The sequence below is a fragment of the Sus scrofa genome, chromosome 15 (genome assembly GCF_054392235.1).
Source record: "Sus scrofa isolate SSC_HxYL_T2T_F1_AM1 chromosome 15, Sscrofa_HxYL_maternal_Yorkshire_Landrace_v2.0, whole genome shotgun sequence".
Lineage (NCBI taxonomy): Eukaryota > Metazoa > Chordata > Mammalia > Artiodactyla > Suidae > Sus > Sus scrofa.
Genome location: NC_139397.1, coordinates 78552174 through 78691974, shown reverse-complemented (window position 1 = coordinate 78691974; position 139801 = coordinate 78552174). Strand labels below are relative to the sequence as shown.

Genomic DNA, 139801 nt, shown 5'->3' with positions numbered 1-139801 from the left:
CCAGAGAGGGAGCAATGAAGAAGAAAAGGAACCCACATCCTGGGATTCCACCTAACTGATGGAAAGATCAGCCAAGTCAGCAGGACCTAAAGTCTGAGAAAAGCACAGCAGCTGGACTGAGAACAGCAAAGCAGAGTGAGAGCTGCACAGATCAACTGAACCACCTGCACAGACACCACAGCCTGAGATGCTCGGGCTGCAGCTGGGCACTGAGACTCAGGCTATGGAGGTCAGTCATGGGGAGAGGTCTGGGGCTGACTGTGTGGGGACAGCCTGAGGGGCTAAGGAGCAGTGTGCCATGGGTGGGGGAGTGGTATGCCATGGGCTGAGGAGGAGAATGCCACTACAGGGGGAACACAGGAGAAGGTCCAGATCCACAGAGGAGGTAAGGTGCCACTGTTGGGGAGGGTGAGAGGAGGAGAGACGGACCACCATAGGAAACTCCCTGCACCAGAGTGTGCATGCCTGTGGGCTTAGAGGGCGGGGCAGCTCTGTGCAGGCTACAGGTGACCAGAAGCTCATTTAGGGGAGACTGGGCACTCCTTGTGCAGACTACAGGTGGCCAAGCACCTCTTGTGTGGGCTAAGGGCATCAGGGGCTAAGTGCGAGGTGGTGCCTCTTGCATGATCTACAGGTGGCAGGGACAGACCACAGTGGTCATCTCAGAGGCCAGAGAGAGGTGTGGCTTTCCATCACTGGGGGCCTGTGAGTGGGCTCCACCTGAGACCCCGGTCACCTCAGGGATTGGCAAAAAAGAAAAAAAAAAGAGGGCACTGCAACCAAGCACCATACACTGTTGCTTTCACTCCCCTGGGAACACACTAGCCCTGCAGCTGCCACTGCCAAATGCTCTGGGCAACACCCAGACACTTGGTCACAGTCCCTTCCCAAGACCCTATAACTAGGAGAAGCTGGTGCAGCACCTCCTTCATGGGCTAAGTGGGACAGGGTGCTTCTTACATGGTCTGCAGGTAGTGGGGGCAAACCGCTGCACTTATCCCTGATTCCAGACGTGGGTGTGGCCCACTGCCACTGGGGATACCTGAACAAAAATCACTTGCAGAACCACCTCAGAGGGCACCATGGAGAAGGACATTGCAAAGGAATACCACCCATTGCTCTCACTCCTCTGGGAGCACACCCGCCCTGCTGCTGCCACTGCCAAACACTCTGGGAAGTGCCCAGATGCTTGATTGCTGCCCCTTCCCAGGAACCTGAAACTAGGAGCAGCTTGTGCAGCACCTCCTCTGGCAGCTAAGCAGGATGAGGTGTTTCTGTCATGGTCTACAGAAGGTGGGGCAAACCACTGCAGTTATCTCTGGCTCCAGAGGTGGGAATGGCCTGCCATCACTAGGGGTCTGCACCTCTTGCAGCCCCATTCACCTCAAGGGCACCACAGAGGAGAGCACTGTGACTGAATATCACCTGTTGGTGCTCTCACACCCCTGAGAACACACCTGCCCTGCTGCTTCCAATGCCAAATGTTCCAGGCAGTACCCACACACCTGATCTCTGTCACTTCCCAGGATCCTGAAACTAGGAGCAGCCTGTATGTACCTCCTACATGGGCTAAGTGAGGCAGGTTGCTTCATGCATGCTCTACAGGTGGTGGGGGCACACCACTGCAGTTATCATTGACTCTAGAGATGGTCATGGCCCACTCCCACTAGGGGTCCCTGAACGGGCACCACCTCAGGATCCAATCACCTCAGAGGAGGGCATTGCAATCAAACACCAGCTGTTGTTGCTCTCACTCCCCTGGGAACTCACACACCCTGCTGCTGCTTTTGCCAAATGCTCTGGTCACCTTGAAGATCTGCCCAAAGTTTATTACCACTTCCCTTGGCCCTGCAACTAGAAGTAGCCTGTGCCACCTTCCTGCAGGTCCTTGCTGCTGTTGAGAACCCAAAGACCAGGCAGTGACTGCTGGCCCTACCCATTGTCTCCTTCTCCCTGAAGACACACTTAGCATCCTGGGAAATACAGCCTGCTCACACCAAAGAAAGAGACAGAAAATACGAAAACTCCCACACCAAAAATAAATAGTAACCCCCCCAAAAATAAAAAGTGGTATTCTTGCATAGAAGTAGCCTTACAAGACTACCACTTGGCTTCCCCAAACTCACAGAAAAAGAAAAACACGAGCAAGATGAAGAAGCTCAGGAGTTCCCGTTGTGGTGCAGTGGTTAACAAATCCGACTAGGAACCATGAGGTTGTGGGTTCGGTCCCTGCCCTTGCTCAGTGGGTTAAGGATTCAGTGCTGCCGTGAGCTGTGGTGTAGGTTGCAGACTCGGCTCGGATCCCATGTTGCTGTGGCTCTGGCGTAGGGTGGTGGCTACAGCTCTGATTAGGCCCCTAGCCTGGGAACCTCCATATGCCATGGGAGCGGCCCTATAAAGGTGAAAAAAAGACAACAAACAAACAAACAAACAAAAACCTCAGAAACCATTACAGTTAAAGGAACAGGAGAATTCACCTAAAGCAGTCAACAATGAAACAGACCTCTGCAGTCTGACAGATATTGAGTTCAAAAGGGAGATAGTGAAAATACTGAAGGAATTAAGAGATAATACGAACAGTAATGCAGATTTCTTTAGAAAGGAGCTAGAAAATATAAGGAGGAGCCAAGAAAAACTAGAAAATTTGTTTGTAGAGACACAAACTGAGCTAAAGGCAATAAAGAGCAGAATGAATAATGCAGAGGTATGAATTAATGACTTGGGAGAAAAAATAATGGAAATCACCCAATCAGGATAACAGACAGAAAACCAAATGAAAAAACATGAAAGCAATATAAGTGACCTATGGGATATAAGTGACCTATGGGATAAAAGTGGGCCAGTCTATGCATAATAGGAACTCCAGAAAGAAAAGAAAAAGGAAAGAGGATTGAAAATATATTTGAAGAAATTATGGCTGAAAACTTTCCAAATCTAAAGCATACTGATATCAAGATACAGGAAGCACAGAGGGCCCCAAACAAGTTGAACCCAAACAGGCCCACACCAAGACATAGTGTAATAAAAATGGCAAAAGTTGATAAAAAGAGAGGATTCTAAAGGCAGCAAGAGAAAAGCAAAGCATTAATTATAAGGGAACCCCCATAAGGCTATCAGCTGATTTCTCTCTACAGAAACACTATATGCCAGAAGAGAGTGGCAAGATATATTTAAAGTGCTGAGAGGAAAAAATTTGCAACCTAGAATATTCTATCCAGCAAGAATATCATTTAAAATAGAAGGGGAAATAAAGAATTTCTCCAACAAACAATAGCTAAAAGAGTACAGCAATATTTAACCCATTCTAAAAGAAATAGTGAAAGGGTTTCTTTAAATTAAAAAGAAAAAGAAAAAGAAAAAAAGAAGAATTAGGATGGAGTAAACCACAACTGGAAAGCAGTCACTTAAATAAGCCAGCATACAGATCTAAACATGAAGATGTTGGAAAAAAAAAAAAAAAAAAAGACATGAAAATCTTACAATGTGGGGAAGGAAAGTAAGAAATATAGATTCTTTTTTTTATTTTAATGATGTGTATGAGCCTATATGACTATCGGGCAAGCAGATATAGGAAGGGTTTAACTTATTTAAAAAACAGGGCAACCACAAATCAAAACTGAATATTATATTCACAAAAACTGAAAAGTACTCAAGTATAAAATAAATGGAAACCCTCCAACCAATAAAAAAGAAAAGAAGAAAAGAGAAACATAGAATCAACTGGAAAACAAGGTTTAAAATGGCAATAAATACATATCTATCAATAATGACCTTAAATGTCAATGGGCTGAATGCTCCAATCAAAAGACACAGAGTTGAAGATTGGATAAAAAAACAAAAATCTTCAATCTGCTGTCTACAAAAAACTCACCTTAGGGCAAAGGACACATATAGATTGAAAGTGAGGAGATGGGAAAAGATTTCATGCCAATGGACATGACAGGAAAGCAGGAGTTGCAATACTCATATCAAACAAAATAGACTTTAAAACGAAGGCCATAAAGAAAGACAAAGAAGGACACTATTTAATGGTTAAAGGATCCATTCAAGAAGAGGATATTACAATCGTCAATATATATGCCCCTAATATAGGAGCCCCAGATACCTCCAACAAATACTAATAGACATAAAATGAGAAATTGATGGGAATACAATCATAGTGGAGACATTAACACCCACTCACATCAATGGACAGATCCTCTAGACAGAAAATCAATAAGGCAACAGAGATCCTAAAGGACACAATAGAAAAGTTAGACTTAATTGACATTTTCAGGATATTACATCCAAAAAAATAAGAATATACATTCTTCTCAAGTACACATGGAACATTCTCAAGAATTGATCACATCCTGGGGCATAAAGCTAACTTCAACAAATTTAAGAGTTTAGAAATTATTTCAAGTAACTTCTCTGACCACAATAGCATGAAACTAGATCAACTATAGGAAAAGAAATGAGAAAAAACTGACTACATGGAGACTAAACAATATGATAATAAAAAACTACTGGGTCAGTTAGGAAATCAAAAAGGAAATTAAAAAATACCTCTAGACAAATGATAATGAAGACAAAACCACTCAGAATTTATGGGATGCTGCAAAAGCAGTGCTCAGTGGGAAATTCATAGCAATACAGGCCTTCCTCAAAAAAGAAGAAAAATCTCAAATTGACAACTTAACCTACCACCTAAATGAATTAGAAAAAAAAGAACAAACAAAACCTAAAGTCAACAAAAGGATGGAAATTATAAATATCAAAGAGGAAATCAATAAAATAGAGATTAAAAAACAATAGAAAAAAATCAATAAAACCAAGAGCTGGTTCTTCGAAAAGGTAAGCTAAATTGATAAAACTCTGGCTAGACTCACCAAGAAGAGGAGAGAAAAAACCTAAATAAACAAAATAAGAAATGAAAAGGGAGAATTCACAACTGATACTACAGAAATTCAAAAAAACCATGAGAGACTACTATGAACAATTGTATGCTAACGAACTTGACAGCCTAGAGGAAATGGACTTTCTAGAAATTTACAGCCTGCCAAAGCTGAATCAAGAAGAAATAGATCAATTGAACAGACTGATCACTAGAAATGAAATTGAGTATGTCATAAAAACACTCCCTGTGACTAAGAGTCCAGGACCAGATGGCTTCACAGGTGAATTTTACCAAACACACTAAGAGAAATTTATACCCATCCTCCTTAAACTTTTTCAAAAGGTTGAAGAAGAAGGAACACTCCCAAAGACATTCTATGATGCTGCCATCACCCTAATTCCAAAATCATACAAAGATACCACCAAAAAAAAAAAGAAAAAAGAAAAAGAAAAAGAAAACTAAAGGCCAATATCTTTGATGAAGATAGACGCAAAAATTCTCAACAAAATTTTATCCAACTGAATCCAACAACATATAAAAAAGATTGTACACCACGACCAGGTGGGATTCATCCCAGGCTCACAAGGATGGTTCAACATATGTACATCAATTAACGTCACATACCATATTAACAAAAGAAAAGTGAAAAACCACATGGTCATCTCAATAGATGCAGAAAAAGCATTTGACAAAGTCTAACATCCATTGATGATCAAAACTCTCACCAAAGTGGGTACAGAGGGAACATACCTTAACATAATCAAAGCCATTTATGACAAAACCACAGCAAATCTAATACTCAGTGGAGAAAAGCTGAAAGCCTTCCCACTAAACTCTCCCAGACTTCAGGCACTATTACAAAGACAAGGCACAGAAAAGACAAGGACATCCACTCTCACCACTGTTATTCAACATAGTACTGGAAGTCCTAGACATGGCAATCAGACAAACAAAAGAAATAAAAGGCATCCAAATAGGAAGAGAAGAGGTAAAACTGTCACTGTATGCAGATGACATGATACTATACACAGAAAACCCTAAGGACTCAACCCCAAAACTACTCGAACTGATCAAAAAATTCACAAAGTAGCAGAATATAAGATTTACATTCAGAAATCAATGCCATTTCTGTATATTAAAAATGAAATATTAGAAAAGGAATACAAAAATAGAATATCTTTAAAAATTGAAAATACCTGGGAATACATCTGACCAAGGAGGTAAAAGACTTATATCCTGAGAACTATAAAACATTAATCAAGAAAATTAAAGAGGATTCAAATAAATGGAAAGATATTCCACACTCCTGGATTGGAAAAATTAGTATTGTAAAAATGGCCATACTACCCAAAGCAATCTACAGATTCAATGTCAAATTACCCAGGACATTTTTTACAGAACTAGAACAAATAATCCAAAAATTTATATAGAACCACAAAAGACCCAGAATTTCCAAAGCAATTCTGAGGAACAAAAACCAAGCAGGAGGCATAACTCTCCCAGACTTCAGGCCCTATTACAAAGCCACAGTCATCAAGACAGTGTGGTACCAGTACCAAAACAGACATGCAGACCAATGGAACAGAATAGAGAACCCAGAAATAAACCCAGACACCTATGGTCAATCGATCTTTGACAAAGGAGGCAAGAACATAAAATGGGAAAAAGACAGTCTTTTCAGCAAGCATTGTTGGCATACCTGGACAGCTGCATGCAAATCAATGAAACTAGAACACACCCTCACACCATGCATGAAAATAAACGCAAAATGGCTGAAAGACTTAAATGTAAGACAAGACACCATTAAACTCCTGGAAGAAAACATAGGCAAAACATTCTCTGACATCAACCTTACAAATGTTTTCTCAGGTCAGTCTCCCAAAGCAACAGAAATAAAAGTAAAAATAAACCAGTGGGACCTAATCAAACTGACAAGATTTGTGTAGCAAAGGAAACCAAAAAGAAAACAAAAAGACAACTTACTGAATGGGAAAAAATAGTTTCAAATGATGCAACCGACAAGGGCTTAATCTCTAAAGTATATAAGCAGCTTATACAACTCAACAGCAAAAAAGCCAACAACCCAATTGAAAAATGGGCAAAAGACCTGAATAGACATTTCTCCAAGGAAGACAGACCAGATGGCCAACAAGCTTATGAAACAATCCTTAACATCCCTGACTATTAGAGAAATGCAAATCAAAACTACCACGAGATACCACCTCATACCAGTAAGAATGGCCATAATTAATAAGTCCACAAATAACAAATGCTGGAAGGGGTGTGGAGAAAAGGGAACATTCCTGCACTGTTGGTGGGAATGGAAACTGGTACAATACTATGGAGAACAGTACAGAGGTAACTTAGAAAACTATACATAGAACTACCATATGATCCAGCAACCTCACTCTTGGGCATATATCCAGACAAAACTTCCCTTAAAAAAGACACATGCCCCTGCATGTTCATTGCAGCACTATTCACAATAGCCAAGGCATGGAAACAACCCAAATGTCCATTGACCGATGACTGGATTAGGAAGATGTTGTATGTATACACAATGGAATACTACTCAGCCATAAAAAGAATAAAATAACACCATTTGCAGCAACGTGAATGAAACTAGAGACTCTCATCCTGAGTGAAGTAAGTCAGAAAGAGAAAGACAAATACTATATGATATCGCTTATATCTGTAATCTAATATATGGCACAAATGAACCTTTTCAGAGAAAAGAAAATCTTGGACTTGGAGAATAGACTTGTGGTCGCCAAGGGGAAGGGGGAAGGAATGGGATGGATTGGGAGCTTGGGGTTAATAGATGCAGACTATTGCCTTTGGAATGGATTAGCAATGAGATCCTGCTGTGTAGCACTGGGGACTATGTCTGGCCACTTGTGATGGAGCCTGATAATGTGAGAAAAAAGAATGTATACATGTATGTGTAACTGGGTCACAATGATGTATATTAGAAAAAAATTGCATTTGGGAAATAATAATAAAAAAAGAAATTTGAAAATTTTATAGAACTCTAGAACAAAACCATAGATTGTTATTCTAAATGAATATAATTTTGATAGGTCTATCTTATTTCCGACAGTTAAAATTTTTTCTTCTCTGGAATTAGGGGTTGGAGTAGCAAGTGTCTGACATCTTTCCTAACACTTGTGTTCCTCTTTCTTACTACCACTCTTTTCCTTTTCCTTTCTGATTATGTATTCTTCCATTTCCCACTTTTAGCTATTCAAGATGCAGTAGATAATGGGAATTATAGTGGTGAGGATTGCTTTAGAAGGGGAAAATAATTTTGCTTCATTACTTCCTTCCTCACATGGCTTGACCACCTCTGAATCATGACCCACATGAATTGAACTTAATGTCTTTTGAGGCTAGATTCATGAAACTATAGCTTGTTATCTAAATTTGAGAACAAACAACTCTAGGGGCAGGTTGACACAGTACCCAGTGGCTTTCAGTACTATCATGATGTACCTTCTTTCATGCCCACTCTAAAGAAGTAAAAATGCTGATTTACAGAAAATTGATTCTGGTTTCATTTGAGAGCTTATTGAAGAGTAGAAGAGAGGGAAGGAACAATACATGTTTCCTGGGGGAGTTCCCGTCGTGGCGCAGTGGTTAACGAATCTGACTAGGAACCATGAGGTTGTGGGTTCGGTCCCTGCCCTTGCTCAGTGGGTTAACGATCCGGCGTTGCCGTGAGCTGTGGTGTAGGCTGCAGACACGGCTCGGATCCCGCGTTGCTGTGGCTCTGGCGTAGGCTGGTGGCTACAGCTCCGATTCGACCCCTGGCCTGGGAACCTCCATATGCCGTGGGAGCGGCCCAAGAAATAGCAAAAAAAGACAAAAAAATATATATATATATGTTTCTTTAAGACTGTATAATACATATCAATTAGATAATTAAAATGATAGGAGGGGTAACTTTTCTGTACCTATGCTGTTTTCCCCTTCTGTCAATTTCTCTAAAGGAAACATCTATAAAGTTGACATTTAGTATTACAAGAAATAGATCCCTTTTCCAAAAATATATTTTTAAAGTATTGTACTCTATAATAGTGATCATAGCAATTTTTCTCAACTGTATTTGTTTCTGGCCAATGACATTTAAAAATGTGGTGTGTGGAGTTCCTGTTGTGGATCAGCAGGTTAAGAATCCAACATAGTGCCTGTGAGGATGTGGGTTTGATCCCTGGTCTCACTCAGTAAGTTAAGAATCTGGCATTGCCACAAGCTGCAGTGTAGGTCACAGATGCAGCTTGTATCTGGTGTTGCTGTGGCTGTGGTGTAGGCTGGCAGCTGCAGCTCTGATTCGAACCCAAGTCTGGGAAATTCCATATGACACAGGTGCAGCCATAAAAGAAAAAAAGGAAGAACATGCTGTACACAAAAGATTTTATATTCAATCCAAGGTGTCTTTAAAGACCATGAATATATCTCTTGTTAAGGCAGTATTTTAGATGAAGACAGAAGAGAAACATATGTTTCACTTGAGACAGAGAACTGACATGTGTTGAACATTTTTTTAATGTAAATTATTTGATTTAGCTCTTTTGAGGCAGACTGTATTTTCCAAAAATGGTAGTAATGTTTTTTGGTCCCATGTACCTTTCCATAACCTTGCCACTATGCCACTGTGCCGTCTATTTCTCTTTCACTTGAACTTATGGGGCCTATGTGACTCTCAATGAAAAGAATGCAGCAGAATTTAAATCCATGATTTCTAAGAGTAAGTCTTAAAGGGTAATACATCTTCTTTTTGGTTCATTGTTTCTCTCAAAATATGTATTCTTGCAATCCTACTACCACGTTGTAAGGAAAGACTACATGTAGGTGTTCTGGCTAACAGCTCCAGTAAAGATCTTAGCCCAACATCCAATATTAACCATCAGTCCTGTGAATTAACAAATCCTTCAGGTGATTTCAGGCACCAATCTACAAGTAATTTGTGAACTTTAAGTTCACAAGCTAAATGATGTCCTAAACATCATGGAGCAGAGACAAAATGTGAATTTTTTGTCATCAGCCTTTAAGCTGCCTCTGCTAAGGCTGAATTCAGCAGAAATGAGCAATCCCCACAGAGTTTTTCTCAAAGTGAAGATTTTTTAACAAAATAAATGTCATTCATTTAAGCCACTAAGTTTTAGGGTGGTTTGCTAGGCAGGAGTAAATGGCTGAAACACCTCTTGGTTTCAGGAAGTAAAGTACAGCCAAAACTAAACCAAATATATGTGGAAATAGCTCTAGGACTAGGAGTCAGCAGAAAGGGGAACCATCTTTAGGTAGTGTTAGTGAAATCTTTAAAAGATCAAGGAAGTGAGTAGAAGCTCTGAACCTTAAAAAGTCTTTTAGTGGAGACTTGAAGGAAAGAGGAAAATGTCGGTAGCTGGAGGAAAGGGTCTTCTTCTTATGTAGTGACCGAAAGTTTAGCAACAATGTCTCCTTCAATAAGGTGGAAAATAAGAAATATACCTATTTTCTAACTAAGAATAATTACTGAAAGAGGATTGAATGTGCTTTTCCTCTTGTGTGCTTCTAGCTGCCTGTAGTAAAATGCAAGGAAGAAAGATGAGCTAAAGAAAGAACTGTTATATATAAAGCCTCCAGGACTTGCCGGGTTGGAAAAGAAAGCTGTTTCTCATTCCCAGCCTCTCCAGATGGCAAATGATGCTAAAATTAAGATGTGGCTTCTGAGCAGAGATCAAATCCAGGGTGCTGTCAGGAAAATGTGGGTTAAATATAAACTCTTTTGTTAGAGCCTCATAAAGTTTTTAGATAGTGCTTTGTAGACCATTTTAAACAGACAAAAGGACTTTTAGGGATCTTACCAGGTGCCTTACAGTTTCATTCTATAAAACAGTAATCTTTCTAAGAATCTTAAAGGAAGTATCCCTTAAAGAGAGCTCAAATCAGAAAAAGACTTATCCCAATGAGATTTAGACATATTTTTTGTTTGTCTAATGGGGTGGATTTATAAATTGATTCATAAGAAACCTACAAAGTGTTTAAAGGAATTGTATCCCCTTGTATAGAAAAGGATAGAGATAGTACAATAACAGTACAAAATTAAAAGATTTGGTGGGCGTTCCCTTTATGGCTCAGGAGTTAACAAACCCGACTAAAATCCATGAGGATGTGGGTTCTATGCCTGGCCTTGCTCAGTGGGTTGAGGATCCAGCATGGCCATGGGCTGTTGTATAGGTCACAGATGCAGCTTGGAGCCCTTGTTGCTGTGGCTGTGGTGTAGCTCCGATTTGACTCCTAGCCTGGGAACTTCCATATGCCATGGGTGTGGCTCTAAAAAGCCAAAAAAAAAAAAAAAAAAAAAAAAAAGAAAAAAGAAAAAGGAAAAAGCCTCAGCTGCAAAGGTAATCTACATTTCATGGAAAGAAAAGATAAGTTAATAATTGGAAAGAACCCAAAAGGCAAAGAAAGAGCCATGAAGGATTCCTGGAAGTAGGAGTGAGCACTAATCAGGGAACTGGTAACATGTATGTGGCTGTATTTCAGAACTGTTATGAGCCAGTGAGTGCTATGTTTAACCTGTTTTACCTTTTTTGAATATGAGTACATTTAATGGTTTTCTACATTTAACACATCATTATACACCAAACGTATGTAGAGTAGAAGAATTGTCTCTTTAGTTCACAGACCTGAAAATCAAGAAGACTGGTACTCAAGGTGCTAAACCCAAGGAACCACGCTCAAAGAACCTCATCTGATTTAGATGGCAAGATCCTAGACCCCAAGTCTAAGCCTGATGAGCTTGGGAAAGACATCTTGAGGAAGAAAGTGACTTGTGGAAGAGATGTGAATTGGTGTGGTCTGAAAGCTAATCATGGCAGATTTTAGACTCCATACTACTTTTGGCCTCCAGTGCCCCTCCAGACCATTGCCACTTCCCCCTTAATGGAATATATGCCCCGTTCCCTAAAACCTGTGCAGACCTTAGTGACTACTCCAAAGAATATAATGCTACAAAAAGTGATGCTGTGTGGCTTCTGAGGCTAGAGCATTAAAAAAGAAATAGAACTTCTACCTAACAGCTCTTTCTCTTGGAATACGTATCTCTGAATGCATATGTTGTGAGGCAGCCCCAGCTACAGGGATAGCCCCTATTAGATGTTCTGGCTGACAGCACCAGCTAAGGCATCAGGCTATAGCAGAATCAATCGCCAGATTTGTAACTAAGCATTTACATGATACTGGCCCTAGCCTTCAAGCTGCCCTGGCTGATACAAAGTAGAGCAGAGATGAGCTATTCCTATCAGACTCTGATCAGATCACAGAATTATTAGCAGAATAAATACCAATTTTTTTTTTCGTCTTTTTAAGGCCACGCCTTTGCATATGGAGGTTCCCAGGCCATGGATCAAATTGGAGCTACAGCTACCAGCCTATACCAAAGCCACAGCAACGTAGGATCAGAGCCACATCTGTGACCTACACCAGAGCTCACAGCAACATTGGATCATTAACACACTGAGCAAGGCCAGGGATAGAGCCTGAGACTTCATGGTTCATAGTCAGATTCATTTCCACTGAGCCATGATGGGAACTCCTAAATATCAATTTTAAGCCACTAAATTACGAGGTGGTTTGTTATGCAGCAATAGATAACTCAAATAACCACCAAGAATTTTATAAGCTAGGTATCATCACCTATCTTATGGACAAGGAAATATGCTGACTGCCACATAGCACCTAAGTTGGCAGAGCTGAGTTGTGGATCCCAGGGTGTCTGAATCCATAGTTTGAGTTCTTTCCACTCTTTCACTCCCTTCTGTAATAGGGCGTAAGTTGACCAAAAAGACATTGAGTTGAACTAGAACGTCTGTTAAGCTTTAGACTGAGAAGATTGAGCCCAGTAGAAGGAAGATAAGATTTGTAGCCTGCCAAACATAGAGGTCCTCCTTGAAGACAAGATACATTTTGCAGTCAAAAAAAATTTATAGTCAATTTCTTCCCAAACATTTATGAGGTTTGGGGTGAACTTGAGCAAGCTATACCTTCTTTGTGTGCAAGTTTCCTCAATCAGAAATGATGTTACATCTGTCTGGCAAAATTGTAAGAATTATAATTTTATACGGAAATAAGAGAAACTATGATTATTATCTTACTGTAGTGATCTCAGAGTCCTGCTGGAATATTAGTGGCACACATCCATTGCTCTTTGACCCCTGATCAAAATGTCAACACGGAATTTGGCCTTTGCCCCTTTCTCTTTTGAAATCCTAAAGTCTCTTCCCCTAGATTTAGATACCCCCTGCCTTCTGAGTGTCCAGCTATCAGAATTCTACCGTTCCGCTAATTATCAAAAAGTTTCTTGACATCTCCTTCCCTTACCACAAACTTTTCTGCTTGAATTTTAGCTAAAATAGATTATTTGTTTAATGACATTCCGGTACAAATGAGGCTTAACCCTGTAAGACCTTGTACTTTAAAAGAATAGCTAATTAACTACTATGAATCTCTACTGAGAGAATTAGTGGGAGAGACAATTTTGTTCCCAGAGTTCTTTGCCTACTCTCTTTCCTCCCACAATAAGCAAAAAATATTCCTGAAAGCTACTTTGTAACCTCTCTGTATCCCTTTTGTAAAACACTTTGTACCCTACCACAGCCCAGTAGAAATGAGTTTGTTGCCTGAGTACAGAACTGGGGTTGGCAGCAAGAAAACAAATGAACTTTATTTTAAAATCATGACACTTTCTTTTCTACCTCTCATATTCCTCAAATAGTGGATGGAGTTGTTTGAGGGAGGAGGCTACCACTTACTGACCACCTGAAAGTGATTGATGTAGTTCTCATTTTATCCCATCATTTCCTTGTGAACTTACTATCTAGATTAGCAAAACTTTATTTTCTTAAAAATATGTTCTCTATTACTGATTATTTGAATCCTGTGAGAAAGAGAGGGGTAGAGAGAGAAAGGGAGGTATTTATGTTTTTCTCATGACTATGAAAGAGTGACTTCACTTTTGTTTGACACTCAGTACAAAGCATTACTTTATGCTATGCTATGGAGGCTCATGAGGTAGAAATTATAGAGGATAAAGAATATAACTAGAAGGTCTTTAGAATAGGTATTTGATTCATTCTTTATAAAATATTCGAGAGACTTTTACAGCTCAAGCTAATGAGGGAGATGAAGAAAGGGAGTAAGAGTAGATAGAGTTTGTATTGTAAAATATATTTTTGTCAGTTAATATTGTCCCCAAAATACACAAAATGAAACTTAAAATTCATTATAATTTGATAAAGATATAAACATATTTTGTCCTAAACAATATTAAACAGCTTTCATCCAAATCTCTGGTTCCATTTCTAGTCAATATAAAGTTGTTCATTTCATTAAATTCCCCTTGGATTTATTACTTTGAATTTTCATTTTGTTCAAGTGCTCTGTCTTATAACAGTTAAAGCCACAATTTTATTATGGTAACTTTCCACTTTAGCATCAACCTTGTTCCCTTTGACCGTGAACTCCTCTGTCAAGGGCTCTTGCTCCATTAATATTGCTATATAGTGCTGGTACCTCCCTGGTCTCAAAGTTCCTGAGGTTGGCTCTGAATCAGAATTTCCTGAGGAGATTTTGAATATTGTAGATTTCTACAACTCATCTAGAGCTATTGCATCATAATGTTCCTTCCTTTTCATTCATTACCACCCAAGTCCAAATCTTTATTTGCTGAGTTGTTGCAATTATCTATTAATTGGTGCCTCCAACTATTTTCTTGTCTCCCTAAGAATGCTTTTGTGGGATTAACCTTCCTAAAATAGTACATCACACATATTGTCCCAATGTTCAATAACTGTTAATCCCTTAGTAACATAATCAATTATCTTTAGTCTAGCATTTAAAGCTCCTACAATTTAGCTTCTACATACCTTTCAATGTACTTCAGTTCTTACCTTACTTGACTTCTCACTAGCACATAAGTCTTATGAATCTTTCTGTCTTGGTTTGGACTCTTATAACAAAAAAAAACCATAGAGAAAGTATCTTAAAAAACAAATGTTTATTTTTCGCAGTTCCGGATGCTGGAGAGTTCAATATTAAGGTGCTGGCAGATTTAGTGTCTGGTGAGCTCCCTCTTTCTGATTTGCAGATGGTGACCTTCTTGTTATATCCTCATGTGTCACAGGAGGGAACTCTGTTTTCCCTTCTTCTTGTAATGGTACTAATCCCATCACTGGGGCTTCAGCTTCATGATCTCATCTAAACCTAATTACTTCCTAAAGGCCCCACCTCCTAACACCATCACATTGAGAGTTGGGGCTTCAGCATATGAATTTGATCAGTACATAATACTGTCCTTCTTAGGAAAAGACTTTATTCCTATGATACCTTTCATATCATAAATTCTTTTTAAATTTTATGTTGAATAATTTCAGACTTAAGGAAAAGTTGGTAGTTAAAGAATTCCTTATTACCCTTCACTCAGATTCTCCAAGTTAACATTTTACCAAATTAGCTATAACATTTGATCTCAGAATACATATATAGTATATACATAATACATGTATACACACACACACACACATATACATATATACATGGCAGAATTGATGTTTTTTTATCTCTACCTGCTTCAACATGTACCTCCTAAACACAAGGACACTCTCTAGATAACCACAGTAGTACAATGATCAAAATAGGAAATTAACATTGATAAAATATTATTTTCTTATCTACAGAAAATTTGGATTAAGTGGAGCATGAAATGAAAGAAAATATTGGATGAAAATATATATGTAAAAGCCTCCCATTGAGAATATAAAAAGAACTCTCATAATTTAATAATAAAAAAATAAATGCTCCCCTCCCTACTGGGCCAGACTGGGACACCTCCCAAAAGAAGATTGACAAATAGTGAAAAAGCACATGAGAGGGTGCTCAGTATTAAAAGTGCAAGTTCAAACAACATGGAGATATTACCACATACTCAGTAAAATGCCTAAAAATATAAAGACAATAGAGCAACCCCAAATCCTGGGAAAACAGAAATTGGGACCATCAAACATTATTTATGGGATATGAAATTATTCAATAACTTTGAAAAACTATTTGGAATTTCCTTACAAAGATAAACATAAATTTTCCTTATGACTCCTCACTTCTACTCCTCTTGTATTATCTAAGAAAGATGAAAACATATGCCCACAAAGAGATTGTAGACAAATACTCACAACATCTTTATGTATAAAAACCAATAACTAGAAACCACTTAAACGTCTGTGAATAGAAGAAGAAATCATTTGTAGCATATTCAAACAATAGAATGACACTTACAGTAAAAGGAGACATACTACAGAGACAAAGATAATTTGAATCTCATAGATATGATGTTGACAGCAAAAAGCAAGACGCAGAAGAATAAAAACTATAAAACTGAATTTACAGAAATTCAAAATAGATAAAAGGAATGCATGGTGATAGAAATCAGAATAAGACTAAATGCAATGTGGATTCCTGAATTAGGTCTTGTATTGGGGGTGGGGAAGCTCTCTGGAGAGCCAGGCAGGAGTTTATGCTATTATAATAGTTGATTTATTGCATAATTAAAGAGATGGGGTCAAATGAATAATCCAGGAGGTGGTGCTAGTCATAGGGTTTAAGAATACTCTTGCAGCCCCCTGTACTTCTATGTCCTGTGTTTGTCTCCCCTACTAGAAATGTAAGCTCTGTGAACACAGAGATGCCATACCTCTCTCATTTACCACTCTGTCCCAATGGTCAACACATTGCCTTGCACATAGCTAGTGCTCAATAAATGTGCTGAAAAACATAACCTTTAGTTTCTTTGCCAGTGAAGCCCATACAAGCACATTTTGTCTTTTACTTTGCTCCAAGTAGCTGCACTGGTTGGAATGGTCTGTCTACTGGGGTCCAAGGGCTATATTTCTTTATTTAATGCCTCCTTTTTCTTCAGGCTCAAAGCCAAATACCATCTCTTAGTGGAAAGCATCTTACCTTTCCACTGAATATAAGGATTCAGGTCTTAGTTCTCACACCCTCTAGCCTGAAACTCACCTCAGTCTTTCCCCCTTTCCAGGCTTGGTTCCTTCAAGAGTAAAGAAAGCCCTTTGGATTTTAACCAATAGCTTGAAAAGTGTTTTTTTAATATTCATTTTGCTATTGTGATTATTGGTGAAGTGACTGTTTCCTTTCAAAGTCCCCCTTTCTTTAAAGGAAACCTGTATGTAGTATCTACAGGTATATATAAATAATACAGGTGAAAACAGAATTGCTCTGCTAGGGGGTATGTGGGGAGAGGAGCATGAGAAGAGTGATGGAGAGCCTGCCCCTCCAACCCTCCCTTTCCCAGCTTCCACCCAACTATGGGAGCCTTTGAGGTACTGATGACAAATTCTAGTCCACAGTTTGAAAACTCCAGAAGATTGTTACAATTTTTCTTCCTCTTCAGAAGCACTGGTCTGTCTCTCCCGTGAGCTGTGATATTTAACCCTGCTCCCTTCCATTTTGCATTGAGCATGCTGCTCCCTGGACTAGGAGGAATGGACCATATCTTTTTAGACTCAAGACCTAGTACAAAACCTTCACCTACCAGTTCACCTGGTGACAGTTTCTTGATGATGATCACTCGGGCAAGAATCTCCAGAAACTTCTTAGAGGAATTGGCCCCTGCGTCAGGCCTGGAGAAAGAGGATTTGAGTTAGTGAGCAGATCATTACTCCGTGACAGGGCAAGCGGTGCAATGATGACAGGCAGAGGAGGGAAGGCAGTGAGAGGCCTGGAGAAGTTTTGAAGGACATGTGCAGGGTGGGCTGAAATGTGCGACTTGAGACTAGGCATGAGAACGTAATAGCCCAGCTGTGACCTCATACAGCCTAAAACCAGAAACAGAAATTATCATGTCGCATTTTAAATTAATTCCCTAGTGTAGCCTTTGCAGCAAGATATTCCAGGAAGATAATTAGAGTTGGCTGGTTTCCAGGTAGCTTAAAATCAAGTCCCAAACAAAATGTGGGCAACCTCCAAAGCAACACTTTTCCTGACATTTCCCAGACCACATCCCACAGTCATTATGCTCAGCTCACTGACACCCTTTTTCAGAACCAGGTGAGAAAACAATGATTGCTATAATCTCAGACCACTCTCTACCAAGGAGTTTCCCTGGTTTGGCTGGTAGCACCAGCTAGCTTGCTGTTGGTGGGAGCATCCTGCCCTCTGCTGGACCTGGCAGGAAAAAATGAATTTGCATTGCCTGTTAAAGAATTAATGAAGGTTGAATGTTTGAGATTTTATCTGAAAATAAATATTTGCTTGCATGGTGATGAAGTCTAATTAATCAAGGAATACATCCCATGAATGACATGTGGCTTCTTAGAAGATTTCCATGTATCCAGGGGAGAAATTTTGCATCATAAGCATACTTCTTGCTCACTAAACAGGGGTGCAGACTATATAATGCTGACATATTAAAAGAAATGTAAAGAGTCAGAGCTGCATCTCTAACAATTTTTATAGTATTCATGTTGTATATGACAGAAAGAATCTTGGGAGTACCATCAGAATGCCTGGGTTTTTATGTTAATTTCTGCAAGACACTAAGTCAATCAGAGATTCAGTCTCTTCATCTATAAAGTACATACTCACCTTAAAAGTTTTTTGTGAGGGCCGAATGAGCTAATAATGAATGAGAAAACATTTTGCTGCATCTACTAAAAGTCTGAGGTCTTAAATATGCATGCTGTGCACAGGTTCACACAAGAATACACATACACACATATAAAATATACAACACACACATAAAGTAGAGACATACCTCAGTGATATTGCAGGTTTGATTCCAAACTACTGCAATAAAGTAAATATTGCAATAAATTGAGTCACACAATTTTTTTGGTTTCCCAGAGCATACAAAATTTATGTTTACCGTATACCGTAGTCTAGTAAGTGTGCAACAGTGTTATGTCTTACAAAGGTTGATACCTTTAAAATAAAGAACTTTATTGCTAAAAAACATTAAACATCATCTGAACATTTAGAAAGTCACAATCTTTTTTGCTGGTGGAGGATCTTGCTTCAGTGTTGATGACTGCTAAATGATTAGGGCTTTGGTTGCTTAAGGCTGGGGTGATAGTGGCAATTTCTTAAAATAAGACAACAATGAAGTTTGCTGCATCAATTGACTCTTCCTTTCATGAACAATTTCTCTGTAGCCTGAAATGCTGTTTAATAGTATTTTATCCAGGGTAGATCTTTTTGCAAAATTACAGTCAATCCTTTCAAACCTTGCTGCTGCTTTATCAAATAAGTTTATCTAAAACAGTACATAACAAGAGTTCACACAAAATACAAAGCAACATTATTCAAGTATTGACTTTCCGAAATTTATTTAGGTAAACTAGAAAACAGATCATCAGTACTTCAAATCTAGAGAATGAAAAGAAAGCAGGATGCCCTCCAAATAATTTTTGTGAATGGCTCTAGAGGCAGAATATCTTTTACTAGGTAGTCTTTAACTCTAACTGCCTGTCATTATGTTCTGTACAACTTACTGGAACATTTACTTTTCTCACTTTCATAAAGAGAATAATAACAAAAATGAATTCTAAGGATGATCTTCTGCAGCAACATAATCTCTCCCTGTTTTCCTTTCCTCTTTTGTTCTGAGTCTTTCACTATCCCTCCATTCTCTTCCTGTTTGATTTGAAACCAGAACTAAGTAGCCTCAGCTAGTATTGTCACTGCTTTCAAAGGTTAATTCTTTCTTGTCCCCTGTGGCATTTCCACAAGTATACCATTTTCTCTTCAGTGTCATTATGATAATTGGAGTATAATATGATCCTGGATCATTTAAAGGGTAAAAAGCTGAATGACAATGGTGTTGACATTGCTATTGTCGCCTTTCAAAAAAAAATAGTAAATTTTGAACTTAATAATTTAATTGTATTCTCTTTATTAACAGCTTCTTTTAATAAAAGTTTTTAAGAATCCCATTTGTGCTTCACCTGAAGAGTAAACCCAAGTATAATTGATCACCTTACCAACTTCATTAAGTGCTATAGTGATGTTTTGTAGGAAATTCAAATTCAACAAAGTTTAATACTAGTCGCTAAAAAATATGAAAGAATATATTTATACATATTTAGGTTTTAGTTACACATCTGTTTAAATAAATATGTGATAAGCTTGGTGTGGGAACTAGAGAAGTAAAAACTAGATGTCATCTGGTCTTGAAAAATGAACAATTTTCCAGGTGGACAGAATGCATGTGTGCCTGCGTTAGAACCAGTGGTGTGTAGCCCTCAAGGCAGAGGGTTTAATAAGTATGATTTAGTGAAAATTATTAAAATCTGTGCTGTACTGAGAAAAATAGGGACATGAGGCTGAGGCTGGACTAGTAGTTTGTGGCCCAGTGTGGATGCTATTTAACTAAGATATGGAGCTTGAATTTCACGACACGTGTGTTAACTAACATACTTGAGTGCCAAATCAATATTATACCTCTGTTATACTGTGTTTAGTCAAGGAAGTGTTTATGAGGGAGGGAAGTTGGGTTTTAGATAGGGTTATAATTCCCCCTGACTTTCAAAACATGTGTAAGTTGCTGAGTGAGACTTGCAACGCCCCTAGATTTCATCAAAACGGGGTTGGGTTAGTGACTCCCAGGACAGACTAGAATCATTATCTTACATCTTTAAGACACAGCAGCTTAAATTCTTTTTGATTCATCAGAAAGACACATTTAAAAAAAGCAACGTCTTTTGTCCAGTTAGTCTTGGATAACCATATACCTTAAAATATCTGGAGTCCATTGCTTAAGGAGAAGTATTTAGAAACAACATAAGTCATTTTCTAGATCTGCCCAGCCATTTTGTCACATAAAATTTAAAAAAAAAAAAAGGTCAGAAAAAGACCCATGGATAAAAGCTCTCTGCTTCACCAAATATGCTTGCTCATATGATTAGTCATTTTTAAAAACCCAGATTATTTATACAAACTGCTTGGAATGATACTATGATCTTAACTCTTTTTGTCTGCCTACAGTAATTCCACAAACATTTAGGATTGCTCACAATAAAGCTTTGTTTATGGTGTCTTAACGCACTTTGGATATTCCCAATTTCTACCATCGTAAAGAGATTTACAGGTAAGTTGAGAAATTTTCTTTTGTGCGTTTGCTCAGCACTTAGCACATTATAGACATTCTGAAGGATGGAGAACATTCCATTAAACAATTTGGGCAAAATAAAATGTAAATAAGTACATTAAGTAGTATAGCCATGTGCTTAGTGCCCTGATTGGGCAAAAAGAGGGCATGGACTAGCATAAGAGCCTGGAGGAGCATAGATCTTGGCTGTCTTTCTTGTTTGTCCACCCCCAGTATCCAGTACAGAGTAAGTACTCAATAAATACCTGAGGTCTAATGAAACAATGAATAGACTCTTTTTCCTCAGGACTTTCCTTACAGTGGTTATCTTAAGGGCATAATAAAATAATTGCTCCATGACTACTTGGGCTCATGAGTTAATGTTTGCAAAGCACTTTGAATTTCTTGGGGAAAAGAATGGTGTTTTTGTTGGCACCATATCATGTTTGCAGTGGCACACAATTACTCCTCCTCCTCTTCCTCCAGCTGCCCACACTGTGCCCTCCTCTAGCTCCATGCTGGCCCAGAAGCTCCCAGAAGGCAGCCACACCGCTCTCAATGCCTTCTTCCAGACACCTCCAGCCCTGCAGGAGAGGTAGGGACAGAGCAAATACCGGAAAGATTTCTTTAAGACCTTGCAGAAGACTCTGGAGAAATGAAACTTGGATTGATCCTAATAATGCTTACAGCCACTGTAAGAGGGATTGCAGGCTATTGGTCAGCTATGGAAGAATCTTTGGGGGCAGGCAGGTTGATCCCTGAGGACACAGTATACTACATCCTGAAGAGGAGCTAGAGGGTGTCATATGGGCAATTGGGAACATGGACCGTAGCAGCTGGTTTCTAAGGTGTATATATATAGTTTTAGAGACACAATACAAAACCTTGACTAGTTACTGGCAGAAAACACTATAATGTTGTTAGAAGGGACTCATAAGATAAGATGGGTTTCTTTTATATGAAGGTGGGCAAAAAGTATGATTACTTTTTCTATTTTTTAATATTTGATGATGGAAAAAAATAGATTCTCTCTCACAATAGATAATCGTAGGTGGCAATGTTTTCCAATGTGTTTATTGCCCTGAGTTTTTGAAACTCAATCATTTAACAGTTCAAATGTGATTTGGAAAACAAAAGCTGTTTTCCATTAAGAAAGATTGCCCTTTACGGACACATTCAAGAAAAAGAAGTTTTTTGTTGTTGCTGCTGTTTGTTTGTTTTTCTTTTTGAGGTTACAATATATTTTCACCTGATCACACACAATGAATATCTCAAGGTAATTCAGGGAAAACTGGTTACAGGTGCAGAATAACTAGAATGACTATCAGTGACAGATCTTGCCTTCAAGGCAGGAACATGTCCTATTTTTCACAACTTTGAAAAGATTTGTTTTCCAAACCAAATCATGACGTTTTCTCTCTGTGTGGAAAAATTTCCATGATACATATTTATATGCTAGTTGCTGTATGTGTGGCAAATTTGCTCTCTCTAGAAATCATTTCTAGGGATTGGAAATGAACATTATGTGGATGAAAACTAATATGGTTACCTATTGAAAATATAAATCACATAAATGATGTCTGTTTTGTTTAAGAGAAAAGCTCAGCTAAGCTTGGCTTTAGCTGAATAGCACGAAGTTAACTAAAAGTCGTAAATTTTTTTTAGAAAAAATTGTGGAAGTTCCTTCCAAATAAATTGCACTTATTAATCTAAAAACAAAAGCAAGGGGATAAAATTTCTAGTTATATTATAGTAAGTAGCATTTGAAACTCTGAAAGCTTAGAGTCCCCATAAAAGCCACATATGAAACATTTAATTGGGAGTAACGCTAGATAAGAAATGGTTTCTTCTGCTACTTGATTCATTACAGGATGAAGCACCTTGATTTTCTATTTGTACAGAGCTTGAGAATCACATAGGCATTAATGAATTTTTGTGGTTTCTCTCTCTCTTTGTGAGGTATTTGACAGCAGACAGTTTGTCTTTGTCCTGAAACAAATAGATGGGAACCCCCTTCAGGAAAGATGAAGAGCGCAGCTGAGTTAGGGTGAGATCAAATTTCCTTTTTGGAATGTCAGTGTCCTGTTGCATTGCAGGGGGCTGTAAATTCACTTAGAGCAGACTAGACGATACCCTGATACCCCACATGCTCTGGTGTGGAGACCAGGAGGGATTGCTGACAGAGATTTGCCAATTAAACTTCTATGGTAAGTTTGACTTTGAAATATGCAGTTGATTCTTATTCTGTTCTTTTCTTTGATGTGGGAGAGGGGAGGAAGTAAATGAGTTTGAATGAAGTATTATAAAATAAATAAAATATTCACAGGATTGTTGCTGAGAATTCAAGTGTTTAATGAGTAAATTGGTTTGCTCTTTTCAGATTCTTCCCTAAATATTCTGAACTTCTACTTGTTGCTAGTGGGTCTCTTTTTATTGTTCTTCTTGTTATCATATCTCCTCTACTTTTTCTGATATCATATAGTCAGTAGATTTGATGATGGGGATATCTTCTATCAAGGCAAATGTTGAGTTTGTGACATCCAGACAATTTTTGGTAATAGAAAGATCCAATAAATACAGGAATGTGACATTATTGCAAGAAGGGAAAAATAGAAGAGGCTCACCTACAAAGTTGAAGGTTCTTATTATAAGAAAAGAAAAGAGGGCATTGGTGAGAAGCCAAGTTTAAATTGGCTGCGCAGTTGAGCTCAAACCTTATATTCTAATAATGAAGACAGGGTAAGGCAGCTAATGGAAATTTACCGTGTGTGTGCGCGTGCACCTGTGTGTGTGTGTGTGTGTGTGTGTTTGTGTTAGAGAAAGGGAGAGAAGAATTGCTTATTTTCTTATCTATCTCCACACTATCCTTTCTGAGGACAAGGACCCTGTTCTAAGCTCTGTATCATCTGTGAAGAATAGACAATCAGTAAAGAATTATTGAACAAAAAGTTATTTTTTTGTAGCTGTCACACACAAAAAAATTTGGCAAACTTGTTGCTTTTATGTGCTTTCTGTGATATAGGCCTGGGTGAGGTAATCTGAGCTCAGGCAGAGGCAGCTGGAACATAATCGAATAAGTTGCAGCCCAAAGGTGAGCTGTGAGCAGATCACGGAGTATTCTCTCAAATCCCCATGACAACAGTCACATTTTTGTGTTAAACCACCAGGGGTCAGGACATGGCCTCCAGGAAGGCTTTGGTGTCAAAGGAGAAAGATACAGGTCAATGGATCTCAAATGTTTAAGGATGGAAAGTGTTCAAGGTCTAGTTCCAGGGTATCACTTCCTGAGATTCTGTTTCAGGAAGCAGTGCTAGGTGGGACAGATAACCTGGAATCCTACTTTGTAAAAGATGCTGGTGTTGGAAGATGTCACTTTTGAGAAAAAGGTGTAGGGTCTCTCTAGCTTGTTGATCTCCTTAAAGGGCTGTTGGTTCAGAACCACTAGCCACGTGGCTCTGAGTGGAACTCAGGGCAGCTTGGATGAAGAAGCAGTGCCAGTGCCACCCAGACCTAAATTTGAATCCTCTGTGGCTTTGCACAAGTGCTTTTCTTCTTGAAATTCGGGTTCTTCCTTTTTAAAAGAGGAGAACCATATCGTCTACCTTATGGGATTTAAAGAAATAATGCACACAAGGCACTTAGCAGAGTGACAGGAGTGTAATAAAGCAAATAATAAACATTATCTCTTGTGTTGGGGAGAGAAGGAAATGTCGGTGATAAGTACTCTGAGGCCAGGAAGATGGTTTGCAGCAGGCAGAGCAACACAGAGGCTAGATGTTGGATCCTGGGGGTCCAGGGGCAGCATCTGAAGATAGATCCTAGACTGGAAGATGAATAAACACAAGCTTGGGAGACACACTTTCTCATCATTTCAAATGTTTCCAAAAAGTGGTTATGAGCAGCCCAGATGGCGCAGTTCACTGGAAATATAATTGATCCCCAAATAGTATTTAAGTCAATAGTTTAATTGATTTTCCTCAGGTAAACTATTATAAGAACGTCTAATATGGAACCAAGTGAAATGCATCAAATTCAGTGATTTGTTCATATTTTCCACCCACCCTATATAGAAGGAGTAATGAATGAAGAAAAGAATGGTCAAAGGGAGGAAAGGAACAGGGACCACAAATCAAATAGACTATCATTAAATGAAATCCTTTTTCTGGTAATTCAGTTCTATGTCAGACTGTTCTGAACCAGCTGGCTGGCTGGCATGTGGCTGCTGCCAGGCACTCTCCCAAGATGAAGCATGCAGAATAGAGGAAATGGAACTGATACCTCAGTTAGCTGCCTTATTTATTTATTTATTTATTCTCTTTTTAGGGCCACACCTGTGGCATATCGAAGTTCCCAGGTTAGGGGTCTAATCCGAGCTGTAGCCACCAGCCTACACCACAGCCACAGCAATGCTAGATCCAAGCTGCATCCATAGCCTACACCACAGCTCATGGCAACACCAGATCCTTAACCCACTGAGCAAGGCCAGGGATTGAACCTGAGTCTTCATGGATGCTAGTCAGTTTAGTTACTGCTGAGCCACAAGGGAACTCCTAGATGCCTTTCCTAAAAGACAAAGATGAAATGTATTGGTGCTTGAATGAACTAGCCAACAAGTTAATAGCTGAGGGATATGGACAAGTGGGGTTGAGGTGGGAGAAGACTTCCGTAGGCAAATCATTTAGCCTCTTTGAGCCTTATGTTCCTGTCTAAATGCCCTTCTCATCCTGGTACACTGTGATAAGGCAGAGATGGTGAGCCAAATCCCAACACTTTATTTTATTTTTTCTCACCTGGAAAGTACCTAATTAGGCTACCTAAGTTATCACCAAATACTAGCTATTTTGAGGAAATTTGTTTATCATGAACTACAAAATTTTTACTGTATTTTTTTTCCCTCCATAAATCCAAATTTCAACTTCAGTATGTTTTTATCCATGTCGTTAATTCTCTGGGTAAAGAATTATAATAGATAGTAATGATAAATAGAGAAAATAAAAGTACTGCTTATAGAAGACATTATTTTTCGAACATCTATCATCTGCTAGGTATTATGCTTGTCATATTTCATCTTTCACCCTTATACTAACCTTGTGGTGTTCTCATGGTCATGTTCCATGAGGATTCTGAGAGGTCACTGAGACAGCAAATAGCATAGTTGGAATTTGAATCTAGGGCTTTCTAATTCCGAAACCCGTGTTTCTACTCCTTTGATATATGGTAAATCTGCTGCACTGAGTGCATTCATAATAATCTTGTGTAGTTTGCTCTTTGAATCAGTCTCCTAATTTTTATTCAGAAGTACAATGCCAAGTATTTTCCTGTCCTACTCCTTGACTCTCCACCTGTGATCACTTTAGTGGAGGATTTCTGTTCTTATTGGCAACATTACAGTATTTTATTTACTTTGAGTAATGAGTTTATTGACTAGTCTGAACTTGCCTGGGGCTTGTACATGAAAGTAATGATTTATTTTTTCTTCTCCAATTATTTGAGCTTTGTGAAATTTCTCTTTGAGCAGATATCATGATATTCTTGTTTTTTCTAGATGGCAAAAAACAAAAATACAATCAGTTCTTTGTTATAAAAACCTAATCTCCATCCAATTTAAAACTGTTCCTCCAATATTATAGGTTAGAGGTAAGCTTTTGAAATCAGAAGACTAAGGGTGTGATGTGTCTTTGGGATACCATTTCTTGTTCCCACTTCTAGGCCACTACAGATTTGGGAGACTGGGGGCATGGAGGAAGGAGAAGAAAAGGGGGCACATCTTTCACATTTAATACTGTAGTTGTAGTTCTTCCTCCATTACTCTTTCTCTGGTTAATGTGCACTGGCCGGCTGAAGACCTCTGGATGGTAGGCATCCATACCAGAATTTTCAGGGGGTTCTCCGGAGTCTCCCCATTGCACAGTCACTGATATAGGAGATTCAACTACTTAGAACTCTAAAATATTATCCTTGTAAACATACTAAGCCTCCTGTTACTTGGGTCTGCTCATTCAGCAGCCAGCCCTTATGCTTGGAGCATGGCAAAATAATGCAAACCTGGCTATCTCCCCCTGAGTTCACTTGGCCCATGGACATGTGCTTGTGAGTCCCCCATGGCTGTACCACCTCTCTTCAACACATCTCTTTTTCACCTACAGTTCAAATAGGTACAGGGGTGACTGGCAAGGCCACTGCCTATGTAAATATCAAAGCCAGAAATGAAATGGCTGCATCCCTTACTATAGGCACTGTTCCCCAGCTTTTTTGTTTTGTTTTGTTCTTTATTTATTTTAAATTTTTTTATTGTTATTTCTCCAATACAATACTTTTTCTACTGTACAGCATGGTGACCCATCAGAATGGCTCTCTTGGAAGCCCCTGCACTTGTTCAGTGGTGAGAGATGTATCCTTATGGGAGTAGATGAAAAACAGGCAGCATCACTCCCTTCCCCCCTATAAAGGCTGCCTCACAGGTTTGGTGATTTCCTGCTTCTCTTTTTCCATTTCAGTCTTCCTTTTAGACTCCACTGGGGAAGGTAAGGGCACAGTTTGGGTGCCACTGGAGAGCACCATAGCCTTTTGCCTTAGTGAGCCTTGAAGGAGATAGTGACTCTAGTCATTCCTTCTCCGACTTCTTTATCCCAATATGGGGCCCTGCAGGTCATATCTGGGGTAAGAAGGAAACTTGCACCCAATAGCCTGATACTCATGGGGGCAAAAATTAATTGATGTAAAATTTGAGGGATTCTTGATGTGGCTCAGCGGTAACAAACCTATTATTCTTGAGGATGCAGGTTTGATCCCTGGCCCCGCTCAGTGGGTTGAGGATCTGGCATTGCAGTGAGCTTCAGTGTAGGTTGCAGATGAGGCTTGGATCTGGGATTGCTGTGGCTATGGCATAGGCTGGAAGCTGCAGCTCCAATTCCCCTAGCCTGGGAACTTCCATATGTCACGGGTGCAGCCCTAAAAAGCAAAAAAAAAAAAAAAATACAACTTTTCTGTGAAAGACATTGTCAAGAGAATGAATAGGCAAGACACATACTGGGAGAAAATACTTGTAAAAGACATATCTGATAAAAAGACTGTTATCCAAAATATACAAGAATACTTAAAACTCAGCAATGAGAATGAACAATGTGATTAATAAATGTGTAAAACAGCTGAAACAGATACCTCATTAAAGAAGGTATGCAGATGACAAATAAACATTTGTAAAGATGCCCAACATCATGTCATTAGGAAATTGCAAATTGAAACAATGGTGAGATACCACTATACACCTATTAGAATGGTAAAAATATAAAACACTGACAACACTAAATGCTGGCCAGGATGTGGAGCAACAGGAACACTTATGCATTGCTAATGGAAATGTGAAATGATACAGTTACCCTGAAAGACAGTTTGACAGTTTCTTACAAAGCTGAACCTACTCTTACCATATGACCCAGTAATTGCATCTCTTGGTATTTATCTGAATGAATTGAACAATTATATCCACATTATAGCTTGCAAGTGGATATTTAAGCAGACTTATTCACAATTGCCAAAACCTGAAATCAACCAAGACATTCTTCAGCAGGTGAATAAACTGTGGTATGTCCAGAAAATGGAATTTTATCCAGTAGTAAAAAAATGAGCTAGCAATCAAGCCAGAAAAAGATATAGAAGAATTCTAAATACATATTACTAAGTAAAAGAAGGCTATCTGAAAAGGCTGCAAAATGTATGATTCCAAATTTAGTGTATGATATCATGGAAAAGGTAAAACTATGGGGACAGCAAGAATGATCAGTGGTTGCCAGGGGCTGGGGAATGAAAAAATGAACCAATGGAGAACAAAGTATTTTAGGGCAGTGAAATTTGTCTGGATGACTCTACAATGGTGGATACCTGTCATCATGTACTTGTCAAAACCCATAGAATGTAATACCCAAAGTAAACCTTAATGAGAACTCTGAACTTTGAGTAATAATGGTGGATTAATGTGGGTTCCTTAGTGGTAACAAATCTCCTGGTGTGGAATGTTGATGGTGAGGAAGGCTGTGTGTGTATGAGGACAAAGTTTTTATGAGAACTCTCTGTACTTTCTGTTCCATTTTGCTGTGGACCTGAGTAGTGTAAAAGTCGCTTAAAATTAATTTATATTGAAATATTATTATAAAGAGTCATAGGTAGACAAGGTAGAGAAGTATGCTTTCTAAATGGATAAGAGATTTTTCCACTTTTGTATGGGGCTGAGTGACATTTTGTTATTTGACTCCTTCCTTGTGACAGTCAATCCCTTGCAAATGATAGAGGCATTCGGTTTTCTGCCTCCTCTATATTTCATACTCATTGATACTAATCCTGAGATAACTAGGTGGTGGCACAGGTGGGTGAGTAGAGACACTTCTTCCTGGAAACGTTCTCTTCGATAGTGCAACTACCTCCAGGGCCATAGAAAACTTGGCACCACAGTTACTGTTCTGAATGATGTAACTCTACAGTGACTCATTATTACCTAAAAAAACTGCAGTCCCCAAAAGTTGGGATTCTGTTTTCTGAGAACATTTTTTTCTGTGTTCACAATTTCAGTTGGTCTTTAAACTAGGTTAGAAGAAGCAGAGAAAGGCAAAATCGAAGCTGGCAAATTCAACATGGTATAGCTCTGAGAAATTTAGCTGCTTGGGAAAAACTGGCACTTGCCAATTATGTTAATATCCCATTTAGCTTTAGACACCCATCTTGTTCTGGGGTCTCTCCGAGTACCTTCTATCAAAATAAGAGATTTTTACAACTAACGAAGAGTCAGTTTTGGAAATTTCCTAGTTAGGTGTTAAGAACATGTATTTCTGGGTGATAGGACAATAGGTGATTTAAAATTATATTTTTTCATTTTCTGAAAAATATTCATAAATGTTCTTATGCAATTTTTATTATCAGAAAAATTAAATAAGCCTATTTTCATTTGAAAATAAAGGTTATCTAAAAAAAACCAGATAAAATAGGTAGGGCAATTTTGAAAGAAGAAAGTTGCAAGATGGACTTTCCCTGCTAACATAGAACAGCAATAATAATAACCAACACTTCTGTGATACTTTCTATGTGCCACTGTTCTAAGTTCTTTATTTTATTAATAAATTTAATATTCATGACAGTCTAATGATAGAAGTAATATTCATGTGCCCATTTTATAGATAAGGAAACTGAGTCACAGAAAGACCATAGCTAGTCATGGCTAGTAAAGGGTAGAGTTGAAATCTGAGACCAAGCACCAGTACGAGATAAACATCAAAACTATTGGAGTTCCAGTTGTGGCTTAGTGGGAAGGAACCTGTCTAGTATCCATGAGGATTAGAGTTTGATCTTTGGCCTTGCTCAGTGGGTTAAGGACTTGACATCACCCTAGGCTGCACTGTAGGTTGTAGACGTGGCTCCAATCTGGCATTGCTGTTGCTGTGGTATAGGCTGGCAGCTGTAGCTCTGATTAGACTCCTAGCCTGAGAACTTCCATATGCTGTGGGTACAGCCCTAAAAAAGCAAAAAAAAAAAAAAAAAAAATGCTTAATAGGACAAATGAAGCACCATAAATCAGTGAGACAGGGGATGAGTAATTTAAAATGCTGTTTTGGGAAATTGACTATTCAGTTTAAAAAAATTCAGTTTAGCACATTTCCTATAAAAATAATTATCCATTTTATTCCAAATAGATGAAAAAGTTAAGTCTAAATAGTTAAACCCAAATTAGTTGGAAGAAATATAGATGAATACTTATCTGATCTTTAAATGGAAAATGATTTTCTCAACATAAAAGCAATTAAAGAAATCATAGAGGAAAAGATTGATCAATAAAATTAAAGAGTTTCTGCATGTTTAAACAAAATGAGAAGATAACAACTAACATATTTAAGAAATTGTGACTTTATATATATATATATGAAAAATCACAAAAAAGTAAATAGAAATACTTAACAAAATATGAAAAAATATTCTTTCCCATGTATGTATATATATATATAACTGGGTTACTTTGCTGTACAGCAGAAATTCATAGAACATAGTAAATCAACTATGATAAAAAAATTTTTAAAAAAAGAAAAAGGAAAGTAACTTTTTCCTCTTTTGTAATATAAGAAAGGCAAATTTTCAAAAATTCAAGTGAAAACAAAAAATAAGTAGCAGTTTGCACAGAGCACATTTTAGCAAAGATTTTTAACTGATAATAATCAAAGCTGTCAGGAGTTCTGCAGAATAGATGGATGATTTCATGTTCAAGTTTTCTTTAGTGATATTCATTGAGAAACTTAAAAATAGCCATATTTTTCAAACCAATATTTTTTTGCATAAGGATTTGTCCTAAGAAAATTTTTGTGTGGACAAAGATTTATGTTCACATTTTTATAACAGAATTAATTCAAATAGTGAGATATTAGAAATAATATTTAATAAAATTGAATTAGTGATAACTAGAAACTATGGTATAGCTATAGGATGGACCATCACAGCACAATTAAAATCATGTTGTGAGTAGTTCTTAGTGAGAAAAAAGATGGTTATAAAGATAGGGTTTTAAGTGTAACATGAGAGGATACATAATTATTTATGCATAATTGTCTCATCTACTTAAAATTAATAACAACAAAAAGGACTAGTAATGTCATGAAAAATGTTAACAATTATTCATGGCGCAATAAAGAGACAAAGAAAAAGGGCAGATCATTGAAAATGGTGAAAGGCACATGAATATGATCTCAAATCTGATATCATCACAGAGTTGGAATGGAGAGTAGAGAAAACAAAAATATTAATTAATCAATTAATGATTTTGGCCAGATCCTTCAAGGCATTGGAGTCAATAGAACAATTGCAAGGACAGAAGGCCTATGCTTCTCTCTCAACATGGGGAAGAGGAGTGAATCCATCCCCTGAGATATGATGAAAACCAGTGTTTTCTTAAAACAAACTAGTTATCTGCCCAATGCAGATGTCATGTAGATTTATTTTTATTTATATTTTCTTGATTTTTAGGGCCTTACCTGAGGTATATGGAAGTTCCCAGGCTAGGGGTTGAATCAGACCCACAGCCAGCCTACTCCACAGCCACAGCAATGCTGGATTTAAGCCACATCTGCAACCTACACCACACCTCATGGCAACGAGGGATCCTTACCCACTGAGGTAGGCCAGGGATCAAACCCACATCCTCATGGATACTAGTCGGGTTCATTTCTGCTGAGCCACAACAGGAACTCCATTACATAGATTTTCAGTGTTACCTCTACAGTGTTAAGATGTTTTCAAATAAATGAGTCTTGGAATTCTGTCTCTAGCATTTTCTCTATATTTTGTTTAGGTCCATAAACATGCTTTCCAGTTTATGCTATATTATAAATTTTGGGAGGATGTAGGAAGTAGCAGCAAAAGTAGATGTAATTTGTCTATTAGCTGTTGCTTTTATTTCTCTATAGTCTAAAAATACAGAAGTTTCAAACTTTTCATACCCTCACATCCATTGGCCTCCTCTGTCTTAGAGGTGTTTTAAGGTCTAATTATTTTCTTCAAATGCTTTTTTCCCCCTGAAGTTGGCTGTATTTATCTCTTGCCTCTAGGCTCTGTTCTATGGTCAGGAGAATTTATTCCCCTATATTTTCAGTTCTCAGCTGGACCTCTTGGTTCTAATCAAAGCCTTCCAGTCAGGCCCTTACATGCTTGGTGTCAGCACACTGGATCCCTGATCCTCACACTCAAGTTTATATGTTCTCTTCCTGTCCTTCCTTGCGCCTGCCTGCCACAACCGAATTCCATGTGCCAGCATTGAGTGACCATTTAGGTAGGCATAACGGAAAAGAAAGTTTTTTTTTTTTAAATTCTATTTAAGGCACTATTAAAGTTTTCTGGTTAAAACATGAACATAATAGTTTATGTCTAATAAACTTGAATAATATATTTAAAATCTGTATTTTCTGTTGAATCTTTGTTGAACTATGTTATGCAGAGAGGACCATTTTTTTTCCTTTCGGTCTCAGTAAGATTCCATGGGGTTCCCCATCAGCCCAGGATGTGACATTCTGGTTGTTGGATCCCTGAAGAATATGCCAGAGTCCCAGGGCATTAAGTCTCTTGGCATATATATTGTTTTACTGCTCTGCTCTGTGGAGTCAGGGAGATGATGCCTGTGAGTTCACACTCCTCCACTCCCACTTTCATCTCCCATCTCTACTCTCTCTGATGGCAGTTTTGCTTGCTGCCAAATCCTGTGCCCCAGGTGCCAAATATTTAAACATAAGTGGTATTATACTATTTGCAGGGGCATCTCCTCACTTAACCTGTTGGTAGGATGGCTATGATTTTGGCTGCTGCTTTGTAAGTATAAAAGTCACAACCAGAATTGTTAAAATTCTAACTTAAAGTTGGAATGTCTCTAGGTAGGCTTCAATGCCTCTGGAGTCACTTTGTCTCTTCAGAAGTGGAGCTATATCAGCCTGTGGTATTACCATATCACATAAGCCCCTCTGTTGCCTCTTGTGATTCTTGTTGCTGTTAAACTTTGATGTAAACCCTCCACCAACCCTGCTTCTACCTTTAGCATTAAATCTTTCATTTAGCAAATATAGAGAGAATACCAGCCATTGCCAGGCACACTGTTAGGTACTAGAGATACAAGTGAAGAAGGAAAAAGAGACCCTACCCCGAGGTCGATCAGGAGAAATGTCCTAGAAAAGCAATCTAGAACCTGAAGGAGAGAAGCCTAAAGCTGTGTGGGTCTGATGCTTCCAGGTCCCTCTTTATGTGAGACACAGGCTTGAAGCATGTGATGCAAGCTCACACTGGAATTCCAGAAGCACCAGGATGATAGAGCAGTGAATCAATCCAAACCAAGCTGGGCCAGGCTCTGGCAAGCAATGCGGAAATGAAAATCATTGTTTCTTACTGGTGGTGTTTTGGTTTATTACAACTTTTTGGTGCTTTCTCAGTGTTACTTAATACACGTTACAAAGAAAATAGATGAACAGCGATTTCTTGTCATGAACAAAAATCACGAATGTACCTTGCTGGATGGATAGCGTTGTCTGGTATCTGACTGCAGATCTAACTTTCCTACAAGTTGGCTTGAGGCCTGTTGAGCGACTTCTTAGAATGGCCCCTCCTTGAGAACAGCTTAATTAGACAGGATCTGTGTGGCCAAAGTTGAAGTGATGCTGCCTTTTTTTCCAGAATGCCTTCTGAAGATCTTTTTTCTGCTCTAAAGCAGGCTTTACCAACTCAAATTCCTCGACTCTTACTATCCTAATGCTTGGCATAATAGCTCTTTATCACGATAAGCCTGTAAGGTCATGAGTCTCAACTTAACTTCTCCACTTTCATCATTCTTCTCCTTTTTTTTTTTTTGGTCTTTTTGCCATTTCTTGGGCCGCTCCCGTGGCATATGGAGGTTCCCAGGCTAGGAGTCTAATCAGAGCTGTAGCCACCAGCCTACGCTAGAGCCACAGCAATGCAGGATCCGAGCCATGCCTGCGACCTACACCACAGCTCACAGCAACACCAGATCGTTCACCCACTGAGCAAGGGCAGGGATTGAACCCACGACCTCATGGTTCCTAGTCAGATTTGTTAACCACTGCGCCACTACGGGAACTCCTCATCATTCTTCTGATGGCATTCCAAGTGTCTTCATTAATGTTACCACCACCACCACCACCGCTACTTCTATTATTTGCACTCCTACTACAGTTGCTGACTCTACATGACTAATACTACTCCTTCTACTGCTGCTGCTCCTCCTACCAGTAAGTAGGAGGTAATAATAGTGGTAATAATAATATAGTATTATTATTATTACCACTACTTCTACTATTACTTTTACTACTACTACTATTGACTCTTACTACTACTACCATTACTTTTGCTACCACTAGTACTATTACTAATAGTGATACTACTACTTCTCTGACTATTAAACAACTACTATGACTATCTCAACTATTATCAGCTCTACTCCTCCTTCTCCTCTTACCACTATTACTAAGCCTTTGTGTGTCTGTGTGTGTGTGTGTATGACTATATTCTAGGCACTGTCCTAGGTGTTTTTTCACTTTTTCAGAACATCCCTGCAAAAACAAATATATTATCTTCATTTTGTAGATGAGGTTACTGAGGTTCAGAGAGTTTAAGAAACTTTGGTTCTTTGAATATTATTCTCAGCTTGCGGAACACATTACAACATTAATATATAATATTTAACACCAAATCATGCTTGGGCTCCATATGTAATTTCCCTGAAAACTGGGTGTCCCAGCAGTGCTTCCTGGTATGGGACACACTGGAAGTAACATGACTAGAACAGCCTGGTGGGCCAGGCAGTTTTCACAGTTATCATAGGTTGCAAGGGGTCTTAATCTTGGGCTGCTATAAAAAAATATCATAGACTGAGTGGTTTAAACAACAAATATTTACTTCTCACACTTCTGGAGGCTGGTAAGTCTAGGATCACAGTGTTAGCATGGTCAGATTGTGCTGAGAGCCAGCTTCCTTCTTGCTGTATCTTCACGTGGCAGAGAGAGCAGAGAGAGGAAAGCTCTCTTGCATTTTTCTTGTAAGGGCATTAATCCTATCATTAGAGGTCCACTCTTAATAACCTAATTACCTCCCAAGGGCCTCTCCAAATTCCATCACCTTGGATATTAGGGTTTCAATGTATGAATTTTTGTGGGAGGGAAGGCATAAACACATAGTCCACAACACAAGGGAAGCAAAGGGTTTTCTTGAGGGCAAATGATCTCATTGGAGGAGAAATACTGTCAGACTCCAGAGTCAGCAATTAGTGTGGAGACCTGAATACTCCATCCTAGGGCAGATGTGTCATTAAGCATTAGTTTTGTTTATTTTTTGTTTGTTTGTTTGTACTATCTGCTGAGTGTTGGTTGTTCTGGGCTTAGCGCTGTTAATTCTTGGCCAGAAAAAATGATCTGAAGTATTGTAGTTGAAACCACTCCACTTGAAGACAGGGACAGAGTCACTTGGATTATCAGACAGATCACCATTACTAACATCAGCGATTCCTGTGTAATCCTGCAAATATACTGACGCTTTGGCATGATCTAATTTTTTTTTTCTTTTTAAGGCTGCACCTGTAGCATATGGAAATTCCTGGGCCAGGGGTTGAATCGGAGCTGCAGCTGTGGCCTATGCCACAGCCACAGCAACACCATGTCTGAGCTGCCTCTGAGACTTACATGCAGCTTGAAGCAATGCCAGATCCTTAACCCACTGAGTGAGGCCAGGGATCAAACCCTCATCTCACAGAGACAATATCAGGTTCTTAACCTGCAAAGCCACAACAGGAACCCCCATAGAAGTTTTATTAGCAAAAAAAAAAAAAAGACTTTCATAATTTTTTTTTTTTTACTTATTATAAGAATACATAAAATGAGAAGGAACACAAAAACAAATTTAAAATTTTACATTCTATGCTAGGTAAGGGGCTGTGAGCTTTGGCAGATGATTAAAAAAAAGTATAGGAAGTCCTTACCTAGAGGAGATGAAGTTAGAGCAGTTGTCAAATTGGTTCTAATCACATCATGAAGAGGCACTTTCAATGATGAAGTAAATGAGAGGCTGGGAAGCTAAGAATAGAAAGTGTATTTAGCTACAGGCTGTAGGTTAGTGGGGTTCTATTTCTTGTTTTGAAGTAATGTCAATCTCATTTTTTCCCTCCAGCTGTATTGCAGTGCAATTGACCAAACTGAAATATTTAAAGAGTATAACATGATGATTTGAAATATGGATACATCATGAGGATCCCCCACATTAAGTTAATTAACATTTCCATCACCTCACAAGTTTACTTTTTGTGTATGTGACAACATTTTAGTGTTGCAGTATTGGAAAATTTCAATTATTCGATACAATGTTATCAACCATAGTCTCATACATAGGTTCCTCAGACCTTATTTATCTTATACTGGGTAGCCTTCTTGATGAAGCATCCCTAGTACATAAGCTTGTAATAAAAAGGGACTTTTTGGGAGTTCCTGTCATGGCTCAGTGGAAATGAATCTGACTAGCATCCACGAGGACGCAGGTTCAATCCCTGGCCTCACTCAGTGGGTTAAGGATCTGGTGTTGCTGTGAGCTGTGGTGTAGGCCAGCGGATACAGTCTGATTCCACCCCTAGTGTGGGAACCTCCATATGTTGTGGGTGTGGCCCTAAAAAGATTTAAAAAAAAAAAGGGTACTTAGAAAATACCAAAGAGAGTTACTGGCTCATTGTTATCTGAACATGGCCTTTCAGTTCCTCTTTCGGAATGTTGCCATAGACAGAGACATGAAATGGAGGGGAAAATGGTCTGGAAAAGAGCTGGTACTCACTGTTACATCACATAAATCCTGGGTACATTTTTTTTTTCCACTGGTGGCTTGAACCAGCTTTCAGAAGTCCCATCTAAGTGCTGATACAAAACCTTTGTAGGTAAATTTTTCCCCTTCAAGAATTTCACATAGAACTAATTAGGGATGCTTCATGCCCTTATACAATTCCATCCAATGTATCATTGAGAATTTTGAGTATGCAATTTGTTCAGTCCACTCTCCATATTCATTACAATTCACATGAACGTTTGTTCATATTCACTACACAGTGATGGAATCAGCCATTTAGTCTGTTATTTAGTCAATCTCTCAGTTTATTTAACCTTACCCCTGTTTATACCAAAAGGGATTTAAAGTGGCTAAATGATAGTAAAATGCAACAAATTGGCTCTTGACAACATTTAGCATAGTTTCTCTTTTCTTTGGAAAGATTTTGCTTTTTTTTTTTTTTTGGTTTAATACATTGTGAATGTAGAAAGTTTTCTTGCAGTTGAGAAGCTGGAAAGAAAGGAAAGTTAAGTTAAAGAAAGGAAAACAGAGATGCAAAAATTTTCCTGAAATGCCAGAAATTTGAATGAGGTCAAACACCTAGTTCATAAGAAAAAACATTGAAGTTCAGCCACCTTAAGGGAGCTGAAATAACAGATACCCAAGTATCTGTTTCTAAGATACTTGGGTAAATTAAGCCAAACAGGAAACAACAGAAGTTCCTGAGTCAGAGAGGAACTGCTCATTACTCATTTGACTTTGCAAGCAGAGTGATGATGCCATTACCCTGAAATCTACAAAATTTAAGGCAACTCACGGTCAATTGTGAAATACTCTGGTTATGTGCTCACGCCATGTAATCTCCTGGACCACTTTACCTTCTCCATTTCCTTTAGAGGACTCTGACACTTTGGAACTAGATCATGCTTTCACAAACTTTTGAGAACCTGCAACACTTTGGGGAGGAAGAAAATATACCACACTCCATCTTTTGGCTGACTTATTCCACCCTATGTTACTTGAAAGGGAAAACTATAAATGAGAACAAATGGAAAGTTTGATGTTCCTTTGACACTGTTGAGATAATGTCCAGTCTCTCAAAACATAAGGAGAAGCTAAATGTTAGAGGCAACATTATTGTAAACAGCTAAACTCCTTGGCGTCCTATGGACGGCAGTCATTTGTAATATGTAGACAACTCGTCACACCCAATGAAAACCATGAAGGGGAAGCAGAATGGGGAAGTGGGATGGAAAGTTTTAATTTGGTGGTCTTTTAACTTTTTGGAAAATATAAGTCAATGTGGCATTTGCAGAAGTTCTCATATTGTTATCAAAGCTACCACTCTTAAAATTGTACCTAAGATTTCTGGTTCCCTTTTATCCTTTATTCTAAGGAGGAGAAAGGAATGTCTTTCTTCTTAAAGCAATGATCTGATTCTGCCACTTGCAACTCTGTGTCCACATGCTGAGCCAGTGCTCAGCTACACAGGATGTCCTAGATGTTTTTATTAATATTTATTGAGTACTTAGTTTTGTGTCAGGTACTTCTACAGCACTTTAATTTTCACCAAAACCACATGGTCTACTATTTTTATGTAGACATGAAAACTGAGGAACAGAGAGAGAAGACGAAGCTATTCCTAGTAGCTTTGTTGTATTCTGTCCTCGTGGAGCCCCTAGTACAGTCCTCATGGGATCCAGCATCACTTGTTTAGCTCCTTTCTGCTTTGTTTTATCATTACTTTAGAAATTTAAACTGTTTCAGAATCTACAGAAGGTATGCATAAGGTAAGGACTAAAATATACAAAGAGATGGGCAAATAGAAAGAAGCCTTCCTTCCCTTATACCCAAGGACACTCCACAGAGGTAATTATTATTAATTTTTTAATGTATTTTGAAATTATCTATGCATAAATCAGGATATACACACATATGCATACATATTCATTTTAGTTTATGGATCTTTTAAAGTACTTATGTTATACCTTGACATATTATAGTGATTTTTGGACATGCTTATTTACGCAAGTCCGGATTGGGAGGAGGTAGCTCTTTGCATTGCACTGGGCTAAGAGGGGAGGAGAGGTGGTGGTTTATGCTGTGAAGATGCTGCCCATTATCTCAAGAGTAGCATCCAGGGTATAATGACTGAATTGACTGTAAGCTCTCTGAGGTCATACCATGTGTGCTGTCCTGATTATCTGTTGTTAAGTAACAAGTAACTCCAAGACTTAGTGGCTTAAACTAAAGAGTACATTTATTGCTCACACATCTGCAATTTAGGCAGGCTCAGTGGGAAATTCTCATCTTTGCTGTACTTAGCATCAGCTGGAATGGCTCAGAGGCTGGGGGAGTAGAATCACCTGAAGTCTCAGGTTTTCACATGTGCCCTGTTTGATGCTGGCTGTCAGGTGAGACTTATGGTGAGAAGGTGCCTGGGATACCTACAAATGGCCTTTCCATGTAGCTGCTTGCCTTCCTCAGAGTGTGGCGGTTGGGTTCCAAGCATCCCAAGAGAACAGTGTAGAAACTGTATTTTATTTTATAATTTACTCCTTGATGTTCCATAACATCATTTCTGCAGCAGCCACAGGCTTACCCAGACTGGGGGGAAAGAATATATACCTCACCTCTCAAAATTCACATTGTGAGGAAATTCTGTGGGATAAGCTACATGCATGAGGCCATCTTTGGAACAACTGTTACAAGTATCTTTTCATTTTAGGCTCATCCCTCTACTGTCTAGACCTTTATTTCCTAAAATTGTATACATTAGGTACTCAATAGATGTCCAAGAAATTAACACTTCCGGGTTGGGAGGAGGCAGCTCTTTGCATTGCACTGGGCTAAGAGGGGAGGAGAGGTGGTGGTTTATGCTTGTGAAGATGCTGCCCATTATCTCAAGAGTAGCATCCAGGGTACAAAATCTCACCAGGGATGATTGCTAGTGGTTACTAGAAAGGGTTCTTATGAAATGATTCCCCTAGGGTAACTAGCAGATGTCTTTGAGCTGTCTTCTTTGTCCAAGAGGTTTCTAAGAAGTACCATTTTGATTTGTGAAGGGGAAATGGGCCTAGCGCTAGGTTGAGTTTCATCTTGAGCAGGTGCACTGAAACTGTACATCCTTTAGGAACCACAGTCAGGATATAAAACCCTGCCCCTTTCTAGTGAAGCTCACCTGAATTGCTCAAAATCTTTACATATTTGGCAGTTGTTAAATTAGTGTGAAAGTGAAACCCTGGGTAGAAAAGCTGAGGGCCAAATGCAAAAGTTGTGTCTTTTTTCTTAGGTTTTGGGGGAATAAATACTACAGGTGTCTGTTAGAGCAGGGCTTGAACCACTGACAGTTATCTGTGTTGGCCTTCTGTATTGAGACTAGTCTGTAACACCAGCTGAGGTCTTGTTTTGAAGAACACATCTTGACCAAGACAAGCAAAACAAGCTGTCAAAAGAGAGATGTGGAGACAGGATGGAAGGCCCTGTTCACAGAATTTGTTTCAGAACCCGTTCCTGTTATGTCTTATTTTGTATTTTTTGTTCCTCTGTCTTCTTCTCTGTACTATCCTTCACTGTCTCACACTTGGTTTCCTCAGTCAGCTCTCAGCCTCCTCAGCTCACTGGAAATTTGATATATTTGTTCTCTCTTTGTGTCATGTCCCTTGAACTGATGACCCTGAATCAGACTGATCCTGCCCCTAGCAATAATCTCTAACTCCCCACCACAGGAAAATGTACAACTGCAATGCATATACTTCTCTCAGAGGGGTCTTAATTGGGGCATTCAAGCTCCAAGAGCACTGCTCGTCTTCCCATTTTGACCTGGATAGAGTCATAGCAAAAAATCATTAATTTTCAGTGTTGAAATACATTGTAAAAAGAGCTTGTTGTACTCATACTGAAGTATATTTGGCAAACTTCTATCAGAGGTTCAAGTCAATGTCTTTGGCTAAGTACATCCAGCTATCTGTAGAAGATTTCTGTCATGCTGCCTACCGACATCGCCACTCAAATGGATATCCTTAGTACTGCTTGACTCTATTCTCCCTTTAATTTAGTGCCAAAATGAGTGGTGAGGTGATGACAGATGCTTTACTATTATTTTTAACATTTAAACTACTTTAAACTGTTACTTTTGAACAGATCATTAAAGGCCAGCCTCCAGTACCTACCTGTCACTACTGAAGTTCTTATTCACTGGTAGAGTATAACTGAAGTTCTTATTCACTGGTAGAGTATAACTTCATGGTAACCACTGGGAGTTGCTTGATATAGAAGGAGAAAGCAACATGAATTTCATGATAGCCTTTTGATACTCAAGTCAGATTCTCTGATTGAACATGATCTAAAGGGATGGTCAGACACTTAATTAGTCAATTTTAGGATGTCCATTTAGTTTTCTTTCAGAATTACTTTTTTTTTTTTGAAAACTACAGTACATTGATACTTTGTTGCCCTGCCATTGAAAATGGCTTCTGTAGAGTAGGATAAAGAGAGAGAGTTAGATTTCTTAGTGTGATTTTTATTTTTGTACCTCAGAGGTTGAGCACTGTTTGCTGGGTCTTAACTGGAGTGGTGGCAATGAAATTAGGGTCAAACAGTGGAGCAAAATCATCAGTCTCCTTGCCATCACAGCTCATCATCCTTCATGTTCCCCAAGATGGTTTAGAGCCGTTGTCTCCCTCTTTCATTGCTCCTTATACCCAGGAGGCACAAAATCCTACTACTTACTCCTCTCCAATGATTCTGTCTTCTAGTCTTTCCTCTTTTCACCCACTGACACTGATCTAGTTCAAGCCTTTTTTGTTTCATAATTTCTAAGATTATGGCATTAATTTAATTGGTCTTTAGCTTTTTCCTTTCACTTGTTTTATAATCTACTGTCAAGTCAGTTTTCCTAAAACTCCCATTTAGTTAACTTATGCCTTTTCTCAGAAAATTAGTGATTCCCTTTTAATTGTTGAATCAAGTCCAAATTATTTGGTGTAGTAGACAAGAGTCCTTACTCATCCAGCCCTATTGGTAGTTTATTCCTTACTAAGCATCCCACATTCCTGAAACACCAGTGTCTTACCAATCAGTTCACTCTCTGTGTTTTTTCTTAATGTCTCTTTTTATATGCTCATTCACATGTGAAATGTTGATGATTCCCTGGCCACCACATCTAATTGTTGGAATTATACCCATTCTCTAAATTTCCTTTTCTCCTTCAAAGGCAATGCCTAACCCATCTCAAAAGGAAATTCATCTCTCTTCTATCTGCTTGAAGTGCTTTGTATCATTTTCTGTCTTGTATGCTATGGATGTGGGCATGCTGATGTCTTACCAGACTATAAATTCATGTGGGGCAGAGATGAGGTTTTAGTAATTTCAGCATTGCTTTCCCTTATCTTAGAGCCAACTATGTAGTAGACCTTTGTTAAAAGTTATTGTTTTGAATTGAATTTTCATAGATTCTCTCTGGATAAAAGTTAAATCTAATCCAGACCATTAATTTCAAGGTTTTTTTGTATGTAAAAAGTATAAAGCAAGTGGTGAATATGTATGATTGGATTTGGTGTCTGATTACTCTGATAATATTTTCTAATATTTTATTTATTAAAAATACTAAAGAGATATAATTGCTCAAGGACAATAGGATTTTTCTCGAAAACTGTATGTACAGTGATTGTTCTTGTGTGTAAAATCTTATCAACTCTAAAGGCTCTCGTAGACACTAAATCTAAATATAAGGAATGCCAACGGTTGTTTGTCAAATTCACTGACATGGGACGTCTTTAAATATTTTGGTATATGTACCTTATGCCTTTGTTTTCTTCATCTCTTTTTAGAGGTGAGCTCTATCATGTGGTAGGTTTATGAGAAGAAAGAACCTCCAACGTGTCTTTCCATCTTCAACTGTACTAACAAGAGCTAACTGATGCGTAAGCTATTATGAGAATGAAGGTCACAGAAAATTGCTTATTAAACTGCTGTTTTTAAAGAAAAGCTTTCTTGTGATTTTTTTGTTTCAAATCTCTTTTCTCTTGCATTTAGGGTTATAGTGTTGAGAATTGATGCTCTTCGCAACCTCTTAACAATGTTTAGTTATCCTGTTTTCAGTTTTGAAGTGTGTCATTTTTCCATTAGTACCTTCAGGTAATACATACATATGTATTTTGGTAATGTTATTCATAATGGATCTGACTTTCAGTCCCCACTGCACATTCAAATATTTCTTTTGGGCACAGAGCTTCCTTTGAGGCCAGTTAGAGCTTTGTTCATAGATGAAATGTGTGGCAGGAAGGGGAACGTTTCCCACCTTCCCCTCTCTGACTCTTTCATCATGTGTAAGAATGTTTTCCATTCCTCTGCAGATAAGAATCTTTTTGTGAATTTTTCTATATTTAACACCAGCACTAAGAGCTGTTAAGCAACATCAGCCATTCTCACCACATCCACCCAGATTAAAACTGAGTCAAAGACAATTAGGTTACTCTGGCAAGAACTGTGACCCCACACAGTGATATTTTTTGATGGTATCTTCCAGTCCTTGTAGATGCAAACAAAATGCTAGGAGACGGACTAAGGCAACTCCCTTTATACATTCTTTTTTTTTTTTTTAAGACTATAGGATATGTTTTATTTGTCCCTAATTCTTGGTATTTTGCTTGATTTGTTAGGGCTAGATAGGTGCTTGATGACACTCACTTCTTACATGATAAGTTCTTATAGGTAGTTGCTTTATTTTATCCAACCAACCCTCTTCCCAGATGTCTTGCCTAACTTTGTAAAACTTCAGAAAAAGACTCTCCGCAAATTTCCTTGACAATGCATGATGTTGTATGTTCTTCCTTTCTGGAAGTTACCACTTCAAGTAATCATCTGAAGAGTAATAAGCAGGTTGTTCTTATCTGGATGGCTGAAGACGTCAGTCACATCTTCTTTCAGATAATCAAGACTGATAGCAAGTCATTTATCATGCTTAGTCCAAACCCTGTCACTAGAGTCTTAGTTTCTTCCTGATTTCTTTCTCTGAATTGTCTTCCAAATATCCACAACTTATGAAAGGCTAAAATTGGGACTTTCTTTCCTCTAAAGTTATTTTCCATATTTGTTTCTTATACATGAAATAAACTCAGAGAAGAAAGTTTGCTTTTCACCTACTAGTTCAGCTCCAAATCCTCAAGGACCAGGAAGATATACTCTAGTGACAACTTTTAATAAAAAGTCATTCTTGTAGGTTCCTGTTGTGGCACAGTGGAAACGAACCTGACTAGTATCCATGAGGGTGCAGATTTGATCCCTGGCCTCACTTAGTGGGTTAAGAATCCAGCGTTGCCAAGCTGTGGTGTAGGTCATAGGCATGGCATGGATCTCACTTTGCTGTGGCTGTGGTGTAGGCCAGCAGCTGTAGCTCCAATGCAAGCCCTAGCCTAGGAACTTCCATATGCTGTGGGTGAGGCCCTAAAAGCTAAATAAATAAATAAATAATAGTCATTCTTAGTCCTTCAATTCGAATGTCTTCATATGCATGGGGTGGAACACTTGAGGATAGATAATATATCTTTCCTAAATATTCAATTATAAATTATTAGTAAACTATCTAAAGGACCATCACACAACCTCCTGTCCAGGGTAATTTTGTTTTGGAATTGATTTACTTCTTCTAAGTTATTTAGAATAATTTTTCTGTGTGTTCTTGGGCAAATCAAATACACTATTTCTGCCTGAGTGTCTTTGCCTGTGTAATGAAGAGGAAGGCGATTATCCCAAGGATATTTTATACTGTAATCATGCTTTTAGAGTTTGAGATCCTAGATGAACTTCAGTGTGGATAGAAAGCTGATATGAAGGGACAGTTGGACAGAAAGAACTGAATTATAAAGCTAAAAAAGTTTAGGAGTCAAATCAGATCATCTTTCTCCTGTTGAAAGAGTTTTCGTGTAACTCAGGAAGAGTTTTCAAACTACTCCTCCTGCTGAGTTTCCTTCTCCTTTTCCCCCCTTATTCTCCTCCTCTTTTACCTTATGCTTCTCTTTCTTGTATGTTTTCTTTTTCTTTTTTTTAAACAAAACCAGTTTTTATTTGAATGCAGAACTTAGAGCTTTCATGAATTGTGAGTCTTCTGGAGGAGACTATGAATTTCTTGAATGATTGATTTTTTTTGTTTTTTAATAATGATTTTTATTTTTTTCATTATAGCTGGTTTACAGTGTTCTGTCAATTTTCTACTATACAGTATGGTGACCCAGTTACACATACATGTATAGATTCTTTTTTCTCACATTATCATGCTCCATCATAAGTGACTAGATATAGTTCCCAGTGCTACACAGCAGGACCTCATTGCTTATCCATTCCAAAGGCAATAATCTACAACTATTAACCCCAAGTTCCCAATCCATCCCACTCCCTCCCCCTCCCCCTTGGCAACCACAAGTCTACTCTCCAAGTCTGTGATTTTCTTTTCTGTGGAAAGGTTCATTTGTGTCATATAATAGATTCCAGATATAAGCGATATCGTATGGTATTTGTCTTTCTCTTTCTGACTTATGTTGCTTAGTATGAGAGTCTTTAGTTCCATTCATGTTGCTGCAGATGGCATTATTTTGTTCTTTTTTATGGCTGAGTAGTATTCCATTGTGTATATATACCACATACCACATTTTGTCTCTTTTCATTTTATTCTCCAGAGAAAAAAAGGCAGACATTTTCTAGGCATCACATTTAGGATGTTTTTGTAATGACTACCCCAAATTCCTATTCTTTTGCAAATTGATATTAACAAAGAGATTGTGGCAATGTCCGTATGTGTTTTTCAAAAATTTACTATGTGTATTTTAAATTAACTTTGCATTTGCCTAGCTTTCTACCTGAGACAAGAAGGTAGAAATATTTATTAGCACTTGAGATCCCTTATATATACATTTTTTTTCTCATGAAAAAAGGTCATGCTAATTCAGTGTTCATATTTTAGTACAATGAATTTTTGCTTTAATATGTTAATTTAATTTTCTAATGAAATTCCAGTTACTATGGTTGAGTCTATATTCTATCTCCTTTCCTTTCCACATCAAATAATCAAGTACAAAAATGTCTTAGATGTATTTAATTTAAAAGAACTAGTAAAAAGAAAAGTGGTTTCATTTAGAATTATTTTATCTTGGACTTTTTGCAGGGTTTTTTTTTTTTTTGCTTTCTTATAATTGTGTTTTAGTATTGAGAGTTATTTTTTTTTTTAGAGTATATTTCTAGCAATTTGGTATAATGTTGTAAATCAGTCAGAGTCTTTAAAAAATATGTCCTGCCAAGACTGTGAAATACATTCCTACATATTCATTTCTGAATTGATGGACGGATGACAGGCAGTAGGCAGCAGAATTGAGTACTAAACGATTCTTATGTCAGGCTTCAGAAATCTTAGCAATCTGATCTGCAGCACATGAAAAGGAGTAGGAAAAGAGCAAAACCAGAAATTCATATGAGAATTTAGTCTAAAGTCAGAAAATAGCAAAGAATTATTTTTATTAGGAGGAATAGAAAGACAGTAAATTAAGCGAGCTAGCACTTTTGATACCATTATGAAAAAATGAACTGATTATTATGTATTTTATCAAAAAGTTATGTGTTACCTTATACCATGTTTAAATTTTATAGATTGGTTGAAAGACCATGAAAACAATTGAAAGTTTAAAAGGGTGGATTTATGAAGAAAGGTGAGAAAATGACAAAGCGGGTTATCATGATGATCTTCCAGTAAGAGGCAATGTGGTTTGGCAGGAAGAGCACTGCTTTGGGAAGTAGAAGAACTTTGGTTCTACAACTACTCCCAATGATCCAAATTTCCAGACAAGTCTTTTTACCTCTTTGTGTCAAATCATATTGGGTGATTTTTAAGGTCTCCGTGGCCAAACTTTATAATGGCTTCTCATCTACCAGAAATATAGAACAAGAAGAAATGTGCAGAATGTATGGAGTTAGCCTTGGTAAGAAAAAAAATAAAGTGTTTTTAAAGCTAGGTATGAAACATTCATGGAATTGGGGGAAATTTTATTCAATCTATGATCTTCATTGCTTATCTTCTTTCCTTCCCTTTGCCAAGCCCATTGTTCTTGCTTATTCTTAGCAGTTTTCAAATACTAGCTGTAAAAAAGGGAGAAAAATAGAATGTAAATAGAAAAATTAATGACAAGTACAATTTCTTCTGGGGACTCCACTGGTTTCCTCCTAGCCTGCCCTACTTTTTTTTCAAAGCTGGCTTGCATGCCAATTTTGTATGTCTCTTTGTAAATTGTGTTAGAGTTTATGCAAGAAATAAATGGAGTTGAAGGAAATAAAAAGAAAGGACATCACAAAACTAAATAAAACTAAGACTTTCAGTACTTAAAAGCAAAATAACAGAACGGCATTCCTCTCTGCACTTAAAACTTCACAAGTGCATGGACTTAAGTAAATAATTAACTAATACTCCCTTGGGGAATGATAGAGGGGTTCAGGATTTGCTGAGCAAAGACAAGACTATCTTCGAAGTCCCATGCAGTCCAAAGTTTCCCTGACAAGGTTCCTGTCCCTGGGAAAATTGCATTTCAAAAGTGGAGAAAAAGGAAAGTTACACTAAGACAAGGTGGTTCATTTGAAAATGACAAAAGGCTATCTTACTACCTAGTGTATCTCTAAACACCCCCAATACTGCAGATAAGCATGTTGTTTTTCCAAGAGATCACTAACTTAGGGGATTTTGATTTTCCAGTTGCTTGGGAGAGGGAGCCATGTTCCAAAAGCCAAGCCATTAAGCACAGGACAGCAAACAGCAAGCAAGGGATCCAGTAGAGTCACAAATCGATAATGATATGCTCTTGTGAACATTTGACTATTTAAAGAAACTTTTACCTTTTGAAAAATAAAGTCATCAGTTAACAGTAATTGGAAAACAAATCTCCTAATTGTAGTGAGCATCACTGCCCACGTTGTCCCTGCATTTTAGAAAGAATATTTCAAAAACATCTATTTTAAAGAATCTGCTCTAAAAGCCAGTTAGTAAACTGATTCTTAAAGCTAGAGAAGGGTGGGTGTCAGTAGTCTGGTAAAATAAACAAAAATCACCTTACAACCTTGGTTCTGAGAGTGAAATCTTGGGTCTATTTTCTAGAGTCAAGTGGGAAGGAAACATTCCCTATTTGGTTCTGTATTGATGTGTAACATGTACACAATTTTTGCCAGGTGTGTGAATGAGACAAAATATGTGACACAGACACACTTGGCTCTTCTGATAGCTAGTGTTCAGGGAGATGAATACGGCAGCATGAGAAAGACCAGAGAATATTAACAATCTGCTTACCAGAGAGTGAAAGGGGCATCTTATACACCAAAGACGGAGTTGAATATCATATCATAGTTAGGAGTAACAGATCAATACAATCTGGCTTTTCTTTCATTCAGATTTTTAGCTTGTGGCTGGAAGCCAGGGATATATTTTCCTGCCTTTGTTACTTTCTCCACACGTGCTTGGGAAGCAGTTGTTATGCTTTCCTTCCATTGCTCAGGCATGTTCAGTGTGCTTCTTTGAGGTCCTAGTGAGAATTTTAATCAGTCCTGGCCGGTAATTACTGTCTCTCTCCAGACGCATCTCTTACTCAGACTTCATTTTTATTCTTCTCCAGTCTTATGGAGAAGGGTAGTGCTGAAATTCCCCGTTACAGAGCTCATCTGCTGAAGTTGTATGACTAGCAAGAAAGAAGACATAAAGTGCTTCCTTTTCCTGTAAAATGATATATTTTTCCTTGCTTCTCTCCTATAAAATGGGGATGGCATTTTTTTTTTCCTGACACTGCTAACTTAAGGTATAGGTATTTTGTTAATTATATATGCCCTAGAAGTCCCCCTTCCCAATTCTGAGAATATTTAACATTTTATCATTTCAATTTTGCACTTGTTCTACTTGAGACAAAAACAAATGGTCAGGGACAGTGGCTATTTTGTCTTCTAGTGTATTCTAAAATCCCCAGTATTCTTCTACAGTGCTTCTGAGTGTTGCTCTGAATAAGTATGTAAAATAGCTTGAAAATTCTTTTTTGTGTGTCTTTTTGTCTTTTTAGGGCCACACCTGCAACATATGGAGGTTCCCAGGCTAGGGGTCTAATCAGAGTTGTAGCTGCCAGCCTACACCATAGCCACAGCAATACCAGATCTGAGACGCATCTTCAACCTACACCACAGCTCACGCTAACACTGGATCCTTAACCCACTGAGTGAGGCCAGGGATCAAATCTGTGTCCTCATGGATGCTAGCCAGATTCGTTTCTGCTGAGACACGATGGCAACTCTGAAAATTCTTAATTTCAGTAGTTTTTATCTGCTCTGAACTCCATCCATGTCACCTCAGAACCCTCCATGTGATGTTCGATCAAGTAAACTATCTGCTCCAAAACTGTCTATTTGACATATATTCATACAATTTTTTCTAAACCATGATGTTGTTTAACCTTATAAGGGTCACAAATATATATAAAATGGGGTTCTAATGGGAGAATGGTCAGGCAAATAAATAACTGGGTTAAATTGTAATGTGTCAAGGTCTGTATGAATGGGGCAGATACTGAATTTTATAGGAGTTCGGTAGTGTTAGCAAGACATTCTGTCTGCTGTCATCATTGCATCATTGCATCAGGGAAGTGTCATTTGAGATCAGCTTTTTTTTTTCTTTTTTTTCTTTTTAGGACCTCACCCGAGGCATGTGGAGGTTCCTAGGCTAGGGATCTAACTGGGGCTACAGCTGCAAGCCTACACCATAGCCACAGCAACGCTAGATCTGAGCCGCATATGTGACCTATATCACAGCCCATGGCAACGCTGGACCCTTAATGCACTGTGCGAGGTCAGGGATTGAACCAGAAATCTCATGGTTCCTAGTCAGATTCATTTCTGATGTGCCATGATGAGAACTCCAAGATCAACTCTTAAGAGCAGAGGTAATTTCAATGACTAACGATGAGGAGAGGGTTTTAGGAAGAGGGCATAGTTTAAACAATGAGGCAGAAATATGGCAATGCTAGATATATTCTCAGGAGTAAGGCTATAATATCTTGGAGCCTTTAAAACAATTTATTTAGATTAAAAGTTAAGACTGGAAAATTAGGTAAGAATTAAATTGTGGGCAACTTTTCTTTTTAATTTTTTTTTTCCCACTGTACAGCATGGGGACCAAGTTACACATACATGTATACATAGTTTTTCTTCCCATTGTTGTGTTGCAATGTAAGTATCTAGACATAGTTCTCAATGCTACACAGCAGGATCTCATTGTAATTCCATTCCAAGAGCAATAGTTTGCATCTGTTAACCCCAAGCTCCCAATCCCGCCCAGTCTCTCCATCTCCCCCCTGGCAGCCACAAGTCTATTCTCCAAGTCTCTTACTTTCTTTTCTGTGGAAATGTTCATTTGTGCTATATATTAGATTCCAGATATAACTGATATCGTATGGTATTTGTCTTTCTCTTTCTGACTTATTTCACTAGTATGAGAGTCTCTAGTTCCATCCATGTTGCTGCAAATGGCATTATGTCATTTTTTATGGCTGAGTAGTATTCCATTGTGTATATACACCACATTTTCCTAAGCTGAGAACTATAAAGCATTAATGAAGGAAATTAAAGAAGATGTAAAGAAATTGAAAGATATTCCATGTTCCTGGACTGGAAAAATTAATATTGTAAAAATGGTCATATTATCCAAAGCAAGCTACAGATTCAATGCAATCCCTATCAAATTACCCAGGACATTTTTCACAGAACTAGAACAAACAATCTAAAAATTTATATGTAACCACAAAAGACCCAGAATTGCCAAAGCAATCCTGAGAAACAAAAACCAAGCAGGAGGCATAACTCTTCCAGACTTCAAGCAATATTACAAAGCCACAGTCATCAAAACAGTATGGTACTGGTGGGTAACTTTTAATGCAAGACTAAGAGTTCTAAACTTAATTAAGTAGGCATGGAGTAGGACATGATTAAATAATGACAGGTTGGGGAGACCAGTTGCCTGGTATTACGTTGTATTGAGGACACATGTGGTCATGGAAAGGAAGAGACAGAAGAAGTGACAAAACATGAGGTCTAATCAAGTAGTAGAAGAGAAATCTGGGACAAATGAGATGCCAGGCTGTGTTCTGCCTTAAGGACTGACTGGACAAGTTTAATTTAATGTGCATACCTCCTAGGGCACCTTGTGGGCTATGCTGGGAGAAAAGAGCCCTGACCGTACTTCTTCACCTCTGATTCACATCTTCTTCCCACTTTGCATTTCTGAAATTAGAATGATTCTTACCATCTATGAATACATTTAATGCTGACATTTTCCTTAAAAGTAGTTAATAAATCAGTGGTGAATATTGCAACTAATGGCAGCTTATCATAGAAATAAAGTATCACATATATACTATTACTGTATGGATTTTCCTTTCATACTCATTGCAATTAAGTCAAACAACATGGCAAACATCAATTACATTTAAGTATTAAGCGCACAGTAAATATTATTCATCAAAGACCTGTATTGCTCAAAGGAAATAATAACTGGGAGAATAAATCAACTGCCAGAGCTTTGGGCAGATTAAGGATGTATTCATCAAATGCGTACCAAGTAGCTCTTGTGAGAAAGTCACTATTTTAAGGGATTGAGGGATAGAGAGATGAAGGAGAAAGGAACTATGTCTTGGGGTGGGGCTGGGGGAGGTGAGCTCACAAGCTATTAGGGAAGAAAAGACAGGTATATATGATCTTCACAAGGCAAAGTGTGATTTATCATAAGAGAGATCCTTTAGATGTGCTTTGGATGTTCTGGGGAGGTGATGCTCCTGTCTGCTTGGGGATATGGGGCAAGGCTTCGTGAAGGATGTAGTATTTAAGTTGGACCTGGGAGAATGGAAGGGCTTTCTAGATAGAGATGGAGTAGGTAAATCCAGGTGAACCAAGGGTAATGAACAAAGGTTAAGATGGAAAGAGGTATGCATATTCAGGGAACACAGAGCAGTCCAGTTTGTCTCAGTATCCTCATCTAAATATTACACCATTCTCATTGCTTTATGAGATTAAACCTTTAACACATTGCCTAGCTCTTACTATGACTACATTCTCAGGAAATATTTGTAGAATTAAATAGAAGGAGACCAAGTAGTCTAGTCATAGATCTACCACTAAATTACTCTGTCTTTTTGGCAAATTTAAATTTTCCAGGTCTTATTTTTCCTTATCTAAAAATAAAGGAAGTTAATGAGATGGCTCTGAGGGTCCTTGCAGTCTAACCTTGTGTAAATTCAGCTAGTATCTTCTTATAACTTCAAGAATATATATAGCTTCAGTTCTATGTACTGTTGATTCTATTCTATTCTAACAAACACTATGGATTTACCAAACAGGAATGTACTGCTTTTTCTCTTGTGCTTACTACCTTTTGCTGTATCTGTTTTGCTTTATTATTTTAATTCAATAAAATTAAGATATAGTTACTGATGCCCACTGCTAGTCAGGCTCTGTGCTAGGCTTTGGTCACATAGAAATGTTTGATATTCTGTCTGATATACTATCCTTCCCTTTATTACATTTGAATCTCAAAGAAATTGAGATATCATGTCTGTTTTGGAAAATGTAAGTAGATAGGAATAGAAGGAAAATAGAGATTCCTGACATTCTAAGAAGTTGCCTTATTGCTCTTCTGAACTGCCTTCTGGCACACACCCATGTCCCCCGACCCAACACACACCCACACTCATGTACATTCCTAGACTCTGAAAACAAAAACAAGTAAGGGAGGAGCATTCCATTAAGTTGCTCCCTGGTGGCCCTTCTCTGTTGATTCTCTTATTATTGTTAAAGGAAAGTCCCTTACAGGTAGTGGGGCCAATTTGGGCAGCTCTGGGTGGTGAGCAGATTGGAGGGGTGTCTGCTTAGGGAATTTCAATGTGAAAACTCTTCCTTGGAGCTCTTCCATTTGGATGTGGCCTGTTTAACACATTTATCCACTCAGTTGGGAATATTTGGGGCCTCTCTAGTAGATGATATTTGAACTGAGATTTGGGGTGGGGGGGCAGAGCCAGAGAGAGAGACAGAAAGATAGAGAGACAGTTACAGAGAGAACAAGACAAATGAAGATCAATGGGGGGGAGAAGGGGGGAACAGTGTTAGAGGGAAGAACCCTGGGGAGAAATTGCATTCTGTTGAAGGGTTAGAAGGAAGGCCAGTATAATCAGGATGTGGTTTGATATGATGTCATAGGATCTACTAGAACATACACAACCTCAAAAGACAGGCTAAAAATTTGGATTTCATTCAGGGGCCCAAGGGAAATTACCTACCTCTCAAGAAAGTATTTGGTTGTTCCAAGTATTACGCAAAATTCCAGTCTTAAACAGGTTTCTTGCTTTCTAAGAAGTTAGTTTCTAAAGCCCCGAAGCCCTTCCCAGCTCTGTGGGGTGGCTCTGACCATGCCTATTGAGCAACTTTAGTAAAAGCTGAAGCCTGAGGGTGACACAGGGTGTGAGTTAGGGGAAGAGGAAGGAACCCTGTCACTTGTTTACCCTGAATTTTGATAAAAGATTTGGATTTTGAAATGGAACAGTGTGTATATGATAGGGAGGGTGGAGTAATAAATAACAAATGAGAACTGAATTAGACAGTTGAGAACTGAACTGCCACTTGAGAAATACATATTTCAATGCCCTTGGTTTCTGTAAAAATGGGTGGCCTGTGATTGTTATTCTCCTTTTTTGTACTGTTTTGTGGAGACTTCAGCAGTCCTTTCTGAGGAGGAATTTTACTTGGCTGGAAGAAAAAGATAAAGAAATATGAAAGAATTACCTTTAAAAGTCTCATTAAGCAAAAATAAAACCTTAGCCTATAAGCAAGTGCCAAACATTCAGTTGATAAACCAGTAATCCTCATTAGCAAATATAAACCGTATGAGGACTTAGAAAATCATGCTACTATCAACAAAACGTAACTGGCTTTTAAAACTTCTCTGTGAGTTATTAATATTTAAAAAGTTGGCAAACTAATATAAGAATGCATGCTTATTTAAAAAGGCTAAAACCATTGATAGAACACATTTCGAAAGTCTTCCTTCACAACCCTCCACACTTACTCCCTCAACTCCTTCTCCAGAGGTAACCACTCTTAATAGATTAGCATATACAGTTCTTACCCAACTTACAATGGGGTATATCCTGATAGATCCATTATAAGTTGAAAATATTTTAGGCCAAACATGCATTTGTTATATCTAACCTACAGGACATCGTAGCTGAGCCCAGCCTACGTTAACCATGCTCAGAACACTTACATTAGCCTACAGCTGGGCAAAATTGTCTTATGTGAAGCCTATTTTATAAAAAGAGATGAGGCGTTCCAGTTGTGGCGCAGTGGTTAATGAATCCGACTAGGAACCATGAGGTTGCAGGTTCGATCCCTGGCTTTGCTCAGTGGGTTGAGGATCTGGCATTGCTGTGAGCTGTGGTGCTACAGCTCTGATTCGACCCCTAGCCTGGGAACCTCCATATGCCATGGGAAGTGGCCCTAGAAAAGGCAAAAAGACAAAAAATAAATAAAAATTAAAAAGAGATGAATACCTCATGTAAATTATTAAGTAATGCACTGAAAGTGAAAAACAGAATGGTTGTATGGGTACAGAATGGTGAAATGTATGGGGTGTTTACCCTTGTGATCATGTGACTGCCTGGGAGCTATGGCTTGCTGCCCTGCCCAGCACCATGAGAAAGTATACTTCTAGCCTGAAAAAGGCCACAATTCGCAATTCAAAGTATGGTTTCTACTGAATGCTACTGCTTTCACCATAACGTCAAAAAGATCCTAAGTCGGACCATCATAAATGGGGGACTATCCATATACGCATGGTATTTTCTATGTTGATATGTTAGTGTACATGTACATTTGTGATCTTTCTTTAAGAAAAAAGGAATAAATGGGATTATGTTATGCACTTTGTTCCTCTATCTTTTCCCTTTGTCTTAAAGAACTTTATGCATATAAATGTTTATTTTATACTCTTTAATGGCTGCAGAGTATTCTAGGTGAATTAAATTATCGTAACTTAGATGCTTCTCAATTGCTATACATTTAAAACTCCACTTTTTTACAATTATAAACAATGCTGCTAGAATTGTTCCTGTTTTCTGCACTCGTAATAGTACTTTTGTAAGGTGAATTCTTAAAGGTAGAATTCCTGGTGTGCATGTTTTAAATTTCAATACTGTTAAATCACCCTACTAATTAAGCTTTATTTATATTCCTACAAAGTGTTAAGAGCCTATTTACTTGTAACTTTGCCAGTACTGGGTATCACCAGTTTTTGGATTTTGTTCATTTTTGGTGGGCAAAAATCAGTATCTAGCTGTTATTAAAGGTTTACTTTTTTTCTTACTAATAAGTTTGAATATCCTTTAATAAGTACATTGATTATTTGTGCTTTTTCTGTAAAGAATCTATTCATAGCCTTTGTTCATTTAAAAGTATTTTTCTTCAAAGCACAATTTAAAGTATTTTTAATGTATTTTGGCCTTTAATCAATTGCTACAAATAATTTCTTGCTGCCACTTAGCTTTAACCTATGTACATTATAGCTTTCATTGAACAGAAACTTTAAATTTTTGTATTGCTAATGGACTTTTAGATTCCATTCACAATCTAATTTTTCTAAACTATTCTATTCTCTATTTTATGCTATTATACATACATTATATATATATATACACACACACACACACATATATAATATATATACATATTTCTTTCTATAGCCACACCTGCAGCATATGGAAGTTACTGGGCTAGGAGTCAAATCAGAGCTGCAGCTGAGGCCTACGCCACAGCCACAGCAAAGCTGAATCTGAGCCATATTTGTGACTTATGCCACAGCTTGTGACAATGCTGGCTCCTTAACCCACTGAGAGAGGCCAAGGATCAAATCAGCATCCTCAGAGACCCTATGTTGGGTTCTTATCTGCTGAACCACAGTGGGAACTCCTTACTTTATATTTTTAAAATTATTTTTACATTGAACTCTCTATTATTATAATGTAATAAAAAATTATGACATAATTGTTTCCACATGAGTACCAACCTCATTTATTGAAGGGGGTTATTTTTTTCCTAATGAATTAAAATCCTATGCATGGATATGTTTTGGGTTTCTCTATCCCAAACGTTCAGTCTGTCACTTTTCTCTTCATTGATGTATTCTATTTGACAGTTCAGTTCTAGTATTTTCTTATGTCCATATGTGGTTATTTTCTCAATATCATCCTTACCTCTATCCTTTACCATTAGTATTTAAACATTTTTCTTAACTAGTCTTTGCAATGTATCTTTCAAATGAGTGTAAGAATGTATGTCAGATTTTATAAACAAGCAGGCAAACAAAATCCTGCGTAGATTTTGATTTGCAATACATTCAAAATCAGAAAATTTGAGGGTAATAGACATCTTTATAAGAACAACTCTTCTTATAAAGGAACATAATATTTTTTTCCCTTACTCTGGACTTTATAAATTCTTCATAATATCTTAAAAATGCTTGTCAAATCCTGAATTATGACTCTTTGGCTATTTTGATAGTATTTCTTTCCTCCATTATTACAAATCCGTATCGCCCACTGACCACTGCTGCTGTATAAGAAATTTATTTATTATTATATATTATCCTTTGACTCATACATTTAGGAAAACTATCTTACTAAGTCTGTTCTTTGGTGGATTGTCTTGGATCTTTTAGTTATGCAACCACATCACCAACAAACCTTACAGTTTTGTCTTTTTCTTTACAAATTCTATACCTACTATCTATGAGATGGAGTGAAACAGTGATCAGTAGTGAGTGTTATTATCATCACTGCTTTCCTTCTCACTGTACTGGAAAAACATTTCAACACTGAAGATGATATTTGGTGAATGTTTCTGGCAGATCATTCATTATGTTAGGAAAATTTTCCTTCTATTCCTAACTTAACTTGGGATTTTTCAAAGCAAAGATGAATCATGCCACTGTTGGTGTTTATTGCATTGAATTTCTTCTTTCATCCAGAAATTTAGTCATTTCTGATATGTTTATATCCTAATGTTGAACTATTCTTGTATTCCTGGGATGCATCCTACTTCATTGAGAAATATTATTTTTAATACACTATTGGACTCAATTTGATATTTGAATTAGGATGTTTGTATCAGAATAAGTGAGATTAGTTTAATTTCCTCCCTCTTCTTCTCCCTTCCTTCCTTCCCTCCTCTCTTCTTTTCTCCCTTTTTTGTCCTCTCTATATAGTTTAGAATCAGATTAATTAGCTTTAGAGAATCCATCTTTTTTTATCTGGGATAATTTATATAAAATTTATATTTATCTTGAAAATTTGGTACAGCACTGGCAAAATAACCTGGATCTCACCTCATGATTTTTTTTGACTACTTTGAGTACTGTAAAAGATTCCCTTCATATCTTCCAGATAACACCTAATAGAAGAATATAGTACTTTGGAATATGGATTCATAGTACAAAATTTTTCTACCAGTTTAGTTTTTCTTTGATGCTTCAAAACAATATTGTTTAATTTCTTTTGTTAAATATCTACTGCTCTACCCATTTTCTTTCATTAATAAAGATTTATTGAACAGTATAAATATAGGACATGAGTGTACATTTAAAGATAGATGATCCTTGTGCTCAAGGAAATTAGTTTAGAAACAAACTTGTGTACAAGTAACTTTACCCTGACTATAATATGCTAAGTCTTAAAAGAAGATCTGAAAAAAAAATGATAATGACATTTCAGAGGTGAAGTTAGGTAACAACTTGGAATTCTTTTAATTTAATTTAAATTTAAATTTTATTTTATGGACATTGGGGAATCTCCTGAAATCTTTTGAGTAGGTAGGTTCCTTGATCTGGTTTCATTTTATTATAAAATAAAGGGGATGCTGAAGGGGAAGGGAGTTTCAGGCTACCATAATTGTCGTAAGGAAATTCAATAGAAAAGAGATGTTGTAAATAGTAGAACACCTTTGTGAATGAAGGGTTTGAGGATTGAAGTGACATTTGTATGAAAGATAAGTTTTTCCCCACATTTTATCACAAAGGATACTTTTGATCAGGAATGCTATTTAAAATGTTTGGTAACTAGTATGACACAGGTCCTGACAATCAGAACAGGGAACTGAACAATTAAAATAGACCAGGTCATTAATATGTAATTAAAAATTGTAGAGTTCCTCTCAGGGCTCAGCGGAAATGAAGCTGACTAGCCTCCATGGGGGACACAGTTTCCATCCCTGGCCTTGCTCAGTGGGTTAAGTATCCAGCGTTACCGTGAGCTATGGCGTAGGTCACAGAGGAGGCTTGGATCCCACGTTGCTGTGGCTGTGTGGCATAGGCCAGCAGCTACAGCTCTGATTTGACCCCCTAGCCTGGGAACCTCCATATGCTGTGGGTGTGGTCCTAAAAAACAAAAAATTGTGCCTATACTGGTAAGTACTTGCTGAATGTCAAATCTGCATTGACTCAGATTTTATAGCCATGGATCTCATGGGATTTGAAATATTCTACTTGTTAAACACATTTCATTAATTAAATGAAAAATTAAATGAAAAATAATGTACTTTCCAATTTCTTAATTTAATAATAGATGTTTATAATTAGCTTAAAATTAATATTATGCAACTAAATTGATAAAATTTTAGCACCATCTGTAAAACTTTGTTGTTGGTTGGCCTATGAGGCCTTATATCAAGCAAATATGTAATTTCCATTTGACATTTTGAAACTTTAAAATGTTTACCTAATTTTATAAAATTCCCAGAGGAGAGGTAGATTGCTCCCCTCAAATAATAGGTCATGCACTTTATAGCCTGGAGGTGTTTTTAAAATCAATCTCTCTTCCTTTTTCTCTATCACGGACACACATATGTATTACATAAATGTCTTTATCATTGTCTTATTCTTTAGTTGCCAAAGTCTCTACTACTCCCCTTTGTTTTACACATTTATATTGTATTATTTTACCTACCTAAACCCTGAAGGCAAATGTGTTTGTAATCTCTGATTTAGATCTTTATATGTCTTTGGAGACATCATTTTGTTCATGTCATAATCCAATTCCAATGGTAATGAGTCATGCTATGATAGGGTTTTAAAAATTTCTGAGGTGGCTCCATCTCTTGAAGCACTGTTAACTCAGAAGATTTTACGATTTACATTTGGTAGGTTCTGGTTGAGCTGAATTCACCTTGACTGCCATTTTATTTCAAAGACTTTCTGACTCTTTAAAATTCTACTTTTGACCTTCCAAATGACTTTGAAAATAACAGTTGACTTTTTATGCTGTGCAGAACTTCTCATTTTGATTTTTGTTTTGAATCTTCCTTTGGCTTACATCCCCTGCTCCTCCTCTCCTTTGAAAGCAATTCTCTTGAAACTTCATGTCCGCAACCCCCACCAATAAAATTATCTAAGATCTTGAATACTTCACAATGGTGCCTTTGGCCCATAGGCACAAACAGGGACCAGCTGGCCACCCTGTGCCACCTTGGTTTGCTTCTTACTTTCATGGCCTCTCCATCATTCCTCCCCTGGGACTACTTGCTGATGCTGCAGCAAAGTTCAGTCTAAGATGTGGCCAACATTGTGCTTTAAATGTGCTGGTCTTCCCTTCCAATTTTTCTTTGTAAAGATGATGGATAATTTTAGTGAGGTCAAAGCAGTTGAAGGGCAACCAAAAGAATGCTGAATGGTCACAGCCTATGTGGTAGATATAATGTACTTTTGATGAATAGTAATGAGCTAGGGAAAGCACATTACAAGGACTTCATGAGAGAATATTATGACTGGACCCTATAAGTCTTGGCTGATATTCACAAGTACTCAATGTCCACACATCCTGACTTTTATATTGTGCTGCCTGCTGCCTGTACTAAGTAGGTGAGTGGATGGCAAACAAATGTCAGAACTTTGGGAAGTTTTTCTTTTTTACTTGTTTAAAAAAAAAAAAAGCAGATGGTATTTTGAATACAACTTGCCATAGAACATGAAAGTATAAGAGTTCTGGCCCTTTGAAAGAGGAAAAAAAAGGTCAATGTGTTTTAATGGTAAAAACTGGCTTTAAGTTTTCTCAGGGCCTTAAAGAAAAAAAAGCACTGAGAAATGGGAGTGAACTGGAGGATAGCGTTTGTGTAACAAGTGCCTCAAACCACAGAAGTCACATGGGCTTTTTCTGCTTTGCTACTTTTGATTACTTGTTTGAGGGTTATACTTTGAGCTTCCCCCATCCTGCAAGGCCACTCAACCATGTGCTAGCTGGAGTAATCTTTATTCACAATGTCTTTACAAAGGCTCCTGCAGCAGAGTAGCAATGGCAATTTTGTGGAGTACTGTGCTGGGCAAGCCTGTAGCTCTTACTCCACACTCACAACAGGCAGCTTTCCCATGGATGATAATAGAAGGCTTCAAATGCTGGCAGACACTGTGGCTACTTTACCTCGAGGAAGAAAGCAGGTATGATTGCTATTTTGTACCTTTTAGAACATGTTCATGTTCTCTTGAGAGCAGAGTGATCTGTTTGCCTGATTGCATGTTAAAAATGCCATTTTAGAGGCTTTGGAATTAGTGGCTCAGATGTGGGTGAGGAAGGATGTAAGGAGCCCAGAGAGTTCATGGACTAGTTGATTAAAGACCATAAGAAAACATTTTTAAAGGCAAAACTTGAAAGAAGATTTTTGTTTGTTTGTTTGTTTTGTTTGTTTCTTTTCATTTGAAGAGCTGTTCAGATGAAAGGAAAAATCATTAAGTACATCAACTTGAAGATGATACATATAGTCAGGACCAGTTTGAGAATTATTATTCATTTTTCCTGTATGTCTCTCATTGATTCCTTCCCACCCAGCCTCCCTTCCAGCCCTTACTAGTTGTTTCAGTTCGTAATCCAATGAGAATACTTTTTTTAAGGACAAATTTTTTTTGACTCAATTATCTTCAGTTCTGGGGCACCAGCACATACCTCACGCTATTGGGCATTAAGACTTTTTTTGGATAAGTGGGTGCAAGATCCACCACTTACTAGTTGTGGAATCTTGAGTAAATCACTTGCTTCTCTAAGATTCAGTTTTCTTTTTTCTAAAATTAAGATAATAATAGAACCACCCTCTGGGGTTCTTCCATGGCTTAGGTGAGGAAATTTATGGTACTTAAAAGAGTGACTGACATGCAGTATGAGTCAATAATTATGCCATTATTTTAATTTTTATTGAAAAGTAATTCCCTAAAGAGGTAAACTCATTTGGAAAAATGCAAGTCCAACTGGATTTATTGTGACTTTTTTCATTTTTTAATTTCCAGTTTGTAGAAAAAATAAATAAACCAAAACACATCTTCAGATTTTGGTTAAATAAGTTACTATAATGCCCCATATACATATCTGAATTTAGATATAGTGCTCATACAGAGCATATTTAGAAGTGTATTAAAGCATGAATTTTTGCCCTTAAAACTTGTATGCCATCATGTGTTCATCTTAAGCCTTCTAATTTCAGGATTAGAGAGTTATAGAATATAGGAGAGTCACTATCATTTTTCAGTCATGACATAGCTGATTCCTTGATATTTTTCATAATGAAGATAAGGGAATAACTTGCCATGGTTTGGGTTATTGATCTTTTTCCATCTGAAACTGCTTTTATAAGGTTAAACTTAAAATAATAAACATTTCTATCAATTTACTATCTGAAAATAAAGCAGCTGTGGGAAGTATCAAAATCTTTATTCACTTTTCAGATGTAGAGCACTGTAGGGTGTACAAAGATGAGAAGGCACATTTCTTGGCATTTCAGTGTTTACAAGTGAGTAAACAGACCAAATAGGCATTACACAATGTAAAATTGCACACATGCTCTAATCCAACTATGTCTTTGAAAACGACCTTGAAGGATAGAGATTCCAGATATTGAAGGGTATTCCAGAGCAAAGGAATAATTAAAATGCTGAGGCATAGGTCTTAGGGCCCTTAGAGCAGTTTAAGTAGCCACACGTTATGGTATTAGGCAGACCTGGAGAGTGTCTGTGTGGGAAGGGAGGGGAAAGGAGACCTCAGAGCTAGGCTGCTTTACTTAACACTTGGACACTTTGCCTGAGGAAGCAGTAATTTGACCAGTACAACTGAGCATGTTTGAGCAGAAGTTTTTAGAAAACTTACTCTAGAAATGTGTTTGTCGTAGTGGGTAGAGACCTGTCGGTGAGTAAGGGAGCAACTTTTGGAGAAAGAGGAACTGGGAAATGGGGAAAAGACCCAAAGACTTGACTATGAAAGGTAATGAAGAAGGAGGAGTCACTTCTGGTTTTAAGTCTGAGCAAAGATAGCAGGAACTGAAAAGATGTAGTCAGTAGGGGGTCATTGGAAGAAGAGGGATTTAGGCATATGGGATGCACGTGTGTGTGTATGTAGTCTGTATAATATATATGTACACATATACACACATTTCCACACCAATTATTTTATTCATATGTTCTCATCATTTTTAGGTCTTCACCCTTTTCTCATATTCCTTCCCATCAGCCTCCTCCTAATTGAACAGCTTCCTTTCTTTCTTTCTTTTTTACTGCTGTGAGAATTACTTTAAGGGAAAAAAAAAAATCAAAACAAAACCTCTTGGATATTTCTAATTCTTGATTCTGTACAGTTATCATCATTGAGACTTGATGCAAGTTTATCCCAACAGTTCAGAATTTTCCAAATGGATATTCATTTCCTTTAACTGGTTTTTGAAGAAGAATCACCCATTTGGCACTGACTGAATTGCAGGCAATGAGATCCCTGTGCGGCAATCCCACGAGCAGGTGTTTCTCTGCCCACAGTTATTTTCAACCCTTCTGCACTGACGTCAACAATTCCTGCTTCTTGTTATTGTTGGCTTTGGTTTCTGCAAAGCTATATCTGGTTAGCCTGTAGTTTCAGATTAATCTTGAAAATCACTGCGGTGTTGATACTCAACGTTGTTTAAAAATAGACACTGTATGTGCATATTATCTCAATACCTGTATTTGTAGGAAGTGACACACACCCCAGCACAGATCCTAATTGTGAACATAGTTTTAGGGAAAAAAAAAATCTCTTATAGTGGAAAATGCTGTAGGAAGGCGGAAGTAAAAGTATCCTGATAAATATTGCAGTGCTAAGGGAGTCGCTAGTGGACCTTATGCCCAAGGGTAGTAAGTTGTCCTTGGACAGTAGTTTTCACCAAATGCTGTAGTGAAAACCTGACAGATGAGAAGCCTCAGTGTGCATTAGTGGTAACACTCTTTGCCTGGTTTTCTTTTGATTAATGAATTATTACTAAACAGACAACTTCTGAAAGGGTAATTTCACTTATAAGTTCAGATACAAAATATTGTGCCAAACCCTGTAATGCTTATATTTCTGGGATGGGTTCTGCCCTTCAGGAGCTTTTACATTATTTCTGTCCACACACCCACCTGTTACCAAAACTCCCAAGTATTCCTCATGGAAACAAGATATTTTGATCATTTAATGGATACTTTTAGTAGAAAACAGTTAATTTCACTTTGAAAGAATTTGAAAAGTATTCTCTAATCCATACTGTGCTGTGTTTAGAAACAATATAAAAATTTTTTTTTTCTTGAAAAAGAAGTTTGTGAGCCCATGAGACTTTCCTAGGAAGCTATTGTGTTCTAGTTGGGTTCCTTAAGGGCCCTTATTATAAGGTAAGATATTGAGTTCAGCTCCACTATTTTACTATATTTTAGAATATTTCTGTGGAGCACTGCCCTCCTAAAGCTCCTGACTTAAAAGTGTAAAAAAAGCTATATTGATGGAACAATTGGGAAGAATCACACAGGGGACTGGAAAGGGAGCAGAGCACAGAATTTGGGAACTTTTGAAACAAACAATAAACCAAAAATGCTTCACCTGTGAATAGGTATCCTCCCCTCCCCCCACCCTCAACATTTTCAGGAAATGAGTACACAGTGGGGACAGGAAGTAACAGGCTGTTACTTAGCAGCCAAAGTGGCTACAGTATTGAACTTCAAGTTCCTCTGAGGAGCTGGTTATCTGGTTCAGCTGCAGATTATTTTTATTTTCCGCAGACTAACAGCTGAAGTACAGTCTTGGTTTCTCAATAAAGAGGGACGTTGTGAATCACCGCATAGCAGCAAAAATTGCAATTTTAATATTAATGTCTGATCTTTTAAGCCATTTGACTAAAAACAAAAGATGCAGGATCCTAGCCCTACCCCAGGCATCTTTATATTAGAGGCTAGCAAGGAGTTAAGGAGCTTTGTCTACTCAGCAGTCATAATTGAATGTGTAGTTTGCAGCCCTGCCAAATTGCTAAACCTAGATTTCTCATATTAGATAATGTGTAATAAAAGACAGCTGTTGCCAGCATATGCTGTTCATTGCACACCAGTTCCTCATTCATGAGATTTTGTCATCCCTACAGTCCTGAGAAAAGGTGCTGGCTGCGGGGGCAGCCTGGGGAGCAAAGGCTCCACTGGTCAGAGCCTAGAAGAGGGCAGCTCACTCTAGGGAAGAGGCGGCAGAGAAAACTTTTTCTAAACGTGAGACCTTTGATAAGACCTCAGACATACTTCTTTTCACTTAGGCAGATAGTTTGGTTGAACCCTGAGAACTTTCCTTTCCACATCGCCTGAGTCTGACAGCCCAGATCAAAAACAAGTAGACACTGTGTCAAGATGTGGCACGTGTCAGAGAACTTGATGGTGCCTAATTTATTTAAATTGTTTTTTATTTAAATATTAGGTGCCTATGACAGGCTCATTGCTAATCCAGAGTGGAAACTAATTTATAATTTGATTTGGTCTGATCTTTGCATGTGTGTCACTGATGACCCGGATCAGTAAGTCCAGAGGAATTTCGTATCTGCTCTGCTCTGCACCTCACTTTTGTGCTAGGCAGATATTTCCATTTTCATCTAGTCAATTAGTGAGAGAGAAATGCTAGCCCGAGGGAGGTGGAGACATATCTTTTTCTCTAGAGGTCTTGGATTTATCTTGTGGAATTAAGCAATTTTGTATTTGAATCTACCTAGAATGATTTTTTATGTTGAAGGTAGGTTAACAGCGGACAAGATGACATCTTGGGGTTCCCATCAATGCTATGATTATTTGCTTAGCAAAAAGATATTTAAAATTGATGAGGAAAAGCTCAAAATTTTAGGGATTCATTAATTCTTGTCACCATTCATTCATTTAGCTCTTGTGTACTAAGGCATTATTAACATAATTTATTTTCTATTAGTCCTTTTTCTATGGTTGTTTCTGTTTTGGGTTTGAGGTGGTTGTTTTTTTTGTTTTTTTTTTTTGAGTTTTTGAGTTTTTGAGTTTGTCTATTTAGCTCTTTTCACATTTCCACTCTATTCTAGATCCTGTGCTGGGCATTGGGGTAGAAAGTAAAACAAATACATTCCCCAAGAGGCCCAAAGCATACAGATAATTATCAACAGAAGTGTTTAATCCAGTATGCCCTTTGTATAAATACACATATATGAATACGTTCATAATCTGATGAATATTGATGGCAATGGCAATATCTTAAAATATAAATTCTAGTTATGATTTATAGATATCATGATTAGCTATGACCTACCAAAGCACTTTACAATCCAAAATAAGGATAAAAGCCAAGCAAATGCAAATAATGAAAATAGATTAAGAAAATGTGAGTACAAGGTAAGAGAGAGATTCAAAATACTTGGGCATATCAAGTTTATTGCTCTCTTCTACAAGAAGGGAGCCCACTACATAGAATAGTCTCCACCTTGTTCATGGTACTTATCAGGATAAAATTGTGAATACCCAGCCAGGAAATTTGTGAGAATTCTGGCATTTTGTACTCAATAATTCAAATTCCTTGCAGTAATATGGGTTTCTCCCCTAACATATGCCTTGATGAAGGCTTTATTTATGCATTAATTACTTCTATGTGCTTTTGTCTTTTTGGCTCTCATACTCTATTTTATTTTTATTTGTTTAGACTGACTATGCTTTGCTCTCCTGACATTTTCTGTATTCACTGATATACGACAAGCTTAATAGGTTGCCAGTTAAACTATTAACTAATAGTAAGAGCTTATACTTTGGAGCCCTGGATCAACACTTGAGAAAGAGCTAATTAACATCCTAAGCTTAACATTCTTAAGCAAATAAACAAAATAAAAAACACACAAAAATTCACTACAATTAACTTGAAAACAAGCTACCACCTTTTGTTAACTTTTCCTTTATTTGTAATGGGAGAATGCATCCTAGAAGCGTATGTTTGTATGATCTTTTCCCAAAGCATGAGGAGGACTGAAGGTGATATTTTCTATACTGAGGTTTCTTAAAACTATTGTAAAAATAAATCATAAACAGAATTGAGGTTTTGAGTCTCTGGTTTTATCTGAGTTGTGCTTCTGGATATTGATTCTTTAGAGATGATTTTATCCTGCTCAAACAGTAACATATTGAACTATTACAATACATACAATAATTTCATCAGCATCTCCAAAAACTGTCAAGTATTTGGGTTTTATATGTCATTCTATGGATGTTATTTTTCTTTGGATTGCAGTGTAATTATAAATTGCTGTGGTTAACCTTTCAGAGGCTATTTTAAATACAGATTAGATATGAAGTTCTTTTAGGAAGCTTTGGAGTTTTGCCACATTACATTAACTCTTTTGCCATAGGGTGTTATTATCAAAGCCTCTTTTAATCTTTCAAATGGAATGCCTGAATGGTCCCTTTCCCAGCTCTCCTTTGCTATCACTAGAGAATGGAAATTACAGCCTTTGTAACAGTTTCCCAGGAGCTGGGCCAAACAAGGTGATTAAGAACAAAGTCCTTTGTGATTTAGAACATTTTACAGATGTGTCTTTGGACCTTTCGATAACTGTGCTTATGTTTTTCAGCTTGCTCTGACGAGATCAAGTTCTTTGGGTGACTTTTCCTGGTCTCAAAGGTAAAGAGATTTATTTATTTTTGGTTTCTCACAGAGATATTTGGAACACAGTTTTCTAGGGTGTTGCTAACACAGGCACACACACAACACATACACAGATAGTCAAACATACTATACTTGACATAAATGTCAGCTATTTTTGATTAATAGTTATTTTTAATGTTAGGCATGTGACAAATGTGATACTTTGATTTTCATGCATAGCTTTTTTTTTTTTTTTTTTTTTTTTACAGGAAGCTTGTTACTGTGGAAAAGCAAGATAATGGAACATTTGGATTTGAAATTCAGGTGGGAAGTTTTCAAATTTTCCAGACTTTTAATGAAAAAAAATGGCACTGATAATGTGATATTTGCAGAGGAAGAATAAAGTCAGACTTAGAGAATGATAGATGCTGTGACTTGTTTTCAAAAATGTGTGGCTGTTTCTGGTAGCTTTTCAGTCTGTTGGTACATCAAGGTACATCAAGGAAAGAAAACATTCAAGTGGATAAAATAACCCTCATGAGACATACTCAGCTCCTTGTTCTTAGTTGCTTTAGTCTTATAGGTCTGAGACTGATCAGAAATATGTGATATCAGCCAACCCATAAATAAGAGAGCGAAATACTCTTTATATTGCACATTTTAAAATTCATATTACTAATGTGGTTTGCATAATCATTTTATACTGTATATCAGATTTGAAATCTATACTTTAGTATTTAGAAATGCTTGAAAGCATATGTAATTGTGTATAAGGATTGCATATACTCACATATAGTTCCTGTTACATTTTGAAAATACTAAACTTTTCATACTGGATGTAATGAGAAATTTGTACTTTTTTCCCCCTTAATGACAACATTTTATAACTATTATTTGAAACACTTAGGAACATTTGGCTTTACTGGTATATTGCCTCATGCACTGGGAAAATTTTAATAGTCTTTATGGGTTTCTATTATCCAAACTAAGAATTTCATTTCTTATTTGCTGTCTGCTTTCTCATGGCCATATTTGCAGAGATAGTGAGTTAGGTCAAATTAAGTCTTGTCTAAGTAAGTGCAAAGGAAGTAGCTTAAGTATTACTCTCTTCTTTTTCCTTTACACATTTGCATTTCTTTCAGATGTGTTTTGCATAATCATTTTCTTATACTGCACATCAGTTTTTATATCTTAACTTTGGTGCTGCCTTCAGAAACTTTGGTGACTAAATATCAGCCCCACAATTGGAAAGTCAGCGTGTTTTAAGATTAGGAACAGGAAGCTGCTACGTAAAACATGTTTTATGAATAAAGAAACAAAATGGAACTCTAGCTGCAATGAACAGGGAGAAGGCTCTAAGAGAAAAGAGGCTTTCTCCTTTCTGAACCTTTCTACCTTTGAATTTGATGAAATTGCTAATTCTTTCAAGTGTTAGAAGCATAGTACTCTCTCTCTTACTTCTCATTCATATGAAACACTCCCTATTCTGTTGTAGAGACACTACGTTTTATGTCATCATTTCTTTTCAAATGAGCATTATCCCCAAGGATGTGCAGCCATTGCTATTGAAACAGGAGCAAAGACTACTCACTTAGCCTTAGTTAACACGGCCAAGGATGATCTTTTCTCATTTTTCTATGACACATGGGGAAAGGTGTTTCCCCAGCTTTCTCCCTCATACCATAAACACTCTACACGAAACAAGAGACAAAACTATCATTAGTAGACCGTGCACTACAGTGGCATGGACTTTTGTGGATCCATGTGAACTAACAGCTTCACCTCTGAACTGCAACATGTCTGTGTTATCCTAGTAATGCAGGGGTCCTCTGCAAATTCCCTTTTGGTGCATGCTTTCCATTACAGCTCTATGCTATAACCTATTCTCCAGCACTCATAAGATTTAGAGCAGTCATCAAATAGGGGACATGACTGGGAATTCTGAAGAACAGACGGAAGCTCCTGTACCTTTGCGGTACTCCCAATGTTAACACATTTTTGGGTCCTGGTCTACAGGGCATGCTGGGAGAGAAAAGTCTACCTCCTCTGGTTTCCATAGGTGCTGATATTTTGCTGCGCCAGGGAGTAATGTTGCATGATAGGAACACAGACCTTAGATTCATGTACAATTGAGTTCATGTTCATTCAGTGTTGCCTTATCAGGTTCTTAGGTGCTTCAAATAAAATAACACATATAAAGTTCTTAGCAATGGTGTGCCTGGTTCCAGTAGAAGATCAGCAAATGATAAGTGTTAGAATGAAGGTCATTGAGCATGAGAAAAGGAATGTGACTTTTGTGTCTCTAGGAAATGACTGAGCTGGAAGACTGGGTAAAAAAAGAAATATCTAATTATTTCTTTCTATAACTGTGGGAACTTGGCTTTCCTTCTCCATGTCTAACCCCCAAATTTTACACCTGTTGCAAACAAATATATAAATGTAGGCTATATTAATCAACATGTTTCCCCTTCCCTGTACTCACCTTGCTCCCTGGGCATGGAAGGAGGATTCTCACTGCTAATGAGAATCATTGTAACAGTGGCTTTCCAAGGGAATGTCTTTTATGGCTTTGGTGCAGGTACTGCGTGAACCAGACCACCCTTCCGTCTCTGGAAGGGCCGAGGCTGTGGCAAGAAGACTCCCTGAAGAAAAGCTGTTAGGGGGATCTGACATAGGTGGAAAGCAGATGGTATGATCGCCAAAACTCTCCTCTACCTTTAAGATACAGGGATTCTTAATGCTTTCCAGAGTGAATAGAAATCTCTTAGAAGTTAACAAAGTCAAGTTTCTAGAAGTTGCTTACATGTGACTGACTTCCTGTTCTGCTAGTTCTGGAGCCTGGGTGTAAAATAAGAAGTAATGAACATTGGATATTAATTTTTCCACAAGGAAGTAGTGCTGGAATGTAGTTTAATTTTAGGAACCAGATGTTTAGAAGACTTAGTCAACTCAGAATGCTGATTTTTATTCTAAATTGAACTAGACCTTATAACTTAAATATGTGAAAGAGAAAAATATAGGTCGCTGGTCTCCTGTATCCTGCAAACATTTGAGCTGTGTTCTTGGTACAAATCGAGAAAAAATAAAAACAAAAACAAAACCAAACTATTGTTGCCAAATTGAGGCAAGATGTGAAGCATAACTTTTTCTAATTTAGTCAGGTGGCTAATGAACTGGTGAATATTCAGGGCGAGTGTACCAGCGAGCTCTCAGAAATGAAGGTAATTGAGTCAATTATAGTACTTTTGAATTAATGCAGGGCAGATTGTCATTATTTGCAGAACTCTGATTTAAAATAATTATTGTTGGCATATCTCCTTTACTGGATGTGTACTGTTTCATATGCTCCTGTAATGAGTACTTTACTTGGGAGAATCACATAGAGATTTTTTTTTCTCTGCTCTTGGCCACTATTGTTTTATCCCATTGAGAAAAGAGAAACTGAATTTTTCTTGATAAATACCCGATAATGATAACATCAGGTGTTCTCTTAGGTTTGAAAGAATAACGTCTTGAGCCAATCTCATCCTTTCTTTCTCAAGCCAGATATGTTTTTTATGAATGGAGCTGGCTACAGTTTGTGTGGGAAAAGTGTAAGATTGGTACATAGCTTCAGTTTATATTCAGGAGAAAGGCTTTCCAAATTGTTCGTTGCACTTACTTGTTATACAAACTTAAGGTAGGTGATACCATTTAATTCTTTTGACAAATAGATTTTGAGGTTTTTTTGAATAATAATTGTGTATCCCTTTAAATTTCACAGACTTACAGGCTCCAGAACCAGAACACTTGCTCCTCAGAGATGTGCACTCTGATCTGCAAAATCCAGGAGGATAGCCCAGCTCAGTGTGCTGGCCTGCAAGCTGGTAATTTAGAATTTTGCTCATGTTAGAAATTACTTAAATAGCAAAGAAAAAAAATTTTTTGATAGTGAAGGTCAGGACATGATTGTTGGTTTGAAATGTTGCCAAGGTTTGGGGCTTGTTTTGTTTCACCTGCGGGTCAGGAGATTATTTAACCAATCATTTTAACACTCATTTTTCTTGGCATCTCCCAGGTGATGTTCTTGCAAATATCAATGGTGTAAGCACGGAAGGCTTTACCCACAAACAAGTTGTTGACCTGATCAGATCGTCAGGAAACCTGCTAACGTAACTATCTGGCTGCTTCCCATGGGGCTTCAAAAATGTTATGGTCTCTCATAATGCCTTGTTTAGCGAGTGAATAGGCTTTTTGTTTAGGATCACAAGAAGGGAGGCAGTGCACCTTTTCTTGGGGATTGGCTATTAACATTTTTATCAATTCCTTTTGTTTCTCAGGGTTCCCTCAAACTTGAACATGTGTCAGCATCTGAAGTCAGAGGACATCAATAGCCCAAACATCTGAGTGGGAGGGATAGCATTTAAAAAAAATTATTGTTAAGTCAAATTCAATTACACTGGCACACATTCTCTTTGGACAGAGAGAAATGGGTCCAGTTTCTATGGGTGATATAATCCTGTGCTTAGAACAAATAAAAGATCAGAAGGGCTGAGTTTTTTTCTCTTATACCATCAGCCAATTGTTTCTCTCTCTTAGTGTTCTGTTCGGAAGGACGAACCATCTGCTTAACCCTCCTGCCCTGCACATGCGCGTGGGCGTGCGAGCATGCACACGCGCACACACACACACACACACACTCACACCCGCTACTGTTCCTTACTTAGTAATGGGAAATTAGTCTCCCCAAGTAGAGATTCAACTGACATTTCCTTCGTACCACCCTTAGAACCTAATAAGACCTAAGTAATTAGTTAAAAGATGGAATTAACCCATTCATTAAAATGATATTTTTTGAGCAAATATTATTTCTCCAGCTCTGTGATGGGCTCATGGGCGACAAAGATTCTTCTAGTGCTTTAGTAATTGCAGAAGGAGATAGTCAAGAAAAGCTTACAAAAATAAGAAATTTTGATATTTCAATTATTGATAACTGCTATGAAAAGATAAAATAAGGAATAGGATAGAATCTTGAGTAAGAGGGCTCCGGCTTTAGCTTAGGTGTTTAAAGTGGTCCTCTCTGAGGTGAACTTTGAACTGGGAGCAAAATGTAGAGAAGGGATGCTTAGATGAACTCCTAGTGACAATATTTCAGGTAAAGGGAGAGGTCTCTGAGTCATTGGAATGGGCTTGGCATATTCAATTTGGAATTTTCTTTGGAGAGAAAGCCGGTGTAATTTGTAGTTGGTGAATTAGGAAGAGTATAATAAGAAATGAAGATGGAGAGTTCTCTAGAGAGCAGAATATGGGTGTCATCAGCTAGGCTTAATAGTTTAGAATTTACTCTGATTATCTCATTTATTCTTCACAGCTACTTTGTAAGGCCAATTTTATTCTTATTTATAGATGAAGTGACTCAGGCTGAAGTGAGGTTTAGTTAAGACCAACCATCCAGCATGCCAGGGCTTGGGATCTGACCATCTGCTATGGTTGCCTGGATCTCTTCTCCAGCTACACCACAGCTGCTCCTTGCAAGCTGCCAATAAAAACCCATTGGACGCTCTTCAGTGATTCTAGCCTAAAACTTTGAAGGATGTTTTTTCGGAGTGTGTTGCAAGAGTAGTTTTGAAAGATGACCAGTGATGTAGAGAATTGAATCCAATTCTGTGGATCCTGTGAGTTCAGGGTAAAGAATGGGGGCCACTCTAGCTCTAGAGAATCTGCAAGGCAGGAACCATATAAAGTCTAAGAGAATATGCTGGTGGTTAGAATCAGAAACCTATTTTCAAACTGGTGAAATGGGCAGATCTTAGGTAGATAATTAAAGAGAGCTGGGTAGAGACAATTGGAAATCCATAGATCAGGAAAATGAGAGCCAGTCTGTACAAATACTGAAGAGAGCAGCCAATTTATGCCTGTGGTTCTGCCCATAGACATCTATGGCTTGGGAAGGTGAGATCAACATTAAAATCCCAGACATCTTCCTAGGGAGCCTCACTGCTGCCCAGAGTCAAGATGCCCTCATGAGAAAGTAGACGTGTTGGCTTGCTTTCATCTTATTGTCTCAAGTATGCTGCTATTGGAAATAGAGGAAAATTTGCCTCCAGATTTAATACTACTATTTTACCATGCTTTCAAAAATATCATGAATCTTTACAAAGTTACAGCTTACGTATCAGAATGGATTCAAACCAGTACTTTAAAAATGCTTAGTTATGTGACTCACACGTGAAATTTAATCTTCTTCAGATTGATAATTAGCTGTCAAAATAAAGGCTCCTAACTTGAGCCACAAAACAAATTCAAATCACTCAGAATAGAACAAGCCTTTTTATTTTCAGAAAGGCATTCGTTATAGGGAGAAAGAACACCATTAAATTGATAATTCCAGGATTAAAGTTTGTACACATAAAAGGTTTTGTGATGAGAGAGTCATATGAAAGTTATTATCTCATAGTAGTTCTGATTCTATTTGTTCTAGTTCCAACATTAAAGCAATTTACAGAGGTAGATATTCCTAGAAACTTAGGGAAGAAAAGCTGTCCCCCTGTTTCAAGAAAGAGTTTATTGATGTCACTTTTGGAAAGTCCCTGGTACCTGTTTCATTGCTGTGCCCCTCATACTTAGCACACTATCTAGAGTCTGGCACATAGTAGATGCCCAGCAAATATGCACCAAGTGAAAGAGGCAATTCAGCCAGACCACACAAGAACAGATTCTAGTAGAGAATAACCATCATTGCCATATAAAATGAGCTATAGTTTACAAACTTACCAGAGTCTTTTCTTTCAGTCACCCTCTCAAAGGGAGTATTTTTCCCTATGTTCTTTCTTTAAATGTTGTCAGAAGGTTTGGCTTAGGTCCAGATACTTGAAGTGCCATGAGAATGGTAACATTAATGCTCCTTTTAAAGGATAGTCTGTGCTCAAAGTGTAGTGCTCCATAAGGATGGTACTTGTTTGAAAGAATCATTCATGCTGTTCCCTCCCCCCACACCTTTTTTTTTTTTTCTTAAAACAGGATAGAGACTCTTAATGGAACAATGATTCTCAAAAGAACAGAGCTTGAGGCAAAACTGCAAGTTTTAAAGGTAATTTAATTTAATACAATGAGGCACATTTTTCATTCTTGAATGTGTGAGTGGTAGAATAAAGATCTATTCGAAGAACTGAGATAGCCCTTGAAGATGAAATGTCATGATGAGTCTAAACTGCTGAATTATCAAGAGCCATACAATTACCTTTGCAGGAATATTAAATTCCACAATCCAGGGCAAATCACTTTCTTGCTTCCTACTTCTCCGTTGTCTATGAGCCTCTGAAAGGCAACAGGAAGGCACATCACCTGAAGAACTTTTCATTAATGCACCTGTGATCTCTTTTGATTTACATTTCTTTTGGAAAAAAAAAAAAGAAGGAGGCGCTGTTCTTTTCATCACTTTTCCAAGCACTGCATGTGTGTGCAGGCAGGCCTGGATTTTTGCTTTTCTATTGTCCTTCTCGGTATCCTTCTGTTCTGCCTCATTCTTACTGCAAAAAGCATCTCCCTCTATACCTGTGGCTATTCTTGAATCCACTTTCATCAGCAAATACGCTATCAACTTTGAAGAGGAAATTAACAGGAGATAGTGCACAATGCAGGATGTTCAGTGAAAATTCTCTGGGCTCTTTGAGGGTCTTAAAATTTTCAGTTTGCTGGACTGGTGAGGTTCTGGCAAGCCATGAAGTCTAGGCCCTCACTCACTTCTGTCTGAGTCATGGTCCTGGAGACCCCTCCCCCAGCACCAGTTGACCTCTTTGCCTCATTGCTTCCCCCTGCAGGACAAAGAGGCAGTCAATCTAATAGCAATTGCACTGCTTACTAAAAACAGGTTGCTCACTGGGACTTAGCTTAGCAATAGCTGCCATTTATCAGTTTTATTTATGGAGTATGGACTTCTTAATTATTGAGCCCAAGAGGGTAGAGTTTCCATATTTCTGTTTCAACTTTATTTTGTATTCCTCCCTTCAGCTACATTTAATTCATTAACAAACCCTGTTTTCTTCTTTGTCAACATTGGTTTTATTTTTTATTTTTCAGGGAACATTGGTTTTATATTTCTGTCATTTTGCTTTTCTCTGATTTTCCCAATCAATTTATAAAATTCCTTGAAAAAAATTCTCTGTTTAGATTGTGACTGAAATTGAATTGTTTATAGAATAAATGAGACCAATGGACATCTTTATGATGCTGTCTTTTATGTACTTCAAAAATATTTGGTAATTTCTTCATACATTTTTGCATGTTTCATTATATTTATTCCTATATACCTTCTAATTTTTCTTTCTCTAATAAATGTAGCCTTTTAATTTTTCAACTACTTATTGCTATTGATTTTTGCATAAAATTTTAAATCCAAGAGTCTTGTGGAACTCCCCTTACTCCAGCAATGTTTGTAGATTACCTTAGATTTTTTACGTAAACATAAAATCATATGCAGATAATCAAAGCTTTGCCCCTTTACTTCCAATTTTTCAACTAATTTATTTTTTTTTCTCTTATAATATTGGCTAGGACCGTCAGCATATTATTATAAATAGCCTTCTTCACATTAAAGGAATGCCTCCAACATTTTATCATTACATTTTTATAAGGATTAAATAGTTCTTAATATTATATTTAGGTTTTTAACACTGTCAAAAGTTAATGCATTTTTGTAAAAGAGAAAGTCTTAGTGAACATCTCTATTAAAAAAAATGGTTCTTTCAGCCTTTTGTTTAAAAAAAGGAAGGGAATGTAAAATATAAACTAGTAATGTCATTTAAAATATAAAGGAAAATAGGTTTATGTTTCATGAAATAAAGTACTCTCTTGCACAATACTTATTTTCATGCTTCTAAGCATTTTCTGTTCTTTGGACATCTTCTCTAGAAGTTTTAAAATACATAATTTATTATTTTTTCTAACCTTAATTTTTTTTCAATATTTCCATCCTTTGCCAGAACATCATGAGGACCTTAACATGTTTAAATGTCTATTTAAGAGTCCATCTTTCTTACTGCCTACTTTATAGAATTTTGTCACTTTTTAAATGAAAAAGATACAAGTAATTTTCCAAATAGCTGGTGGTGAACAAGTATACCAACCTGTGAGCTTATGAGCTTGCCCTAGTTTCTTGTATTCTCTTCCTTACCTCTGGGTTTATTTTCCTTCTTGCTGGATTACTTCTTTCAGAGAGGATAAGTAGGTCTTTCTTTATTGATAAAAGTAACTTTATCTCCCCACTACTATCAAAATAGAGTTTTGTAGGTGATTGAATAATTCTGAGCTGATGTTTTGTCTCCTTAGCACTTTGAATGTATTGGTTCTTTGATATTTTTGTTTATGAGAAAGCTCCTAATTGTTTACCTCTTGTAGGTAATCTGCATTTTCTATATTTTCTTCTAAAAGTTTTAAAGTTTTTTTTTTTACATTTAAGTCTTTATTTCATTCAGAATTAAATTATTTAGCATATAGTATGAGATAGGATTCCAATTTTATTTTTTCCATATAAGTACTTAGTTCTCCCAGTATCATTTATTTTATATGATCCTTCTTTTCCTCCAACTGACCTGCAGTAAAACCTCTATTTTTAAGCAAGATACATATATGAGTGGATGTTATAGTCTTCCAACTCTGATCTACTGATCAATTTGTCTCTCTAAACCTCAGTTGTTTGACCTTTGTAATAAATATGTATATCTGGTTGGGCAAACTTTCCAGGTTATTTTTGGTCGTTTTATTGTCTGTATACATTTTAGAATCAGATTGTCAAGTTCCATAAATAGATGTTGCAGTTTTGATAGATAATCATGTTTTACATAGATAGATCAATTTGAGGATACTTGAGATCCTCATCATATTGAGTTTTCTTACTGACAGACTATCTCACTAAATAATTTTTAATTATTTTCTCAGAGTTTCCGTTGTGGCGCAGTGGTTAACGAATCTGACTAGGAACCATGAGTTTGCAAGTTCGATCCCTAGCCTTGCTCAGTGGGCTAAGGATCCAGTGTTGCCATGAGCTGTGGTGTAGGTTGCAGACGTGGCTCAGATCCCTTGTTGCTGTGGCTCTGGCATAGGCCGGTGGCTACAGCTCTGATTAGACCCCTAGCCTGGGAACCTCCATATGCCGCAGAAGAGACGCTAGAAAAGGCAAAAAGACCGAAAAAAAAATTTAATTATTTTCTTTATGTCCTTAAATAATAATTTTATACAAATAGATCCTTATGCATCTTTTATTAGATTTATGCCTTTGTAACATGATTTTTTTCTTATTATAGTGTCTTTATAAAAATAATGTTCTGACTGAATTTTTTAAAAATATATTTTTGGATCTTTTTTATAGTTGCTTTACAATTTTGTGTTAGTTTCAGGTTTATAGCAAATTCAGTTACATATATTTTTTTTCAGATTATTTTCCTTATAGGTTTTTAAATAATATCAAATATAATTCCCTGTGCTATACAGTAAATCCTTGAAATAATGCCATTTGCAGCAACATGGATGGACCTAGAGATTATCATACTAAGTGAAGTAAGCCAAAGACAAATACCATATGATATTGCTTATATATGGTAAATAAAATGATACAAATGAACATACACAAAGTGGAAGCAGACCTACAGACATAGAAAACAAATTTATGGTTACCAAAGGGGAAAGGGTGGTGGAGAGTTAGGAGCTTGGGATTAACATATACACCCCACTATCTATAAAATTGTTTGAGATTAATATATAGATAAGTGAAATAAAATTTATACCCTGTTACTATATTCAAACACCTTGCTAAACTATATAATTTCTAACAAAATATCTATACATTATTTTGAGTTTTCTGTGAAGATAACAACTATCTGTTAAGAAAGATACTCTTTTTCTTACTTTGCTACACGGGTTGAAGCCTATAATACAATGTTGAAAAAAACTATAGTAGTAGGCATCCTTGCTTTGTTCTTGACCTTAAAGGGTGTTATTTTGATTTTTTCCTCTCTCCATGGAAAGACTTTTCAGGTTAAGGAGGAGGCCTTCTATACCAAGTTTGCTGGTAGTTTTTATAGTGCTTGTGTATTAGATTATATCAAATACTTTTTTCTGTAGCTGTTAAGATGTCTTCTCATTTATTTATTTTTAAAAATCTATCAAGCTGGTGAGTAACATTTAAAGATTTTCTAATGTAAAACCACCCTTGCATTTCTAGAATAAACCTCCCTTGGTCATAATTTATAATCACTTTTTCTATACTTGTAGAATTGATGTGCTAACATTTTCTTTAGGATAGTTGAAAATAGCTTCATCTTACAGGTAGATGGCCCATAATTTTCTTTTCTCAGACTTTCTTTCTTTAGTTTTGGTATCAGATTTACTGGACTCTTAGCATGAGCTGCGAAGTCTCTTCCCCTTTTTGTTCTCTGGTAGAATTTTTGTAATGCTACCTGAATCATCTGGGCTTGGGGTTCTTTTTGTGGGAATACTTATAAACTCTGTTTCGGTTTCTTTATTAGTTGTAAGACTGCTCAGGCTTTCTGGTTTTTTTTTTTTTTTTGGCTTTTTTTTTTTGAGACAGCTTATTGAATGATGTTTTTGTTAATAAATTAAAAATTTTTTTTCAAATTCATTGCATAAAGTTGATAATAAACATTCTGTTCCCATCTTTTTCTTTTCTATCACAACTATGATTATGTTCCCATTTTTATTCATACTACTAGTTTGCCTTCTTTTCTATTTTTTCTTGGTAATTCTCTTTAGAAGATTTCCCATTTTTCTGTTTTCTCAAAAACCAATTTTTCAACTCTTGGCGATCTTTCATCTGTTGCTAGTTGCTTTTAAGGTGTTGTTTTGTCTTTATTGATCTACAGTTTCATGACAATGTGATTAGATATGGGTTGATTTCTAAATTTATACTGCTTAGAACTTGCAGTGTGCTTTCAATCTAAAGGCTTGTGATTTTCTTCAGTTTTGGATAATTATCAGCTTGACCTTTTTGAATATACCTTTCTTGCCATTCCCTAGATTATCTTCTAGAATTCCTGTTAGACATATTTCAGAGTCTTTTTGATTTATTTTCCATGATTCCTAACCACTTTTTCAGGTTTTGTATCACTTGATCTTTTTTATGTTATATTGAATTCCTTAGTAACCTCGTCAGTGTTGTTATCTGTGTTCTGCATAGAATGTGTTCTTTCTGTTGAATTTTAGAAATTAATTTTTAAATTTTCAATTAGTTCCTTTTCATGTCTGCTGTTTTTGTTTTCTTTCTTTGTTTCAAATTTCTTGTTCTTATAAACATTACATTTCTCTCTCAGAGTATTCTAAACATTCATATTTTAAAGTCTTTGAACACTTTTCTATTTTTATTTTGTTGGAGAGAATCCATGTACTGACCGTCATTTTTGTTGTCTTTCTTCTCAAACTTCCACGGAGTTCCAGAGTTGGATTGCCCACTTCCCTTGCATAGTGGCCTCCACCTTCCACTAAGTGTAAGCATTGAGCAGGGGCCTCCACTGTGTACTTCAAGGTTTCGAGTCCAGACCCAGGCCTGGCAGCTTGGATGTTTTCCCTGGAGGGCCAGTGTGCTGCTTGGCTCAGGTCCTGAGGCTGTGTTTATGTGCTCCTGCCTCTCTGGGTACATGCTCTCCATGAACTATAGCCACCCTCAGCAGCTTTGCTCAACCTCCTTTTCACGGTGGAGGAGCTCCAGCCAAGGTTCTTTTCTCAAGCAGGAAACTTGACTTTGTCTCTGCCTCATATAAGTGGATTTAAGCTATAGCCATAGGGTCTAATATCTTTGTAATATCTTTTTTTTCTCCAGCTCCAAAAGACAATTGGGTTCAATCCTGCTCACCTTCTTGCATTTCTGTTCCTCTTCTAGTATTGAAATTATGAGATTTCCAGCTCATCTCTTGAGCCAGAAACGTCCAGGTCTGACCTATAACCAGGGTCAGGTTGGCTTCCCCTTCAGACATGACATTTAGTTTTTGTGTCCTATGTTAAGTGTGCCTTGAATCCTTTAAAGACTCTTTGTAGGGCCACAACCTTTTCTTTAGAAACGATGGTCCCTCCTGAGCTGTGTTTTCAGGGATTCCCTTTTTCATGACCTATGATTCAAATGTTTAACATGAAAACACCACATCCAGTGGGACTGGCTGAGGGAGCTACTTTTTAATCTAGCTCTGATATTTACTGGTTTTGTAGCCCTTGGGAAATATTTTGCTACACTGACCTTTTATTTTCTAATTTGGAACTTTTTTAGGACAGAAAAATTAAACAGCATATTATCCATGAAATCACTATAAAAGTAGCAAAGTGCCACGGAAATGTTTAACTGTATGTCTCATGTAGATTGAAAACGTTGGAAATACATTCACCCAAAATATCCAATGTGTGAAAGCTGAGTGTTGGTTCAGGAAGCCATCCTTTTATATATTCATTTAGCCAGTATTTACAGAGCAGCTGCCATGTAGCAGGCACTGAACCAGGCACAGTGAAGTAATGTGGTCCAGTATGTTTAGATCTCATCTGCTTTATCTTCTTCTAATAGTAAGAGGTTAGATTTGCCCAAATACACAGCTTTGATGTTAATAATAGGCAGAAACAGACTCTGAGGAAAATAGGGAAGCTCTTAGTCACTCTGACACATCTGCTCTTTACCCTGGTATTTTCTTAGTTTAAGTGACGACGTACTTAGATGACTGGGCCAAATCAACAGATTAGATATTTTAAAACTTTTATTTTCACAAAAACTATTTGGCAAGGCCTGACTTCATATTTCTGGAAAGTAAGTGCAGAAATACAACTTCTTCTTCTCTCTATATTTAGTTTTGACTGTCGATCTATCCTTATGCTCCCCAACTGGACTCTATTTTCTTAAAAGAGATAAACCTCTTCAGAAAAAAAAAAAAAGGGCTTGGTGTCTATGCCAGATCCTTGCTAGTTCTGCACTTCCTGGTTTCCTAACTCAGACCTTCATAAAACCACTGATTTACATAGGTAACAAGAGCTGTGAATAAGGTAGCCCAACAATCTGATACTCAGGTAGACTTATTATAATATAGAAAGAGTGAGATATTAATAGCCAGGTATTGCTTTGATTTATTGATTGCATATTATATTGACAAGCATCAGGATTGCTGCTGTTACTGTTATCAAGGCTTAGAAAATCTGACCGGGTGATTATTCAATCCCTGAACTGAGGAACCAGCCATTTCAGCCATTTTATGACATTATTTATTTATTTATTTTGCTTTTTAGGGCTACATCTGGGGCATATGGAGGTTCCCAGGCTAGGGGTCAAATTGGAGCTGTAGGCTAGCCTACACCACAGCCACAGCAACACAGGATCCAAGCTACGTCTATGACCTATACCACAGCTCACAACACTGCCTGATCCTTAACCCACTGAGTGAGGCCAGGGATCGAACATGCATCCTTACGGTACCTAGTCGTATTCCTTTCCACCACGCCACAACGGGAATTCCTAATGACAGTCTTTGTAATACTTTCTTTCCTTCATCTTCCTCTTCCAAATGTACTTTTTTTTTCTTTTTCATTTTAGCCTTCATCTGCCCCTACCAGTTTGCTTTGTACAAAGGACTGCTTGTCTCCAACGAGGCTGCCTTTCCTTTGGGATAAGTGTCCACAGGCAAATCTGAGCTCTGCCTGCCTGCCGGTTCACTGTGGGGACCTGAAATGGCAAAGGAAGGGGTAGAGTCTTGAACAAGGGGTGGGAGGGAGAAGGAGCCTTTGTGCCGGGTCAGCTGCCTTCTTCCTGGCTTGCTTTCGATTCCCATCGACGTGGCTGGTCTGTCTGTGTGCCAGGCCAGGCCTCACATGCTGTTGTGACCATTACAGCAGTTGCCCTCACATGACATTTGTGCCCTGGGCCTTATATTATAGTTGTATCCTGGGCCACTGCTCTCACACATGAGGCAGCTGAGGAAGGAAGCAGTTCAGAAGTCAGGGTGCTCACAACGTTCTAAGTTTAGCTCTCCAAGGAAGCCTTTTAGAGCTGGTCATTGTGTCTTCCCCTTTGGGTATAGAATGAATAGATACCAAGCACAATAGACTGTTTTGGTGCCCCAGACTTATAGAATGATGATGGTAGTTTGTTTCTTTGTTTTTTTCAATTGAAGTATAGTTGATTTACAAGGTTGTGTTAGTTTCTGGTACACAGCAAAGTGATTCAGTTATACATATACATGTAGATGCATAGAAAGGTAGGTGGATAGATATAGATTCTTTTTAAAATTCTTTTCCATTATAGGTTATATTTAATAAAATATAGTTCTTTGTGTTATACAGTAGGTCCTGGTTGTTTATTATTTTATATATAGTAGTTTGTATCTGCTAATCCCAAACTCCTCATTTATCCCCCCTGCCTTCCCCTTTGGTAACTGTAAGTTTGTTTTCTATGGCTGTGAGTCTTTTTCTGTTTTATAAATAAGTTCATTTGTACCATTTTTTAGATTCTGCACATAAGTGATGTCATATGGTATTTGTCTTTTTCTGTCTGATTGACTTAGTATGATAATCTTTAGGTCCGTCCATGTTGCTGCAAATGGCGTTATTTCATTCTTTTTTATGGCTGAGTAACATTTCATTGTGTATATATACCACATCTTCTTTATCCATTCAAAATGGTGATGGTATTTTTTGAACATTTACTGAGCTCTAGTCTCTGTTCCAACATTCTAACCATTTTATATCTGCTAATGCATTTAATCCTCATGACTGTCCTGGGGTTTAGATTCTTCTGTTCTCATCTTAGAGATGGGAGAAGCCTAGAGTGTGAGGCCTTAGCAAAACAGTTAGTAAATGGACACAAACCCAAGAACAAACCTGATGCTATAATATTTTTAAATAAAGAATATATAAATGTCATGGTCTTTTACTACCTGCTATTTCTATTAAAATGATGTAATTGCTTCAACTTGTTGGTGCTACTAGATTATTTCATGAGAAATTAGCATTTCAAATATTCCCCTTTATATATATATATAAATCCTTTAAATAAATGGGAGGGATTTGTTAATGCTAGAAAGAAATGAAAAAAAAAAATAATGACAAATCGCAACACCCAGAAATAAATTGCTATACTTGCTGGGGTTTCCTAATAATTAGTACTTTTTTTTTCTCCTTTCTCAGCAAACCTTGAAGAAAAAATGGGTGGAGTTCAGATCTCTACAGTTACAGGAACAGCGCCTGCTTCATGGTAAATGTGATTTCCTGTTCAGAAACCACACTTAAATTTCATTCTTTCTGCCTTTAAATTATTTTAAGATTATCATCATTACAAGAAAAAATTGTCTATCATGGATCAAGATAGTAGTCTGAGTTTCTTTGGTGTGGCTTTTGGAGTGACCAATGTATTTGGAAAAGGGATAAGTCATACACCCTCCCCTTCATACACACAACACACAAACAGGAGAAAACCTGCATACACACGCCTGTATGTACACACACTTGCAAGAGGCGCCTGGGGATTTTAGAAGAACAATAGAAATGATTGCCTGATTTTTTAATACTACTTCAGCAGATGAATTAAATTTCTGAGAACCTACATAGCTCAGAGGCTGCATAGTTCTCAGAAATTCTTGAAGTCATAATGGTCGCATGCTTCTTGTGTGGAGCTCCTATTATTTGTTCAAGGTGTGAAAGTTACAGTAACTCAGAGAAATTCTTCTTTATGGCCCTCAAATCTAAGGCAGAAATGTGAAGGAGCATTATAACAGGAAAAGCATGGCTCTTGCCATTTTGTGCATTGTGTGAATTTAAAATTTGGCTGGAACTCCCATTGTGGCTCAGCAGGTTAAGAACCTGACATAGTGTCCCTGAGGATGCAGGTTTGATTCCTGGCCTCACTCATTGGGTTAAGGATCTGGCATTGCCACAAGCTACGGCATATGTCACAGATGTGTCTCAGATCTGGCATTGCTGTGACTGTGGCACAAGTTCTAACTGCAGCTTCAATTTGACCCCCTAGCTAGGAAATTCCATATGCTGCAGATGCAGCCCTAAAAAGAAAAGAAAAGAAAAAAAAAAAAAAAACCCAGCATGTTGACTTATTTGTATGTGACTGGTGTAACCTGAGGAATGAACTTGTATGTACAAATATTTCACTGAAACAACCAGCACTAGCTATGTGGGTGTGAAATATGAGCATTATCTTCTTCAGATAACACACAGCTATTTATAACCTAGAATATCTGTTTGTTAAAAGTGATAATCTGTTTACAGAAAAAAGGTACATTTAATTCTTAATTAGGCACTAATTTATGGCTTAGAGGTTTGTGTTAAAGTTCTGTATTTTCAAAAAGTGAAACATATATGTGTTATTACTCTTTTTGTGTTTCTAAATTAATATTCTTAAAAAATGTATAACAGACAGGGGGTTAGGGGGACAAGGTCTGAAGTTTGCTGGAAAGAAAGAGGCACAAATAGCTGGCTACTTCCTAGATCTTTGTAGACTTGAAGGTGTTTGGGATATCTTTGCCTCTGCTTCTGGAGCATGTGGTTTGATCTGATAAGTGTAGGCAGTTCTGTGGTTCTATAAGAGTGGCCTTGTATAAACAAGGTTTTAGTTCAGGGTCAGGTAGAATGACTTCTCCTAAGGCCATTTTTTTTGAGATACTGAAGGAGTTCTTTAGTTTACCTTTTTTAGACCTAGAATAATATCCAGGGAATGATATTCTACAAGCCAATTGCTCTCCAATCAAAAGAAATTCATTAACTTGTTGCAAGAAAAAACAAAGTAGGCTATGTTAACAAAAAGGAAAGCATTATGGCTAGCCACCAAAATGCTGGCCCTACTCAACCCTGTGGATCAAATGGAAAAATAAAGTCACTTTTTATATTGTCAATCAAGGACAGAGGCATGCAGCTGAGATAACCAATGTAAAATAAAAGCATTTCTTTGTGTGTAATGTTCTATTACTTTTCTTGGGGAAGTCTCCTTCTAATGATGTTTTTCTCAGGCTAGTCCTACAAATAATCTCTTTTCTTTAGGAACATACCAACAAATTCAGTACAGAAGCAAGTGGGATGTGAACAGGCTATTGGTGGGAGATGAAAATCTGAGTCTGGAGAGCCCAGATATAGGTTATAAAAGGTTGATGAAGAAATTCAGCTAAGCAGATAAAATTCAACACCTTCAAATGAATTATTACTTATTTGGGGACAAGGATGTTTTTTGAATACATTATCATTTCAAAGCATTTAAGTATTAAGTTATTCTAAAAATAAATTGTAATATTGAAGCTAGAAGATATGCTTTCTCTTTTAAACACCTTTGAATTTTCTAATAATCAGCCTAGAGGTACAGGTTTTATAACTGTGTTTTCCATACACTTCAAATGATGTTGTAATAATTTTAAAAGATAGTAGCTAAAAATCAGAGGAACTGAAATGAAGAAAATCCATAGGATGGCATTTCCCAAAGTATATTCTTTGAAACCCACTTCTGTGAGAATTTTAATAAAAGGTGGCAGAGTAACTTCAATTTAAGAGATGATCCTTTTGGAAAATCACAAGTCACACTGCCATACTGTCAGATGAGCTGAACTGTTCACATAGGAAGAATCTTGCTTAAATTTATTTAATCTAGCATTAATTTTTTTTTTTTTTTTTTTTTTTTTTTTTACCGTGGAGCCCCTTTTACATGGGAACTACTCTATGAACAGCTAATTTGAAGAATCCCCCTATAAGGTTGATCAGCTGGTCTCATAAATAGTCACTTATTCATGCAAATCAAAGCTTAGTGAAAAGTATTATTTACCCTTACTCTTTCTTGTGCCCTTCAAAGTAATTTTGGTGTATTTACTTGTAGAGGGTAATGGTCAGATCCATTTTACAGTAGACTCTATTTTCTGCATTCTAGGTGATGCGGCTAACTGCCCAAGTTTGGAAAACATGGACATAGACGAATCAACTTTGTTTGGAACCCTGCCTGGTCCAGCCCTCATGGACCGGAATCGATTATCCAGTGAAAGCAGCTGTAAGAGCTGGCTGAGCTCCATGACCATAGACAGTGAGGATGGCTACCAGACATGTGTGTCTGAGGACTCAAGCAAGGAAGCCTTCAGCCGGCAAACAAGCACAGATGATGAGTGCTTTATCCCCAAGGACGGGGAGGATTTTCTGAAGAGGTCTTCTTCAAGGAGGAACCGGAGTATTAGCTCTGCCAGCAGTGGGTCCATGTCTCCCTTGTGGGAAGGCAACTTCTCAAGCATGTTTGGGACCCTGCCCAGGAAAAGCAGAAGGGGAAGTGTCCGGAAACAACTCTTGAAATTTATCCCTGGCCTTCACCGCGCTGTGGAAGAGGAAGAGAGTCGCTTTTAACGGGTCCTAGTGCCCTTTTATATTAGCTTATTTCGTAACAGTCTTTAGATTCATTTAGATCAGCTCCACCCAGCTTAGTGGGAAAGTGCACACAGATTGCAAAACTGACATCCCATTTTATGGCAATAATGACCTTTATTTAAATTTTCATGACATTATTTTTTCTTCTTAAATTTTTTTTTTTTTTTTTTTTTTTTTTTTTAACCAGCACAGCTTAAGTTCTAAGCAGATAGTTGGGAAATTAAGTAATAAGTTAGGAAATATAATAAATGAATACAAATGCCTGCTCCTGTTAATGCTGCTTGTGAAAGCAAGAGTGATATTTATTTTCTAGATTATTCATGGTAAAAGTTGAGAACTTTTTTGGAGTCAAGTGTGAATAAAAAAGTGACAGAATATAATTATGTGAAACACCTTCTGTAGGTTAATTGGTAAGTTATAAAATTTTATAGTTGCTTAAGCTCAGTAGCCTTTGGGGAATCCTATTAATAGGCAATTTTGAATGTTTCTGTTCAATTCTATGAAAGATTATAAACGAAGGTGATCATCAGCCTTTTTTTTTACATCTACAGTGACAATAAATCAAGCAGGAAGTATAAGATTTAATATGAGAGTTTAAATTTTATGAGATCCATGGAAAGATGTTATCTAAGGTGGGTGCTGAGGTAGATTATAATAAGGTCTTTCTTATAGTCAGCCTAAACAAAATGAGTGGGGACATCATTCTTAACCTGATTCAACTTTTGTTCTGCCTAAGCATTGATAAGTCTAGAACTCTCAAGATACTACAGCCTTGTGATTATTTTTGAATAAATGTCTAAAATTTTAAAAATTAGAGTCAGGAAAAGGATTTTCCTCTAGTAGATTTTTTTTTTCACTTTACTCTTCACTTTATATTTCATATCCCAAAGAGTGATTGCCTCAGCACTCTTTTTCTATGATACTAACATATCATATTACTTCCAGCCTTGTAATAATATTTTTACTCCATACCCATTAAAGTCCATGATTTTTCTGTTCTAGTGATACAGCTGCTCATTATCTATACTCTAGAACAGATAATCTGGACACTGTAATAAATAGTTCTTTCTGATTTTATATTCTGTGTGTGTGTCTATCAAATAGAGACATTTGACAGTTGAGTTTGAGTGCAACTGTTACACTTAAATAAACTGAGTAAAGAATGAGTCATATTTGAGTGAAAAAAAAAAAAAAAAAAAAGAAGTGAGGATGAGGAAGCCTGTAGGGTAAGAAATAAGTAACAAAAAAAAAAAAAATATATAGAAAAACGTTTCCAGTTGGGACTTGCTTTCTATTAATTCTTTGAACTCAGAGATATCCAGTGGCCTCTACTTGAGAATCATTCATGTGAAAAGTAAGGTTTTCACAGGAACAATAGCAGTTGTGTCTATCACTTACTGAATAGAAAGCAGGTTAAAAATGCTTTCCACTTGATCCCAGAGATAACCCCATAGAGAGATAATAGGCATGCAAATAAGGAAGCAGAAATTCAGAGAAGTCCCTTGGTCAGGTGCAGGGCTGATATCAGAGTCAGTTATTCCCAGCACTAACTTATCCTCTAAGTTTCTCTAGATATCATACACTTTAGCTGGTTCTATGTAGTTATCATCACAGTACTACCCCCTGCCCCACCCTTAAGAATATTTAAGACATATGATTGTAGATATTGAATGAATAAGGATATTGTAAACAGGAAAAAAATTTCTATTTGGTAAAGAGGAAAACAAACATACATTAAGGGTGGACTTTTTCTCCTGGCCTCTACATGCAAGTTTTCAGATATAAGCACATTAATAACTGCATGGTTAGCAACACATACGTTTTCAACAAGGGCTTGCATAGCAATTGTAAATCAGTATTGACTGATATTGCTTATTTTTCATTATAGACTAGAATTATCATGTTAAATATTGGTTTACATGAATGTAGCATTTGCTGTTAATCCTGTTTTGACAAGTCTGGGGGGAAATAAATATCACATTTTTTTGAGGACTTCTACAATGTGAACAATGTTTCAAGAACTACCACAGTTTGGAAACGTAGACAAAGTGTCATTTGCTTCTCTATGGTTTTAAGTGTTAAGTATACTGTAATGCTTCTTTCTTACAGTAAACATCAAACCCCAAATGGTACTGGGAAGAAGTGCAGCATGTTTCATTGTAGTCTGTGATAAGAAGAATTAGAGTCAAGACTTAGATATATTCTGGAAAAAAAGTTAAGCACTTTTTAACCAAAGTTCAGGAAGGAAGAGTGTTGTCATGTTTTGTGCGTTCACATGTTGTAAGAAAACTGTTTAGTGGAAATGTGGGTAAATTTCTCACAGCACAGCTTTTCAGACTGAATGTGACTTCAGTGGGGCTCTAGAAGATTTCATTCTCTAATCTTCTGGCACAATGACCACAATGACTCACTTTGATGTAATTTACTTGGAACAGAAAAAGCAAAGAGTTGATTTTTTTTTTTAACCCTAAAGTTGTCAAATATGTAATACTGGTGAATTTCATTATTGACAATTTGTCATGAACATGCATTTTTCTCATACAGCATTGATTAATAAGCCAAATTTGAATCCTGGGTATATTGGGAATTATTCTGTCATGATATTAAAGGAATGCCACTGTCTCAGACAGGTTGGAACTATATATTTTGAAATGAACTTTTATTTACCACTTTCTACTTTGCAATACTTTTATATCTTAGTTGCATGATACAAACAGTATTAAAAAATCCTAGTTTGAACTAAAAATCAAACTTGGACACAATTTGTGTATACTAATCATAAAGGATAAATATTTATGGATATGTACAATCTAAGTACAGTAAATAGTACATAACAACCATACCAAATCCTTCAGATCACAGAATTATTGGTGATTTATATCCATTTCCTTACAGAACTCTGGGCCATACAATAAAAATTTGATGCCTTTCAGAAATAAAGAATGCTATTCTTCAGTGTCAAAACTTTTTGCTCCCTCTATCTTTGCTTACCTACTTTAAATGAAATGGTTGTTTTACAAACAGGTTAAAAAAATCTGGACTGGCTTCTTGACACCTACCTATTTGACGTTCTTAAAGGGCATTACCAGAATTCCCACTGTGACTCAGCAGGTTAGTAACTCAACATAGTCTCTGTGAGAATGCAGGTTCAATCTCTGGCCTCACTCAGAGGGTTAAGAATCCAGCATTACCACAAGCGACTGCATAGGTCACAGATGTGGCTTTGATCCGGTTGTCATGGCTGTGGTAGGCCTCAGCTACAGCTCCGATTTGACACCTAGCCTGGGAATTTCCACATGTGGCAGATGTGGCATAAAAAGAAGAAAGAAAGAAAAAAAAAGAGGTTACCTACTTGAGACTTTGCATCTGTATAAGCTTTCTATTGTTGTTTGATAAATTAATACAAAAATGAGGTTTAAAACATATTTATTATCTCAAAGTTTTTGTGGGTCAAATATCAGCAAAGCTTAGCTGGGTCTGTTCAGGGTCTCACAAAACTGCAATCACAGTGTCACCCAGGATTGGGTTCTTATCCACAGGCTTGACAGGGGAAGTATTTCCTACTAAGCTCCCTTACGTTGTTGTCAGAAGCATCACTTGTGGCCACAGATTTCATAGCAGCTTACTTATTAAAACACAGCAAAAGAGAGAGAGAAATACTGCAAGCAAGACGGCGTCTTAAATAATACCATGTAACCACAGAGTGACATCCCAGCAACCTTTGCCATATAACACAACATAATCACAGGAATGACATTCTATCAACTGAGCCATATTTTGTTTGTCAGACACAAGTCACAGGACCTACCCACAGTCACAAAGCAGGGGTTACACAAAGGCAGGGGGTTGGAGGCTATCTTAGACTTTATTCACAGCACTATTCAAGTAGTTCACATACTTGATAGTTTAACATATTGAGTCTTCTCTAAACTCCTTTGAGCAAAAATAAATTGTGAATGGTACTATTTTCAATTTTTGCATAGAGAAATGGTCAGATTAAAGACTTTTGAGTTTAAAGAGCCTGGCCAAAATTGTATAACTAGCCCAAAACCTGACTAGGAAACTATATCCCAATCTATTATTAAATTATCAACTTTTTCCACAAATGGATACAGTGATAGAAGATTTTAAAGGAATGTTAAAGAGTGAACTAGTAACTTTCTTTCAACTTCTACTCAGGGAATCTGAATATATCTAAGTGAATTCAGTGATTAACATGCTGGGCCTTATCATGTTTAACTGGGTGCGTCTTTACTAGCACAGGATAGGAATTCCACAGAAAAACAAAACAAAATATTAATAGTCAAACCTACAAAGCACAAAAGGAAATGATCAACCATGAGCAAAAGTCAGATTCCACAAATAGCAGAATTATCAGAACTTGAGAAAATTAAACAGCTTGAAAGAATAAAAAACATGTATAATCTTAGGAATAAGTCCCACAACTTGATAAATAACATCTACAAAAAACCTACAGCTAATATTATAATGTAGGAAATTGGATGCTTTTCCCTTAAGATCAGTTACAAACAAAGGATGTCCCCTTAGCATTTCTATTTATCACTGTACTGAAAGTTCTAGCTGGTGCACTAAGACAAGAAAAGGAAATAAATGCTACACAAATTGGGAAAGAAGACATGAACCTGCTTTTGTTTTCAGATAATATGATTGTCAATGTGGAAAAATCCCCCCAAATCAACAACAACACAAAACATCCTGGAACTAATAAGTGAATATAGCAAGATCATAGTATACAAATTACTACACAAAAGTCAATTGATTTCTTATACACCAGAAATGAACAACTGAGATTTTAAATTCAACAAACAATACCATTTACGATAGTACCAAATACATAATATGCTTAGGTATAAACCTGACAAAATATGTGGAGAATCTTATGTGGAAAACTCTAATGAAAGAAATACAAGAAAATCTATATAGATATTCTGTGTTCATGGATTAGAAAATACTAGCTCTTCTTAACTTAATCTATAGATTCACTGAAATCTCAATCAATATTCCAGCAAGCTATTCTGTAGCTGACAAACTGGTTTTAAATTTATATGGAAAAGAAAGAGACCTATAATAGTAATACTGAAGCAGTAAAAGAAGTAGAAGGAGAAGGAGGAGAAGAAGAAAGTCGGAAGAATCACGATATCCAATATCTAGACTTTCTATAAATCTGTAATAATTAAGGTAGCATGGTTTTAGCAAAAGAATAGATAGATCGATGAAACAGATTAAAACGCTCAGAAGTAGGCCCACAAATATACATAGTCACTGATCTTTGACAAAGAAGTAAATGCAGTTAAATGGAGAAAGGACAGTATTTTCAAAAGTGATTCTTGAACAATTGGACATCCATATGTAAGACTTTACACATTTCACAAAATTAACTCAAAATGAATCATAGACCTAGATGTAAAACCTAGGAATATAAAACTTCTAGAAAACACAAGGGAGAACATCTAGATGTCCTTGCATTTGATGATAAATTTTTTATACACCAAAAGGATGATTCATGAAAAGAAAAGTAGATAGATTAGACTTTATTACAATTAAAACCTTGTGCTTTGGGAAAGATACTGTTAAGAGAATCAATCAAAACGAAAGTCAGAGACTGGAAGAAAATATTTCTAAAACACACATTTGAAAAAGGGCTTGCATCCAAAATATAAAAAGAATTTTTAAAATTCAAAAATAAGAATGCTACACAATTAAACATGTTTAAAGGATGTGAACAAACACATCTCCAAGGATGTTATATAGGTGACAAATAAGTGCTTTAGAACACAATATCATTTGTTACTTGAGATTTACCAATTAAAACAATAACAAGTACTGCATGGCTATTACGATGTCTCAAATCCAAATAACTGACAATATCAGTTTTTGGCAAGAAGGTAGAGCAACAGGAATTATCCTGCATTGCTGATGGGAATGCAAACTAGTACAGTCCTTTGGGAGATAGTTTGGCAGTTTCTTACAAAGATAAACATAGTTCTAACATATGATTTTGCAATTGCACTTTTAGGTACAGGCATACCTTATTCAATTGCACTTCATTTTATTATGCTTCACAGATACTGCATTTTTTGCAAATCGAAGGTCCTCTTTTTAAAAACAAAAACAAATTGAAGGCAACCCCACATTAAGCAAGTCTATCAGCACCATTTTTTCCAACTGTATTTGCTCACTATGTGTCTCTGTGTCACGTTGTTAAAATTCTTGCAAAATTGTAAACTTTTAAATTATTATCATATTTTTATGGTGAACTGTGATTGGTGATCTTTGATGTTACCACTGTACTTGTTTTGAGGAACCACAAATTGTGCCCATATAAGGTAGCAAACTTAATTGATAAATGTGTGTTCTGCTGCTCCAGTGCCAACTGTTCTTCCTTCTCTCTTCCTCTTCTTGGGTTTCCCTATTTTCTGAGACACAACAATATTGAAATTAGGCCAGTTAATAACTAATTCTACAATAGCCTCTATGTGCTCAGTGAAAGGAAGAGTCACACACCTTTCAATTTAAATCAAAAGCTAGAAATGATAAAACTTAGTGAGGAAGGCATGACGTAAGTTGAGGAAGGTCAAAAGTTAGATCTCTTGTGCCAAGCAGTTAGCCAACCTGTGAAGATAAAGGAAAAGTTATTGAAGGAAATTAAAGATGTTACTCTAGTGAACACATGAATGATGAGAAAGTGAAATAGTCTTATTGCTGACATGGAAAGTTTTAATTGTCTGGATTGATCAAGCCAGCCACATACTCCTTTAAACAAAACCTAATCCAGAGCAAGACCCTAATTCTTTTTTTTTTTTTTTAAGGACTGCACCTACAGCAGATGGAAGGTCCCAGGTTACGGGTGGAATCAGAGCTGTAGCTGTGGCCTATGCCACAGCCACAGCAAGACAGAATCTGAGCCATGTCTGAGTAGTGTCTACACCACAGCTCATGGCAACACTGGATACTTAACCCACTGAGTTAGGCCAGGGATCAAACCCACATCCTCTGAGCCATGACAGGAACTCCTTCAATTCTATAGAGGCTAAGAGAGGTGAGAAAGTTTATAGAAGAACAATTTGAAACTAGCAGAGGTTGGTTTATGATGTTTAAAGAAAGTTGTCTCCATAACATAAAAGTGGAAGATGATGCAGAAAGTATTAATGTAGAAACTTCAAGTTATCCAGAAAACCTATCTAAGATAATTACTGAAAGTGGCTACACTGGACAACAGATTTTTCCATGTGTATGAGCAGCCTTTTAGCTGATGCCATCTAGGACTTTAATAGCTAGAGAGGTGCAGTCAATGTCTGGCTTCGAAGCTTCAAAGACAGGCTGACTCTCTTGTCAGCTAATTCAACTACTGACTTAAAGTTGAAGCCAGTGCTCATTTACCAGTCTGAAAATCCTATGGCCCTTCAGAATTATGCTAAATCTACACTCTCTGTGATCTGTCAATGGAAAAACAAAACTTGGATTATAGCACATTTGCTTACAACATGGGTTATTGAATATTTTAAGCCCACTATTAAGACCTACTCAGAAAAAAAATTCTTTTCAAAACAGTATTACTCATTGCCAACGTGCACAAGACCTCTGATGGAGATATACAATGAGATCCATGCCATTTTCATGACTGCAAGACAATATCCTTTCTACAGGTCATGGATCAAGGAGTAATTTTGGCTTCCAAGTCTGGTCATTTAAGAAATATATTTTATAAGGCTGTAGCTGCCAGAGATAGTGATTCCTCTGATGTATCTGGGCAAAGTAAATTGAAAATCCTTCTGGAAAAGATTCATCATTTTAGATGCCATTAAGTGCATTTGTGATTCACAAGAAGAGGCCAAAATATGAACATAAATAGGAGTTTGGAAGAAGTTAATTCCAACCCTTTCAGATGACTTTGAAGGGTTCAAACTTCAGTAGGGGAGGTAACTGCAGATGTGGTGGAAAGAGCAAGAAAATTGAAATGAAAAGTGAAGCCTGATTATGTGACTGAACTGTTGCAATTTTGATAAAATTTTAACTGATGAGGAGTTCCTTCTTCTAATGGATGAGCAAAGTGTTTCTTGAGATGTAATCTACTCCTGGTGACAATACTGTGAATACGGTTAAAATGATTACAAAGAATTTAGAATATTACATAAACTTAGACGGTAAAGGAGCAGCAGAGTTTGAGAGCACTAACTCTAATTTTGAAAGTTCTGCTGTTTGAAAAAATGCTACTAAATATCACAGCAGTGCATTCCATAGAGAAATCATTTAGAAAAGGAAGAGTCAATCGATGTGGCAAAATTTGTTGTTGTCTTATTTCAAAAGATTTCCACAGCCACCACAACCTTCAGCAAACACTACCCTGATCAGTCAGCAGCCATCAACATCAAGGCAAGACCCTCCACCAGCAAAAAGAGTATTACAACTCATCAAAGTTTCAGATGATGGTTAGCACTTTTTAGCAACAAAATATTTTAAAATTAAGATATGTATATTGCTTTTTTTAGACATAACGGTATTGCATACTTAATAGACTGTAGTATAGTATAAACATAACTCTAATATGCACTGGGAAATCAAGAAAATCAAGAAATTCTATTTATCACAATACTTGCTTTATTGCAGTAGTCTGGAACTGAGCCTGCAATATCTCCTAGGTATGTTTGTTTTTACTAGGTTGATTTGAAAATTTATGTGCACACAAAAAAACCACAAACAAATATTCATAGCAACTTTATTCACAATCACAAAAATTTGGAAACAACTAAGATGTCCTTTAATAGGTTAATGGATAAACTTTGGTATATTTAATAGATTAATGACTAAACAAACAATGGTATATTATTTAACTATTATGAAAATGAGCTATTAATCCAGGAAAAGACTTGAAGAATCTTAAATGAATGTTCATAAGTGAAAGGAACTAATCTGGAAGGGCTACATACTGTATGGTTCCATATAAATGACATTCTGGAAAAGGCAATACTATAATAATAGTAAAGAAATCAGTGTTTTGCAGGGTTTGGGGCTAGTGTGGGTGTGTGTGTGAAGAAGGTTGAATTGATGGAGTACTAATGAGTTTTGTAGCATTCCTTAGCGTAGTTGGAACAAAATATCACAGACTGGGTAGCTTAAACAAAGGAAATTTATTTTCTCACAGTTCTGGGGGCTAACTGCCCACAAGAGCCTTGGGGATAGGGAAGATATTTAAGAACAAAGAAGCTATCAGCAAACCAGGAAGAGAGTTCTCACTAGAAACTGAACCCTGCCAGAAATTCGATCTTAGACTGGATCTGGAACCAGCATTCAGAACTATGAGAAAACAAATTTCCATTGCTTAAGCTATCCAGTATGTGGCATTTTGTTATGGCAGCCTGAGCAGACTAAGACAAGGGTGGTAAACTATTCTGTATGATACTGTAATTGTGGACACATTACACTACGCATTTGTCAATACTCAGAACTTTCAGCACAAGGAATGACTCTTAATGTAAGCCAATTAATAAAACACACTTAGGAGGTTGAGGGATCCCAGAATTGAATGCAGAATGTGATAAGACATTCTAACCATACTACTAATGTATGAAACAACCTACTTAAGAAAGTGGAAGAGAGGAGAAGGATCAAGATGTAAGAGGAGTAAGATGTCATCTTCATGTTCTCCCACAAACACATCAAAAAAACACATGTAGATTTGCACAGATCATCTACTGAACACTGGCAGAAGAACTTAAACCTCCAAAAAGAGCAAGAAACCCTTCACATAACTGGGAAGAAAAATAAAAAAGAGAGAGAGAAAAGGAATCAAGATACACTGAGAGGGAGCTATGAAAAAGAAAAAGAAACTGCACCTTGGGGAGCCACCTAACCATTGGGGAGATTAGCCAAGACAGAGGGACCTCAAAGTTGCTGAGAAAAGCACAGCAGCAGGATTGAGGAGGGCAAAGTAGAGTGAGAGCTGCACGAGCTACACGGATCATCTGCCCCACTGCCCCAGACACAACAGCCTGAGACACTTGGACTGGGGCTGTGTGCTGAGACTCAGGCTCTGGAGGTAAGTTCCAGGGAGAGGACTAGGGTTGGATGGGTTGAGACAGACTGAGAGGCTAGTGAGCAGTGTGCCATAGGCTGGGGAACAGAACGCAACAGCTAAGGGAACCTAGGAGGAGGTCTGGGCCCACAGCAGAAGCAAGGTACCATTGTTGGGGAGGGTGAGAGGAGGAGTAGACTGTTATAAGAATCTCTTTTCCTGTGCACATGGGGGCTTTCAGAAGGTGCAATGACTCTGGGGCAGGCTACAGGTGGCGAGAAGCCACTTGCTCAGGCTATGGGAGAATGGGTGCCTCTGGTGCAGGCTATGGGTGGTGGGCATCTCTTGTGTGGGCTAAGGCAGCAGAGGTGGGTGGACAGGGCGTTAAGCACAATGCAGCACCTCTTGCATGATCTACAGGCTGTGGGAACAAACAGCAATCATGTCAGAAACCAGAGTGGGGCATGGCCAGCCACCACTAGGAATCTGTGAACAGGCTCCACCTGTGGCCCCAGTCACCTCAGAGGTCAGCCAAAAAAGAGGATACTGCAACTGAGCACCACCCGTCAATGATCTCACTCCCCTGGGAATATATCTGGCCTGCTGCTCCCACTGCCAAATGCTCCAGGCAGCACCCACACATGCGTAATCTCTGTCATTTTCCAGGACCCTACAACTAGGAGCAGCCTGTGCAGCAACTCCTGCATGGACTAAGTGGATGGAATGCTTCTTGTACGGTCTACAGATTACAAGGGCAAACCATTGCTGTTATCTCTGACTCCAGAGGTTGGCATGGCTTTCCACCACTAGGGTTCCATGAACAGGCATCATTGCTGCCCCAATCACCTCAGAGGGCACCACAGAGGAGGGCATTGCAACCAAACACCACCCATTGCTGCTGTCACTTGCCGGGAACTCACACACCCTGCAACTGACACTGCTAAATGCTCTAGGCACTACCTAAATCTGCCTGAGGCCCATTACCACTTCCCAGAGCCCTGCAACTAGGAGTAGCCTACTCCATCTTCCTGTAGGTCCTCAATACTCTCAAGAGCTCAGCAACAAGACACTGACTACTAGCACTGCCCATTGCCACATTCTCCCTGGAAACATACTCAGCACCCTTTCAAGGGGATATACTGCTCACACTGAAAAAAGAGACAGCAAGTACCCAAACTCCCATGCCAAAAAATAAATAGTAATCCCCCACAAAATACAAAGAGGTGCTCTTGCATAAAAATAGCCCTTCAAGTCTAGAGTTTAGTTTCCCTAAACTCACAGAAAAAGAAAAATATAAGCAAAATGAAGAAGCTCAAGAACCATTCCCAGGTAAAAGAACAAGAGAATTCACCTGAAGCAGCAAATGATGAAACAAACACATGCAGTATAATATACACTGAGTTCAAAAGCAAGAGAGTGAAAATACTGAAAGAATTAAGGGTGAAAATGAAGGAATTAAGAGTGGATATAAACAGTAATGCAGATTACTTTAGAAAGAAACTAGAAAATAAGGAGGAACATAGAAAAATTAGAAAATTCATTTGCAGAGATGCAAACTGAGTTAAACGCACTAAAGAACAGAATAAATAATTCACAGGAATGAATTAGTGATTTGAAAGATAGAATAATGGAAATCACCTAATCAGGACAGCAGACAGAAAATCAAATGAAAAAAACATGAAAGCAATATAAGAGATCTATGGGATAATATAAAGTGGGCCAAACTATGCATAATCAGGATTCCAGGATGATAAACGCAAGGAACAGCAAAAAGACAAACATGATGGTGTTAAAAAAGGACTTTAAAATTATAGAATGTGGGGAAGAAAAGTAAGAAAAAGGAGACTTTTTTTTTTTTTTTTTTTTTAAGAATGTGTTTTAGCCCAAATGACTATCAGGCTAAAGCAAGAAGGTATAGGAAGTCATTAACATACTTGAAAAACAGGGCAACCACAAATCGAAACCAAACATTACATTCACAAAAACTAAAAAGAAAAGAACACAAGCATAAAATAAAAGGAAATCATCCAATCAAGAAAAAAAAAAAAGAAAGGAAAAAAGTAAAAACATTGAATCAACTGGAAAACAAGATTTAAAGTGGCAATAAATACATATTTATCAACTATTGTCTTAAATGTCAATGGACTGAATGCTCCAATCAAAGGACACAGAGTGGCAGATTGGATTACAATATCCTGTCTACAGGAGACTCACTGTAGGGCAAAGGACACATAGATTGAAAGTGAGGGGGTGGGAAAAGACATTTCATGCCAATGGACATGACAGGAAAGCAGGAGTTACAATACTCATATCAGAAAAAAATAGAGCTTAAAATGAAGACCATAAAGAAAGACAAAGAAGAACACTATTTAATGGTTAAAGGATCCATTCAAGAAGAAGCTATTACAATTGTCAATATATATGCCCCTTAAATAGGAGCACCCAGATACATACAACAAATACTAACAGACATAAAAGAGAAATTGATGGGAATGCAATATAGTAGGAGACATTAACACCCCACTCATATCAATGGATAAGTCCTCTAGACAGAAAATCAATAAGGCAACAGAGATCCTAAAGGACACAATAGAAAAGTTAGACTTAATTGACATTTTCAGGACATTACATCCAAAAAAAAATCAGAATATACATTCTTTTCAAGTGCATATAGAATATTCTCAAGGATTGACCACACACTGGGGCACAAAACTAACCTCAACAAATTTAAGAGTATAGAAATTATTTCAAGTATCTTTTCTGACCTCAATGGCATGAAACTAGGAATCAACCATAGGAAAAAAAATTTTTAAAAATTGACTAAATGGAGACTAAACAACATGCTAATAAAAAACTAAAGGATCAGTAAGGAAATCAAAAAGGAAATTAAATAATACCTTGAGACAAATGATAATGAAGACACAACCATGCAAAATCTATGGGATGCTGCAAAAGCAGTGCTGAGAGGGACGTTCATATCAATACAGGCCTTTCTCAAAAAAGAAGAAAAATCTCAAATTGAGAACTTAACCCACCACCTAAATGAATTAGAAAAAGAAGGACAAACAAAACCTAAATTCAGCAAAAGGAAGGAAATCATAAAGATCAGAGAGGAAATCAATAAAAGAGAGATTCAAAAAACAATAGAAAAAAATCAACAGAACCAAGAGCTGATTCGACAGACCTCTGCCCATACTCACTAAGAAGAGGAGAGAAAAAAAAACCCACATAAACAAAATAAGAAATGAAAAAGGAGAAATCTTAACAGATACCACAGACACAAACAAACAAAAAGGAAACTATGAACAATTATATGCCAACAAATTTAACAACCTGGAAGAAATTGACAGCTTTCTAGAAACTTACAGCCTGCCAAAACTGAATCAAGAGCAAATAGATCAACTGAACAGACCAATCACTAGAAATGAAATTGAATATGTAATAAAAACACTCCCTATAAATAAAAGTCCAGGACCCATGGCTTCACAGGCAAATTCTACCAAACATACAAAGAGGAACTTATACCCATCCTTCTTAAATTTTGCCATAAGGTTGAAGAAGAAACACTACCAAAGACATTCTATGAAGCCACCATCACGCTAATACCAAAACCAAAGATACTACCAAAAAAGAAAATTATAGGCCAATAGCTTTGATGAATATAGATACAAAAAAATTCTCAGCAAAATTTTAGCCAACTGAATATAACAGCATATAAAAAAGATCATACACCACGACCAAGTGGGATTCATCCCAGGTTCACAAGGATGGTTCAACATACACAAATCAAACATCATACACCAAGTTAATAAAAGAAAAGTCAAAATCACATGATCATCTCAATAGATGCAGAAAAACCATTTGACAAAGTCCAACATCCATTCATGATCAAAACTCTTACCAAAGTGGGTATAGAAGGACCATACCTTAACATAATCAAAGCCATTTATGACAAACCCACAGCAAATATAATATTCAATGGAGAAAAGCTGAAAGCCTTCCCACTAAAATCTGGAGCAAGACAAGGATGCCCACTCTCACCACTGTTATTCAACATAGTATTGGAAGTCCTAGCCATAGCAATAGGACAAACAAAAGAAATAGAAGGTATCCAAATTTGAAGAGAAGAGGCAAAATTGTCAATAGATGCAGATGACAAAATATTGCATACAGGAAACACAAGGACTCTACACAAAAACTTGAACTGATCAATGAATTCAGCAAAATAGGATACAAGATTAACATTCAGAAATTGGTTGCATTTCTGTTTACTAATAATGAAATATTATATAAAAATACAATACCTTTTAAAATCACACCCCCCAAAATTAAATATCTAGGAATAAACCTGACCAAGGAGATTAAAGTCTTATATGCTGAGAACTATAAAACATTAATCAAGGGAATTAAAGAGGATTCAAAGAAATGGAAAGACATTCCATGCTCCTGAGTTGGAAGAATTAATATCATAAAAATGGCCATCCTACCCAAAGCAATCTATAGATTCAACACAATCCCTATCAAATTACCCATGACACTTTTCTCAGAACTACAATGAACAATCCAAAAATTTACATGGAACCATCGAAGACCCAGAATTTCCAAAGCAATCCAGAGGAACAAAAACCAAGCAGGAGGCATAGATCTCCCAGACTTCAGGCAATATTACAAAGCTACAGTAATCAAGACAGTGTGGTACTAGTACAAAAACAGACACACAGACCAATGGAATAGAATAGAGAACCCAGAATTAAGCACAGACACCTAAGGTCAATTGATCTTTGATAAAAGAGGCAAGAATATAAAATGAGAAAAAGACAGTCTTTTCAATAAGTGGTGCTGGCAAACTGAATAGATGCATTTGAATCAATGAAACTGGAACACACCCTCATACTATGCACAAAAATAAATCAAAATGGCTTAAAGACTTAAACGTAAGACAAGACACCATCAAACTCCTAGAAGAGAAATAGGCAAAACATTCTGACATCAATTATACAAATGTTTTCTTAAGTTAGTCTCCCATGGCAACAGAAATAAAAGCAAAAATAAACCAATGGGACCTAATCAAACTGACAAGCTTTTGCACAGCAAAGGAAACCATAAAAAAAAGACAACCTATGAAAATAGTTTCAAATGATGCAACTGACAAGGGCTTAATGTCTAAAATGTGCAGACAATTTAACAGCAAAAAAACCAACAACCCAATTGAAAAATGGGCAAAAGTCCTGAATAGACATTTCTCTAAAGTAGATATGTGGATGTCCAACAGGCATAGAAAAAATGCTCAACATCAATTATTAGAGAAATGCAAATCAAAACTACTTGAGGTACCACCTCACACCTTTCAGCCATCATTAACAAATCACCAAACAACAAATGCTGGAGAGGGTGTGATGAAAAGGTTACCTTCCTACACTGTTGGCAGGAATGTAAATTGATACAACCACTGTGGAAAACAGTATGGAGGTACCTCAGAAAACGAAATATAGAACTATCATACGACCCAGCAATCTCACTCTTGGGCATATATCCAGACTTGAAAACGATACAGGCACTCATATGTTCACTGCAGCACTATTCACAATAGCCAAGACATGGAAACAATCTAAATATCCATCAACAGATGAATGGCTTAAGAATATGTGGTATTTACACACAATGGGATACTACTCAGCCATAAAAAAGAACAAAATAATGCCATTTGCACATGGATGGAACTAGAGACTCCCATACTAAGTAAGTAAGAAAAAGACAAATACCATATGAAATCACTTATATATGGAATCTAATATATGGCACAAATGAACCTTTCCACAGAAAAGAAACTCATGGACTTCGAGTACATACTTGTGGTTGTCAAGGGGGAGGGAGTGGGATGGACTGGGAGTCTGGGGTCAATAGATGCAAACTATTGCCTTTGGAATGGATAAGCAATGAGATCCTGCTGTATAGCAAAGGGAAGTATATCTGATCACTTGTGATGGAACATGATGGAGGGTAATGTGAGAAAAAGAATATATGTATGACTGGATTAATTTTCTGTGCAGTAAAATTGACAGAACACTGTAAATCAACTATAATGGAAAAAATAAAAATCATAAAATAAAAAAAATGAAAGTGGTAGAAAAAGAAGCTGACCTAAGTAATTCTGGAAATGACTGAAGTCTATAAAATTAAAGGCAAAGGAAACACTACATAAACATTTACTCAAGTTTAAAAAGTTTTTTTTTGCCATGGCAGTACCAGTTAAATATTCTGATACTGGTATATATGTACACTGGAAATGAATTGTTAATAAATAAATGGCTGATCTGGGGAACCATTAGAATGGGAGTTTAAAGATAAGCAAGGGAAGAGGCTAGAATCTCTTCGTAAAGAAAGATGGATTTGGAGACATCAGTATCTATTCACCATTATATCAATAGTGATACAGATTATTATGCAGAGAGATATTTATAAATATGCTATATACACAGGTTAATATACATACATGTATTAACTTGCTGTATCAGCTGAGAGGGCCTAGAAGAAAGGATACCCTGGTGGCCATGAGCAAACTTAGTACTAAGATCTCCAGTAAAAGAAATCAGCATTCCCTGGGAAATTAACTGATTCTAGGACTGGGGCAGAAAATGTGCAAAAAGAGGCTGGAGTGTTTTATAGTGCCAGAATGTAAAGAATTATTTAAAAAACAAAAGAAGACATTTGTCTTTGTCTTTCTGGCTCATTTCACTCAGGATGAGATTCTCTAGTTCCATCCATGTTGCTACAAATGGCATTATGTCATTCTTTTTTATGGCTGAGTAGTATTCCATTGTGTATATATACCAAAGACAAATACCATATGATATCACTTATAACTGGAATCTAATATCCAGCACAAATGAACATCTCCTCAGAAAAGAAAATCATGGACTTGGAGAAGAGACTTGTGGCTGCCTGATGGGAGGGGGAGGGAGTGGGAGGGATTGGGAGCTTGGGCTTATCAGACACAACTTAGAATAGATTTACAAGGAGATCCTGCTGAATAGCATTGAGAACTATGTCTAGATACTCATGTTGCAACAGAACAAAGGATGGGGGAAAAAATGTAATTGTAATGTATACATGTATGGATAACCTGACCCCCTTGCTATACAGTGGGAAAATAAAAAAAAAAAAAAAGAAGACAAAAACCTAATGGTGATGGGGACATATCAAAAGGGACATAGAAGCCAACTGAATAAGCTTTCAATGGTCATATATGGGATCATTTGAGCAACAAAAGAAATAGAAGAGTTTTAGATTATAACCTCAAATATAAATACATACCCACACATGGGTCCATCCATACTCATATAAATAGATGATGACATAAATAACAAATAGGGAGAAGAGACAAATCTGTGCAGAAGGATTTGAAGTAATTTCTTCAGATGCTCCACCCTCAAAAAGGTGAAGCCTAAGTCTCCATTCCTTAAGTGTGGCAACTTCCTTTGGAGGAGTACAACACTGAAACTCTATGGTGAAGATACTGGTTAAACACTACTTCAGTCAGATGCTCAAGATCAACATCAATAGTGACAGGTTATGTTGATAATATGTATGCTTGATGTGATAGAGTGAGAATGGCACTTCGTCTCTGTGTTCTTCCTCCCCTAAACCTATATACCCCGAGTCTAATAGAAAAACATCAAAGAAATCATAGTTAAAAGACATTCTACAAAATGTCAACGAGTACTTCTCAAAACTGTCAAAGTCATCAAAACAAGTAAAGTCTGAGAAACTGTCACAGTCAAGAAAAGCCTAGGTAGACATGATAATTAGATATAATGTGGTATCAGGATGGCATCCTAGAACTGGAAAGGACATTAAATAACAGAAATTCTGAATAAAGTATGAACTTCAGTAAGAAGTAATGTATCAACATTGGTTCATTTGTTATAATAAATGTACCATACTAATGTAAGATGTCAGTAAGAGGGGAAACTGGGTGCAAGGTGTATGGGAATTCTCTGTATGAACTTCATAATTTTTCTATAGATATAAACCTGTTCTAAAAAATAAAGTTTATTAATATTAAGACTTTTAAGTTTATTAAAGAGAATAAAAAGGATAGAAATCAGTGTAAGAAAATATTAACATTAATAGGGAAGACATAAATAAATACAAACAAGCTTCTATTCTAAAAAAATTTTCATTGAAATTAAATCTTCACAATGAGAGGAGCAGAATGTCATACGTAGAACAGAGAGAATCTGTGAACTGAAAGATGGAGGAAGTTACCTCAATGTTGAGAGGGAGATAAAGAGACTGAAAATATTAAAACAGGTTAAAAAGGCAAATGAAAAGGCCCCATCTAATGGACATTCTGGAAGAATGAAATAGAGAACATGAAAGGGAGGTAATATTTAAAGATCTGATGATTGATCATTTAGGAGAATTGATAAAAATCCAAGAATGGTTTTAGCAAGGTAAATAAAAATACACCTATACTCACACATTATAATGGAATTAGGGAAGAGTTAAGCCAATGAGAAAAAACTTAAAAGCAGCCTAAGAGAAAAGACAAATCACAAGGAACAATAATGACATTGCCAGAATCAAGTTTCTCCATCTGTAACAGGGAGAAGACTTATTAAATTCCTTCCTTATGGTCAAGAATGCCCTTCTGTGATATTTTTGGTGAGATTGTCTACTACACTCTCCTAGTTGCACATCTTGACTTGTCATTAGTGGCATGTACACATTTCCCTTGTTTTTATGTTTCTGCAGTTACCAGATGAAGAAAGGGACAAGACTGGGTAGTAAAAATGTTCATATAGTCAATTTTCACTTGTTTCTCCAATTCTCCAAGTTAACAAATAATTTTTAAGCCAATTCTAATTAGTGGGAACTGTTAGAAAATCCAAACAAATAAAAATCCCTTATCTCCAAACCCAGAGTTCTGGCAGAAGACACTTATCTATATAATAGCATGATCAATTCTAAGGGAAAGATGTGTAACAGCTGAGGCACATAGTGTCTTGATGTGGAACCTCATTTCCCAGAACACGGATTGAACCAGGCCTTAGTGGTGAAAGCATCACCTTCTAAACACTAGACCACCACAAAACTCCCTGTAATGTACTTTAAGAACCTATACAAGGACCTCTTAACTCAGACTGGAGTTATAAATATGATCACTATTGCTCATAGATCCTTTGGGGGAGAAGTGCAAAGAACTTCACTTATGTTATGACATTGAATCAGATATATGATAAGGGCAATTACAAAGGTTTTTTTTTATTTATGCATTTTTTTCATGTAATGATTTTTATTTGTTTCATTATAGCTGGTTTAATCTAAGCAAATCACTTCAATTTGACTTAAGCTTTCCTTTTCTTCACAACAGTGCTAATTTTGTGATTATGACCCCAGAACGTTCCTGTTAGATTACAAATTCACTAGTGATGAGACTGTACTCAGACTGAAGAGCAGAAAACATGGAATGGTACCCGCTTTCCTCCCCAACAGCCAGTGAAGAGTGTCTTCCATTCTTACCACACTGGTTTCCTACCTGAATCTCCAAACACTAACTATCCAGTTAAGCCAGAGAAGAAACGAGAAGAGAAATAGTGTTTGCAGTCTTTGGAGAGTGAAATTCTATAACTGTCTTGTCCAATACCCAGAATTAAGTTACTAGGTCAATATATCTTCAAATCTAATTGACTAAACAATGTAGTTTACTGTTATAAAATTTCTTATAGTAAATCTATCATTCTTGACCAATAAATGATGTATAACTGAATTTTAAACTTTCTTTAAAATAAAAAATAATAAATAACTAAAGCATAGATGGTAAAATGGGTATAAGTCTGACCCTAACTAGCTGCACTTGAAGGAACAGTTGTCATTTCCTCACCACAGTGTGTGACACTTTTATTTTAGTTTTAAAACTGTAGACACAGCCGCTAAGTAAAAACAGGATGTGGGTGGATAGTCATGCACAGGACTCACCAGACTAGACATGAGCTAAGATTATGGTTCTGAAACAGCAGTTCAGACCAGTGCGACCCTATTGCTTAAGAATCACCTGAGGAACATGTTAGGATGCCTATTCCCAGGCGTAAGATCCCAGGGAGTCTATCAAATAGGTCTGGGAGGAATTCAGAAATCTTCCTTTTAAACAAGGCCGCCAAGAGATTCTCACACTGGGAGCCAAGGTTATGTTCCATCCTCCTTTCTAAAGAATAGGGGGTCCTTGGTTGTGCTTTCAAACTTCCTGAAAAGAGAAATAGAGAATTAAAAAAGCCACTATTGGCTTGAGTTCAGTTACTGCTGCTTCTATTGCTCTCACAAAACGTCCTTAGCCAAATCCTGCACTGTAGAGTTCAAGGCACTGATTCCATTCCTGGTCCTGAGCCTTCAAGATCTTGGCATTTCTGGAGTTCCCTCAGTGGCTCAGTAGTTAACAGATCTAACTAGCATCCATGAGGATTCAGGTTCGATGCCTGGCCTTGCTCAATGGGTTAATGATCTGCCGTTGCTGTGAGCTGTGGTGTAGGTTGCAGACATGGCTCGTATCCTGCATTGCTGTGGATGTGGCATAAGGTGGCAGCTATAGCTCCAATTCAACACCTAGCCTGTGAACCTCCATATGTTCTGGTTGTGCCCTAAAAAGACAAAGGACAAAAAAAAAAAAAAAAAAAGAAGAAGCCAGTCTAGATCTCCTGGTGTTTAATTCAGCCAAAAGAATGTGAAGTCCCAGACGGCAGTTCTTTTTGTTTTCATTCACATGCTCAGTCTTTTGTCTTCAAGATGCTTTTTGCTGTGGGATGGCTGAATTGGAAGGAGCTATGGTCTAATTTCCACACTGGAGCAACCTCTCTTTGCATGCGTTGCAAGGTTCTGGTATTGAGCAAAGTCCACTGGTTGGGACTGTTCCTTCCCTTGTGAAATCTCTTATGAACTTTGCCTCTTAGTGAACCTCATTAAGGACAATCTCAATTCATCAGAGGTCTTACATAGCTAATTTTAGAGTCTAAAGAGAGGGATCAGTGTTTCTTTCCTGGCTTCTCAATTCTCCTCCAATGCTATCCAACTTCACATACCAAGGGCAGCCATTGTTAGCTGATGAAAGGCCCTTTTTATCTTCACACCTGGGACAGTAGGTTGCAACTTGTGTTACAACTAGTTAACTAAAGATGCACTCTAGTGATTCTTCCCTTAGTAACAAAATCATACTCCAAGATAACTAACCTCCTATCTATACTTCTAGACTTAGAGAAATTTGCCATAATTTTATATCCCTTAAATATATGAGTATATATACAGACACAAGTATATGTGTGTGTGTATACATGCATATGTATACATCTGTGTATATGAATCCTCCCTTGACTGATTTCTTTTTGCATCTGTTGCTATATCTTTTCTTTCTCCTTCTGTTAACAACCAATCTTAGAAAAGTGTCATTGATAACCTTCTAAAGAACAATGCTATAGATTTTATTAAACCTCATTTTCTTCTATTCTTCTTCTCTTTGTAACATTTGATATCTGCAATCAGACTCTTTCCTTTAAGAAATACTCTACTCCTGCCTTCTTGATTATTCCATTTCTACTTCCTCTTTCAGCCACCACATTGGAGCCATTCCTCAGGTTCTCTCATCTCTATACTCTTTTCCTTGAGTTTCTTATTTGTACTTGTTCCCGATCGTACTTGTTACTTAAAAATTGTTGCTGAAGTTGGACAGAACAGTGTAAAAGATTGGCAGAAAGTAGCAAAAATACAAAATTCTGCACTTAGATTTCTTTCGCAAGGTTTTTTTTTTTTTTTTTTTTAATTCTCCTTTCACTTTAAAGAAACTGAGACTGGATATTTTGGATAATGTTTTATATAAGAATGATGATGTTGGAATGCCAATTAGTGAACCTATACTCAAAGAAGAGTAAGTGGCCATCGGTCAAAATGGTGGTGAGTGAATCTACACCTTTATATTTTAGGTTAAAATAAATGTCTTCATGCACATACCCTTTAATGATTACCTACTTGAAGACTTTGTAGATTAATCAAACACCTGCCTAAATTATTTTGGACTGTATTTGACATTTTACACCCTCTCAACACCCCAAGTTTTCTTGACATTATTGATTTGTTTATGTAGTTCCCTCAGTTTATTTCTAATTTTCTAAAATCCAGTCCATTATTTATATATTGGATCCATTATTTATAAATTGGATCATCACTCCACATGTGTACAAATATACATAGGCACACACATCCATACCACACCCACAATTTTCCCTTGATTTCTCCATCTCGATATGAGTTCTCCATCCTTCATCCATCTTTGGTCTTGTTGCTTCTCTTTCCTGATGGCACTGATTCTATCCATCTTATGAACTGTTGTATGGATAGTCATTTGTGTTTTTATCTTATGCCTCATTCTTTGAAGGCCAATTTGTTTACATACTCATTTCTGTATCCCGCAATACCAAGCATTGTATATACACATGGGAAATATATAGACTGGTTTGGTTTCTTATACCTCCAAACTCTTCTCTCCCTTTTATTTAGGATCAAATAACACTGACTGGGTCACAAATGGATGCTCAAACCTGGTGGTAATCAGAAAGGTGTTTTTTTGTTTGTTTGTTTGTTTGTTTTTTCCTGGCTGTACCTGTGACACATGGATGTTCCCGTCTCAGGGATTGAACACATGCCTCAGCAGCAACCCGAGCTGCTACAGAGACAACTGCCATATCCTTAACCCACTGGTCACAGCAGAAACTCCAGGAATGAGAGAGTTTTGAATGACTGTATTTAAATACTTTGGAGACTTAAAATCTCTCTCAGAATTTTCAGGCCAGTAAAAATAAGTGAGTTTCTTCCTCTATCATCAGAGTTGGCACATGAACCAATCCATGGTAAAAACATAACACTGAACTTAGAAGTGGTATATTGCCAGGGTAGTGCTGAGTTGATGTTCATTGCTTTTAGCGAAATCTTTGGATTTTAAATGTATGATCATGTCTGCAGTATCTACACTGATTTTACCATTCAAGATTGTAAATTCATGTGCTTTATCTTTGTGCAGTTGGAGGTTTTTTGATGTTGCTATTTTAGGGGGAAGGATTTCACATTCAAAATTCTTGAATAAATATCCAAAAGATATTTATTGACATTTTTGCCTTTAAAGAAAAAAAATTAAAAATGTGTATATGCATTACTAAGCATGGAACAGACAAAAATTTGGCAGTCACTTTAGAAAGGCAATAGAAATATGTGTGCCCTTTGGGCTTATTTTGGAAACAAAAAAGAATTTGAAAATGTCAGGTTTACAAGAGCAGAATCCCTTTGTGAGATGCCAGAACGCAAAGTAGGCTTAGCAGGAATCAAGCATGGATTATTGACAGACCTCAAATGAGAATGTTCATGAGCATAGTTGCTTGGCAGAGACAAAACAATTTTTGTGTTTTTGTTAAATTTAAGATGTTCATATCAAGGTCTACTCACTTCCTCAGAGGCATTTTTGATAATATTTTGGTGAGTTTTTTTAAATAGGCCTTTGTCTTGGCATTGATACATTAAATTGTGCTTAAAATATTAATAATTTATATATTAAAAATCATAGTTTTTAATATCTAAACCCCAAAAAACATCTTATATATTTATGTAAACTGAATTATACCACATATAATTCTCAGCAACTTGATGTTTTAAATTTCATCAGAAGTATATTTTTGGAGCCTTGATCTATGAAAATGTCTCTGCCGTCTCGAATGAATGCTATGTTGGTAGGTTAGTGCATTTTAGAAAACATCACAGTCCTTTCTCAAGATGGGAATAAATATTATTTGCTCTTCTGGTTTTTAGTTTTGCAGATAAATGATCCAAAGCCAGTTTGTTTCTCTTGTGAAGTCTTTTTTGAAATACTTAGTCTTGGAATTAAAATGTCTTGCCTATAAATCAGAGTAGGAGTGTGAGTGGTATATGTTTTTATTAAACATGTCTAGATCGATCTTTTGATCAAAAATTAATCCTTTCATCTTAATGATAGTTTACTTCTTATTTCTGTGTTTTTTGACTCTGTACCATCTCTATTCTCTTTTCCTTGCATACCCACTTTTTATAGTTTAAAAATCCGAGTATTCTGTTCTCCAGGTCTTTTATCTTTCTTTTTCCTGATCTCCATCTTTACATTGTTTCTGAAGGCACTCCTTCACCAATCAAGGTCAAATTTTCTATTCAGTACCTCCCTTTATTTTCTAAAATTTAGAATCAAGTTTTTAATATCTAAGGTCTTTTTAAATTTAATTATATCACCTTGAAATTTCTTATTACATTTAAGATTTTCTTCTTCTAATTAGCATTTTAACTACCTTAATGAGTCCCCTGATCCTTGTGATTGCCCTTGCTTATGCTAATCATTTCCTGATTTTCTTCTTCCTTGCCTATGTTAGCTACAGATACCCACACCCATCCCCCCATCCTATTAAGTTAAAGATTATCCAAAACTGTGCTAGTGCTAATCGTGCTCCTGACTTTTTTTTTCCCCCAGGGCTGCATCCACCGCATATGGAGGTTCCCAGGCTAGGGGTCTAATCGGAGCTGTTGCTGCTGGCCTATGCCAGAGACACAGCAACACCAGATCCGAGCTGCATCTGTGACCTACACCACAAGTCATGTCAACGCCAGATCCTTAACCCACTGAGCGAGGCCAGGGATCAAACCCGCAACCTCATGGTTCCTAGTCAGATCCGTTTTCGCTGCACCACAATGGGAACTCCTGTTCCTGACTCTTAACTGAACCATTTTCCTCATAGCCCTGTGGAATATTCCAGTCCTTGAAGGCTTGGTAAAACTCAACTGTAAAATCATATAGGTCTACTATTTACTTTGCAGAAATACTTCAAAATTTTGATTTGATTTTTTTCTACTAATTTTATTATTATTGAAGAATTCTGTTCCTTCTTGAGACTTTTTAATAACTTATGTATTTCTAGACCTCTATTCATTTTGTGTAACTTTTCAAAGCCCCGAACATAATATTTTTCATAGTATCATTTTATTTTCTTTTTAATCTTTGCTAATTTTTGGTTATGTTACCTTTTAAAAATCCTAATATTGTTTATTTGTCTCTAATTTCCTCCTTCAGTCTTGGCAAAGGCTCGTCTTCAAAGAATACACTTTTATCTTTATTGAATTTATTGTATTTTTGTCTTTGATTTCATTAATTTCTGCTCTTTCAAAATTTTCTTCTTCCCACTACTTTTTTTCAAATTTAGTATACTATTGTATTTTCTAAAGCAATAATTTAGGGCTGTAGATTTCATTCTACTACTGGTTGGCATATATCCCATTGCTTTTGACTAATATTTGATATTTGTATTATTGTATTGTTGTTTAGTTCTAATATTTTGAGTTTGCATTATTACTTATTTTACAAATGGAGTATATAGAATTGTGTTTTCTATTTCTAAATGTATGCTTTAACTTTTTGTTATTTATTTCTTAGTTAACTATAATGCAAATAATATGGTTTGCATCATGTGTATTGTTTAACATGAGCTGAGATGTTCTTTTTATCTATGATAATCTACCTTTTGCACTACAATATGTCTAGGTGTTGGTTTCTTCTGTTTATCTTCATTGACATATATTTTGCTTCCATCTCTAAGACTTCCATTTAATCCATCCACTCAATGCTTATATCCCCTAAATGTTCTAAATGATTCTTTTTCAAATTTTCATCATTACTTAGTACTCTTTTGTTCCTTGCTTATCTAAAAAACAAACAAACAAACAAAAAAACAAATGAACCAAAAAAACCACACCTCTCTTTTATTTTTAAAAATACCTGGTAGTACATAGCCATTTTTTTATAGTTCCAATATCTGAAGAACTTGATACAATCTACTATTTCCAGTGACTCTTACCCAGGGTGACTTGTTTCCTTGGTATGTTCTTGGTCACTATAGCTCTTCATTAAATCCTTTTCAGAGTTCACAATCCTTTTATTTTATTTTAATTTGGGGTTTTTTGTTTGTTTGTCTTTGGCCACTTCCACAGCATGTGGAATTTGCTGAGCCCAGGGATCAAACCTATGCCACAGCAGTGACACCTCTGGACCCTTAACCCATTGAGCCATCAGGGAACTCCCATAATCCTTTTAATTTCATAAAAGGATAAGGTAGAGTTTGATTTTCTTCTTTATCTTAGGGTACTATTTGATTTTTTGTTGTTCTTGTCCTTTAATTCATTAAAAAAAAAAAAATTGTGGTTTCTGGTTGAGGTTCCCATGTTGGAATCTTTGTGTTTATTACTCTTCTTGAATGAGGAAATTAATATGCACCTGCATTTTGATTAAGAGCGGTGGGACTGACACCAATGGCCTGGGCTGGGGCTGAGGGCAGCTTTAGATTAGGAATGCTGCCTCACAAGTCCTCATTAATTCAACATAGTTTTTCTGGCCCTGCAGCACCATTTCCTTTCAGGATGAGCAGGTGAACTAGTTAGAGGTCATATTGAGTTTCAGTAGAGCATTTTGGCTTATGATGTTCTTGGAAGTGATTGTTCTGGATTTACGTCTGCTCAGTTGCATTTATCCTTAACTGCACATCAGGCCTTTGTTCGCCTTTAGTCTCCTCCTCCTCCTCATGTTACCTCCAGCTGGTGATTTGAGATCAAATGTCCCAGGCTTCAGGACACTTTCTCCTGTGCTATTTGCTGGTGTTTGCTTTGGCTTTCTTATGGCTCTACTAGAAGTCTTCAGTGGAAGTTTTGCTCTTAATTCTTCTTATAATATGTAAAATGCCATTGGATAAATCTTTGGGAAATCTTCTGGCTCACTTTATGATGAATTTATAGCTTTCTCTCTCATTATGACCCACATTTTACTGAACTCAGTAGATTTTGTATGAGTGTCCCCCTTGATTTTCAATTTGTATGTTTGTTAGGTTGGTTGTTAGTAATTTTTTCTCAACTTGTGAATAGTCCTTCCTCCCAATTTAAAACTTTTTTGGTATTTTTGGTAGATTCCAAGGGAAAAGTATAGAATAAGTATACCTTTAATCTGACATATTTCCCTGAAATTCCAAACCAAACAGTTTTAGAAGAATAGGGCTAATTGCAAGGCCTGCCTCTTTTTCAATATAAGCCTGTAGGATGGTCCTTTGATATGAGACACCATCCAAGGTGACTCCTGAAGAGCAAAACAGTACAAATTTCTTCTCAGAAGAACATTTTTAGGAGACTTTCTTTCCCTCCTATTACTTTGACTATGAAGAGTGACAACACCTTGCATTCCTCTTTCTATCCACCAGAGTCTTATAGATATTTTGGGTCAGAAAAATACTGTGGGAGCTTTTACTTACAGTCTCCTTTCTCCATAGTACTTGGGCACTGAGCCAAAGGACAGGGCCAGGCAAGATTAACCATCACCAACTTAGCACTTTAGCAATGTATAATCAGGTAGAAGTCTTTCCAGGAGGCTTCTCTGTCTTGCCATTATTGCAACTTGGTGCTTCATGGACCCAAGATACATGCAAACATGTTTGTTTAGAGTTTATCATTTCAATAAAAATTCAAATAACATCATTGGATAGAATTAAAATTTTCAGTAGCATTTATTTAATGCTTACAATGTAGGCTCTAGAACTCTTCAAACTCTTACAGATACATTATCTCATATTTACTCATCTCAATGTGAGAGTATTATATTATTATTATATTATTATTCCCATTTTTCATATGAGGAGATTGTGGCTTTTTGGGGTTGTATGCGTTGCCCAAGTTACACATAACAAATAAAAAGTTACACTAATCCAATGTTACAGTATCTAAGAGTTTGGCTTTGTTGTTGCATGACTCTGGAATTAAATCTTGTCCCTAGTTTTTGCTAGCTTTGTAGTGTGAGGCAAGACACTTTTTTGAACCTCAGTCTCCCCACATATAACATGGAGATAATAATAACATCTACCTATGAGATTTGTGAGGATAAATGGGATAAGTTACATACAGAGCTTAGCACTGTGCCCAGCACATACTAAAACTCAATAAATGCTAGATATAAAAAAAAGTAAAAAAATTAAAAAATAAGTAACATATCTTTATTGAAAGCAAGAGTTTACATCAGAGGAAGGAATTCTTTTTTTTCTTTTTTTGTCTTTTTAGGGCCACACCCATGGCATATGGAGGTTCCCAGGCTAGGGATCCAATAGGAGCTTTAGCTGCCAGCCTATGCCAGAGCCACAGCAATGCAGGATCTGAGCCGCGTCTGTGACCTACATACACCACAGCTCACGGCAATGCCGGATCCTTAACCCACTGAGCAAGGCCAGGGATGGAACCTGTGTCCTTACGGATGTTAGTCAGGTTTGTTAACCCCTAAGCCACAACAGGAACTCCAGAGGAAGGAATTCTTGAAAATCAATCTGATAATCAGAGTTTACTGAAATTCGTACCTATTGATACTTGCAAGAGGAATAGAAAATGGAGTCTTTTGTTTATAAATTCACTTAAAAAAAAAAAAGAAGCCTGATATGGAGATTTTCACAGGCTCTTTAAGAAAATGATCACAAAATTTTCAGACTGTGTCTGATGTTCTACTGCTGGTCATGAAGAATTCGATCCCATAAGTTATGGTTAAACACCAGGAGGCTGTTATTGACAAATGGAAATATTTGAGCAGAAGCTCATGAGATCTATTGGTGTTGTTAAAAAGTACAGTGAAAGGATTGAGAGCTCGGACTTTAGGGTCTGATGCTGGTGTTCTGTCAAATAATTGTATGATCTTGACCTGTTTTTTAATTTTTAGTCTTTAAAAAGGAGATCAAAATATTACATACCACACAAAGTTGTTGTTTGATTACATGAGATTAACATAAACTCTTAGTACAGCACCTAGTCCATAATAAAGATTCAGTAAATATTAATTATGTTTAAAAACTGCCACACATTATTTGGTATTTATCTCCCCAACTCTTTTAAAAGTGTTAAAGTTGGAATATTCCTTCATTGGTTCTAGGATTTCTCTTTATGGATAATCCTACTTGAGTGCTTATAATTTAGATCATTACTTTCCAACTAACAAAATTCACCTTAAACAAATCCCCACTTTGTGTTTTCTCTAGACACTCCAATCCCTTCTCTGAAGATACCTTTGAGAAAGAAGAAATCGTCTGTCTTGTTAGCCTCTTACTTTCACTCAGTTCCTTTATCACTAAGGCTGTAAAAAAGGCAAGTTTCTCATTATCCTTTATCATGAGCTTCTAAGCTAACAAGAAGAAGCACACTTGTGTAAAGAGGTAGTTAACTCGCTGCCAATAATAAAATGTCTCAGTGTAATTACAGAGAAGGTATAGTATTTTAAGGGAAAATGAAAATATGAAATTCATTTAATTTTTATATTTCTTGATTAAATGCTGTTTTCCTTTAGATGCAAATCGATATAGTTTTTCTACCTACACTAGTGATAACACTGTGAATTAAATGTAAAAGTGTTCTAGTTATTACCTACCTGAGGGTCAAGTGCTTCTAAAGTAATGCCTTATTTATGTCTTTGAGCAAATAGATGAGATGAATTTTTGCATCTTAATTTTACAGTTAAGGACATTGAGGCTCAGAAAAGTGAAGTGACTGGTCTGAGATGTCCTGGCTGATAAGCAATGGAGGATGAATATAAAAATATCTTTCTTTCTAGATACTCTGCACTCTTTTTGTAATACTACATAGTTTTACAATAAAGCAGTTTAAACATGTGAATTAAGCTCTAATGCATAATCTTGCTTTTGATATTTTCCCCCAGGTTTACCTTAACCATCCACATATACTAGTTGTTTTTTCTCTATTGATGGAAAATACTGTTTTTAGAGAGGCACATTGGAACTTACTGATTACCAATATAAAGGAAAACTTATTCTCTACTTTGTATCACTACTTTTGTATTTTATATAAAAATAATGTCTCCCTCCCTCCAGCCCATTATTCAATTTACCTTGACCATTTTACCATGAAAAGTTCTATATAAATACTCAAAGTATAGCTTTGTTTTATTTATTCATGTTGACAAAATATCTTCTGTAACAGCTTTCAAGAAATGAGTTAAGAAGTTTAGACCTCTGAATCTTTAAATTTCTTTTACTCTTTATCCATGGCTAAAAGGAGCTGTCTATTTCCCAGAGGTAATGAGCTGGTAAAATTGGATGCTTAGAATTACCTTGAGACTTACAGAAGTAAAGCTTTATAACATTTTCTACAACCCAAGTCTATTTTCATGAGATTCTTATTGAAATCTCCTTGCATCATTTATAAGGCTATAAAACTAGGTTTACCAAAATACCAAGGGCCATGCAGTTCAAGGCAGATCTTTCCATTGGAAGTCTCATACAATCATATTTGTACTTCAAGGACATAGCCTGAGGTCCCATGCTATTCTTCCTCCAAGTACAAAGAGTTCTGGGCATTATGCTTGTAATACAAATACAGGTTTGAGACTTGTTCTCTTGGTTGTTACTGTTTATCTCCACAAATAGAAAGCATTGACAGACATAATGTTTTTTGGTTTTTTTTTTTTCCTAATGCCTGTCGCAGAACATTCAGACCTTTGCCTTGCCTGGAAGCCTGATGTATGGTTTCTTGATTGACCAACAAAAAGGAAAACAGGGGAAAGGCCTGAAATGCAGTGGTTTGGAGCCCCAATTCTCTGCAGAGTTTTTCTTTAAGCATCCATAACATTTGTTTCACTAAGACTTTCCTCTCACTCAGAGAGCTAACTTACTAAACCAAAAGGTTAGGTTCAGATTTTTTTTCCTCCATGGAGAAGGTCATCAGAAGACCTCTAAATAGGCCTTCCTCGGGTAGACTGATTTAACATGTTTCTATTAACAAAGACCCATTATCTGTTCTGGCCACCCTTTGAACACTCAGTTCAAAACTTCCTCTGTTCAAAAGTACACAGAAGCTGCTGATTAGAAATGAATTTGTTTTGTATTTTCCAGACATGTTTCAGGCTTCCCCCTCTATTTCTTTCATCTTCTTTGCCTATACATATTTTTTTCACTTTCATTTTGTTTTCTCTTCATTTGGCCACATCTACACTGACCAAATTTTATTGAAATTGTGTAATAGAGTTGTGGCTCTTAATGAAACATTGTGAAAAATGTATAGTATTGTGTAAAGTAAAAAGACAGCAGTAGAATAACCTGTTACAATAAAGGAAGGATATGGAAAATTCCACAAATCCAGAATCCTGGTCTTCCTACAATGATCTCTGAGATAGAGATTTACTTTTGCTTCTACAAGTGTCTCACAATGTGTTGTCCTGTAATTCTCTAATATCTAATAGACCATTCTTTGTTCTCAAACCTTCTCTTATTTAGATACTCTATTTTTATTACCAACTTTGAACTCCTACCGTGCAATGCAGAGACTGGGATAAAATGGACTGAAGAATAAAGTATGACAGTTACTGCCTCAATTCCTCGTTTTTACTTCACACATCACATCAGTCCAATACCAACTGGCTTTATCTCTGAAATATAGCCTGAATTTGATCATCTCTCACTGTCACTATTTCTTCTCCCCACCTGCCTTTAACAGTAATTCAAGCCATTAACTTCTTTTGGTCTGCATTACTAAATGTTTCAAAAACCTAAATGATTTCCCTACATTCATTCCTATCCAAATAACCAGAATACAAACTAGACCCTATTGGTCCATTGCTAAAAATCCTCTAATTGCTCCTTCCCATTGAAGAATACAAAGACAAATTCCTGGTCAGGGTGCCCATGTCCCTGCAGAATCTGGCTCCTGTTATCACACTGACCACATCTCCAACCACACTGATTTCCATGCTTCTGTTACGCTGGCCTCTCTTTCCTAAACATGCCATGCTTACTGGGGTGATTGCCTCTGCTTTAACCATTCTTCCTCCCAGTGTTCAAGTATCTGGCTTCTCATTACTCAGTTCTTCAGAGTCTGCCATAATCATCCAATAGAAGTAAGCTCTTCCAAAGACAGAGGGGAGGGAGTGGGATGTACTGGGAGTTTGGTGTTGGTAGATGCAAACTATAACATTTAGAATAGATAAGTAATGGGGTACTACTTTATAGCACAGGGAAATATATCCAGACTCTTGGAATAGATTATGATGGAAGATAGTATGAGAAAAAGAACGTGTATGTGTGTGTGGGTGTGGGGGGGCCTGGGTGTGTATGGATCATTATGCTGTACAGCAGAAATTGACACAACACTATAAATCAACTCTACTCTAATAAAAATTAAATTAAAGAAAAAAAGGACAGAAGTTCTTCCTTGTCCCCACCTCTGCTGCTTTTCCTTATTTTGTTACCCAGGATTTTTTTCATTATAACTCTTATCTCCATCTGGAATTATCTATTCATTTATTTTGTTTTTTAATGTCTGCCTTCCTTGAACAGAATTGTGAATTTATGTGAAAAGGCAATTCATTGTCTTGCTGAATGCAGAATTTTTAGCCTTGGGAACAATGCCTGGCACATTGTAGATGCTCAATAAATGTTGACTGAATAAGGAGTATCTAACACGAGTCATGTGTTAAGTAAAAGAAAAAGAGGCATGGTGCCTGCTATTTAGATCCTGAGTTCTTTATGAGTTAACCACAATGGGAAGATTGGTCTCAAACAAATTTATTGTTATGCACATAAAGATATTTAAATAATCCATCCAGTTGTCATCTTAGTAACTACAGCTTCCTGGCTACTCAGTGAAATGATTCCCAGTGGCTAAATATGTAGCACATTAAAATAAACGTTTTAGAGCTCCTGTCATGGCACAGCAAAAAGGAATCTGATTAGGAACGATGAGGTTGCGGGTTCAATCCCTGGCCTCACTCAGTGGGTTAAGGATCCGGCGTTGCCGTGAGCTGTGGTGTAGGTTGTAGACACGACTGGGATCCCAAGTTACTGTGAGCTGTGGTGTAGGTCACAGATGTGGCTTGGATCCCACGTTACTGTGGCTGCGGTGCAGGCCAGCAGCTATAACTCTGATTAGACTCCTAGCCTGGGAACTTCTATATGCCACAGGTTCAGCCCTAAAAACCAAAAAAAAAAAAAAAAGGAAAATTAAAATTAAAAAAATAAAATACAATAACCATTTTTAAAAAGCTTAGTTGTGTGTTTGACAAAAAAAAAAAAAAAAAAACAAAAAACAAAAAAAAACACAGGAGGTCTATTTTTGGTGACATGTCATGTGAGTCTTAACTATTATCTCTGCTTATGCCAGAGAACAAGAAATATGTCATGGCAGTCTCTTGGGTATTTTCCCTAGGATTTATTGTCTAAGTTATAAGTCAATGTGACTTACAAAGACTAATAAGAAATATAGAGTAATTGTTGTTTCTATACATATTAATTAAGGGAAATTAAGGGAAAGCAAATGGGAAAGAATATGGATTCGGGAATGTTGAAAATCAAGACATCACTATTGGCTGGTAGTGAGGTTGTCACCTAGAAATGTGCCTAAAATTCCAAATACCCGATTTTCTTACGAGCACCAAACAGGTACTATACAGTTTCTTGAAAGAATATACCTTGGTAACTGGAGATACTGAGGAAAACAAAATCCTGTGATTTTAATCATTTGTGGATTATTGATTAAGGGTATTAAAGAAATGTTTGCAATTTATAAGGAATTATATAATTTGATTCCTACATCCTGAATGCCAGGTGATAGTCTCTGCATGTTCTGAATAGGGAAGCGGAGTCTCAGATTAAGAGATTTGCTTAAATTCAGCAACTAAGAGGCAGGGTAGAACTTGTAAGATAGATGTTTGAGTCTGTTTACTTCTATCTTCTTCTCGTTTCCCTCTTTGATCTTGTTAACAAATGGTCTGGGTTAGAGGCTTCTGTTGGCAGAAATAACATTATGTTCAATTAATGTTTTGTAGTAAATATGAAGCCAGTGAGTCCACTATTTCCTTAAGACCTAAAATTTAGTTTATCTGTGTGAAGAAAAATAATGGTTTAGAGTTATGTTCTAATGTAATAGAATACTGGTGTTGGGAGAGACTATAAAGGAGATCTTATTTAACTTTTCATATGAAACAGAAGCGTGATTCTGGGTGATTCTTATGAGATGGTGGTATTGGTAAGTCATTGAAAATATCTGCTATTTATATCCCTGCTAAAGAACTTCCTTCATGAAGACTGTGATGTTTGCTATCACATGACCACCGCATCCTAGTAGAGGTGGAGGTTGAGTGGATTATGCTGGCCAGCTCTCCTGCACACACCTATCTAGGGAAGGTCAGAGAGCCTGGTGAAGGAAATCTAACAGTGATGCATTCCACTGGATGTTGGCAGGCCAATACAATCAGACGATCTCCAGGATGTTTTTAAGTAAGTCATAGAGAGAATCATCAGGTAACACAGATGTCAGAAGCCAAAGAAAGAAACTAGTGAGGACATTCCATGGTGCAGGTTCTCCTGCCCTAAAGCATCAGAAGCCATGAATAAAAGAAGCCATGAGATAGAAATTAGTCAGTCATGGGCCAGGTCAAATCTTCAGGAATAGCAAAGAGGAGAGGCATTGCCACAAGCGTAGCCATTGACTGGATGTGCTATGCTGGGTGAACAAAACAGTTCTTTGATAACTTTTTTTTTTTATGTTATTGAATTTGAAATATCAGTAAATACAGTTCTATTGCTTCTTTAAACATAGATCTGAGATTTGCTGTATCAGCGACCTATGCTGCAACTTGCAGCAATGTTGGATCCTTAACCCAATGAGCAAGGCCAGGTATCAACACATATCCTCACGGATATTATGTTGAGTTCTTAACCTGCTGAGCTACAATGGGAACTCCTCACTAATGAAATTTCAGAGTGAACCTCTGTAAAATAACTGGGAAAAATGCTTCTGTTCCTTGGCAACTTCAAAGAGACTACTAACAGGTCTAATTGTTTTCTTCTCAGATACTTTATTGAGTCATTTTATTATGCTACACCTAAACTTAACCTCATAACTATAATTTCTTAGTTCTAGTTCAGCACTCTAGAAAAACACCAACTAATTCGACCTCATTATCTTTATGATAATCCATTAACTATGGAAAGATAACTACCTCCTCTTAGCAACCCCAAGCCTACAGCCAAATATTTACATTAGTTAAAATGTTCTCAAATTCCCCAGTAATATCAAGTGATAAAACTCCCAGAACTTTCAACTTTGTTATCAATATTTGATTCTTCTTTGTTAACATTCTACTTCAAGTTTTCATCGAAGGCCAGGCATACATCCTCACCTGCCTTGATATAGGCAAATTACTTCTTTTAATGTAGCCTAATTTTTCATTAAATTTTAGTTTTGTCATCATCTTTGGACTTACGGCAGTGCTCCTCCTGGGGATTTTAGACGACATCGTTGGCCTGAATTTGGTCCTTGCATAATCAGACCTTAAAAATACCCAACGCCAACTCTAAATTGCTCTATAAAATGCTCTTTGTTAAACTTAGTCTTATTAGTTTAGCTCTATTATAGCCTTTTGCTGTCTTTTCCAAAATGCTTCCTATAGAACATTCCTGTGATTACAAAGGTAGTAAGAACACAAAAATGTACATACACAGGCACACACACATACACATTTCTCCTCATAAGTTTGAGAAGTTCTGGGTTAAAGAAAGGTTTAAAACATTTATCTCTGTACTGCCTCTCCAAACCTAATGAGAGAAATAGCATAAGTTTTTTTTTTTTAATTATTTACCATCAAATTATTTTCTGTAGAGTACTTACCAACATTTGCAGAAATGAAAGTATCTCTGTGACCTCAGACACATTTTGAATCTTCCAGGATCATGGCCTCTTAATCCATAAAGTGGAAATAATGATATTTGTTCTTATATTACGAATAAGTGGTTGTTCAAGGTGATAAATTTGTACCATAGAAAGAGTCTAATATTAAAGGGGGGGGGCAATGTTTCATTTTAAAATTCCTTATCATTAAGATTTTTAGTTAGTTTATGATTTTTCTTGACACATTATTATATTTAGCCACCTAAGGCCACAAAAATGTTTATGTCTGTCTTAAATTTTTCAGTGAAATCTGGGACTCCTCTATGATTCTTTCTCTAATCTTCTATTCTAGAATTCTCTTGGTCTATTCAAATATCATATTGAAATTCCACCTTATTAGCTGTTTTTATTAAGTGCAATTCAATGCTGTTTCTTGAACATTCTCACCATACATGTTGACCTTGACCTTCTTAGCCATGTATCACAAGTCCTCATTCCTCCTCTCCATCACCTTTTCTGCTTCTTAGAGTGCAATCACATTGAGTCTAGGGCTTTTCAGGCTTTCTTTGATTGTCTCAACCCAACCTCTAAATCAAAAATTCAGCTCTTGCCTGAGATGAATAGTCGTTTGCAGTAAAGTAATTATTTTAATTGAGAACTCAATCTCAAAGTGATCTTGGCTGATATTTGCAAATCTTTTTCAGTTTCGTTTTTTTGCCTGGTAGAAAACGGAAGAAGAGTTAAAGGAACACATGAAAAAGAGACAGGGATTAGGACCGTACTTGGAATTCTTCTGTTTTGGTGGATCATCTCTTCATACAAAAGTAGCAGTCTCTCTTTTGTCTCTCTACCCAGGTGTCTGGGGCCATCACAGAGAATGCCCCAGCTGCTGCTTTCAGCTGGGATGCGCAGTCACCCGAAAAGGGCAAGGTAGTGAAGGGAAGGGAGCCAGTGTGAAGGAAACATGTGGCTGAGCCAGCACATTTGCTTTAAAATAACAACTCCTAATCATTTGGGAATATTAGAATCTATTTTACATTGTTGTCTCAGGGCCTCTTCCTAGTAATAATTCATACACAAGAAATTCTATGTTGGGAAATTATGTGTATTGACAGAACTCTTCAAATTACTCAGAGTCCACTCTTTCCTTTGAGACCCTCAGAAGCTGATAAGAGGGATTATGTATAAAGGGCAAAATGGAGCTTGGTCTTTCACAAAGTAGTTATACCAGATTTCTTCTTGAGGGCAGATGGAAGACTGGGAGAATGCTTGTTATCAGCTAGTAGCCTGCTCATTGTTCAGAAGGTCCAGAAATCTAGGCTCTGATGACCAATCTCACATGCCAGAGGAATGTCAGAGTTTCAGATTCTAGCCAATGGTGTTATTTTGTTAGTCAAATGTCACTTTTTAAAAAAAACTAAAGGCCTTAAGAGTAATAGTTAGAAATAAAGAAAAAGCATATATGGAATTGGTGTGAAATTTACTACCTCAGCTTCAAGAGCAGATTTTTTTTTTTTTTTTTTTTTGTCTTTTTAGGACCATGGCAAATGGAGGTTCCCAGGCTAGGGGTTGAATCAGAGCTGTAGCTGCCAGCCTACACTACAGCCACAGCAATTGGGGAAATGAACTATATCTGCAACCTACACCATGGCTCATGGCAATGCCAGATCCTTAATGCACTGAGCAAGGCCAGGGATCAAACCTGCGTCCTTAGGGATACTAGTCAGATTTATTAAACACTGACCCATGATGGGAACCCCGAGAGCAGAGAATTTTGAATCTACCTTTGGCTGGCCTTCCATGGAAGGCTTTGGTTTTCCTTTTAGATATTTTAATGGTAAATTATGCTTCTCATGAATATTGAAGTATCTTCCAAGATGAGGTGCATAGAAATATTTTTCCTTCCTTTTTGGCCTAGGACTTTGAGCAACCTTCTTTGGGAATATGTGGAGAGGTTATTTTCTTTTTCCTGTTGGATATGAAGGATTTAGGTATTTCAGACATGAAAATGTCAGAGACCCACAAGCAGAGAATATGGATATGGATGAGATCCTTGAAAAGTCAAAATGTCTCACTTTATGAAGGTTGTTAAAGCCTCCCTTTATAGGATATGTGTTGTCATGGTGACGGGAGACAGAGACTGAATTTGGAAGGGATTAGAGAAGACATATATAATTACATTTAATGATATATAATTATTATTATAGCACATATAAACTATGGATAAGAGTATGCTTCCTTGATCTAGTTTTGGACATCACACAGTCTGCTCCTCGGGTACTGGCAGACATTATGCTAAGCAGCTAAATATTCCGTGAGTCAGACTAGTTTATTCATCTCTACATTATCTGAGCTATAGCTTCAAAGTCAAGAGTAGGAGTTAGGTGTGGAAATTGTCCTGCTAGTTAACATGGGGAGCTACTTTGAGAGGAGTTGGGAGGCACTGATATCTTAAACAGAAACTTTCTTAATATAGTAAATGTCAGTTCAACACATTTGAATATTTACTTAGCAGCACTTGTGCACTCAGTGCTCTGTTACCATAGGACATACAGAGAAGGTAGGATATTATCCCTAAATAGAGAAGGTAAAAGTCAGATACCAAAAGAAAGTTGCATTTTTTATTATTTATTGAAGAATTCTTCTAAAACTCTGTGTAAGATGCATTGGGAATCCAACAAAAGAATGTGTACCAAACACCAATTTTCAAAGAATTATTTGTCCTTAGCAATATATAGTAAGAATATAATTTCATTGATAATACCAGTATAATATATTAAAATGTGTACACTGCATTATGGGATATTTTCTCAGTCCTTTTTATACTAATTTCATAATATATAGCAGATCTTAAACCATCTGTACTGATTTTTACCCACTTAAAATAAGTCAATTTTCTTTTTATTTAAATTAGTTTATTTGAAAAATAAATGGGAACTTGAAAACACATAGGGCCTAAATGAAGGTAATTATAAAAACAGCTAAAGTTAAAACAAAATAATGTAATTAAATTTGAGATAAAGTCTGTCTGCTGAAGGGAGGCATATGACCCACTTTCTTTGTGTAAAAAGATTAACAAGTTCTAGAAAGGTGTAAAACTATACCAGCCCCAAACAGAGATTGTCTTCTTTACATAATTTAAAAAGCTTTGAAATAATTTAATGCAACTTAATGTTTTTTAGTACATATCCAACAGCCATTAAAGAAGCCATCATGTTCCACAGTTTGAATTCGTTGCTTTGAGGTTTTCAAGGTTAAGATCATGTACTTATTTCATTTACTCTTACAAAAACGTTACGAGGTTAGCATTAACAGCTTGTTCAGTTATTAGACCAATTTTAGAGATGTGAAAACAAAGGCATAAAGACTCTAAAAGACCTCCCTGGAGGGCATTGATAATAAATGAACTCAGAGAGTGGCTCAGTGGTTAACGAATGCATCTAGGAACCATGAGGTTGCGGGTTTGATCCCTGGCCTTGCTTAGTGGGTGAATGATCCGGTGTTGCCGTGAGCTGTGGTGTAGGTTGCAGACTCAGCTCGGATCCCGAGTTGCTATGGCTCTGGTGTAGGCCAGTGGCTACAGCTCCGATTAGACCCCTAGCCTGGGAATCTCCATATGCCGCAGGAGCACCCCTAGAAAAGGCAAAACGACAAAAAAAAAGAAAAAAAAAAAAAAAAAAACCTCCCAGTGTTTAGTCAGTGTTAGATACAGACTGGAACACAGATTTTTGAGAAAGAAATCTCTTTTAAATTACACATTGTGTTATAGTATTATGTTATATGCTGTTATATGTTACACATTATACAACAATTATCTCAAGCTCTTTTCTCCCAAGCTTTATTGAGATATAATTGACATATAACATTGCGTAAGTTTAAAGTATACAATGTGTTGATTTGATACACTTATACATTACAAAATGATTATCACCATAGAGTTAGCTAACACCTGCATCACATCACATAATTACAATTTCTTTTTTGTGATGAAAGCATTTAGGATCCACTTTCCTAACAACTTTCAAGTACATAATACAATATTATTAACTATAACCACCATACTCTGTAGTAGATGCCTAGCACTTACCCACCCTAACAACTAAAAGTTTGTGTCCTTTGACCACATCTCCACTATTCCTACCATTCCTCAACCCTTGGTAACTACCATCCTAGTCTCAATTTCTGAGCTCAGTTTTTTTTTTTATTCTATATTTAAGTGAGATCATATAGTGGTTGTTTTTCTCTGACATTTCACTATACACTTTAGTTATTAAATATCTCATATAATTAATGGTAGAAATTATCAAAGAAATTTTTAACAAGACACAGGAAACTGATTTCCCTTACTCAAATACCCTGATGGTAGACATTGTATTAACTAGTATTCAGCCTCTGCTAGTGATTTATTTCAAAAGGGATCTAGGTTGGTAATTAAATTTCATTCATCTGCATTCATATGTAGTGTAAGAGACGGATGGAGAAGGAAACAATTTGGCCTAAGTGGTGGTATAGAAAATGTACTAGACTCTCCAATGACCTCAGATTTAGAGCAGTAAAAATAGGGTATCTTGATATTGAAAAATTTCAAGTGACAGCAGAAGGGGAAGCAAAGATCTGAAAAATCAGCTTTGGGAAGGCTAAGGTCTAAATTGGTTTGTAACATGTGAGAAAATCCAGGATGCCCAAATGATCTTATTACATTTGGGAAAAGAATACAACCATCAAAAGGATAGGTTCAGGGAGTTCCTGTTGTGGCTCATTGGAATCCAACTAGTGTCCATGAGGATGGGGGTTCCATCTTTGGCTTTGTTCAGTGGGTTAAGAATCTGGCATTGAGACGGGATTAAGATGGTGGAATAGAAGGACCGGAGCTCAACTTCTCTCCTAAAACCAACAAAATTCACAACTAAAAACTGAGCAATCTCCACCCAAATGGACCGGAAACCCATACCTTACTCCAGAAGAAAAAGAGGAGGCCACATCCACAGGTAGGAGGGGTGATTTCGTGATATAAACAACCCCATACCTCCCGGGTGGGAAGCTCCACAGACTGAAAACTAACTGGCTCACAGAGACTCGCCTACAGGAGTGAGAGTTCTGAGCCCCACATCAAACACTCACATTCTGGGATCTGTCACTGGGAGAAAGAGACCCTGGAGCATCTGGCATTGAAGGCCAGTGGGGCTTGTGCGCAGGAGCTCCACAGGACTGGGGAAAACGGAGACCCCATTCTTAAAAGGCACACACAGACTTTCACGTGCACTGGGTCCCAGGGCAAAGCAAAGTCTCCATAGGAATCTGGGTCAAACCTGGCTGCAGTTCTTGGAGGACATCCTGGGAGAACAGGGGTGAATGTGGCTTGTTGTGAGGGAAGGACATTGAAGGCAAAGCTCTCAGGAATATTCAGCAGTGTGCTTTCTCTGGAGGTGGCCATTTTGGGAAAATCTGGCCCCACCCGTCAGTCCTGCTGAGAAGTCTCAGGGCAAACAACAATCCAGGTGGGATCACAGCCCCACCCCTCAGTAAACAGGCTCCCTAAAGAGCCTCAGGCACACAGCAGCCCCTAATCCCGTCCAGAGACTAAGCCCCACCCACCAGAGGGATTAGAATCGGCTCCGCCTACCAGTGGGCAGGCATCAGCCCCTCTCATCAGCAAGCCCCCCATACCGACTTCAGCCATAAGAGGGGCAGACACCAGAAGTAAGAGAGGCTACAGCTCTATTATCTATAAAAAGGTCACCACACCAAAAACCTATAAAAATGAAAAGACAGAGAACTATAACTCAGATGAGGGAGAAAGGAAAAACCCCAGAAAATCAGCTAAGCAATGAGGAGATTCTCAGCCTCCAGGAAAAAGACTTTAGACTGTCGATGCTGAAGATGATGCAAGACATTGGAAATAAACTGGAGGCAAAGATGGATAACTTACAGGAAACACTGAGCAAAGAGATACAAGATATAACACTTAAACAAGCAGAGATGCAAAATACAATAACTGAAATAAAAAACTCACTAGAAGCAGCTAACAGCAGAATACAGGAGGCAGAAGAACGAATAAGTGAGGTGGAGGACAGATTAGTGGAAATTATGGATGCAGAACAGAAAAGAGAAAAAAGATTGAAAACAAATGAAGAGAGTCTCAGGGAACTCTGGGACAATGTGAAACGCACCAACATCCGTTTTATAGGGGTGCCAGAAGGAGAAGAGAGAGAGAAGGGGACAGAAAAAATATTCCAAGAGGTAATAGCTGAAAATTTCCCTCACATGGGAAAGGAACCACTCACTCAAATCCAGGAGGCACAACGAGTACCATATAAAATAAACCCAAGGAGGAACACACCGAGACACATAATAATCAAACTGACCAAAATTAAAGACAAAGAGAAAATCTTGAAAGCAGCTAAGGAAAAGAAATAAGTAACACACAAGGGAACCCCAATAAGGTTATTGGCAGATTTTTCAGCAGAAACTCTGCAGTCCAGAAGGGAGTGGCATGATGTACTTAACGTGATGAAAGGAAAAAACCTCCAACCAAGCATACTCTACCCAGCAAGGCTCTCATTCAGATTTGAAGGAGAAATCAAAACCTTCTCAGATAAGCGGAAGCTGAGAGACTTCAGCAACACTAAACCAGCCTCACAACAAATACTAAAGCAACTTCTCTAGGCAGGAAAGAAAAGATCAGCAATAGGAAACAAAAATTCCACAAATGACAAGGCTCACCAGTAAAGGTATATATACAGTAAAGATATGAAACCATCCATGCACAATTATACCATCAAAATCAGAAATCATGAGAAGAGGTGAGTACAAATGCAGGACACCGGAGATGAACTCGCAATTAAGAGAACAACAACTTAAAACAATCTCACATACATATAGACTCTTACATCAAAACTTCAGAATAACTGCAAACCAAAAATCTACAATTGATACACAAACAAGGAATCTCTGGAGAAGAAATATATCTCATAGTAAATAAGTGCATAATCCACCATGAAGGGGGTCATTTGACATCATTCTTGGAATGCTGAGGTCTTCTTACATCTGATTCTGATTTCCTCTCCATCAAAGAACTTATGATAATTATAATTAAATAATGCCACTGTACAATTAAATAATACGGTTCTACAATTGTATTATGAATAACCGTTTCTCTCTGTGGTGCAATGTAAAGTCTATAATGTCTTGTTTATCACATCACCTAGAATGGTGTAATGCCTTTATTGAAGAATCAATGAGATGGAACAAATTGTGAGGACATATTTATATAGTTACACTGTTTTTTAACCAACTTATGCATGTTATATTTTACTTATTTTTGGAGGGTGTATTATTTTTGTTATGCTTACCAGTTATGTTATTCTTTTTACTATGCCATATAAAATATTTAATGGTATATAAGGCTTTCTTCTTTATAAATTTTAGTTGCATAATATAACAATTTAATATAATGCAAATTTTTAAAGAAAAATTGAAATGTAATAGATAAAACTAAGTAGTAAAGATGAAAGCCATAAAATTGGGATAAAGTATAGAATAAATTTTCTATTTGTCTCAGCATATTTTCCATTCCACTTCTCCAGTGGGAGTCACTTAATCTGTTTCTTAAGATCCATTTTATAATAATCTGTGTGAATGTAATTGTGTGTAAATGTATGTATTTTATTCTGTTAAAAAAAAAAAAAAAGAATCTGGCATTGCAGTGAGTGCGTGTTGTAGGTCACAGACATGGCTCAGATGGATCCTGCATTGCTGTGGCTGTGGTGTAGGCTGGCAGCTGTAGTTCCAATTTGACCCCTAGCCTGGGAACTTCCATGTTCCACAGGTGCGGCCCTAAAAAGAAAAAAAAAAAAAAAAGAGAGAGAGAGAGGTTCAGGAATTTGCAGGTATAGGCATTTCACCATTATGGTATAAAGCTGCTCACTGACTCACTGACATAAAAAGTAGAACTCTTTAATTTCTAGTTGTCTTTTCTGTGAGATACTAACTTCTACACTAAACAGAATAAACATTGGTAAGGCAGACATAAGATAAAGATGGGATAAAACAGTCTAAGAGATAATCCTCTGACTATAAACGAATTCAAATTTCCTGCTGTGGCAAATCAGGAGTACAGTTTCCTGCGATGCAAATGAGGGCACCAATATATGAAGAAATTTGAGGGATAAAGGGAAAGCTGAAGATAGGAAAATGCAAATGTAGCTTCACATCTTAAAAAGAGGAACAAAAAAGAGTGTATTCTGCCATTCTAGATTAGTGAGCTTTAAATTAATGTTGGGTAAATTTCCAGAATAAATTATTAAAGAAATAATTCAGAAGAACCTAGAAGAAGATCCAACAAGAGTTCACTAAGATCAGTTCATGACAGAATAACATTATTTCATCTTTTAGCAAGAAATATTGCCTTTTGTATGAGTGTATCTGATTTTATACAAGTATGCTGAGAGTTCCTTCATAACATTTCTGGGGAAAGGATGAAGAGTAATAGGTTTAATGCACTAATATATACCCTTTTGGAAAATTGTCCACATGTCTGAACAAGGACTGCTTAAGAAAATGATGTCATCCAAAGAGGAAGTTCTAAATGCTACTTCCTAGGATTCTTCTGTGTTTAACATTTCTTTCAATAGAATTTGTCTTTAATAAATGTTAACCACTACTGGCAATTTAGTTATTATATCTAATCTGTTTGTAATTCAAAAAAAGAAAACATTTCTTTCAGGATAGGTTTGCTTATGATTAATTCCCTCCATTTTGTTTGGCTGAGAAAAATATTTCTCTCTCATTTTTGAAGGATAATTTCACTGGATATAGAATTCTACATGAGTGGATGGTTTTTTTCCTTCAATACTCTATTTCACTTCCCTCTCCTTTTGTTTCCATAGTTTCTGATGAGAAGTCTGTGGTAATTCTTATTCTTGTTCCTCTATGGGTAAGATGATTTTTTTCCTTCTAGCTTCTTTCATGATTTTTCTTTTTTGCATTCGGTTTTCTGCAGTTTGAATATGATACGGTTAGGTTTTTGCATTGTTTCTCCTATTTATTCTGCTTGGTATTCTCTGATCTTCCTAGATCTGTGGTTTTGTGTCTGAAATTAATGTTGTAAAGTTCTTGGTCATTATATTTCAAATATTTCTTCTGATTCATTCTTTTTTTTTTATCTTGGTACTCCAAAGTATGTTATACCTTTTGAAATCACCCCACAGTTCTTAGATGTTATTTTTTTCTCATTATTTTTTCTCTTTGTATTTCAATTTTTGGAAGTCACTATTGACTTATTTTTAAGCTCACTGATTCTTTCCTCAGCAGTGTTGTATCTATCAATGAGCCCATCAAAGGCATTCTTCATTTCTGTTACTGTGTTTTTTATTAGGAATATTTTCTTTTTTAGAGTTTTCATCTCTCTGTTAGCATCGCTTATTCAATCTTGTATGTTGTCTACTTTTTTCATTAAAGCCCTTAACATTAATCTAGTTATTATAAATGATCATTCTGATATGTCACATCTGAGTCTTGTTCTCTTGATTGCTTTGTCTCTTCAAAGTATGGGTTTATTTTATTTGTTTGTTTCTATGTTTTTTTCTTTGGGAACTCCTAGTAATTTTTGTTGTTGTTGAAAGTCAGGCAGGTAAATAGGTAATAAGCTTTTAGTGTGATGATTTATGTTAATCTGGCTAGTAGCTGAGCTGTGTTTAGTGTTCACTAGTGTTTTAGGTGCCAGAGGTTTCAAATTTGTTCTTAATTTTGTCTCCTCTCTTGATTTTGGGCTTCCCTGTGCACTATTCCTCAGAGAGTCTGTGTCTTGAAGCTCCATCATTAATCATCCACTGTTATACTTGAGCCCCCTTGCTGTGGTCAGAAGGTAGGGGGAGCAGAAAAATTAAATAATTTTATGATTAAATCTCAGTCCTTTGGGGGGCAGTGTTTCTGGGCTGTCACCTTCACAAGTGTTTGGTAGCATACACTTTTTGGTTTCTCTCTTAGGTGAAACAGGAAGGCTAGAGGGAGCTTAAGAAGGATAGCTTCCTTCCTATAGTTGGAATAAGGTTCAGGGAAACTCTTTCCTCAGAGAGAGGGGGCCTTTGTTGTGAAGAAACCTCTGAAGCATATTTCATGATTATTCTTCCTTTTTTTTTCTGCCAGACCCTGTAGAAGATCTTCCTCAGATCCTCAGCATGAGAACCTGGCTGGGTTCCTGGAGGTAAAGCCCACAAATGTATGGGGGCACCCATGAGACAATGGCCCCCAGGAATTTCTCCTCTCACACTACTCCTCACTCAGCATTTGGCAATTTGTCAAAATTATTGTGTAAGTGTTCCTAACAGTTTATGGCTCTTGCACCTTCTGCTCTAAGTAAGAAATATGAACTGTGTCTCTCTGGTTGAACCTGTCTCTTCAGATTCGGGGGTAATGTTTTACCCTCAAACCTCTATTCTCTGACAGGTCCAAGAAAAGTCAGTGATTTTTCAGTTTATCCAGATTTTAATCATAAGAACATAGGTGATGACTTCCTACCTCATGATAAGTTAGAACTGAGACCAAAAGTCCTCAATTCTTCTATGTTTAATATTTATAATTCCCATTCTAGGTGAAGATATAGAGACTATGGTCATCCAGTGTGAGGATGATTAAAACAAGAGGAACAGTGACTACATAGGATGGTAGATGTGTGGTATTGACAAGCTAGAACAAGACAGGAATTGAGCTAAAGGTTAATTAAGAAAGACAAATTTAGGTTTTCGCCCTTGGGTTCAAAGCATATTGAGATCACAATCTTTAATGATGACATCCATGAAAAAGATCTGGTGCTTTAGACATTATTTAGATCACCATGAACCAACAATGAGGACCAGCTTCCAAAATAATTAAAGAATCTATTCTCCTAAGTGGTTATGTGTAATAAATAACCTCAAATAGGCTGGGTAAATTCTTTAGTGAAGAATGTCTTAGAACCTTCAGTGTGCTCAAGTTCATCATGATTTTCCATGAGGATAAAGAACCTGTAGGATTTGCCAAATTTATTTGACCATTGATCTGTTTTTGAATTTTGGCTCTGGCCTTAATAGTTGGAAAACACTGGGTAAGATATGTGATCTCCAAGGATCTTAGTGTTCTAATTTCTAGAATAGGAATAATGATAAGTACTTCACAGGCAGGCTATGACAGTTAGAAGAGAATAATGTTTGAAAAAACTTGCCATATTGCTGGGTACCTAAGAAGTGCTGAGTAGATATTGGAAATTTTCTCTCAGTTTTTTTTTTTTTTTAAATTTTCAACCATTACTTTAAAAAGATACTTAGAAATAGGTCATGTTTAAAATATCTTTCAAGTGATATGATTTAGTTATTTACTAATCGACACATTGTTCTAGAAATAACACTTGGTTATTGGTCACGGAGATGTCATGAGAGTACCAGGTGATGGGCAAGGGCAGTGGTGGACACCAAGAGAGAGACTTAGAACCACGGGGTTTTTTAAATCAATTATGATGAAACTATTTCAATATTTTAGTAGACAGTGTGTCTACACTCGTATTTACCTGACCTCTGTAAGCCCTGTACATGAGTATATGGAAGTATGTTCAGAGAAGAATGTTTGACAGTGTAAAGTTACTCAATACAATGTTATATGATGAACAGCTAAAGGAATCAGAGAAGTTTATTCCAGAAAAGGAAAGACTTGGGTGATGGGGGCGGGCATGAAAGCTGTCTTCAAATATCTGAAGGGTTGTCAGGTGGAAGACAGGCTAGACTTGTTCTGGGTGGCTCCACAGGGTTCAATCAAGCAGAGCTGATGCGTGAAAGCTTCAGGGCATGAAAGTTCACCTCCACACAGGGATCAGTTTTCAGAACTCAGAGCAGTTCAAGCATGGCTGTCTTCCTGAAGTGCTGACTTCTCCATTATTTAAAGTTACTCCAAAAGAGAATAGTCAAATGCCTAGAGTGGGTGTTATAGAGGAGATGTGACTATTGGACAATCAGTGTCATAGATTTAACTCAAAGTTCTCTTCAAACTGAACGTCTTTGATTATATGACCAAGAGGTAGGCGTATCAGTGGTAAGTCTGCCATTTCTGTGAACTACTTACCTACATTATGTCAAATTTATTCCTCTCTTTAGCCTTAAAAATAAAATAAGGTCCAAGAGCAACATGAGTTAACTAATAAGATAAGCTGCTGGTAAAACCTCTTTATCCCTGAAGGCTACTAATCCAAACACCAGAGTATTCATATCATGGAGAGGTACACAGCAAATCAAACCTAAGTTCAGGTAATGTTTAAGAAGCCTGTTTAAACTTTTTTTTTTTTTGTCTCTTTTATGGCTGCACCCATGGCATATGGAAGTTCCCAAGCTAGGGGTGGAATCAGAGCTGTAGCCTACACCACAGACACAGCAAGGCCATACACAACTGTGTATGTAATGTATACCACAGCTCATAGCAATGCTGGATCCTTAACCTACTGAGCAAGGCCAGGGATTAAACCCACATCTTCATGGATACTAATCAGGTTTGTTACCACTGAGCCATGATGGGAACTCCCTCCATTTTTTCTTAATTCTATATATTAACAGAGTATTTTAGTTACATTAATGACAATTAATTTAGTGAACAAGGAGCCAAGAGAGGATAAAAAAGATTCAGAGGCATACCCAAGAACAGATGAGAGAGAACTAGGAAAAGGGAAGGTATCTGGCAGAAGGATGGTCTCATTTGTTTGCTTGGCTCTTTTGCCTCTCTTTAAGCTTTACCTTCTGCTTTGTGAATCTTTCCATTTCCATGAGGTTTGAGTTTTTCATTAATAAGTATAGGAGGTTGGGTAAGATACTGTATTTATTCATTTAACTAACATTGGATGAAGTACATCCTTGGTGGCAGGCACTGCACTAGTTCTCTGTGATGTAAAGACACGTGGCCTGGCTCACCCTCAGGGCTCTGAGTCCACAGCAAATCAAAGGCAGGATTGCTGTGACTCTGGGCTGCCAGTGTTGACTTTGAAAAGCTTCTAACCAGGCTCAGCCTGAAATGATTTGCTTCAATAATATCAAATAAATGACTGTGGAAGACTGTAAACACTGGAACACTCCATCTATGCATATAATCTCATTATCCAAAAGCCTGGGCACAGAGTGTGAGGGATTAGAAATGAGAAAGGAAACAAACCACTGTTGAATTGCCCTTATGAGTTCTGAATCCTGTCATTCTCATATTCATTTTTTTTTTTCTCCTTCAGGATTTTGGATAGAAGAAGTGGCAAGTTGCTCCTTAAAATTGGTTGCAAACCCCAGCCTTAGGCATGAATTTTATTCTCAGCCATAGAATATCCTGAAAACAGAGCCTGAGAGATGTTATGCACTAAGTTATGTCTCTTACTGTTGATAGTAAAATCTAAGCAAAAGCTTTAGGTTTATTGATACACATTAGCTCTTTCCCTCAAAACCAGCCTTTCATACCCATTGGTAGGACCTCTCTATCCCTTTAGTCTTTCTGAATCTTGACTTTTCAGGAGGGGGCATTGGTTTTATCAGGAAGCTCATTGTTTAATGAAAAATGCAAGCAAGTGTAAAGATGCAAATCTATCCACAAATGTAGACTAAAGCATGTTAAAATGGAAATTCAACATTGGGGTACTATAAAGCAAAATAAGTGAAGACTATTAGAACAAATTAAAAAATATATCAAATGTCAGATGGTGAAATGCATTAAAAGGTGGCCTGCGACTGTAATATTACTGTTCCCCTGGGGTTTCTAGAAAATAGAAAATGTCTATAGGAAATTTGGTCCCTTATTTGAAGAATAACTGTTTAGTCCTTGTGACTTTGTTCTGTAGTGAGTATTGCTGTATTTTGATAAAGGGTGGATTGCATTTAAGAGCATAGGCTCCAGGACTTCCCATCATGGCTTAGCAGAAACGAATCTGACTACTATCCATGAGGATGAAGGTTCGATCCCTGGCCTCGCTCAGTGGATTGGGAATTTGACATTGCCATGAGCTGTGGTGTGGGTCGCAGACATGGCTCGGATTTGGCATTGCTGTGGCTATGGCGTGGGCCAGCAGCTATAGCTCTGATTTGACCCCTAGCCTGGGAATTTCCATATTCAGCAGATGGGGCCCTAAAATACAAAAAAAAAAAAAAAAAAAAAAAAATAGCATAGGCTCCAGAGCCAGACTTTCCTTGTATAGATAGGTTCCAGCTCCTGCTTCTATGTCTTACTAGATAAATGACTTTGACAAGTTACTTAAATTTTCTGTGCCTCAGTTTCCTCTTCTGTAAAATGGTAACCACAAGAATACCTATCTCAATAATTGCAAAGATTAAAGGACTATTATATTAAAAGCTCATTGACCAATCTTGGTGCATTATAAGTGCTAGAGTGTATTGGTTTTTCATTACTATTGTTATTTTTTATTGTTTCTGTCATTTCCAGAAGTATATTTGTTCTGAGTCTTTAAGTTCTTAAGTAATATGAATAATGAAAATTTTTTTCCCTCCAAGAGTTACTGCTATTTACTTTTTTTTTCAGGTGCTTGTTTATAGCACCTACTCTGGTCCTGAACCATGTCAGAATATCTGAGGATACAATCTAGAAACTTGGGTTTAAGTGAAATGTCCACAATATTCTGAGGCAAACTGAATATTCAAGATGACTGAGTAATGCAAGCATAGCCTTTTTTTTTTTTTTTTTTTTTTTTTTTTTGCTGAATCATGGCAACAGGCCATCTCCAGAGTAGATGTTAGATACTAGTCACTGAGATCTCTTGTTAGGACCTCATTAAAACCCTAGAAGAGGCCTCTGAGGGCAGGTTCTATCATGACCTCAGTTTTTTTCAGATCTGGAATTGGATCTCTTGTGGGTTAAATAATTGCCCAAGAGCTCCAAGTGAGGGAGTACTTTGGGGATGGGATGAGGGTCTACCTGATCAGAACCTAGGGTTCCTAAAAATGTCACACAAATCACATCCTGAGTACATGCTCCTCCTTCTGCTGAGTCTTTCTGCTCTGGGAAATCTGACCCAGAAGATTCACCTCCAACTTAGAGCTGGAAGGAAGATTGTATTAGCCAATGGGTATTTTACTGAGACAATCTGTCCAGTGAACAGCCAGGAGGATGAAGATCAGAATCTTGTGAGAAAGGTCTTCTGTTGTACAATGGAGCTCTATTAATTCATTTTCTAACTTAAACTCTACCTATTTACCAGTAGGTGGCGCCTTCTAAAGCCACGTCACAATCTTAAACCATAGAAAACCCAACTCTTAGATCCTGAACCCCTAATACTTAATTTTAATAGGTAAAAACAGGTTTATAAAAGAAGGAAAAAAATGTGGTGGTATTAAAATGAATTTTGCTGTAACATTGTAATGCCAGAAAGCTCTATTGCCATCTCAAAGCATTCGTATATAAACTAGACCATGAACCTGCTTGCCCCTAAGGAAGAACAGAAATGAGTCACGCAATGCCTGCAAGGATCTGAAAATATGTTAATAAATAGCACTGTTACTATTCTTCAACTCTCAGTATGTGTCAGGCACAGTGCCAGGTGATCCACATATATTTTGTCATGTAATTTAATCTTCTCAAAAACTCCATGAAGTAGGCATTCTCCAGATGTTCTGAAGCTCTGAAAACTAAGTAATTTGCCTAGATTCACCTAGCTTTTCAGTGCCAGAACTGAGCTTGAAATTGAAGTCTTTCAGTTACAATATAAATGTTTCTGGTAGTGAGACAAGGCAACTGTGCCAATAACAATGCAAGGCAAAATAATGAGGTGTTATTAAAACAAAATAAGATGAATCGTTAAGGGGGCTCACAAAAAAGTACAAGTAGAGCCTCTGGGGAAAAGGGTCACAAAATTCTCTGTAGAGGATGTCATGTGTGAGATGGGCCATGAAAGCTGGTTCTGGCTTTTGTAAAGAGAATGAGGGGATACCAGGGGATGTGAGAAGGCAGGCATTCCAGAAGTGGGGGAAATAATAAGCTAAGGCATGGAAATGGGAGTCACATTTGGTAACATGCAATACTTTTTTGAGGCAAGGGTAGTAAAAGGAATGGGGCAATTTTGCATGATTGATCTGAAAATAAGCTTATTGAGTTATAAGGAGCTGGTATTTAATATGACAAGCAACGGCTGAATTTATGTGTGAGAGAGTGAGTGTGTGTGTGTGTGTGTGTGTGTGTATGATTGGAAAATAGAGACTTTTAAAAATTCATTTTTTATTACTGTGAATCAGACAATGTATCAATATTATCACTTGGAGGTAGGAGATAGAGGATTAGAAACTGGAGGTGGGAGAGCAGTTAGAAGACTATTACTTATCAATAAAAAATATGTCATGTTAAATACATATATATATACACACACACATATGAAATAATATATATAGGAATATATATGGAATATATATAACAGAATACTATATATGTATAAAAATGAATATATATGGAATACTGGAATATATATATAATATATATATATGGAATATATATAACAGCATACTACTCAGCCATATAAAAGATATGTTGTGTATGTAATGGAATACTACTCAGCCACAAAAATAATGAAATAATGTCATTTGTAGCAATAAAGATGGACCTAGAGATAATCATACTAAGTGAAGTAAGTCAGAAAGATAAAGACAAATACCTTACGATATCACTTATATTTGGAATCTAAACTATGACACAAATAAGCTTATCTACAAAACAGAAACAGATTCATAGACATAGAGAACAGACTTGTGGCTGCCAAGGGGGAGTTGGGGAGAGGGATGGACTGAGAGTTTGGGATTAGTATATTAGTAGAGTTTGGGATATACATATTATATATAAATGTAATATATATATACATCTGAATTGCTTTGATGTACAGCAGAAATTAACATAACATTGTAAATCAACTATACTTCAATTTAAAAAAAAAAAAGACTACTACAATTCTCTATGGCAACAATTCTAAGAACCTGCGTATACTTTGTATAGACCCCACAGAATGAGATTACTGTACTTCTCCCATGTTTCTTTGAGTTGAATGGTTCCTGGAGTGCATTTCATGTCTGGCTTCAAATGTTGGTGGGTAAATAAGCTAATCAATAAATAGAGCTTTCAAATCATTGCTCTCTGCATCTAAAAGTCGGGAGAAGCTCTACATCTGTCCAGTGTTCCTCCTTTGGATTCAACTCAGAGGTTTTACAAGAAATTCTAATCTCTCTGCAGATGTATTTCATGCCTTGAGAGTGTGTGAATTTTTCCTGAGTCTTCTGAGCTAAATTACCAGAGGCATCTTAAGAGAGATTATATTTGTCCACGGTCCCATCACTATCACCTTTGTACAAAAGCAGAGATGACTTGTTTATTTT

At 37.0% G+C, this 139801-nt stretch overlaps 1 protein-coding gene across 3 annotated transcripts; it reads left to right on the top strand.

Moving 5' to 3' along the window:
* Window positions 1–21525: 21525 nt before the first annotated feature.
* CYTIP (cytohesin 1 interacting protein) lies at window positions 21526–89638 on the top strand. Of its 3 annotated transcripts, XM_021074749.2 has the most exons (9): window positions 21526–21615; window positions 23117–23227; window positions 67308–67357; window positions 67591–67645; window positions 71085–71187; window positions 71379–71472; window positions 74321–74390; window positions 83462–83528; window positions 86193–89638. In XM_021074749.2, the coding sequence occupies exons 2-9, from the start codon at window positions 23225–23227 to the stop codon at window positions 86651–86653; spliced, it is 903 nt and encodes a 300-aa protein (XP_020930408.1). In that variant the 5' UTR covers window positions 21526–21615; window positions 23117–23224; the 3' UTR covers window positions 86654–89638. The 3 variants fall into 3 exon arrangements, with proteins under 3 accessions (XP_020930408.1, XP_003483701.1, XP_084857229.1); XM_003483653.5 differs by lacking the exons at window positions 21526–21615; window positions 23117–23227 and adding an exon at window positions 60631–60876; XM_085001103.1 differs by lacking the exons at window positions 21526–21615; window positions 23117–23227; window positions 74321–74390; window positions 83462–83528; window positions 86193–89638 and adding exons at window positions 60631–60876; window positions 71641–72269.
* Window positions 89639–139801: the final 50163 nt, after the last annotated feature.

Excerpts from the sequence above, each read along its gene's own strand:
- CYTIP (XM_003483653.5), top strand. The coding sequence starts at position 60,700 with ATGTCTTTACAAAGGCTCCTGCAGCAGAGTAGCAATGGCAATTTTGTG. Across the intron at positions 67,646-71,084 it reads CATTTGGATTTGAAATTCAG|ACTTACAGGCTCCAGAACCA; the intron begins GTGGGAAGTTTT and ends TAAATTTCACAG. Across the intron at positions 71,473-74,320 it reads TCGTCAGGAAACCTGCTAAC|GATAGAGACTCTTAATGGAA; the intron begins GTAACTATCTGG and ends TTCTTAAAACAG.